The sequence below is a fragment of the Taudactylus pleione genome, unplaced genomic scaffold (genome assembly GCF_031769625.1).
Source record: "Taudactylus pleione unplaced genomic scaffold, aTauple2 ptg000296l, whole genome shotgun sequence".
Lineage (NCBI taxonomy): Eukaryota > Metazoa > Chordata > Amphibia > Anura > Myobatrachidae > Taudactylus > Taudactylus pleione.
In genome coordinates, this window is record NW_028284698.1 from 6,842,049 (window position 1) to 6,986,227 (window position 144,179).

General features: G+C 43.9%; 4 protein-coding genes across 8 annotated transcripts in view; 1 reads left to right on the forward strand and 3 right to left on the reverse strand.

Moving 5' to 3' along the window:
• Positions 1-10,840: 10,840 nt before the first annotated feature.
• Positions 10,841-100,480, reverse strand: LOC148511682 (protein kinase C delta type-like). 5 transcript variants are annotated; one of them, XM_088482817.1, is made up of 14 exons: positions 100,462-100,480; positions 83,825-84,167; positions 82,413-82,521; positions 71,877-71,978; positions 61,031-61,125; positions 44,218-44,391; positions 35,282-35,373; positions 30,621-30,683; positions 27,461-27,599; positions 23,220-23,363; positions 20,420-20,548; positions 18,600-18,816; positions 17,716-17,995; positions 10,841-11,951 (listed from the first exon to the last, which is right to left on the reverse strand). In XM_088482817.1, the coding sequence occupies exons 6-12, from the start codon at positions 44,338-44,340 to the stop codon at positions 18,655-18,657; spliced, it is 852 nt and encodes a 283-aa protein (XP_088338943.1). In that variant the 5' UTR covers positions 44,341-44,391; positions 61,031-61,125; positions 71,877-71,978; positions 82,413-82,521; positions 83,825-84,167; positions 100,462-100,480; the 3' UTR covers positions 10,841-11,951; positions 17,716-17,995; positions 18,600-18,654. The 5 variants fall into 5 exon arrangements, with proteins under 5 accessions (XP_088338943.1, XP_088338946.1, XP_088338944.1 ...); XM_088482820.1 differs by lacking the exon at positions 71,877-71,978; XM_088482818.1 differs by lacking the exon at positions 100,462-100,480 and having other exon boundaries at positions 83,825-84,232.
• LOC148511683 (uncharacterized) lies at positions 97,100-99,518 on the reverse strand. Its single transcript, XM_088482821.1, has 2 exons — positions 98,522-99,518; positions 97,100-98,302 (listed from the first exon to the last, which is right to left on the reverse strand). Exons 1-2 carry the CDS (start codon positions 99,072-99,074, stop codon positions 98,256-98,258), a joined length of 600 nt encoding a protein of 199 aa, XP_088338947.1. The 5' UTR covers positions 99,075-99,518; the 3' UTR covers positions 97,100-98,255.
• A 345-nt stretch (positions 100,481-100,825) lies between the features above and the next one.
• Positions 100,826-113,656, forward strand: UBE2A (ubiquitin conjugating enzyme E2 A). The gene is made up of 6 exons (XM_088482822.1): positions 100,826-101,126; positions 101,227-101,307; positions 108,690-108,715; positions 109,740-109,829; positions 112,144-112,232; positions 112,329-113,656. The coding sequence occupies exons 1-6, from the start codon at positions 101,083-101,085 to the stop codon at positions 112,455-112,457; spliced, it is 459 nt and encodes a 152-aa protein (XP_088338948.1). The 5' UTR covers positions 100,826-101,082; the 3' UTR covers positions 112,458-113,656.
• A 25,085-nt stretch (positions 113,657-138,741) lies between these two features.
• Positions 138,742-144,179, reverse strand: part of NKRF (NFKB repressing factor) — a 14,228-nt gene continuing 8,790 nt past the window's right edge. The window contains exon 3 of the mRNA XM_088482823.1: positions 138,742-142,593. Within this exon, the coding sequence (XP_088338949.1) occupies positions 140,537-142,593 (2,057 nt within the window). The 3' untranslated portion in view covers positions 138,742-140,536. The remainder of the gene's footprint in view (positions 142,594-144,179) is intronic.

Here is a 144,179-nt window from a genome sequence, read left to right on the forward strand (position 1 = left end):
ACTAATGCCTGTTGTTGTGTGATGTTTTCAGCAATTTGAGATTGAATGGCTGATGCCATATTGTGCATATTCGAGTTTATTTTTTCTAAGGTTGCATTAATATTGTTTAAAGCATTAGTTACCTTGCGGAGGAGTTTATTATTAACTGTATTTTGTCTTATCTGTGTACTCGTAAACTCCACCTGTGTTCGCTCAAATGCATAAATGGCTACAACAAAATCACAACCACTTTGTGTTTCAGGAGGTGGTGGTGTTTGCATGGCCTGTGTTACTTCTGAATCATCATGTGGTGTGGTGGGTGAAATTGGCCGCAACTCCAGCGTAAAAGTTTGGCTATTCACAATTTCTGCACTTAGCTGGCCCTGGGGCATTCGTCCAACATAGAAATGTCATAATCTGAAAACATTAGAAAAAGGTAAAAATAAGTAATTTTAACAAAATGAACAATACACAAGTTAACCCAAAATAAATTACAAACAAAAAATTAAAAAAACAAGGTTACTAACATTATTAATAACTTTGTAAAAACCATTATCCAAACAAACAAAAACCATATTTGTATTATATAATTTGTAGGTTGCATGTCCTTTACCAGAATCAAGTCCAGGATTTTGAGATGCTTCCAAATGCGGTGTTGTGAGCTGAACTTCATCAGTTGGATCATTTGGAACTAAAACCTCAGCAGAGCACAGCTGACTCCACGCACAAGATGGCCCTTTAATCATTTGAGACAAAATTGATTACAGTAATTTATGTTTTTGGAAAAATTACATTGTTTGCACAAAAAACATGTAAAGAAAAATAAGTTGAGCATTAAAAAAAATCATTCTCTCACAATCATGTCTAAATAATTATACTTTTCAGTAGTCAATGAAAAAGAGGCAAGCTTTGAGAGTAACAATGTCAGATAGTGTCTAATTACATACTAATAGGTAATTAAAATCAATTAATCATTTAGTAAGTGTAGAAAAAAGGAATATTATGATGCCCATACATGGTACGATTTTTTACCCATAATGGACAGTGTCAACAGGTTGTACAGACCAATCTTATGAAAATAAGTCTTTTTTTTGTGTGTTCTGTGACCCCCATGCGCGTCCCCGCCGTCTTCTAGTTGGATCGCAGATCAGATGGTATTGCAGAGAGATCTACGATCTTTTGAGTACAATGTGATACACTTCTATGCATCTTATCCTATGATCGTAATGATCAATCGTACACCATTTGACCACATCTTATGAAAAATTTCAAGGGAAGAATTTCAAGGGCAATCGTACAACACATCTTACCAACTTTGAATTGCACCGTGTATGGGGGCCTTTAGTTTAATTGTTATTGGGAAACAAATAATTAAACAAACAATTACCAGCCAATTTGTCAACACTTTGTGGGTCTGGTGAAGGAACAGGTGCACTTTTCCTTTCTCCTGCAATCAAACAGTAACATTAAACTAATTACTGGCACATAACATACAATTACACATGTGTGTGTCCTTATATGTTTTTAATTAAAAAAAAAAGAAAAAAGAAATATAATTACAAAACCATTTTGATTTTTTAAAAAGTAGGTGTGACAAATGTTAGTGTCGGTGTATGCTGAAAAATGTATATGTACTCACCAGGCACATGACGACACGTTGGTGCATCAGTGTCATGCACATTCACCCCTGCAACAAGTTCCAAAAGGACCTCTCTCTAGATCCACTCTCTCCTCCACAACCCTCTCTCTTTGCCTTCTTCTCTCTGGCTCCATAATGTAGTTAGAGAAAGGATATTGAAATCCTGTATTACTCAAAAAGTTCAAACACTGGGGGTCATTCAGACCCGCTCGTGAGCGGCAGTACGCTTGCAAGCGGGTCGATGTTCCCCCACTGCGCATGCGCACGAATAAGGGAGCTCCGTCGTGCGCATGCGCGAGACCCGGCGAGCGACGGGCTCTCCATCGCTCCGGGTCTCATACCAAAGGGGGCATGCTGTCGATGTTGATTGACAGCACGCCCCCTTTGGTGGGCGTGCCGGGGGCGTGCCTGCCAGATGGAGGCGCTCCCATGGGAACGCCTACCGTCTGAAGCCGGCCTCTGAGAGAGCCAAAATCACTCCAGGGCTTGGGGCAGCGAGGCCCTACCGAAGGGTCTCCGTCGCAAGCCCGATGGTCGCGATGGTCTTGACCATCGCGACCATCATCATGGACGCTCGCATAAGCTGTGGGTGGTACCCCACAGCTATGCGAGCATCCATGAGGACGCTCCTAAAACAGGTAGGAGGGCCCTGATTCAGAGCGAGCACTCTGGTCAGAGGGGTCAGCTCTGAATCAGGCCCACTCTTCCTTGGAAAGCTCTCTCTGTGCTGTGTATCTGGAGATTGTGGAAAAAAACTCTATAGATGATCGGTATATAATCGGGAAGCCGGCTGCCTTAATACCGGCAGCTGGCTTCCCGACTGTCATATCCTGGCGAGGGTGAAATGCCGGGCATCTATATCTAGACGCCTGTCATTTCCCCGATGCTGGGAGACAGGCGCCCGGCATCCCGACCAAAGGGATGCCGGGCACCGCGAGCGGACAGCCGCGGGGGGGAGGGTTAGGTTTAGGGCACCCGGGGGGGACTTAGGGTTAGGCACCCCTCCGGGAGGGTTAGGCTAGGGGGAGGGAGGGTTAGGGTTAGGCACCGCCGGGGGGGACATAGGGTTAGGCACCCCCCCTGGGGACTTAGGTTTAGGCAGCGGGGAAGGGGGGGTTAGGGTTAGGCACTTAGAGGGGGGATTAGGGTTAGGCACAGGGGGGGAGGTTAGGGTTAGGCACCCCTAAGGAGGGTTAGGGTTAGGGGGCTAGGTTAGTAGATACGATCGGGACTTCCAGCGCTGTCGGGCTTCCGCTGCCGGGCTCTGCTGGTTTGTCGGGCTGCCGCTGCTGGGATTCGACCTCCCGGCCATGCGGCAGCTGGGATATCATACCGATTCCAGATGATCCTCTTTTAAAGAATGTGTGTCAGGGTCTTTAGTAATTGCTAATTCCCATTTCTAGGGCTAGAAGCCTATTTTGAGTAATAGCAATCAGACCTGTTTTTACATTTTCAAACTGAAGTTCGATTTGATGTGTGATTTGTTTTTCGATCTGCCATTTCAAAGGCAAAACCAAACAAAAAATCACTTTGTCAAATCGACCTAAATCGAATTCGATTTGAAAAACGAACACCAAATTGAAAAATAGTAAATAAGGCATTTTCACAGGGGCTTTACAATTCGATTTGAGTCAGTTTGAGGAGAGCGAAATCAAACATCAAATCGACTTTGAAATCAAACTTTGATAAATATACCCCTTAGTTTATCTATAGACTCTATATATTGACCCCATTTTATGTAGAACCTTAAAACACCCATCTCAACATCTGGTAATGTTGAATTCCTTTCAAAATGAAGTGTTTTTTGCAAAAGGAGTTTGACTGAGTCTAAGGGGTAAATTTACTAAAGAGAGTTTTTAGAAGTGAGTTTTAAAAGTGATGTTGCCCATAGCAACCAATCAGATTCTACTTAACATTTAACTAGCACATTCTAGAAGATAATAGCTAGAATCTGATTGGTTGCTATTGGCAACATCATTTTTAAAACTCACTTCTAAAAACTCTCACTCAGCTTTTTAGAAGTCCAATTCAGCAGAATCACTATTTTTGCAATGGTAACAATAATTGTCAGTATAGGAATTAAGTGTTTAAGAGATTGTAATGGATGGCATTTTTTTAAATCTGCATATAAAAAAGCTAAAGGGTCTAGAGGCAGATGGAAGTTGAACGTCACAATACTATAATTAAGAACCTTGGGCCTGATTCAGACCCACTCGCGAGCGGCTGTCCGCTCGCAAGTGGGTCGATGTTATGGACTGAGCATGCGCACGACGGAGGGAGCTCCGTCGTGCGCATGCGCCAGACGCGACGAGCGAAGGAAAGTCCTTCGCTCGTTGTGTCCGATCAAAGGGGGCGTGCTGTCAATGTTGATTGACAGCACGCCCCCTTTGGTGGGCGTGCCGGGGGCATGCCTCCCTGATGGAGCGTTCCCACGGGAACGCCTCCCGTCAGAAGCCGGCCCACTGACATCACTAGTGATGTCAGTGGGAGTGATTTTGGCTCTGATAGAGCCAAAATCACTCCGGAGCTTGCGGTTGAAAACCTCAACCGCAGGCTCCGGCTCGCAATTTCGATGGTCGCGATGGTCTCGACCATCGCGGCCATCACAAAGCACGCTCGTATAGCCTGTGGGTGGTGACCCACAGCTATACGAGCGTCCAGGAGGACGCTCCATGAAAATGGAGCCCGGCCCTCATTCAGAGCGTGCGCTCTGCTCAGAGCGTACGGCTCTGAATGATGGCCCTTGTTCCACAATTTTTGGGCTTTATAACAGTTCAAAACATTGAGAAAGAAATGCTTTCTGAGTGGAGCATTTCGGGCATTGACCCGATTCATCAGCCACTATATGCATATGGTGGCCTTGGGAAATATAAGCTCTATGGGTTGTACGAAAGTGAACTCCCTGAAGAGTGGCAGAGGGAAGATATTTTAACTGAAGTTCCATCATAGTAAGTGACTCTCCTGAAGAGAAAGTATCAGGAAAATCTTGGCACCATTTCATACTTGCCTACTTTTGAAAATGGGGGCGTGGTCTGCTCCACCCAAAGGGCATGTCTAACTCTACCTATGGGCGTATATATTCCTATAAGCTGACACCCCCACTGTCATTAATATATCTCTGCCCTACCACATTGACATTAATAGATCCCCACACACACACTTACATGAATAGATTCCCACACACACAGTCTCACACACACACATCACATGAATAGATTCCCACAGTCACACACACATATCACATTAATACAGTGATTTTCAACCTTTTCAACTCGAGGCACACTACACAAGATTTAAAAATTGCCAAGGCACACTATCCGGCTATGCGGTGTGCGTGACCAATGAAAATACATAAACATTGGCTCTCACATAAAAGCGTACACACATATTGGCCTCCACAGGAATAAAACACACTACATTGGCCTCCACAGGAATAAAAAACACTACATTGGCCTCCACAGGAATAAAACACACTTCATTGGCCTCCACAGTAATAAAACACACTACATTGGCCTCCACAGTAACAAAACACACTATAGTACAAGTGCGCTGAGCTGACCACCGTGGCAAACTTGACAACTGCTCGCGGCACATTAGTGTGGTAGGGCACAGTGGTTGAAAAACGCTGCATTAGTAGTTTCACACACACATCACACACACATTAGTAGGTGCTCCCCCCACACGGCCACATATACAATACTGTGCAAAAGTTTTAGGCAGGCATGGAAAAAATGCTGCAAAATAAGAGTGCTTTAAGAAAAATAGAAGTGTTGATTGATAAAAATAAATTATTAACAAAATGCAAATAGAACGAACAGAAGAGAAATCTAAATCAAATCAATTTTTGGTGTGATCGCCCTTTGCCTTCAATACAGCATCAATTCTTCTAGGTACACTTGCACATGGTTTTTGAAGGAACTCGGCAGGGAGGTTGTTCCAAACAGCTCTTCTGTGGATGTAGGCTTGCTCAAATCCTTCTGTCTCTTCATGTAATCCCAGTCAGACTTGATGATGTTGAGGTCAGGGCTCTGTGTAGACCACATAATCACTTGCAGGACTCCTTGTTTTTCTTTACGCTGAAGAAAGTTCTTAATGACAATGGCTGTATGTTTGCGGTCATTGACCTCCTGCAGAATAAATTTGGAGCCAATCAGACCCCTCTAAGTACCTGCCTGTATTTCACAACATTGAGGACACATTAATCCTGACCAAATCCCCAACTCCATTTGCTGAAATGCAGCCCCAAACTTGCAAGGAACCTTCACCATGCTTCACTGTTGCCTGCAGACACTCATTATTATACCGTTCTCCAGCCCTTTGGCAAACAAACTGCCTTCTGTTACAGCCAAAAATTTCACATTTTGACTCATCAGTCCAGAGCACCTGCTGCCATTTTCTGCACCTTAGTTCCTATGCTTTCGTGCATAGTTGAGTCACTTGGCCTTGTTTCTATGTTGAAGGTACAGTATGGCTTTTTGGCCACAATTCTGCCATGAAGACCACTTCTGGCCAGACTTCTCTGAACAGTAGATGGGTATACTTGGGTTCCATTGGATTCTGCCAGTCCTGAGCTGATGGCACTGCTGGACATCTTCCAATTTCGAAGGGATATGCATGATGTGTCTTTCATCTGATGTACTAAGTTTCCTTGGCCGAACACTGCATCTACGGTCCTCAACGTTTTCCATTTCTTTGTGCTTCTTCAAAAGAGCTTGAACAGCACATCTTGAAACCACAGTCTGCTTTGAAACCTTGTGTCTTGTTGCTGTGGTCATTCTTGCCATGGTGTATGACCTGTGACATAAAACTGTCTTCCAAAACCTTACCTATATAGCAGAGTCTGGCTGTTCCTCACCCAGGTTTAAGCCTCCTACACAGCTGTTTCTGTTTCAGTTAATAATTGTGTTCCAACCTACATATGGAAATGATCATCATTATCACCTGTTTGGTATGATTGGTTAATCCTACACCTGACTATAATCCTACAAAATCCCTGACTTTGTGCAAGTGTACCTAGAAGAATTGATGCTGTTTTGAAGACAAAGGTTTGTCACATCAAATATTGTTTTGATTTAGATTTCTCTTCTGTTCATTCATTATCACTGATAAAAATAAACTATTAACACTTCTATTTTTGAAAGCATCCTTACTTTGCAGCATTTTTTCCACATCTGCCTAAAACTTTTGCACAGTACCATACATACACGCATAGCAACATATACACACAGCCACATACTGTATACTACCACAGCCTGCACTCTGTCACTCTCTGCCCTGCCACTCTCCCCATCATTCTCCTCTTCCAGTCTCACCAGTTGCTCCCCACAGTGCAGCTACCGCTGCCGCTACTGGAACTCACCTATAGCACAGGGGAAGGAAACTGGGATTGGTTTGTTTGGCATGCAGGAGCCGGGCACCAGGGCTGACAGGGGGCGGGCGGATACCCTGACATTGCAGATAAACCTTGCCTCCGCTTTCACTGAGATTGCTGAATGTTGCCGATTGTGCAGAACTGCTCATATGCTGTAAGTGGTTGGCACACAGTGATGGAAGTGCATCAGAGGAAATGGAGATGGTCAGGTGCCCATTTCAGAACTGGAACCTAGTGGCGACCAACTCCATTGTCTCCAGTACTTCCACCATAGCCCACTGCGGTTTCCAGCCCCGCCCCTTACAAACCATTCCCTTAGCACAGGCAGATGTGTCATAGTGACACAGTCTGCCCGAGGGAGCTTTGCTGCGCATATTGCTGGGATGGCAGAGCCTAGGCATCGTCCTCTATGTGGCACCCTACTCGGCCCTGTATCCAGTGTAAAGATAAAACTGTCCCTGTATAAATGTGAAAAAAGTAGTTTCCACCTGTTTTTAGTAATGAGTACATTCAGCATTGCCCTAATGCATGAAATATCACTGATATCAATGTGGCACTCCTTCCCCATACACTAGAAAGGAGACCTACATTCAGTGTTGCTTGAACTGGCCATCTTTAGATGGTGTTAGCTCTCGGTGCCCCGATCCTTCCGATGGGAATGGGGTTCAGGTTGTGGACACGTGTAAACTTTTGCTGCTACTGAATAACAGTGAAGGCAGTGTGATAGGGCTTGCTGGGACACCAGATTTTGGAGCAGCTGATCATGCACTTGAGCAATACTGAATTGATCCAGCAGTTTGGTATTTGCCGCCACAACCCATGGTGAGTTGGATACCTAATTAGTGGGGCCAACCTGGGCTGTGTGCCCTCAAGTCCCCTTTAGAAACTGTTACTGTGTGCATGCCCTTACATTGGGTACAGGCTCATCGAGTGCCAAATTGCCTTCTCTTCCCTGCACTTACCACCCTTTGCCCTACAACATACAGTGACTTTCCCTACCCTCTCCCCTTATCCTCATGCTACCTAGGCTGTCATTTTACATGTTATTGTACTTATGTTATGTCAGGTTACTCTGTTACTATGAATATTCCTTCTATGACATTGGGGACACTTTGTGGCACCTTAAAAAATAAAAGTAATAATATTTTCCAGCCGCATGATATGATCAGTGTCATTGCAGAGTTTTTTTATGTAACACTTGTCCTAAAAGCCATAACTTATGACAAAGAATAATGTGGTAGGGAGGATTATCCAGTCTGAGAGAATACATCTGGAGATGCATACAGCTCTGCATATAAGAGGAGACATGCTATATTACTGTGCAATTTCTTTGAGCAATTTATGCCCGTTCTGCTACCACTTCACCAGTCTCAAATGAGCTAATTCAGTTGTTAGCGCCAGTGGCTGTCAGTGCCGGGCGCACGACAGAGCAATTCAATTGTCACTTTGTTTGGGAGTGAACAGCCACTGGCATTTCTGCTCATCCCCTCCTGAGGAGGTGAGCAGAAAGAGTGTGATATAGAAGTATAATAGTGTCTAGATAGACACTCAATAGATCGACAACAGATAGTAGACAGACAATAGGTGGACAGGGACAAAAGGTCAACAGGTACAAATGATCGATGCATATGGTCATGCACAAAAATGGTTGACTTATTATTTGTACATTTACATTTAAACGTAGTCTTCCCCCTAACCCTCTCCCTAGTGCCTACCCCTCCCCCCCCCACTGGTGCCTACTCCTAACCCTCCACCTGGTGCCTACCCCTCCCCCCCACTGGTGCCTACTCCTAACCCTCCACCTGGTGCCTAACCCTCTCACTAGGAACTAACCCTAACCATCTCCATCCACAGCCTAACCCTAACTCTCTGGTAGGTGCCTGCCCTCACCTTCAAAATGTTGAAAAAATCATGCATCGACCATTTGTCACTATCAACCGTTTGTCAGTCGACCTTTTGTACCTGTCGACCATCTTGTGTCGACCTTTTGAGTGTTTATGTAAACTGTCGATTTTGAAGCCAGATACCGACCAAAAATGTGCACAAAATCTGTGGTTTGGGCAACCTAACCAGGACATTAGGCAAGTTTATCCATTATATGCGGCTAAACCCTGTCTAATTGGGTGCAACAAGCGCGATAATTAATGCCCATGTGCCCAAAAACAGTTGAATTGTTACATTCGGCTCCCATTAATTATTGCGGTGGCCAAAACAATTGAATCACTCCCAATAAGTTAGTTGCAAAAAAACATGTTTGAAACCACTGATATCTCAGGGTACATCCAACTGATAAACAGCAGCAGCAATCTGCATCAGGAGTGTGCCAGGTGTACTGACGCCACACCATAGTAGTAAATGTGACAGATGCATTAATCTAAACGTACTCAGTATAATGTAATGAAGTGTCATGTACACAACCAGGGGCGCCGAGAGGGGGGGGGAGCGGGTACAGTTTACCCGGGCCCGGGCTTCCAAAGGGGCCCGGGTCTGGTGCCGCCCCCCTCACTTCCTCCCTCCCTCTGCAGCAGCCCAGCACACAGCGTGTGCCGGGCTGCAACGGGAGATTGCTTGCAGCTGCTAAGTAGCAGCCACAGCAATCTCCTATGCCTGAAGGGGGGAGCGATCACACTGATCACGCCCCCACTGGCTTTGCCCTGGGCTGAGGGGCTCACAGCGCCACCTCCCTTCGCGGCGCTGCAAAACACTGTTTTTTTTTCAAGGGGGCGTGGCCACGCCTTCTAAAATTAGGCCACGCCCCCCTCAATACACAATTCTCTGTACACAACAGAGAATTGTGTATTGACAGTATCAACAAATACAAGCCGCATGTTCATAAAAATTTTTATGAAATACTGTACAATTTGCAAACACACAAACATTTGTTGTGTAACATTTTTAAAATACAGTAAGGTTCCAGTAAGGCTCTTCTTTCCTGCAGTAGCCCAAAATAACAAAGAGGAAATCTGAAAACATAGCTGTGACCTAATATAACTTTCAACGTGGCCCATTGAGTTCTAGCTGTGTCAGAGTCTACTAGGTAAAAAGGTATGTAGTCAGGAAGCCGGTGGTCGAAACGCCAACCGCCGGCTTCCCAACTGTGAAATCCTGGCATGGGACTAATGATAGGCGTCTAAATACCGACGCCCATCGTCAGCCCCACACCGAAATCCCCACACCCGGCATACCGAACGTAGGTAAGCTGGGCGTCAAGACCTGTTATCCGCAGGGGGGGTTAGATTTATGGACTCCCGGGGGGTTTTAGGGTTAGGCACCCCCTGGGAGGGTTAGGATTAGTCTAGGGGAAGGGTGGGGTTAGAGTCAGGAACCCCAGGGGAGGTTAGGCACCCCCCTGGGAGGGTTAGGGTGCGGAGGGGGGGTTAGGGTTAGGCACCCCTGGGGGAGGTTAGGGTTCGGCACCCCTAAGGAAGGGATAGAATACTTACCAGGCGCCTTTGGGATCTTCATCTGCCGGACTTCCGGTGTAGGTATTTCATCCGCTGGGCTTAGGTCCGGTGGTATGTCATACTGATTCCGGTAAGAACACTTGTTTATTGCAAGGCGCTACGGCAGCACAAAACATAATATCTGAGAAGAGATATATAAATGTCTCCTGTGGGTTGACCTGTTTTATTTCCCTGCCATTTTATATGTATTTAGTAGTATTTATGTAAATATGTGTAGATAATATTCCGTTAGACAACTTGGTAACCACAGATTCCTATAGAACAGCCCCACATGTAACTATACTTATAATGAATTGTAGAAAGCTTCCTGTATTTTTCCATACACCAAGTATCTGAATAATGCATCACTCAGCAGGAAATGTTCTGGAGAACATTTATTGTGTTTGTTCTTACAATTCTTCATTTTTTATATTACAATCCATTCAATTTTATATCAAGGGTGGTTCAGTAAATAAGGTAACAAGACCTCTCATTGAGTAAGTTTATTCAACTCATACATATACATATAATCAATAGTATGGCCTTGGTACAGATTATTTTTCTACATAATCGCCCTATTTGTCTAAGCATTTGACAAGTATGGGGGCTAGACCAAGGTATCTATCCCGGCATAGAAGAAATCAGTGCCAAGCGCCAGAAGCCAGGGCATGATGGATTGCTGAACTTCTCAGTCAGTTGCGAATCGCCTTCCACCCAGGTGCTTCTTCAATGGTCCAAAGAGATGGAAATCACTTGGTGCCAGGTCAGGACTGTAGGAAGGATGGTCCAGTACCTCCCAATGGTAGTGCCATAACAACTCACGCGTGCGGTTGGCTGAGTGTGGCCATTATCAAAGGTAGTGCACCAAGCTCAACCCTGTTTCCATCCCATGGCATTATCAACGTACACCTCAACAAGTTGGTGATGAATATCAGCTGCTTATGTGCCTTTTGGACATACAAATCTGATCATACTACGCACCTCAATGTTTGCCCATGTTCCGCCAGCCCTGCCATCTTACAACTGATATTGGGACAGTATAACTGATATGAGCCTCAGTGTAATGACCGTGAGGGGAAGCAGTGGTCTACCTGCTCTGGCCTGGCTGGAAATTAGAATGAAATAGAGAACATTACACACGTGAGAGGTTATGTTACCTTACTTATTGAACCATCCTCGTATTACAATGCATTCACTTTTATATCAATTTATTCTATTTATATCCGGCCTCCAAACCACCCCTTCCAGCCGGCCAGCACACACCTCTGATGTTATTATCTCTTATCTAATAAATATATAATAAAACCTAAATATTAAAATATAAAAGTAAATAAATAAGTATAAAAGTGATTAAGGTAATACATATAAATCACGTTTTTCTACATATAATAGAACAGTTTTCATAGAATGTAACAAATCTTATTCATAAGGCTACAATCTTCAGTCTTCCTACAATCTTCAGTCTTCCTACAATCTTCAGTCTTCCTACAATCTTGACATCTACATGGTCTTCGATGTTCTGTATAATTACAAAAGTATATCAGATCAGTATACCTATTACACATGTGTAATAATAATAATAATAATAATAATAATAATAATTTTATTTATATAGCGCTTTTCTCCTAAACGACTCAAAGTGCTTTACATTTGCCTGGTAACATGTACAAATAGATACTGTATAACATTATATACAGCTTTATTTACATTTGTGCAGTTTGTTTATTCCCTGTTACTCACCAACAGCTGACAGCATGAAGTAATATAGCCGGGTTATATACCAGCGTGTAATATTACGCCCCTGCAAAGCATATGCAGCCTTGTGACATCTCTTCTTGCACTAATGTGCACACTTATACAGTAAGCACCTGGATCTGTATATCTATGGGGTGGTGCAACATCTTGGTGGGAGAAGTTGGGATAATCAGTGTTTGTAGCTAAATATCGGGGGCTGTACTTGCAGGATGTGATATGTAACTGAGACTGAAGGGAAGGAGATTGGGCATGTATAGGGGCATTCTCTGGTTAGTGGGTGGTTGCAGAGACTATTCTCTACTAAAGGATCTTAGAAGGTGTCTGTAATTAGGAGATGGTCTAACTCTATACTATCAGTAGGACGGCTTTTGTATCACCCAGACATCTTTCAGATGAATGCCTGACTAGGTGCACATATATACGCTTTGTAATAAAAGCACTGACATATAAAAGGGACACATGCAGTAAGAACAGTCCACAACCCTCCCAGTCATTATTAATATATGACTGGTGATGCTTGTTTTAGGAGAAGGCGTAATATGGGAAACTAATGAATAGGCTGATGGTGTAATAATAGGTGGCCGGAATGTAACGTGACGCTTTTATTCTTTCCATCATCTACATTTCCATGTGCACCCACAATCCATCCAATACAGCTTTATCTCCATTTTGTGGACAGTTACCAAAGGTGTAACATGGGCTTCCCCTGTGTATGTTCTAATACGCACATTTAAAAAACAGAACACACATTGAACGTCATCATGTTGCAGTTAGTAAATGACACTTAGCACCTTTGTGAGCTTTCAGCGCTTTTTTTTTCATAAGAAAGTCTTGTTAATTATTAAGGCATGGGGGCTGATTTACTAACATACATGTGATGTATTCCATAGCAACTAAGTAGTAATTTTCTATCAAACATCTATCCACTAGACTGATGAACGGTAAAATCTGTTGTTATAGCACATTGTCATATTTATATTATTGCATGCCTGTCCAACACACAGCCCACAAGGGGTCCTCATAGAGTCTGCAGTGTAATTAGAGAAAAAGGCCTCTAATCATAATATAACCTTCCAAAGAATCAGAGTGTGCGTCATCATCATCCTCTTTTTCTTATATAGGAATTCATGTCAGCATGGTAGCACCTTTAAAATTAGAGTGTGCAGTCCAGCCCCCCCTTCACTTGTATTTGTGTATATAAAGAAGATAGCTATTTCCTTCTGCTAGGTACCAGCACCCTCCCATCTGCCCTTAGGCGTCTATAACCAGCACAGGTTCCTGCATTGCTGTCTACATATTAGGGGGCAGTGCCAAATTAAGCCCCTGATAGGCCTGGAGCTGAAATTTATGAAAGGCCTATTGTGTGCAGCCGCAGGGAGTGTGAACAGCATGGCGGGGGTGTGACTGCTAATATGGAGGTGTGACCAGTGATGTGGGTGTGTGGTCTGTGCCGTGGCTAACACCATGGAGGGCATAGCTACCCTCCTACATTCAACCACATCAATCCTCCCCCATCTTTGCTTTTATGAAGCATACACAACCAGGTATATCATTGACCACTGAATAAAAAATAAACTAATAAAAACACTACATGCATACAAATATAATACGTACCAAGCTAAATACCCACACCAGACCATCCATGGTGCTGCTTCACCGAGTGTAATGACATCACAGGTCTCGCGAGATTTGGCATAATGGAGCACACAAACCACAAGTGAGCTGTAAACAGAGAATGTGAGTGGGATCCTGCGGCACCATGGACGGTCCAGTGTGGGTATTTAGCTTGGTAAGTATATATTTGTATGCACCTTGACGGAAATTTTAATCTTGCAACTGCCCCTTCATATCTTATACAAACATTGTGCTTTTATTTGCCATTGTATCATGCTCCCATAACATTGCAGGCTCGCTCTTAATTTCAGACATCCAAAAATCATCCCTGCCATATATTGTGCGTGTGTGTATATAATTTATATTATATATATACACACACACACACACACATTATATATATATATATATATATATATATATATACATACACACACACACATATATATATATATATATATATACACACACACACACACACACATACATACATACATACACACAAAAATCCGCACTCACATCTTCCACAGCTGTTCAATATTCAGGGTGCTCCCCACTGGCACCACTCTGGGTCCAGATATATATAGGTAGGTAAGTCAGAGACAAAGGGGCACTCACCAGAGTAACAGTAAAATATCAGCAGATACAAATTTGTCAGAGGAATAGCATTCCTCTGACACATTTGTTTCTGCTGATGCTTTGCTGTCTTGGCTGCATGTCTTGAGAAAGGTCTTCCCTGACCGAAACGTCGATACATTGGAAATGTGAGCAATAAATTACTGTTGAACTGACTATTACTCTGGTGAGTGCCCCTTTGTCTCTGACTTATATATATATATATATATATACACACACATATATACATATATATATATTTACATCTATATACACAGTATAATATATGTATTCATTTTTAGAGTGTGTGTATACATATAACTGTAAGTAGTGCCTCAGCCTGCCCTTCATTATGTATACTATCAGTTACTAATAGCAGCAGCAGCCAGACATCTAGGCTAGCAGGTGTGACACCTCACCTCAATCAGGAGGATCAGACACGCTGCTGGGCTGCCTACACGGAGTTGCTGTGCGACTGCTGTGCTTGTGCTGGTCGGACTGTGGACATGCTTCAGGCCAGGGTGCGGTGATGGCTGGGCAGCACGTTTGTGACGTCACACACCGTGACTTCTCGCGGTGCGGAGATGCCGAGCCCGAGTTACTGTGTGAATGCGGTGCAGGGAAGGCTAGTGAAGCCTCCCACTGCACCGCTGTCATGTATAATTCATCTATGCTGGCGGCATGCGACCCGCGGCCGGGGGGGGGGGGAAGAGATCAGTCGATGCAAAATGCTGTAAAAAAATGTAAAAAAAATTACTCTGTTATGCTGCTGTGGGGCCTATTTTGATGGTGGGCCTGGAGCTACAGCTCCATCAGCCCCATTGTTAATCCGGCCCTGTTAGGGGGCATTATATAAATATACAATAATAAGCTGTAACTAAAAAATATAAATAGGGTTTTGGTAAATGACTGAATGAAAGCAGGGGATTGGGTGCCAGTATACCAAACCATTTGGAGCAATGCTGGAGGATGGGAAATAAATAAAACAAAGGGACATTACTCTGTACAAACACTGAACCCTTCTGTAGATAAGAACATGTATTAGGTCTGCTCGGTACTGTATGTGTAGCTGAGTATATAAGGCTGTGTTTTATGACACTTATATCTGATAATGTTAGGAAAACATATGTGTGTGACTGCAGGAAAATGTAACAAATCCCTCTTGGAACATTTTTAAACATTAGTGTTTCCTATGTGATATGGGCGCTGTCATTGTATGACTTCCTTTATTCATACACGTAAGCCTAAAATATGTCCCTTCATATGTCAGAAATGATGCAGAAAACAACCTGTCTGGCATAATAGTGACTGCTTATGGTTAGTATTGTATGAATTAAGCGATATGTTAGACTTATATTTTAGTGTGCGCCGGTGGGTGGTGTGTTGCATGATATAAAAGCTGGTGAACAGGGGGTAGCAAAATATTTTATAGAAAAGTTGGTGGAGAAATAGTGGCATATGAGGGACAAGATCATGGGCATGTTAGAGACAAGCTGGTGGGTAGGGGCTGGCATATGAAATGAAAGCTGGTGAGCAGGGAGTGGCATGTGATAGAATAGATGGAAATGTGTATGATGTCAGTGGTTTTGCTTTATTTAAATTGTCATTTATTATAAATCCCTCAGATACCAGTTTAGAAATAAAACAACAGTAAAGAAGCACTGACCAGCTGACAGTGGGGTCACACTAACCCCAGAGATCTTACTTTTCTGGACCCATGTCAGGACCACCAAGTGGCATGTAAGAGAAAAGCTGGTTGGTAGAAGGTGACATGTGAGAGAGAATCTGGTGGGAATGGGGTGGAATGCTTTGCATGATTGTGGGGCATGTGAAGTAAGAGCTGGTGAGCAGGGGTTGGAATGTGAGAGACGTTGGTGGGTAGGGTTGGCATGTTATAGAAAACTTGCCAGTCAGGAGACATTTGGGTGCAAAGTTATTGGGTAGGATGTGCATAGGATAGAAAAGCTGGTGGGCTGATTGTGGTATATGATAGAATAGATAGAAATGTAAATATTTATCATCATTTGTTTTGCTTTAGTTAATTTGTTTTTTATGATAAAGCCTCCAACCACAGAGTATTTGTGTGGCCAGTCACCATTTTAGAAACAAAGCAGTAAAGAAATAGTATCCAGCAGAAAAGAGGATCTTGTGTGGGAAAAGCTCTTGTGCAGGAGTGTTATTTGTGAGATAGAGACTGAGCATATATGAAGCTGGTATAATGTCAGGCAGAGCATGATACCTGTTATAGTCTTGGTATCAGTACTATATACATATATAAGTTTGGAATAGAATCAGGGCAGAGTGTGGTCCCTGTAATGTGCTGGGTATAAGATACTGTATATAAATGAGGCTGGCACAGAATCAGGGCAGTGTGTGATCCCTATAATATACTAAGTATGTACAGTATACTATACAGGATGTAGTCATAATGCCGGCTATTTGAATGCCGGCGCCAGTCAGAATCCTGACCGCCGGCATCCCAATGGTAAGTAGTGGGGTTAGGGAGAGGGTGAGGGTTAGGCACTAGGGGGGGGGGAGGGTTAAGCACTAAGGGGAGGTTAGGTTTAGGGTGCAGGGAGGAATGGTTAGGTGCAGGGTTAGGGGTTAAGGGAGGGGTACTTATCTGTAGGCATTGGGATTGTAATCCAGTCCGGGATGCCGCCATCAGGATTCTGACCGCTGGCATCCTGTACCCAACCGATACTGTACATATATGGGGCTGGATTATTGTCAGAATAAAGTGTGTTATGTATAATGTAATTGTATCAGTACTGTACATATCAGGCTGGCAAAGTGTCAAGACAATGTATGGTCAGTGTAATGTACATTGTGTGACATTTGTGGGAACATCTGTTGGGCATGGAAGGACAGGGGTGAAAAAATTTGAAAGGCAAGGGTTAGCATATGGGATAAACGCTGGTGGGCAGAGGGTGTCATGGGAGATAAGACATGGTTGCTGTGGGAGCATGTGAGAGAACAGTTGGTAGGGAGTGTTTGGCATGTGATATAAATCTGGTGAGCATGTGGGCATGTGAGTAAATGTTGGTGACCAGGGGGATATGAACAAAAAGCTGGTAGAGAGGACATCAAATGTGAGCTAGAAGCTGGTAGGCACAGGGTGGCATATGATAGAATAGTTGGTGAGCAGAGAATGACTTGTGATTGAATAGATACAGGACTAGGGCTGAAACGGGAGGTGTTGGGCATATTATAGTGGTCAATGATCCTGCCCACTATGCCAATAAGTAAGGTGTAGAGCTAGATGAGAGTGAGAGAGACACCTCAAATTCCTGACTCACCATGCTGTGATCCAGCAGTAATCAAGGAAAACAACTCAGGCCTCACTGACGGGCGCAGCACTGATGCGGGAGAAGAAGATCCCTGCCTTGTACACCGGCCTTGGATAGCTGTAAAGAAAGGAATGGCAGTTCTGTGAGAGCACCACTATTCACATCACTGATCAAACTATACTCACCAAGTAACGAGTTCATCTGATGACCTTGGTGGAATCCTTGCTCCTACTCTTCATGGACATGATGGTGTTCTACTAGCAGGCTCTCAATGATGTTACCAGATGATCTGTGGACAGAATACACCTTATTACTTATCCTGTCCCTATTCCATCTCTGGTGATACTCTCTACAATCATTTACATGCAGCCCTGGCTGTTATACTCTACATGACATACAATAACCCAATCATCCACTGCACTGATCAGTTACATTTGGGATACATACCAGCTAGAGTACATTACTAGCGTCTTCATGAGTGCTATAATAAATTCTCCAACATTTGTTCCCCCTGGATCACGTACCATAAGTCCCCGTGAAACAACTGATATTGCATGGTTCTCTTGCTTATTCTGAGGTGTCCATCCTCTGCTAACATCCCTGACAGGCCTCTTCTCCTCTCCTCATCCCCTATCCTCCATTTCCCCCATTTTATTATATCTCTTATGCTTAACTCAAGCTGTATGTCAGTTTAGGTAATAACCTCAGGACTGCTATTGTTCTCCAATTAGTCTTGTGAGAAGCCTATTGTACACCTTTCATTATGAATATTGATTATTACTGCTCCTTACATTATTGTTACTAGCTCTAGCTCCCTTTATCCTGCCTCCATTTAAAATATTCCATTAAACATATTTAAAAAATAATAACACACAAATATATTATGTACATACATGCAGAGACCTCCATTGGTGTAACCAGCAGTGCTGCTGCCTGAGCTCTGTGTACTTATAGGCAGGGTGGCTTTGGCAGGGTTCTCCAGGTGGAGTTGGTAAATGAGAACCCATGAAATACTGCCTGGTCCTTAGATGTTATTGGCTGTTTGCTGGCCTCTGCTGCTTCCAGACTTTCCAGGTGGTTCTTTCTGCATCCAGAGTGAGGAATGGCTGACTACAGAAAGAAGAAATAAGTGATTATTGAATCTTTCATTTCAATGTGTAAGATAGAAAAACAGCATTTATGAAACTTCTGTGTACTATGTGCCCTCAGGAGAAGCCTACGTAACCTAGAAGAGCACCTTGGTGAGCAGACAGGATAATGAATTTCCAGAGGCTCACTATGGTAAAGTGTAACTATCACTTTATATGCCAACCACTTTATTTCCCCCCATTCATTAACAAACATTTAGTGTTTTTACTGCAATACTGAATTATGTAAGGCAAGAAGAGCCCCACTAATAGTGGAAATTCCCCTTTGCACAAAAAAAATGTTTTTTTTGTGCAAAGGGGAATTTCCGCGTCCGCCCTTATCTCATTTCCAAAATATCACTCTGAGAAAGTAAATCTTAAGCTGGCCACACACATAGCGATATTTTACCCGATCTGGCCGATTCCGACACATTGGAACTACAGATCGTGTAAACCATGGCCAAATCCTGAGTAAATCGTGAGTCCTCACTCACGATGACGATGCAATGCGCGTCCCCGCTGGTCACACATCGCATCGTCAGATCTGCCATGCAGTAGGCCAGATCTGACAATCTAGGAGGCGATGCTCTGTGAAAGTCTGGATGCAGGAGAGATCGTATGAAGATTGGACACCAAATTGTGTGCAGATCGTGTGGAGATCGTGTGTAGAGCTACCGGGGAGAGTTTCAAGGGAAATCGTACACAAATCGTACACATTGGCTGATCATGTGCAGATCACCATGTGTGTGGCCAGCTTTAGACCTTACTGCTCTGGAAACATAGGAGTGCCGGTGTGCCTACTCCCTGCTTTATAATGAGCTCCCTTATTCAGCCTGTGCTAATTTGTGGTCTTCCACAGATGCTGCCATCTTGCCCATGTGTTTTGATGGAAATGTTGGTGCACTGGGTGCTCACAGCTGGCTTTACTCAGTGCAGCGACTGTGTTGTTTTTCACCAATGATCCAGAGGAGGAAATCTCTTTGTGCCCTGAACCAGCAGTTATGAGAATGAAGTCTGCCAATTCATTAGGAAAGAGTGACACCACTCAGGCACAAGGCACTGTGGGGTCTATTTAGTAAACAAAATGAAGGCTTTTGTCCAGCATTATTTTTTCTAATAACAGTGCTACAGCCTCCATAGGTTTCAATGGGGACTGTGCACAAACTCTATTTAAAAACACCATCTAAGGATGGCATTATGTGCACCATCAGTGGAGATAAGCAGGAAGAGACCGTTCTCTTCCTGCTTTCTCCCATACTGCATTGCACCCAAGGCTACTTTGGGGCAGAAGGGTAAAAGACGACAGTGGACTCTGTTATCTCTTCACTAGGTCTGTCTCGGCGCCCAAAAATATAAATATGGAGATAAAAGACAAGAGAACAGAGGTGATGCTATTATGCCGCTTCTCACTTTCCTTTTTAAATAGAGCCCTGTGTGTCCTTATAAACTTATTATGTGGGGGTGGGAGGGGTTAGAGTGGGGGGGGGAGTGAGAGAGAGTGAGATGGTAGAAGTGACAGGTGCACATCTCCTTAGATCTATGTGACTGACACTTATACATCATCTGCTGTTCTGTGTTATACTTACTGGAGCGGGTATGTACGGGGGTGCAACTTCAAGAGCTTCAATTGAGACCCAGTCAACATGCTGGAAAAATGGATGGTGGCGGATCTTTCCATGCACTCCGAGGCGTCTGGTCGGATCTTTATCGCGCAGCTGAAAAAGTGATTTGTATTTAATTTAGTGACTTTAATTAATACAGCAGACGTGCTCAGCACAATCATGTTATACACATTTCTGCTGCCTGGCACAGAGGAATATAAAGTGATCTGTCCATGGCCACAGTATGATAACACTGAGATTCTATCTGGGGACTGTAGCATGTCTCACATTGGGCCTGATGCAGAGGAGGATGCATTTAATGCATCAGACAAAAGTGCCGGATGTTATATATGTGTGCATGGGTCTGAGACGCACTGAGCAAGCATCCTGATGGTTACCGCCAGGGGACGCAGATTGGAATTTCATGGAGACATATGCAATTCTGATAAACGTTCCTGGCCGGTGACTGGGGGTGACTTATGTCGGTGTACATGTCAGCAGGCAGTCTCACGGACTGCATTGTAAGATGCATTTCCACTGGCACCGGCGGCCATGTACCATCGGACATTCTGAGAAACCATAGGATTGCTCTGTCAGGTGATGCGACCGGTGTCCACTCAATTGTGCATCTATTTGTGCACTGCAGCAGATTACAGCATTACAGTAACAGCCGGCCGGTGTCTCAGTAGACAGCCCATCAGCTGCATAAAGTCACAGTAGCCCATCATCATTTCCCACTCCAGGAACACCTAAGCACCAAGTCATTCCTTCCCATATTCCCTGTCATATGTCTGTGCAACAATGGGGGATCAGGTCTGGCTTCATTATAAAGTGGACAATTGTTTAGAAATTTGGAAATGAAATAATTACTCTTATAAATCTTACTAGACAAATATATACTTATATGTAACATCATGGTGTGCAAGCCCAAGGGTACACAGCCAGAGTACTCAAAGACCACACATGTGACCACTAGAAATATGTTTGTGGGCTTTGTTAGAATAATTAGTATTTTTCCAATTTGTCTCACTATACATTAGTCTTTAGTTACTTTTCTTATTATTGTCTCTTTTTCTAACAATAATGATAGCAGAGAAAACAGTTTGATGATTTAGTCATTTGTGTATGTACTTCAGTGGAGCTACTAGGGGGTGCGGGCCGTACCAGGTGACATAATCTGAGGGGGTGACACCAAAATAGTAGGAGCTACTCTGCTATTTTGCTGTCACCCCCTAGGATAGTGTCATCAAGCAGAGCAATTGGAGTAGTTTCAGTGAAAAACTACTCCAATCCCTTCAATTCACATACTTTTAGTAAGCAGATCGCATTTCCCATACTAAAATGTGAAAAAAATACCGGGGGAAGCCCTGTGATGGCGTTATCAATTGTTTCCACAAGCTGATTACTGTAAAAAAAAAAAAAAGTTTAAAACAGAAAAACACTTACTTACCGGTGATCGGTGCTCTGGTGATGTCCTCTGGGGCTCCTGTCAGCTGGTCTACGTGCTCCTGCACTGTGACCCTGGTCAGCTGCTGCCTAAAGGAGCTGACTGGGATCAGAGTGCAGGAGCCGGCGGACCAGCTGACCAGAGCCCCAGAGGGAGGACTTCACCGGAGCACCATTCACCAAGGTAAGTGTAAGTGAGCGGAGGTGGAGGTGGCTGGTGAGTCGGTGGCACATGCTTTATCGCAAGCTCTGTCCCTGCAAAGGATTTTTTATATATTCCTGTGATATTTCCTAAATTCGCAATGCGAATGTAGGTAAAAATATAACACTACAACTGATTGTAGTAAATAGGGCCCTTAGTGTGGTATCACATGGGGGCATCTATGTGTTTAAAAATCAGTAAATGTTAAACATGGCATCACATGAGAAGCTAATACTGGTCCTGATTCAGAGCCAGATGCTCTGACAGAGCACTCGCTCTGAATCAGGGCCGTCCCTCTGAATTTAAGAGCGGCCTCCTGGCCGCTCGCATTGCTGTGGGTGACCACCCACAGCTATAGCGAGCGGCCAAAATGATGGTCCATCGGGCTTGCAACGAGAGCCTTGTGGTAGGGTCTCATCTGCCGCAAGCCCTGGAGTGCTTTTGGCTCTATCAGAGCCAAAAGCACTCCCACTGACATCACTAGTGATGTCAGTGGGGCCGGCCCCAGACGGTAGGCGTTCCCATGGAAACGCCTCCATCTGGGCAGCCATGCCCCCGGCACGCCCACCAAAGGCGGCGTTCTGTCATTCACCATCAACAGCACGCCTCCTTTGGAGCGAGACCCATAACAACGGCTTGGCCATCGTTATTCGGGTCTCGCGCATGCGCACGATGGAGCCCCCTCCGTCGTGCGCATGCGCACTTGGCCAACATCGACCCGCTTGCAAGCGCTCAGCGCTCTCGAGTGGGTCTGAATCAGGCCCACTGTCTGCAGTGTCTAAGGAAAGTGTAATAATTGCTCATGTCAAATGTTTCATAGGAACTAATTTGTTTTTGTCACACTCAACGGGTTATTTAATAGGTCCGAAATTACAGAGCTGGCATGATTTTGACAAGTTCGTCTTTAAATTTTAAGCGGCAATCAGTTATATGGCAAAACCAGACTTATAACGGATTGCCACTTTAAATGCTGAAATCATACCATAATCTTGAAACCAATAGCACAGTGATAAATGGAATGTTAATTTAAACATCTAGGATTTCCCTCATGCTGTATATAATGTTATATAATGTTATCTATAGCCATTAGAGTTGCATAAGTTACAGAAATACTTCTAAACGTAATATCTAGGTTACCTTTACAATGATGTCTCTGGCTGCTGCGCCTGGTGCTTTAAATAGCTTACGTTGGAAGGTAAGTCTGCTGGTGATCATTTGGGTTAGGATGACACCAAACGAATACCAGTCAGCACCAGCGTTGTAGTTCTTGCCAGACCGCATCTACCAGAAGAGAGATAATAGTTATTATGGCTGTCACCAATCCCTCTCTAATTTACATTCTTTTATCTCACTGCCCCAGTCCATCACTCTATATAATAAGTGTTTATGTGGGGATAGAATACATGAAGGTAGAATAACAATACAATGTAATGCTCCAATTCAGAACACTGATGAGTGACTGTGCAAGCTTGTAATCATATTGGCATGTGCTGGGTTGTATGGGGAAGGCTGCATGTATACTATACAGGATTTACTATTACTCCGATCTTTATTTCATTATTTATATATCATGGATATTTCCCTGACCTGGGATATCAGGAATATAATAATGGTTACTTATCTTACTCACCTTTTCTTACTGTTTACATAGTAACATCACAAGACAACATTATAAATCACGTGATGACGATGATGGCCATCATTATAAAGATCCAAATAAATAACTAAGAACTCCTTGTTATCCCCTCATAATGTGTAACCAGCACCAGTGCTATAGCCAGGACTTGGTACAGCTAAAGCAGAGGGACCACCAGGGGGTGTGGGGATTAGCTCTCTGCTTTGTTGGGTCACCAGTGATCTTGCAGATACAACTGTAACAACATAATCACATGTGAGAGCCTGAAGTCTCACTAAGAGATCTCTGACAATGGCTAGTGGGCCTGACTCAGAGATGTACACAATGCCGATGTTTCCGCAAGTGGAGTGATTATTTGCCACTACGCAGGTATCACGGTACATTACCGTAGTCACACGTTGCCAGTTATTATTCACAGTGTAATTGGCAGGCAGGGAGCATGTGGAGGTGGCAACTGGAAGTGTTGGCTAAAAACACAAGTGTGTCTCGTCCATTTAGGGGCGTGTCACTTCCTGCCTCTGTGATCCCGTACACAGGTAATATGGTTCTGGCGGCTTAGTTATGGAACATTCTGAGTGGCAATAGACTCTCTCAAGGAGTCAATGTTTGCCTGATCAGCGTCCGATGCTGCGTATGTGTATGCAGTTGCGGATAGCTCTGAAGGCGTCTCCATACAAGTTCTGGCCACTGGTGCATTAGCATATGTTCTCACACCCACAGCTAGCTGGGGCAGCAATATCTATGAATCAAGCCCAGTGTTGCCTAATCCTCCATTTGTTTAAAGGGATAATGACAATAGATACAAACTGGTACTCACATCCTATCTGACTCCTGGAAGTGGTCACCGTGCCCTTTATACACCCTATTTCCTATTTCCCATTCATATCTAAAGTCTGTAGACTGTGAGTAAAATCAGTATCGCATTCCATGAAATTGTTTCCTGGCTTCTATTGTGGCTCCATGTGATTTATGGAATCGGTATGAAATACCGCCGGCCGCATGGCCGACAAAAGCAGGGTTCCCGGCAGCGGAAGCCCGACAGCGCTGGAAATCCCGATCGTCGCGAAGGTAAGTATAAACTAACCTAACCTAACCCCTTAACCCTCCTTAGGGGTGCCTAACCCTAACCTTCCCCAAAGTGCCTAACCCTAATCCCCCCTCTCAGTGCCTAATCCTAACCCCCCCTTCCCCGCTGCCTAAACCTAAGTCCCCCCGGGGGGGTTACCTAACCCTAAGTCCCCCCCAGGGGTGCCTAACCCTCCCTCCCCCTGGCCTAACTCTCCTGAGGGGGTGCCTAACCCTAAGTCCCCCCCGGGTGCCCTAAACCCCTAAACCTAACCCCCCCGCGCGGCGCGCGGCATCGGGGAAATGTCAGGCGTCTACATCTAGACGCCCGGCATTTCACCCCCGCCGGGATATGACAGTCGGGATGCCGGCTGTCGGTATTAAGGCAGCCAGTTTCCCAATGGTATACCTGATTTATTGCATCTACATATATATAAAACTAGACTATTTTGTTATTACTTACATTGTATATTTTTATTAATTTTGTTATTTATTAAAAGTTGTCAAATAAAAAAGTTGAAACATAACAAAGGTTAAAATGCTGTTATACAGAAGCTACTGGACGAGAGCTACCTACACACTAAACAATTATTGGACCAATTTGCGAACAATGGGTGATTGGCATTATTTATTGTATTGTGTGTATGAATGATCGTTTCAGCGTTTCACCAATAAAACAGTTAGATAACACATTCCTTCCATTATCTCAGTGGTTCCCAAACTTTTTTGAAACGTGGCGCCCTAGAGTATCAGAATTGTTTTCACGGCACCCCTAAGTCAAAAGTAATTGAGAAAATCAGAAGAAAAATGTAAAGTAGTAAAATGAAGTGAATTGTGCATTCACAACCTGTCATCCTTAGGTTCAGTTATATGGTGGTGGACAGGTTTGCCCTTCTGTTTGTCCACATATTAACATTACATTGACCGCTGCAAGTGTCCCAAGGCACCCCAGGGTGCCACAGCGCACAGTTTGGGAACCACTGTATTATCTGATCTGTCAGTCAAGAATGAAAATCTCGGCCTCAATTTCCTGTTATGAAGCAGTGTGTGTGCATTCTCAATAACCTGCCATACTTCCTATGTTCTCCTGTCACAATGTCATCATCCCTGTGAGTGGACTTATGCATAATCATTGTGGTGTGGTGACAAATCTGTAGCTTCTATGAGAAAATTGCATATTGTGTAGCACAGATATTGGGGCTTTCAATTTTCGGAAAAATTCCCCCATTCCTCGTCCCGATCAAAGAAATCTGACAGTGTGTAGCTATCTGTAGCCTGTCCACACATGTACAATCCATTCAATCTGATTGCTTCTTACAGGATTGTTAATCAAGAGAGTATGGAAAATAATAAATTCAATGAATCAAATGTTGATAGTTACTTCAATCAATAATCTGATTGGTTTAGGTGAGAATGCTCTATCCAAAATGATTGTGTTATATCTTATGGGGCCCATACATCGGCGACGGATTGCCGCGATCCTGCAACCCAGCATCGCAGGATCGCAGAAATCCAACATGTTGGATTTCGGCAATTTGACGATCGCGATCAAAAAAATGATCGCAGTTGTAAAATAGCTGACATTTTACAAGTGAAATGTCTGCGATCCGGCGATGGATCGAAGAACATCGATAGTGGGCGATCGGAAATTTCCGATGTATGGTCACCTTAAGTTTGTGTATTGCAGTTATATCACTACAGTCTTGCAGACGTCTATCTTCTATTAGATACATATTGTGATGTCTATGAATCTATCACTCATTTTTAATTTATCACCAGATAAACACAATCTTATGGTGGGTACACACTACACGATATTCTCCCTGAGCGATATCGTGTAGTGTTGTCCCCGGCAGGCTGTGCTCAATGTCGTTCATGACATTGAGCACAGCCGCTGAACAATATCATTAACGATATCGTTCAGCGCCGGGCTCTCTCCCCCATTCCCTGACATGCAGCAACCTGACAAGATCATCAGGTTGGCCTGCATGTCAGCCCGATGAACGATGATGACGTACGACCCACGGGAACGCGCGTCGTCGTCATCGTTCATCTTTTTGGGGTTAAAAATGGACGATAAAGTGGACGACTGAACGATAACGATATCGTTCTGTCGTCCACTTTATCGCCCAGTGTGTACGCACCATTAGTGTAATGTGTCTACAGTACACATTGCCTATAAATACATTGTGACATCTTGCTGCACGGCTGCAATGGTGCTTTTTATCAGGAGACAACACGTGCTGGTCTCAGCTTTCAGTTTTCCTAGTGAGGAGAAAACATTGCCATGTACAGTATGTGTCAGTGTAGAGACAGATTCAATTATCCGCAGGACTTACCACATGCCTGCAGCTCCTGGGTTTAATGCTCAGAGCTATTTAATTACTTATCAATATCCACCAGCAGTAAGCCCGCAGCTCATTTATAGCACGTCTAATTTGAGATGGTAAAAGCAGCTGAATGACAGCTGTAATAGGAATATTACAAATGTCCTCTGCTGATATGGAAACTGTTGTATGAAATCTCAGTTTACTTTCCTCGTTATTGGATAGTTTGTAGGTGTAATGTACAGGTGTTCTTACAGTGTGCCTTTTGTAGCCATATTGCCTTACACCAGGCTTCTCTATGATATGTGAGTAGTTACATGAGTAACAGTAGGAAATCCTGTGCACCTCACCTCAGGAGCGATGTAGCCAGGTGTTCCTGCGTATCCATTGGCTGTTCTGTCTCCCAGCATGTTTTCAATTGCAAGACCGAAGTCTGCAATCTTCAGATGACCCGTTTCAGCAACTAGAATGTTTTCAGGCTTGAGGTCTCTGTGAAGAAAATACAATCTTTGTATGCACTATGCATATATTATTTTAATACGTTAAATAATGTTAAACTTTAAATGTGTACATTCTAAATATTAGTAGTTTTGAATGTAGGTTTAGGAGCAATGACTAGACTGCCAGCACCTATGGTAACTTTTAAATTAGTGTCCATATGATCCCACTATTTTACATTTATATGGGTTCAGCAGAATTCTGTTAACCATTTTGCTGCTAAGGACGAGTGGGACTCTCCCTAACTACTGCATAGGTTCAAAGTGGGGTGTGGGACTTACCTAACATTCCCCTCTTAGGGCTATTTCACACACGCCGGTGTTCACCGGCCGGCAGAAAAAAAATTTTTTTTGCTGTGTATTAATTTTAATACAGCCTTAAAATAGATGGGTCTGTTTAGACGGCACGGACACAGCGCGGTCATCATGTTACAGATGGGAATATCCACTGACAAAGATGGCTGCCGTCCGTGCCGTCACTGCCAGTCATATATATATGTTACAATGTTTCCTTTCACACACACCAGCCGGCTTTTCTGAGCTTGTACTGGCGTGTGTGAAATAGCCCTTATAGTTGATGTGGCTTGGACCTGTGAGGGGGTGGGGCATGATTATGTCATCTTTTTGTCCTGTGATGTCATTAAGTGTCATTACCCTTCCAGGTCAAACAATAAAGAACTTTTTGAAAGCTACAAGATTGGGGAGAGAGCATTACAAGTGCTCTATCTCCTCTCTCCTGGAATCCATAGACTAAGGGGAAGAGAATCTTCCCATTCAAATGATGTGACCCCATAGAAGTTATTTTGTGGTGATCATGTGTGATTACCAGAGAACACATCTGGGCAGTCTGCTCTGTCGGCTCCTCTTCTATGGCAGGAGCCGGGTGCTGAAGGAGAATGTCACACTGCAGCACCCCATTCCTGTCACTGCAGAGGAGCCGGCATTTTGGTGTCACACCCTCCGAGGGTGACACCTGGGTGCGGGCCACACCCCCTTCATGACACCACTGTTTCTGTACAAGTGTTTTAGGGCCCTATTTATGAATGATGTATAACCCCTTTAGTGCTTGCTAAAGGGTTATGTCATCCTTTCTGTATCCAACAAACAGCAGTAATCTAAGATTACCGCTGTATGTCACAGCATCGTTCTCGCCATCTTGAGAAGGCGAGAACGATGTGGTCCCCACTGATGGAAATGGGGACCTAGCGCTGCCTTTCCGGCTTCAGCAAAGATTTCCAGGCACTGCCGGGTCTCAGACAGGTGAATGTGTCATGCACATATACAAACGGACCATCGGGGAGCCCGTCGCTGGCAGTGTTATGCTGCCAGCAGCTAAGCAGAGGACCTTGCCAATGAGGAGGACTCCGCTGGCCCTCACTGGAGGGGGAAGTATTGATATATACTAGTGCCATTTTCATTTGTATCGCAGTGATACTAAATGAAAAATGTCGCTGGTATTAAGATTCGTTCTTAAATAGGGCCCTTAAGGCCATATTCAATTTGACGTAATTTTCGCCTGTTTCATTTATCCCTGCATTCAATTTCAAAGACTTTTCGCCGGTGTGAAAAGTCTTTGTAAAAAATCGGGAATAAGTTTTCGCCACAGAATAGGTGGCAAATAAAAGTGCAGGATTGAGGTTTAGGGATGCAGGCTTTAAAAAAATAGCCTGCACCCCTGTGAATGTCCCCTAAAAGTAATTTGTGTCAAAAAAAGTTTTTTAAAAAAATCAGGACACCCCAAAAAATTATCTTTAATTTTGGGGGTAAAAAAAAAATAGGGAACAAACTTCTCAAATAGCAAAATTGATTCCAGAGGGGTTCCAAAGTATGCGGCAGGTGTTTTCTTCATTGTGGGTAGTAGCAGCAGATGCATTTTTTAAGAATTTTGAAAAATCAGTTTAGAGACTTAAAAATATGCTTGAACCCATTTTCATGTACCCCAAATTTGATAGGCATAGTTATTTTCCCCCAAAAAAAATAGTTAAATGCTTTTCTGCATCACCTTCTTCAAAGCCGCACCTGCCGCGGCTATTTAAAAACCTGACTTCACTTCAGCAGGCAAAAATGGGGGTACCAATAGTGATCCCCCATGTCAGGACATCTTTAAGGGGAGTGTCAGGATGATTGCCCGAAAATTGTCAGGACCGTTCGCCTCTTCCAGTTTCGCCGAGTCCCGTTTTCGCGTCCTTACAAATTAAATACGGGGATACGAGGGCACGATCGTGATACTTTTCCGCCTACAGAACAGGCGAAGGAGGTGAAAAGTTTGGCAGGCGAAAAGTCTGGACTTTTCGCATCAAATTGGGCCTTACTCTTTTAATTTAATGTAAAGATGAAGGGGCTTTAATGTTTTATTACTCTTCCTCAGAGGTCCTCTCCAGTAGTGTTAGACATGTGCAGTAAGAGTGTGACATCCCTGTATTACAGAAGAGAGTTACGCCCTTAAGCAAACAGAAAGGCATAGTTGCCAACTTCTATATTTTCCTCCCCTCGCGGTAATTTGCAGCTAAAAAGTTACCGCTAGGAAGTGGACAGAATGCGGGAGAAGTGCCTACACTTCCAGGGATGCAGGGGGTTACCCGAAAAATCGTGAGCCTCCCGCAGGTCCCGGGAGGGTAGGCAAGTATGCAGAAAGGATATCCAAAACTCAGCATGTAGACTGCTATGGAGTTACCCTGACAATGCCTGATATGAGGGGGCCATAACCAATACAGTCCCACATCAGGCAGCTGAGAAGCTTCTGGAAAGAACCTCTGAATAATGTGAGTACAATTTTTTTAAAAACTCTCCTCACCCACAAATCCCAGTAACAGAATAAATGACTTGTGCAGAGAGATCCTATATGTGTTCTGAGAATACAGAGTGAGCATTACTGTGTAAGGGACGCAGTGTGTAAGATGTAGGTGGAAATATCGGCAAAGAATAAAAGTATAACATGTAAACATTCTGCATAATACAATCCATACTTATATAACGTCATTATACTATTGTTATGTTGTAGATATATAATTACCGATGGACTATGCCCTTGGAATGGAGGTATTGTACCCCACATACAATCTCCGCTCCATAGAACCTGGTAGAAAGAAAATAAGTTAATGTTTCATTGTTAGGATGGTCACATAATGCCAACACTCATATTTTTTTATGACAATGTCTCTGACATATGTTTTATATTTACTAATTTCTCTTTGGTGATCCCTATCACTAATCTAACTGTATTCATAAGATTGGCCAACTTGCACACCCCCAGGCAAATAGCACCTTTCTATGTGATAAGCTCCACCCCAGCTCTATCCTATTTGGATGGTGTTATACCCATGTGTCCTTCTCCCTGCATCTGACAGCTGCCTCCTTTCCTATATAAAGCTGACTTGCCCCCTGTTCTCTCTGACCTGCCTAATGCAGCCCAGCCAGAGATCTGGCAACAACAGTGAGATCAGAATCTCCTCCAAACACATGTGGTGAGTAATATATGTATACATTACTATAGGGACATTCCTCATCAAGTGACCAATGCAAATTACCTTACTGTTTACTTTTATGCTCAGCACACATTTATTACTATAAGAGTGTGTCCCAAATATATATCTCATGTAGCTTCTGCTTTATAAGTGTTTGACAATGTAAAAATGTGGGTAATATTGGCATTGGTGAGCATATGATTCTGAGTGGGACCCAGCCGCATCCGTGTGTGCGTCTTTTGGTGGTCGCCCATCTACGACTTTATGCCAATGATGCTACAAAGTCCTCCCTGGTGTACTCTTGTGCCTACGAATGTGCAAGGACTAAGACACCAACTGTCAGTGCCCGTAGATGCTGAATTACCAATTGGTCGTACCACTGACACTGGCACCAGCCCTATGGCAGATGCAGTTTCCCCATCCGAGTACGGCCTCCTATATGAGCGGGCTGAGCTAGCAATTTATGACTTTTAAGGCCCATCGACAGCCTGTTTGAATACTTATTTTGATATTATCCCCGGGAGTTTTTCTATATGTATAAGTGTAATTATTATTAATATAATTAAAAATATATTTATACTATCCAAGTGTTTTCCTGTTTGATACACCAGTGCCTGGCATAATTCTCCTTGTATAAGTGGTTAAGAGTCTGTGTATACAACCACTTTCAATGAGACACCCATGGTACACCCATGACACGCCCATGACAGGGACCATCTCTGTGTATGCTCTAAGCCACCCCCCTGTCACCACCCAGGAAAACCCACTACATTTTAAGCACATTTCTGAGACTGTGCCTCCCGTGTGCTTCAATTGTAGCTCTGACCCTGTGCGCACACTATCTGGGCACGTGAGCAGTGTGACATAAATTCATGCACAGCATAAAGAAATCGTCAGTGCATGCAACTCAGAGTCAGGCCCTTCATTTTCTTAGGTTAGGATAAAGATATTTAAAAAAACAAAAACATTTTGTTCAGAACAAAATATAATTTGTTATACCACATGGCTAGGTGTAAGGAGGAGAACATAGTATAATCTGTTAAACCACATGGCTAGGTGTAAGGAGGAGAACATAATATAATTTGTTATACCACATGGCTAGGTGTAAGAAGGAGAGCATAATATAATTTGTTATACCACATGACTAGGTGTAAGGAGGAGAACATAATATAATCTGTTATACCACATGACTAGGTGTAAGGAGGAGAACATAATATAATTTGTTATACCACATGGCTAGGTGTAAGGAGGAGAACATAACATAATCTGTTATACCACATGGCTAGGTGTAAGGAGGAGAACATAACATAATCTGTTATACCACATGGCTAGGTGTAAGGAGGAGAACAAAATATAATCTGTTATACCACATGACTAGGCGTAAGGAGGAGAACATAATATAATTTGTTATACCACATGGCTAGGTGTAAGGAGGAGAACATAACATAATCTGTTATACCACATGGCTAGGCGTAAGGAGGAGAACATAATATAATCTGTTATACCACATGGCTAGGTGTAAGGAGGAGAACATAACATAATCTGATATACCACATGGCTAGGTGTAAGGAGGAGAGCATAATATAATCTGTTATACCACATGGCTAGGTGTAAGGAGGAGAACATAACATAATCTGATATACCACATGGCTAGGTGTAAGGAGGAGAATATAATTTGTTATACTACATGGCTAGGTGTAAGGAGGAGAATATAATTTGTTATACCACATGACTAGGTGTAAGGAGGAGAACATAATATAATATGTTATACCACATGGCTAGGTGTAAGGAGGAGAACATAATATAATCTGTTATACCACATGGCTAGGTGTAAGGATGAGAACATAATATAATCTGATACACCACATGACTAGGTGTAAGGAGGAGAACATAACATAATCTTATACCACATGGCTATGGCTAGGTGTAAGGAGGAGAACATAATATAATCTGATACACCACATGACTAGGTGTAAGGAGGAGAACATAATATAATCTGATACACCACATGACTAGGTGTAAGGAGGAGAACATAATATAATCTGTTATACCACATGACTAGGTGTAAGGAGGAGAACATAATATAATTTGTTATACCACATGGCTAGGTGTAAGGAGAACATAATATAATCTGTTATACCACATGACTAGATGTAAGGAGGAGAACATAATATAGTTATACCACATGACTAGGGAGTCTATTTACTAAGCAGTGTTAGGAGACAGAGTGAAAAGTGATAAGGTGCCATCCAATCAGCTCCCAACTGTCATTTTTCAAACACAGCCTGTGAGATGACAGTTGGGAGCTGATTGGCTGGCACCTTATCACTTTTCACTCTGTCTCCTAACACTGCTTAGTAAATAGACCCCTAGGTGTAAGGAGGAGAACATAATATAATCTGTTATACCACATAACTAGGTGTAAGGAGGAGAACATAACATAATCTGTTATACCACATGGCTAGGTGTAAGGAGGAGAACAAAATATAATCTGTTATACCACATGGCTAGGTGAAAGGAGGAGAACATAACATAATCTGTTATACCACATGACTAGGTGTAAGGAGGAGAACATAACATAATCTGATACACCACATGGCTAGGTGTAAGGAGGAAAACATAATATAATCTGTTATACCACATGACTAGATGTAAGTAGGAGAACATTTCATAGTCACAGATGCAAACATTGAAAAGCAGATTTCCTAAAAAATAATGTTTTAAAATTTCCAAAAAGATTGATGTTTTAAGATTGTCCACATACAATTTCAAGAATCTCAACACAATCTTATATTTTTAGCGATGTGTGTTTATATTAGAACATGTCTGATGTTGCACTATATTGTAGTCACTTATCAAATATTTATTTGCAATTGCAATGAGAACTGGAGCAAGGCCCTACCCACCCTCCCCTCACAGCTCTCACTGGCTGCCACATACACAGCCTCTCACCCCCTCTAGCAGTGTGAAGAGGGAGAAAGAGTAGGGGAGGAGAGAGAGTGAGTGAGAATGAGAGTGAGGGAAGAGAGATGTAGAGGTTGGAAGGGAGAGAGCGAGAAGGGAGAGGGGGAATGAGAGAGGAGGGGTTATAGAGGGAGGAAGGAGGGTAAGAGATATAGATGTAGGAGGGTGATAGAGAGAGAGAGTGTGAGAGAGAGAAGAGGGAGGAGAGGAGATGGAATGATGAGAGAGACATAGGAGGGGAATAGAGAGAGGAGGGGAAGCGAGAGAGGGGGGAGGAAGAAGAGAGATAGAGGAGAGGGAGAGAGAAAGAAAGAGAGAGAGGGGGGAGGAAGAAGAAAGATGAGAGGGAGAGAGAGAAAGAGAGAGAGGAGCGAGGTAGAGGGGGAAGAGAGAGATTCCATAGCCATTGTTATATTAGTAGTAGCGCCAACCAGATATATACTAGTGGTCAAGGAGGGACTCAATGACCAGGGTGACTGCAAGCAGCCCAACTCTACCCTCAGGTAGGCTGGGGTAAAACCGCATGTGGTTTAGGGGTTTGCAAACTGCTACACATTGGATGTAAAGTGAGTTTCAAACCACACCAATAGTAAATGCAACAGTTTGCTTCTGAAAACCACATCTGATGAGTAGTGGTTTTAAAAACACATACTAAACTACACCTTATTAAATCTTCCCTTTCATTTTGCTGACCATTATATTTATATACAGCTGGGTGCACACTGAAGTGATTTCGGGCCCAAATATAGCTTCCGGACAAATCGGAACAACATATCGGCAGGATTGTTTACTGTGTATGGCTAATCTACACGCTCCCGAGGTCGTTAGCGATATCTTCTGGTCGGCCATGCTGAATGGCCAACAGGACGATATCACATGTGGTGCCATGCAAAGTAACGAAGGACAGAACAAGGTATAATTTCGTCCCTCATTACATAGTTTTGATGTGTACCATGGATACGATATGTCGGCCCATCGGCTGCCATATTATCTGGGTACACATCGCTCCAGTGTGTATGTAGCATAAGACTTAGCTATGATCGGTGACATGTTTGCACACTTTGATAAAACAGCTTTACAATTATGTCACAGCTGTTATTCCAGGATAATATTACTGATATCCCTATTCTAAGATATAACACAGATGTAATTTATGTGTTATCTATTTCTATACATCAGATGAAAACGTTCATTAAGTCCATCCTCTATCTAGTTGTGTTTACAAGATATCATTCTATATCCTCACCTTGCACTGGGGATGTCAAGGCGGCCTTCCCTTGTGAGGAGCTGATGGAAATCCCCACCACATGCGTACTCCATGCCAAGAAGCACATGCTCCTGTTTATGGAAGAAGCAGTAGTATCATTACACATGTCGGGGAAGCCAGGAGGGAACAAATTGGACTGTGGGGAAATGTCATCTATTTACCAATAATAAATAAACAGAAATTATATGAGTTTTGCATTTTTAAAAATGTTTTTCCCTTATTTTCTCCTCTTGGGAATATAATGGACAGTCATAGGGAGGACAAGGAGAACATACAGTGGGTAGGAGAACTGGTAATAAGAAGTATCACACTGAATTAAAGCTCTATAGTGTTTTTACAGTGAAGTTCTTAATACATCACACCAGTAAAATGTTTATTTTTACAATGACAAATTAGAAAAGGAAATAAGTTGTCCTACATGCAAACATTGATAATAATTCAAGCATCTAAAGCAAAACATCACAATTAATGAGTAATTGCAGAAGGGCCACAAAACTACATTAGCATTAGAAGCTGTTATCAATGGCACCGATCCCCAATCTATGGGCCACATAGCACTGATCCCCAATCTATGGGCCACATAGCACTGATCCCCAATCTATGGGCTACATAACACAGACAAAGCCGCTCTTTTCTTCCTGCAGGAAGCAGGACAGATACATGGATACCTGGTCAGAAATACCGCTATCTCCCTGTAATTGTCCTTTCCTGCATGGTCCTGAGTCTGAGTTTGGCTTTCTGCAATCACCCACACAGCTGCAATAAGGCCTTTTATAAGTAATGTCAGTCACGCAGCAAGAATGAATGTGCTACACTGTGATATGCCCCCAGACCATTACTGTCCTAGAGCAGAGCATGGTTACCGCATGGGAGGACAGGTAAGTGATATATAGGGGAATGTGTTACTGCATAGTTGGGACATACTTGCCTAGTCTTGGTACCTGCGGGAGACTCACGATTTTTCAGGTAGTCCTCCCGCACCCTTGTAACAGTAGGCACTTCTCCCGAATCCCACCCACCCACTGACTTGTAAAGTTGGCAGATTGCGGAAAATTTTACCGCAAATCCACCGTCCGTCAGTAGGGGGCGGGGCTTTTTGACACAATTATATGATAAATGCATCATTTGGTCTGCCCCTATTCAAATTTGTGCGTTTCACAGCATTTTGTCATAATGGGACCTACTGATAGACATAGCGTGTCCCTGGCCATTACTGCCCACCTGCATCTCCTTTCTTGCTTCTCCCGGAGAGGACAATGTAAAAGTTATTTTTGTCTCCCTGGCCTTCGTTCAAAATTCCTCCAACACTTGGCTTCCTGGCTCTTAATATTCAAATGGGCTTGCAAGACCCATTTCTTCCTCAATGCTTTCCAGAGCTCATCCTAACCCACTACTCTATGCTCCTTCCTCACTAACTGGCCCATCTGTGTCACCCTTGTTTGTCTGACCCTCCCCTCAGAATGTAAGCTCTCACGAGCAGGGCCCTCTTTCCTCACGTGCTTCTTCTTGCCTTACTTTTACTTTCATTTACAATGGCACCTAAAACTTGGTTACTGACACCCTGCCGCTTATTTAGCTGTTATGCAGCATTGTTTATAAATCTTGTATTTGTCCTGCATTGTCTGTACTGTTAATAACTGTTGTCTTGTGTGCTCATTTGTTTCTGTACTTTGTAAGGCGCTGCGGCACCCTTGTGGGGCCATATAAATAAAGGATAATAATAATAATAATAATAATAATAATAATAATAAGTAGGTAAGTATGAGTTGGGAGGGGTGGAGAAGAAATACAAAATGTTACTGCAGTGAGGGAGGGGGAATGTCTTGCTACAGAGGTTAGGGAGGAATATGTTATAGCAGTGATGGTGGTATAATAAGTAACAGTGGCATAACTATAGAGGGTGCAAGTGGTGCGCTTGTTATGGGGCTCGGCGGCTTAGGGGGCCCGCCGGCCCCGCAAAGCAACCCCCTGCACCCAGGGCCAGTTCTATAATTAAACTGCATGGTACGCAGTCCGCAACCATGCTAATTTATTATTTAACACGAGGCAGCGAGCAGCTGAGCTTGGGGCGGGCCACGGGCATACTTACTGTCACTCATAGCTGCCTGAGCAGCACCGCAGTTGGCTGTTCCGCTGCTCGGCAGACCTGCCCCCTTTGCATGTAAGGGGGCACTGGTGACAATACAGGTCACAATGCAGATGAAGCACTTTTTATTAGGTCTCACTACCCGCAACGTTTACAAACTTAAATAGATACAAACTTGGGGGCCGTTCAGCCCTGCCTCCCCCCTCTGCTTATGTATGGCAGCCCGCTAGTGTGATATCATGGGGTCTTGCTGTGGTTGCCAGTGTGAGGAGCCGGCCAAGAAGCTGAGGCGCAGCAGCCAGTGACAGAGAGTTCACCAGCCAGACACCGGCAGTCAGACGGAACACTGCCTGACAGGGAAGCTGGAGATGAGGCAAGTGAGCTGTTGAACATAGACAGCTGCACAGGGGCGGGGTGGGCAGGACGGTACGTGAGGTCAAGACATTTACTAAGTCACTCACAATTGATCCCAGAGGGCTCTCATGCAGAACCCTGATAGTGACAGTCAGGACTGGTAGCTGCAGCTCAATAAAATGGTAATGAGGTCAGACAGAGAGATACAAGCAGCCTATTCACAAGGCAGCCTATGGTAACTGTGCAGAGCTCTGCCTGCACTGCATATTATCTCTTCCATCCTTAATTTATACCCACCCTTTTATCTTCTCTTGATTTGCTGATAGAGAGAGATATGTATCCGTATCCTCAGTCTCTCCACTAATGCTGCTATTTATCTTACTTTGATCCTCAATGGTCTTTCCTTCCTCTATGTGCCCCCTGATTCCTATTAGGAGTTGTGTCCCTTGCTTACCAATTAGGGGTTACACACAGGTGCAGCCAGACAATGCAGGAAGGATGGTTGAAGTGGATATGTTGTAAGGTAGAGGTTCCCAAACTTAGGGCCTCATTCAGACCAACTCGCGAGCGGCTGTCCACTCGCAAGAGGGTCGATGGTGTGCACTGCGCATGCGCACGATGGAGGGAGCTCCGTCGTGCGCATGCGCGAGATGCGACGAGCGAAGGACTTTCCTTCGCTCGTTGTGTCTGATCAAAGGGGGTGTGCTGTCGATGTTGATTGACAGCACACCCCCTTTGGTGGGCGTGCCGGGGGCGTGCCAGCCAGACGGAGGCGTTCCCAAGGGAACGCCTACCGTCAGAAGCCAGCCCCACTGACATCACTAGTGATGTCAGTGGGAGTGATTTTGGCTCTGATAGAGCCAAAATCACTCCTGGCCTTGCGGTTGAAAAACTCAACTGCAGGCTTCTGGTCGCACTGGCGATGGTCGCGATGGTCAAGACCATCGCGACCATCATCCTGCACGCTCGTATAGGCTGTGGGTGGTGACCCACAGCTATACGAGCGCCCAGGAGGACGCTCCATATTTATGGAGGTGGGCCCTGATTCAGAGCGAGTGCTCTGGTCAGAGCGTTCGGCTCTGAATAAGGGCCTTAGCCCTCAAGGCACCCGAACAGTCCAAGTTTTAAGGATATGCCTGCTTGACCACAGGTAACCTAATTAGTACAACAGTTAATTTAATTTAACCACCTATGCTCAACAATGGATATCACTAAAACCTGAGCTCTTGGGGTAACTTGAGGACCATGTTTGGAAACCTCTGGTGTAAGGATATGCATGTGCACTTTGTGCCCTGAGCTAAACCAAATACCTGAACCACATAGGACAGTCCCACCTAAATGCACAGGTGACTGCATACTGGCCTTAAAAACACAACTGACTGAAGGGGTCAGAAGAATGTCCCCCCCTTTCTTTGGCTGTCCTAGTGCTGATGATCTGTTTCAACTGTGCCATGTGTCATTGATGCTGCCCATATCATCCCAGGCACATGGACATAATCCATCTGCTGTTTTTGTGGGGGGGTTTTAAGCAGGAACCACCTTAGCAAGTTGAGAATATGGCTCCCTCCAGTGTGAGCCATGAGCTCATTGTTCCAGTCTGCATACATTCAGTGTAGTAGAGAACATGCAAGTGGGTGGGTATGGTGGTCAATAGGGTTCTGGATTTTCTCCAGGTCCACTTTAAGTTTCCAGTCTGTCCCTGGTTCACAGTCTACAAGGGACTTATTATGGGGAGTCAGTCATCAATATGGTGTACATGGGTTATTTTTTTGGTTGTTGTTTGGTAATGAATGTACTGTATAGTGTTGTCAGCGTCATTTGGTAATGAAGGGATTTAGCATGATGAATGAAGGGGTGTCAGGAATTATTATGGAAAAATGATTTACCAGATTTTACTATGTCCAGACATTAATTTGAAAGTGTAAGGATTCCAGGTGCTAGTATGGAATTATAAACTATTATGCATTAGTATGGAGGTGAAAAGCAGTGTGGGTTGGGACAACTAGTAAATATATATTCTGAAAGTGATAAAATGTTTATCAAAAGCCTTTCTTTTTATATCAATTAGTAAAAATGGATTAAACAATCCTGAATTGGATGAAAATGTTCCACAAAGTATATTTTTAAATATTTTCTTCTGGATACTGTTAACTAAACAGGCAGAACTGCCTCAATCTTCATAAATACTTTTCCCCCAATGGGGATTATTGCAGATGGTATCCCCTCAATATATAGGGCAAAGTCAAAACAAGGCCTTTAGACAGCAGAAACACCCATTTTTCCATCAAAAGGGCTCATCTCCCTTTGATAAAATTGCCCACACTGTGTTTTATACTTAAAACCACTATTTAAGGATGGTTCAATGCTCAAGGGCCAGTGTTAACGTCTGTTCTTGCCCCTAGGCCAAAATCTGCCAGGCAGCCTTTGCTGCTGCAGAAAATGGAGAGGGGTTCTACAAGTAGTCTACAATGATGATACTATTTGTGAGTGCTGCTTAGAGCAAGCGGTGAATAAATGCCGTGCACTTGCATGCCGCATCTACACTGGAGAGAGGGACTGGGCATAGGCGAAACTGGTGGGTGGTCCGGGTGTGCACAGGACCACCCATTAGCCCAGTTCGCTTAAAAAAAAAAAAAAAAGGCCTCCGAGGGAGCTGCTGTGCATTCCCAGCAGCAGCTCTTCACACAAGCAGCAAAACAGACGAGCAGCAGGTAAGTGCTGGCGGCGACTGCAGGGAGGGGGGTGGGGTGGATTGGAGCTGTGCACAGTGCTAAGGGGGGAGGGGGGAATTGGAGCTGTGCACAGTGTTGAGGGAGGATGTGGGATTGTTATAGCTGTGCACAGTGCTGAGGGGGGGATTGTTGGAGCTGTGTACGGTGCTGAGGGGGGAGGGAGGATTGTTGGAGCTGTGCACAGTGCTGAGGGGGAAGGGAGGGTATTGCTGGAGCTGTTCACAGTGCTGTGGGGGGAGAGAGGATTACTGGAGCTGTGCATAGTGCTGAGGGGGGAGGGGGGATTGTTGGGAGCTGTGCTGAGGGGTGAGGGGGGATTGTTGGAGCTGTGCACACTGCTGAGGGGAGGATTGTTGGAGCTGTGCACAGTGCTGAGGGGGGACTGGTGATGTGCACAGTGCTGAGGGGGGGATTGGAGTCGTGCAAAGTGCTGAGGGGGGGATTGGAGCTGACTGCACAGGGGGCTGGGGAGGAAGGTTGGAGCTAACTGCACAGGGCTGGTGGGGGGGAATAGAGCTGACGGCACAGGGCTGAGGGGGGATTGGAGCTTACTGCACAGTGGGCTGGGGGTATGGTTGGAGCCGACTTCACAGGGCTGTGGGGGATTGGAGCTGACTGCACAGGGGGCTGGGGGGAGGTTGGAGCTAACTGCAAAGGGCTGGGGTGGTTGGAGTTAACACAGGGCTGGGGTGACATGGGCTGGGGAATGATGCTGACGGACACTGTGGCTGGGGGAATGGGGCAGAGAGACGCACACTGGGGCCAGGGGAATGGGGCTGAGAGACACACACTGGGGCCGGGGGAATGGGGCTGACAGACGCACTGGGACAGAGACGCACACAGGGGTCGGGGAAATGGGGCTTAGACACACACTGGGGCAGAGAGACACACACTGGGATTGGGGCCTGGAGATAGAGAGACATGGAGGCCTGGAGATAAAGAGACACAGAGAGACTGGAGAACCACAGAGGTCCTGGGGATGGAGACATTGGGGGGTCTGGGGTAACAAAGGGGTGCCTGGAGAGACACAGAAGTTTGATCAGGGAAATTCACATTTTTCCTGCACAAAAGCTTCTGTTACTACAGTATATATTATCTGGTTATGATGATGACATGGGTTATATTTCTACCTAAACAGGCATCTTCCAGACAATGTGATCTCCTACATGAATAGTGAATACCGGCTGAAGACGCTGCCCAGTGAGGCTCAAATTCCTCAGATGTTCCCCGTTGCAGAGAAACCACCATATAGGTAAGAAAAGACTTTCAAACTGACTGGGGTCCCAAAAACCTGCCTAGGGGTGACACCAAGGTGACAGCAGCCGAGTGCTGCACTGTAGTATTAAATGCAGCACTCGGCTCCTGACAGTGTGAGGGAGCCGGCACTGCACAGTGCTCACCCGTACTTCTTCCACACACCAGACCACTGGGGTTCGGGCTGCGAGGCCATTCCCCCTTCTCAAGTGACCACGCCCCCTGTTCACGAGGCCACACCCCCTTTTTGACGGCTCACGGCTATGCACAACATACCTCCCTGCACCTGGTGACACCATGGGGAAGGACGCCACTGGTGTTTTTTTTCCAATATCTGACATGGTGCTAAAACTGGGACGACCCATTACCAGATCTCTAGTTTCGCCTATGGGACTGGGGGCATGCCCAGCAGCTTCCGGAGCGCTGTGCATGCATCCAGGGTGCCAAAAAGTGGATGTGGCTCATGGGTAAGGCTCTTCCAACGAGACGTTGGCCCTTTAATATTATCGTGTGCGTGCCAAAGCAAGTGAAAAAATAAACAGTGGGGTGCCTGGTGCCAATTAATATATTCGCTTACCCAAAAAATTGGGCTAGGGCCAGCTCTGTCTGCACCCTGCCAAGTTTTTTTCAGTGACGTCATGCCAGAGGGGCGGGTGAGATGAGGAAGTTGTTGTTCCTGCTGCTGCTGCAGGAGTCACTGACTGGCCCCGTACACAAGCCCCCCCCTGTCTAACAGCCTTTCTCTACATCTGGTGGGGCTCTACTGAAGTGATGGTAAGTCCCCTGAATCTGGTGAGTGTCTCCCAACCCCCTCTGCACTGGGTCACATACGTGTTATGGCTGGTGACTGGATGTCAGGGCATCACCTGTCTACCTGGCAGCTCACTGGTTGCATCTATGGCAACTACAGTGTTACTCCTCCCTCTACCACTATATAGGCTTGTGTGACACTACATGTCCCAGCAAGTACCTACAGTGCAGACTTGTGTTTGTGGGTCTTCTCTGCCTCTACTGACAATCCACAGGCTGCCCACACCTGTGTTAATGTCACTCAGGTTATTTATATATTTGTTTATACACTTATATACACTTATATATATATATATATATATATATACACACTCTGGTTGACACCTGAGTTGGGGAAAGTCTTAAAAATTTTGCTATGGGGCCCACAAGGGTCTACTTACGCCCCTGATAAGTAATACATCCTGACTATATGATAAATAGAATAGTGGACAGCTGGCTCTTATTGGTATTTCTATGTTAGGATATCCCATACTCATCACCTGCTATGTCCTCCCATTTATAAGCCCAGTAACTGCAGCCCCTCAGATAACCCCACTATTAAATGATTATCGGCGAAGGTCTGTGACATATTTAGGCCAAGTAAACAGCCAGGTCCCAGCACTGGAGTAGATATGGCAGGAGATACAAAATTGATGTGTACATGAATATAATACTGCAGGAAGCACTTAATTAGTCTGATGTGACAGACATACAATCAGGTACAACATTAAATTCTCTTGTCTATTTTCAATAACTTCTATATCACCAAGTGTTGTAGACACAGAATACCAGGATTTCTGGAAATTATTAGATGAGATTTGCTTTCTAGGAAAGAAAAGTCACAGCAGAAGAAATTGAGGATACATGGTATAAGGGATATGTTCAGTATCCCAACACAGGGGATGCCGGCGTTTAGAATACCGGTGCCAGATTCCCAACCGCCGTTATCCCAAAGGTAAGTAGCAGGGTTGGGGGGAGTGTTAGGGGTTTTGTTTAGGCACTTGGGGGAGAGTTATGGTTAGGTTTAGGGTGCGAGTAGGGGAAGCTTAGGTTTAGGCACTGGGGGGGAGGTTAGGTTCAGGGGAGGGAGAGTTAGGGTAGTGAGAGGGTTAGGATACTTACAGACAGGTGTCGGTGTCCTAACCCTGGCGGGATGCCGCCCTCTGCATTTTGCCCGTCGGGATCCTAAGCGCCAGATCCTATACCCATCCCATGGTATCAGGGCAGTTTCTAGCCAATCTGGCTCCCAGTGCGAGCATTCAAAATGTTTAGCTCTGAGGAAATGGAAACCTCTCTCTGCTGCCTGCGTGCCGTGCTCCGGCGTCTGTCATCACCACTGCAGTCCAGCCAGGCAGTCACACTCCGGCATCCCCTCACGAAATGACGCCCAGGCTCCTCAGCGTCCGGGTTGTGGCTTTCACGTCATGATGCAGCCGCATCATGGGTGGGCGGGGACGTGACAAACAGGGAGAGAATGGACTCCAGTCTTTCCCTCTTCGTCGCATCCCCACCCATCCATGACACTGGAGGTAGGGAAGGGGTGGCGGTGAGCGCTGGGCAATGGTTGCTGATGCTGCCACTGGCCGACTGTCTGAAGGGTCAGGGTGGAGTGCCACGTGCGATTGCACGGGTCGCCCGCCCCTAGAAATGCATGGTATATACATGTATATTTAGCAATACAGAGATAGTGACAGCAGTACCTTGGTCTGGAAAGCAAAGTACCCATGGATAAGGAAGGCGCTTCCCGATGCAAGTTCTAATATCCTCCTCTCCACAAACACCATATCCTCCTCACCCTCCGCTAGCAGCTCTCTCTTGCTCATGACTTTAACGGCCAAATGGTGACTGCCATAGGAATCTGCAGCCAGCAGGACCTAGAGGAAATATTACAGAGTCATCCTCATAAGCAGCACAGGAATATAAAGGCAAATGCATTGTTGTATCACAGTGATTGTGTATTACCTGTTGGATTACTGAAAAAGAAAAATACCAATAAGAAGCTTTTGTTCTGCAGGCACCTTCCCTCACCCATAATCCAATTTATCTGGGACCATGGAGGATAAGGGTCTAATCACCAGTTCCAAGTGGGCCTGGGACAGGTACTTCAAAATATACACCACCCTCCTCCCCCTCTCAGTACCTGCATTGCTGAAGGTAAAAGTTTGCAGATACTGATGAGAGGAGTCTTTGCTAAGTGTGCATTAGACAAAGAATTGCACCTTGTTTTCCACTTTGCAGAAAGAGACTTGAAGTATTTGGGATATGCAGCTGCTCTAATGTGTGATTGGCTGACAGTATAAGAGACAGCTCCTGATTGGCTACCCAGCTAATAACAATCCACTATCACTGGAGCTTAATTCATTTTATGTATGGTCAGGGTGTAACTATAATTTTGAGGGCCCCATAGCAAAATAACTCCCAATACTTCTACAGAGACACAGCTCTCAGAAGCAGTAATTAATGCCTGATTGTAGTGTCTCAGTTTACATTATACCAGTGGCCGGGGAACAGGGGTAAATTACCCCACATGAGTAAAAATTAAATTCCTAGGGGTAATGGACAGACAGCCGGGCATGCATACGAATCATTCTATAATATAGAATGATTCATATGCATGCCCGGCTGTGCCGCAGCGAGGCTCTAAGCCGGACGCCCCCTGAGATGAGGAGCAGCCGGGCGGACAGGAGGGCGGCGGATGCAGGAGCGGGGATTAAGGTGGTTTTTTTTGTACAAGCGGCACTACAGGGGAATTATATGGGGACACTACTACAGGGGCATTATATGGGCGCACTACTACAGGGGCACTATATGGGGGCACTACTACAGGGGAATAACTATGGGGGCACTACTACAGGGGCATTATATGGGGGCACTACAACAGGGGCATAACTATGGGGTCATTATATGAGGGCACTACTATATGATTTCCTTCCTTTCAAATCAAGGGGGTAACGTCGGCGTATCTAAATATATTTTGGGGTAAAAGGTAAAAAAGTTCCCCTGACCCCTGTATTATACTATACAGTACATCCCGTTTACATTATACAACATGGTGCCTCAGTTCGAATTATGCCACACAGTGCCCCCAGTTCACATTATGCCAAAGTGCCCTCAGTTCACATTGGAGTGCACCTGCTTACTGTACCATGGTTCTTGACCTTGGATGCTTTCTACCCCATGTGCTCTGCACATCAAATCTGCTGCACGTGAACCACTGTGAGGCAGGGGTGGTGGAACGGGACAGACTACAAAGTACTTGCCATGGGCTAGTGTATACAATACACAGTATTAATTACACTAGAATCATGGAAAGTATTTTGTAGACTGTCCATTTTGGTATTCAATACTGTGTCAGCTGTTCTTACCGCACTGTTCGATGCCAATGTGAGCTGGGTGCAGGGGTCTCTGGCCCCCTAAGCCTCCACACTCCATAGCAATAGAACGCCATGCACCCACTAGCTAAGCCCCTGCAGTCGGGTGCTCCATAGAGTAGGACCATTCATTCCATGAGGCAGATTCAATTAGTGGTCTGTTTCCCCAGGTATAGTACCCAGAGCTATTCAATTACAGAACCAAGAGCAGCCCAGACACCACAGATGATGCTCATTCCTGCTCATACCTATGGGGGGAGCAAACATAAATAAGCATTAGCTTCATTGCTGCTCGTGGGTTTGTAATAAAATAGCTGCAAGCACTTTACCAAAAAGATTGCGCAACTCAACCCGTAACTAATTGAATCTTCCCCATGTGTTTTTATTCTTTCCCATATGGATTACTTACAATCCTCCCCCTGAATTAGATCAGAACAAGAAAGAATAAAGATGTTAGGTAACTATATATTATGGGAGCAGCATTTTTTTCTTCAGCGGCGGCAAAACCTAATTATTAGTCACAGGGAAGATTTATTTCTTTAGGATCAGGTGGATTATTTCTTTAAAATCAGGGAAACAATGAATGTCTTTATAATCAGGGACAAGATTCATTTCTATATTATCAAGGGCATCATTTATTTGTTAGGCAACAGTTCTTTTATATATTATGGATGCAATACTTTTTTGTCATATATTTTTTCTGATACTCAATTACCAGGGGCACTAAGAGAGGCCTGACAGTGTAGATCTGGAAACCTCATCTCATGTATGGGTAACAAACTGCATAATAAACCCAGCGCCGGCCACTGCAGGGTGGTAGTGTGGACAGCACATAAGTGCCGTCCGCATTACACTATTAGTATAACAAACACACAGCCGCCGGCAGCTGTTTGTTTTAGCAGCCGATGAGAGTCAGACAGACTCTCATCGGCTGCTGCTGCGCTCACTGCCAGAGCCATCTTCCGGCTCCTGCAGTGGGTAATGGGAGAGACGTCATGACATCTCTCTCATAATGCAGTGCAGACCCGCCCGGGGTACAGAGGAGCGGACACCGGAGCGGGGATTAAGGTAAGTGGAGTTTTTTTTTATTTTTTATGTGTGTGATTGGCTGGGACTACTGCTGGGGGGGCGATCACTACTGGGGGCATTGCTGGGGGGAGACTACTACTGGGGACACCGCTCGACTACTACTGGGGGCACTGCTGGGGGGTGGCTACTACTGGGGACACATAAATGACTACTACTGAGGGCACTGCTGGGGGGGATCACTACCGGGGGAGCGATTACTATGGGGGTATTGCTGGGGGGAGGCTACTACTGTGGGCACAACTACTGCTGGGGGGAGGCTACTACTGGGGGCACTATTACTACTGCGGCATTGCTGGGGGGGAGGTTACTACTGGGGGCACTGCTGGGGGGGCTACTACTGGGGGCACTGCATGGGGGGCTACTACTGGGGGCACTCCACAGGGGGGGCTACTACTACTGGGGGGTATTATATAAAGGGCACTGCATATGGGGGGACCACTACCTGGGGCAATGCGTAGGTGGGACTACTACTGGGGGCATTATATAAGTGGCACTGCATAGGGGGACCACTACTGGGAGCACTGCATAGGGGGCCACTACTGGGGGCACTGTATTAGGGATTGTGTAGCTATCCGAGGGTGGGGGGCGCAAGGCTGAAGAAATGCCTGGGGTGCCAAGAAACCTTGCACTGGCCCTGAATAAACCAGAGAGTAAACTAACTCCTGGGTCTTTTATAATACTGTTACTAAAAAGATTTTGCACCTTGCAGGTTGCACGTCAGGTGCATGTGCAGCCAGCGATGGCTTTCTATATTTCATGCACAGTTAGGAATTGCTTTCTATGGTGCATGTGCAGCCAGCAATTGCTTTCTATGCTGCATGTGCAGCCAGTGATTGCTTTCCATGGTGCATACGCAGATAGGAATTGCTTTCTATGGTATATGCGCAGCCAGTGATTGCTTTCTATGGTGTATGAGCAGCCAGTGATTGCTTTCTATGGTGCATGTGCAGCCAGTGATTGCTTTCTATGGTGCATACGCAGCCAGTGATTGCTTTCTATGAAGTATGTGCAGTCAGCTATTGCTTTCTATGGTGCATGCGCAGCCAGTGATTGCTTTCTATGGTGCATGCGCAGCCAGTGATTGCTTTCTATGGTGCATGCGCAGCCAGTGATTGCTTTCTATGGTGCATGCGCAGCCAGTGATTGCTTTCTATGGTGCATGCGCAGCCAGTGATTGCTTTCTATGGTGCATGCGCAGCCAGTGATTGCTTTCTATGGTGCATGTGCAGTCAGTGATAGCTTTCTATGATGTATGTGCAGTCAGCAATTGCTTTCTATGGTATATGTGCAGTCAGTGATTGCTTTCTATGGTGCATGCGCAGCCAGAGATTGCTTTCTATGGTGCATGCGCAGCCAGTGATTGCTTTCTATGGTGCATGCGCAGCCAGTGATTGCTTTCTATGGTGCATGCGCAGCCAGTGATTGCTTTCTATGGTGCATGTGCAGGATTGCTGACTATGGTACATGTGCAGTCAGTGATTGCTTTCTATGGTGCATGTGCAGCCAGTGATTGCTTTCTATGGTGTATGTGCAGCCAGTGATTGCTGACTATGGTGCATGTGCAGTCAGTGATTGCTTTCTATGGAGCATCTGCAGCCAGTGATTGCTTTCAATGGTGCATGTGCAGCCAGTGATTGCTTTCTATGGTGCATGCGCAGCCAGTGATTGCATTCTATGGTGCATGTGCAGTCAGCGATTGCTTTCTATGGTGCATAGGCAGATAGGAATTGCTTTCTATGGTGCATACGCAGCCAGCAATTGCTTTCTATGGTGCATGTGCAGCCAGTGATTGCTTTCCATGGTGCAAACGCAGATAGGAATTGCTTTCTATGGTGCATATGCAGCCAGCAATTGCTTTCTATGGTGCATACACAGATAGGAATTGCTTTCTATGGTGCATATGCAGCCAGCAATTGCTTTCTATGGTGCATGTGCAGCCAGTGATTGCTTTCCATGGTGCATACGCAGATAGGAATTGCTTTCTATGGTGCATGTGCAGTCAGCAGTTGCTTTCTATGGTATATGTGCAGCCAGTGGTTGCTTTCTATGGTGCATGTGCAGACAGCAATTGCTTTCTATGGTATATGTGCAGCCAGTGATTGCTTTCTATGGTGCATACGCAGATAGGAATTGCTTTCTATGGTGCATGCGCAGCCAGTGATTGCTTTCTATGATGTATGTGCAGTCAGCGATTGCTTTCTATGGTGCATGCGCAGCTATTGATTGCTTTCTATGGTGCATGTGCAGCTAGTGATTGCTTTCTATGGTGAATGTGCAGCTAGTGATTGCTTTCTATGGTACATATGCAGCCAGCGATTGCTGACTATGGTACATGTGCAGTCAGTGATTGCTTTCTATGGTGCATGAGCAGCCAGTGATTGCTTTCTATGTTGCATGTGCAGCCAGTGATTGCTTTCTATGGTGCATACGCAGCCAGAGATTGCTTTCTATGGTGCATGTGCAGTCATTGATTACTTTCTAAGGTGCATGTGCAGTCAGAGATTGCTTTCTATGATGCATGTGCAGTCAGCGATTGCTTTCTATGGTGCATGTGCAGCCAGCGATTGCTTTCTATGGTGCATGTGCAGTCAGCGATTGCTTTCTACGATGCATGCACAGCCAGTGATTGCTTTCTACGGTGCATGTGCAGCCAGTGATTGCTTTCCATGGTGCATGTGCAGTCAGCGATTGCTTTCTATGGTGCATGTGCTGTTAGCGATTGCTTGCTATAGTATATGTGCAGTCAGCGATTGCTTTCTATGGTTCATGCGCAGTCAGAGAATGCTTTCTATGATGCATGTGCAGTCAGCGATCGCTTTCTATGGTGCATGCGCAGCCAGTGATTGCTTTCTATGGAGCATGTGTAGCCAGTGATTGCTTTCTATGGTATATGTGCAGCCAGTGATTGCTTCCTATGTTACATGTGCAGCCAGTGATTGCTTTCTATGGTACATGCGCAGCCAGTGATTGCTTTCTATGGTGCATGTGCAGCCAGTGATTGCTTTCCATGTTACATGTGCAGCCAGTGATTGCTTTCTATGGTACATGTGCAGCCAGAAATTGCTTTCTATGGTGCATGTGCAGCCAGTGATTGCTTTCTATGGTGCATGTGCAGCCAGTGATTGCTTTCTATGGTGTATGTGCAGTCAGTGATTGCTTTCTATGGTGTATGTGCAGTCAGTGATTGCTTTCTATGATACACAGTCTGTGATTGCTTTCTATGGTATATGTGCAGCCAGTGATTGCTTTCTATGTTACATGTGCAGCCAGTGATTGCTTTCTATGGTACATGCGCAGCCAGTGATTGCTTTCTATGGTGCATGTGCAGCCAGTGATTGCTTTCTATGGTGCATGTGCAGTCAGTGATTGCTTTCTATGGTGCATGTGCAGTCAGAGATTGCTTTCTATGATGCATGTGTAGTCAGCGATTGCTTTCTGTGGTGCATGTGCAGCCAGTGATTGCATTCAATGGTGCATGCGCAGTCAGCGATTGCTTTCTATGATGCATGCACAGCCAGTGATTGCTTTCCACGGTGCATGTGCAGCTAGCGATTGCTTTCTATGGTGCATGTGCAGTCAGCGATTGCTTTCTATGGTGCATGTGCAGTCAGCGATTGCTTTCTATGGTATACGTGCAGTCAGCGATTGCTTTCTATGGTGCATGTGCAGTCAGAGATTGCTTTCTATGGTGCATCTGCAGTCAGCGATTGCTTTATATGGTGCATACGCAGCCAGTGATTGCTTTCTATGGTACATGCGCAGCCAGTGATTGCTTTCTATGGTACATGCGCAGCCAGTGATTGCTTTCTATGGTACATGCGCAGCCAGTGATTGCTTTCTATGGTGCATGTGCAGTCAGTGATAGCTTTCTATGATGTATGTGCAGTCAGCAATTGCTTTCTATGGTATATGTGCAGTCAGTGATTGCTTTCTATGGTGCATGCGCAGCCAGAGATTGCTTTCTATGGTGCATGCGCAGCCAGTGATTGCTTTCTATGGTGCATGCGCAGCCAGTGATTGCTTTCTATGGTGCATGCGCAGCCAGTGATTGCTTTCTATGGTGCATGTGCAGGATTGCAGACTATGGTACATGTGCAGTCAGTGATTGCTTTCTATGGTGCATGTGCAGCCAGTGATTGCTTTCTATGGTGTATGTGCAGCCAGTGATTGCTGACTATGGTGCATGTGCAGTCAGTGATTGCTTTCTATGGAGCATCTGCAGCCAGTGATTGCTTTCAATGGTGCATGTGCAGCCAGTGATTGCTTTCTATGGTGCATGCGCAGCCAGTGATTGCATTCTATGGTGCATGTGCAGTCAGCAATTGCTTTCTATGGTGCATAGGCAGATAGGAATTGCTTTCTATGGTGCATACGCAGCCAGCAATTGCTTTCTATGGTGCATGTGCAGCCAGTGATTGCTTTCCATGGTGCAAACGCAGATAGGAATTGCTTTCTATGGTGCATATGCAGCCAGCAATTGCTTTCTATGGTGCATACACAGATAGGAATTGCTTTCTATGGTGCATATGCAGCCAGCAATTGCTTTCTATGGTGCATGTGCAGCCAGTGATTGCTTTCCATGGTGCATACGCAGATAGGAATTGCTTTCTATGGTGCATGTGCAGTCAGCAGTTGCTTTCTATGGTATATGTGCAGCCAGTGGTTGCTTTCTATGGTGCATGTGCAGACAGCAATTGCTTTCTATGGTATATGTGCAGCCAGTGATTGCTTTCTATGGTGCATACGCAGATAGGAATTGCTTTCTATGGTGCATGCGCAGCCAGTGATTGCTTTCTATGATGTATGTGCAGTCAGCGATTGCTTTCTATGGTGCATGCGCAGCTATTGATTGCTTTCTATGGTGCATGTGCAGCTAGTGATTGCTTTCTCTGGTGAATGTGCAGCTAGTGATTGCTTTCTATGGTACATATGCAGCCAGCGATTGCTGACTATGGTACATGTGCAGTCAGTGATTGCTTTCTATGGTGCATGAGCAGCCAGTGATTGCTTTCTATGTTGCATGTGCAGCCAGTGATTGCTTTCTATGGTGCATACGCAGCCAGAGATTGCTTTCTATGGTGCATGTGCAGTCATTGATTACTTTCTAAGGTGCATGTGCAGTCAGAGATTGCTTTCTATGATGCATGTGCAGTCAGCGATTGCTTTCTATGGTGCATGTGCAGCCAGCGATTGCTTTCTATGGTGCATGTGCAGTCAGCGATTGCTTTCTACGATGCATGCACAGCCAGTGATTGCTTTCTACGGTGCATGTGCAGCCAGTGATTGCTTTCCATGGTGCATGTGCAGTCAGCGATTGCTTTCTATGGTGCATGTGCTGTTAGCGATTGCTTGCTATGGTATATGTGCAGTCAGCGATTGCTTTCTATGGTTCATGCGCAGTCAGAGAATGCTTTCTATGATGCATGTGCAGTCAGCGATCGCTTTCTATGGTGCATGCGCAGCCAGTGATTGCTTTCTATGGAGCATGTGTAGCCAGTGATTGCTTTCTATGGTATATGTGCAGCCAGTGATTGCTTCCTATGTTACATGCGCAGCCAGTGATTGCTTTCTATGGTACATGCGCAGCCAGTGATTGCTTTCTATGGTGCATGTGCAGCCAGTGATTGCTTTCTATGTTACATGTGCAGCCAGTGATTGCTTTCTATGGTACATGTGCAGCCAGTAATTGCTTTCTATGGTGCATGTGCAGCCAGTGATTGCTTTCTATGGTGCATGTGCAGCCAGTGATTGCTTTCTATGGTGTATGTGCAGTCAGTGATTGCTTTCTATGGTGTATGTGCAGTCAGTGATTGCTTTCTATGATACACAGTCTGTGATTGCTTTCTATGGTATATGTGCAGCCAGTGATTGCTTTCTATGTTACATGTGCAGCCAGTGATTGCTTTCTATGGTACATGCGCAGCCAGTGATTGCTTTCTATGGTGCATGTGCAGCCAGTGATTGCTTTCTATGGTGCATGTGCAGTCAGTGATTGCTTTCTATGGTGCATGTGCAGTCAGAGATTGCTTTCTATGATGCATGTGTAGTCAGAGATTGCTTTCTGTGGATCATGTGCAGCCAGTGATTGCTTTCTATGGTGCATGCGCAGTCAGCGATTGCTTTCTATGATGCATGCACAGCCAGTGATTGCTTTCCACGGTGCATGTGCAGCTAGCGATTGCTTTCTATGGTGCATGTGCAGTCAGCGATTGCTTTCTATGGTGCATGTGCAGTCAGCGATTGCTTTCTATGGTATACGTGCAGTCAGCGATTGCTTTCTATGGTGCATGTGCAGTCAGAGATTGCTTTCTATGGTGCATCTGCAGTCAGCGATTGCTTTATATGGTGCATACGCAGCCAGTGATTGCTTTCTATGGTACATGCGCAGCAAGTGATTGCTTTGTATGGTACATGCGCAGCCAGTGATTGCTTTCTATGGTACATGCGCAGTCAGTGATTGCTTTCTAAGGTGTATGCGCAGCCAGTGATTGCTTTCTATGGTGCATGCACAGCCAGTGATTGCTTTCTATGGTGCATGCGCAGCCAGTGAGTGCTTTCTATGGTACATGCGCAACCAGTGATTGCTTTCTATGGTACATGCGCAGCCAGTGATTGCTTTCTATGGTGCATGTGCAGCTAGTGATTGCTTTCTATGGTGCATGTGCAGCTAGTGATTGCTTTCTATGGTGCATGTGCAGCCAGTGATTGCTTTCTATGGTACATGTGCAGCCAGTAATTGCTTTCTATGGTGCATGTGCAGCCAGTGATTGCTTTCTATGGTGCATGTGCAGCCAGTGATTGCTTTCTATGGTGTATGTGCAGTCAGTGATTGCTTTCTATGATGCACAGTCAGTGATTGCTTTCTATGGTACATGCACAGCCAGTGATTGCTTACTATGGTACATGTGCAGCCAGTGATTGCTTTCTATGGTACATGTGCAGCCAGTAATTACTTTCTATGGTAGATGTGCAGTTAGTGATTGCTTTCTATGGTACATGTGCAGCTAGTGATTGCTTTCTATGGTACATGTGCAGCCAGTGATTGCTTTCTATGGTGCATGTGCAGTCAGTGATTGCTTTCTATGGTGCATGTGCAGCCAGTGATTGCTTTCTATGGTGCATGCGCAGTCAGCGATTGCTTTCTATGATGCATGCACAGCCAGTGATTGCTTTCCACGGTGCATGTGCAGCTAGCGATTGCTTTCTATGGTGCATGTGCAGTCAGCGATTGCTTTCTATGGTGCATGTGCAGTCAGCGATTGCTTTCTATGGTATACGTGCAGTCAGCGATTGCTTTCTATGGTGCATGTGCAGTCAGAGATTGCTTTCTATGGTGCATCTGCAGTCAGCGATTGCTTTATATGGTGCATACGCAGCCAGTGATTGCTTTCTATGGTACATGCGCAGCCAGTGATTGCTTTCTATGGTACATGCGCAGCCAGTGATTGCTTTCTATGGTACATGCGCAGTCAGTGATTGCTTTCTAAGGTGTATGCGCAGCCAGTGATTGCTTTCTATGGTGCATGCGCAGCCAGTGATTGCTTTCTATGGTGCATGCGCAGCCAGTGAGTGCTTTCTATGGTGCATGCGCAACCAGTGATTGCTTTCTATGGTACATGCGCAGCCAGTGATTGCTTTCTATGGTGCATGTGCAGCTAGTGATTGCTTTCTATGGTGCATGTGCAGCTAGTGATTGCTTTCTATGGTGCATGTGCAGCCAGTGATTGCTTTCTATGGTACATGTGCAGCCAGTAATTGCTTTCTATGGTGCATGTGCAGCCAGTGATTGCTTTCTATGGTGCATGTGCAGTCAGTGATTGCTTTCTATGGTGTATGTGCAGTCAGTGATTGCTTTCTATGATGCACAGTCAGTGATTGCTTTCTATGGTACATGCACAGCCAGTGATTGCTTACTATGGTACATGTGCAGCCAGTGATTGCTTTCTATGGTACATGTGCAGCCAGTAATTGCTTTCTATGGTAGATGTGCAGTTAGTGATTGCTTTCTATGGTACATGTGCAGCCAGTGATTGCTTTCTATGGTGCATGTGCAGTCAGTGATTGCTTTCTATGGTGCATGTGCAGTTAGTGATTGCTTTCTATGGTACATGCACAGCCAGTGATTGCTTTCTATGGTGCATGCACAGCCAGTGATTGCTTTCTATGGTGCATGTGCAGTCAGTGATTGCTTTCTATGGTGCATGTGCAGTCAGTGATTGCTTTCTATGGTGCATGTGCAGTCAGTGATTTCTTTCTATGGTGCATGTGCAGTCAGAGATTGCTTTCTATGATGTATGTGCAGTCAGCGATTGCTGTACCATAGAAAGCAATCACTGGTGCATGTGCAGTCAGTGATTGCTTACTATGGTGCATGCGCAGCCAGTGATTGCTTTCTATGGTGCATGCGCAGCCAGTGATTGCTTTCTATGGTATATGTGCAGCCAGTGATTGCTTTCTATGGTACATGTGCAGTCAGTGATTGCTTTCTATGGTGCATGTGCAGCCAGTGATTGCTTTCTATGGTGCATGTGCAGCCAGTGATTGCTTTCTATGGTGCATGTGCAGCCAGTGATTGCTTTCTATGTTGCATGTGCAGCCAGTGATTGCTTTCTATGGTACATGTGCAGCCAGTGATTGCTTTCTATGGTGCATGTGCAGCCAGTGATTGCTTTCTATGGTGCATGTGCAGCCAGTGATTGCTTTCTATGGTGCATGTGCAGTCAGTGATTGCTTTCTATGGTGTATGTGCAGTCAGTGATTGCTTTCTATGATGCATGTGCAGCCAGTGATTGCTTTCTATGGTATATGTGCAGCCAGTGATTGCTTTCTATGTTACATGTGCAGCCAGTGATTGCTTTCTATGGTACATGCGCAGCCAGTGATTGGTTTCTATGGTGCATGTGCAGCTAGTGATTGCTTTCTATGGTGCATGCGCAGCCAGTGATTGCTTTCTATGGTGCATGTGCAGTCAGTGATTGCTTTCTATGGTGCATGTGCAGTCAGAGATTGCTTTCTATGATGTATGTGCAGTCAGCAATTGCTTTCTGTGGTGCATGTGCAGCCAGTGATTGCTTTCTATGGTGCATGTGCAGTCAGCGATCGCTTTCTATGATGCATGCGCAGCCAGTGATTGCTTTCCACGGTGCATGTGCAGCCAGTGATTGCTTTCTATGGTGCATGTGCAGTCAGCGATTGCTTTCTATGATGTATGTGCAGTCAGCGATTGCTGTACCATAGAAAGCAATCACTGGTGCATGTGCAGTCAGTGATTGCTTACTATGGTGCATGCGCAGCCAGTGATTGCTTTCTATGGTGCATGTGCAGTCAGAGATTGCTTTCTATGATGCATGTGCAGTCAGCGATTGCTTTCTATGGTGCACGCTCAGCCAGTGATTGCTTTCTATGGTGCACTTGCAGCCAGTGATTGCTTTCTATGGTGCATGTGCAGCCAGTGGTTGCTTTCTATGGTGCATGTGCAGCCAGTGATTGCTTTCTATGGTGCATGTGCAGCCAGTGATTGCTTTCTATGGTGCATCTGCAGTCAGCGATTGCTTTATATGGTGCATACGCAGCCAGTGATTGCTTTCTATGGTACATGCGCAGCCAGTGATTGCTTTCTATGGTACATGCGCAGTCAGTGATTGCTTTCTAAGGTGTATGCGCAGCCAGTGATTGCTTTCTATGGTGCATGCGCAGCCAGTGATTGCTTTCTATGGTGCATGCGCAGCCAGTGAGTGCTTTCTATGGTACATGCGCAACCAGTGATTGCTTTATATGGTGCATACGCAGCTAGTGATTGCTTTCTATGGTACATGCGCAGCCAGTGATTGCTTTCTATGGTGCATGTGCAGCTAGTGATTGCTTTCCATGGTGCATGTGCAGCTAGTGATTGCTTTCTATGGTACATGTGCAGCCAGTGATTGCTTTCTATGGTACATGCGCAGCCAGTAATTGCTTTCTATGGTGCATGCACAGCCAGTAATTGCTTTCTATGGTATATGTGCAGTTAGTGATTCCTTTCTATGGTACATGTGCAGTCAGTGACTGCTTTCTATGGTACATGTGCAGCCTGTAATTGCTTTCTATGGTGCATGTGCAGCCAGTGATTGCTTTCTATGGTGCATGTGCAGCTAGTGATTGCTTTCCATGGTGCATGTGCAGCCTGTGATTGCTTTCTATGGTGCATACGCAGATAGGAATTGCTTTCTATGGTGCATGCGCAGCCAGTGATTGCTTTCTATGGTGCATGTGCAGTCAGTGATTGCTTTCTATGATGTATGTGCAGTCAGCGATTGCTTTCTATGGTGCATGTGCAGCTAGTGATTGCTTTCTATGGTGAATGTGCAGCTAGTGATTGCTTTCTATGGTACATATGCAGCCAGCGATTGCTGACTATGGTACATGTGCAGTCAGTGATTGCTTTCTATGGTGCATGAGCAGCCAGTGATTGCTTTCTATGTTCCATGTGCAGCCAGTGATTGCTTTCTATGGTGTTTGCGCAGTCAGTGATTGCTTTCTATGGTGCATACGCAGCCAGTGATTGCTTTCTACGGTGCATGTGCAGTCAGTGATTGCTTTCTAAGGTGCATGTGCAGTCAGAGATTGCTTTCTATGATGCATGTGCAGTCAGCGATTGCTTTCTATGGTGCATGTGCAGCCAGCGATTGCTTTCTATGGTGCATGTGCAGTCAGCGATTGCTTTCTATGATGCATGCACAGCCAGTGATTGCTTTCTACGGTGCATGTGCAGCCAGTGATTGCTTTCCATGGTGCATGTGCAGTCAGCAATTGCTTTCTATGGTGCATGTGCTGTCAGCGAATGCTTGCTATGGTATATGTGCAGTCATCGATTGCTTTCTATGGTTCATGCGCAGTCAGAGAATGCTTTCTATGATGCATGCGCAGTCAGCGATCGATTTCTATGGTGCATGCGCAGCCAGTGATTGCTTTCTATGGAGCATGTGTAGCCAGTGATTGCTTTCTATGGTATATGTGCAGCCAGTGATTGCTTCCTATGTTACATGTGCAGCCAGTGATTGCTTTCTATGGTACATGCGCAGCCAGTAATTGCTTTCTATGGTGCATGTGCAGCCAGTGATTGCTTTCTATGTTACTTGTGCAGCCAGTGATTGCTTTCTATGGTACAGGTGCAGCCAGTGATTGCTTTCTATGTTACTTGTGCAGCCAGTGATTGCTTTCTATGGTGCATGTGCAGCCAGTGATTGCTTTCTATGGTGCATGTGCAGCCAGTGATTGCTTTCTATGGTGCATGTGCAGTCAGTGATTGCTTTCTATGGTGTATGTGCAGTCAGTGATTGCTTTCTATGATGCACAGTCAGTGATTGCTTTCTATGGTATATGTGCAGCCAGTGATTGCTTTCTATGTTACATGTGCAGCCAGTGATTGCTTTCTATGGTACATGCGCAGCCAGTGATTGGTTTCTATGGTGCATGCGCAGCTAGTGATTGCTTTCTATGGTGCATGTGCAGCCAGTGATTGCTTTCTATGGTGCATGTGCAGTCAGTGATTGCTTTCTATGGTGCATGTGCAGTCAGAGATTGCTTTCTATGATGTATGTGCAGTCAGCAATTGCTTTCTGTGGTGCATGTGCAGCCAGTGATTGCTTTCTATGGTGCATGTGCAGTCAGCGATTGCTTTCTATGATGCATGCACAGCCAGTGATTGCTTTCCACGGTGCATGTGCAGCCAGTGATTGCTTTCTATGGTGCATGTGCAGTCAGCGACTGCTTTCTATGGTGCATGTGCACTCAGCGATTGCTTTCTATGGTATACGTGCAGTCAGCGATTGCTTTCTATGGTGCATGTGCAGTCAGAGATTGCTTTCTATGATGCATGTGCAGTCAGCGATTGATTTCTATGGTGCACGCTCAGCCAGTGATTGCTTTCTATGGTGCACTTGCAGCCAGTGATTGCTTTCCATGGTGCATGTGCAGCCAGTGATTGCTTTCTATGGTGCATGTGCAGCCAGTGATTGCTTTCTATGGTGCATCTGCAGTCAGCGATTGCTTTATATGGTGCATACGCAGCCAGTGATTGCTTTCTATGGTACATGCGCAGCCAGTGATTGCTTTCTATGGTACATGCGCAACCAGTGATTGCTTTCTATGGTACATGCGCAGCCAGTGATTGCTTTCTATGGTGCATGTGCAGCTAGTGATTGCTTTCTATGGTGCATGTGCAGCCAGTGATTGCTTTCTATGGTGCATGCGCAGCCAGTGAGTGCTTTCTATGGTACATGCGCAACCAGTGATTGCTTTCTATGGTACATGCGCAGCCAGTGATTGCTTTCTATGGTGCATGTGCAGCTAGTGATTGCTTTCTATGGTGCATGTGCAGCTAGTGATTGCTTTCTATGGTACATGTGCAGCCAGTAATTGCTTTCTATGGTGCATTTGCAGCCAGTGATTGCTTTCTATGGTGCATGTGCAGCTAGTGATTGCTTTCTATGGTGCATGTGCAGCTAGTGATTGCTTTCTATGGTACATGTGCAGTCAGTGATTGCTTTCTATGGTGCATGTGCAGCCAGTAATTGCTTTCTATGGTGCATTTGCAGCCAGTGATTGCTTTCTATGGTGTATGTGCAGTCAGTGATTGCTTTCTATGGTGCATGTGCAGCCATTGATTGCTTTCTATGGTACATGCGCAGCCAGTGATTGCTTTCTATGGTACATGTGCAGCCTGTAATTGCTTTCTATGGTGCATGTGCAGCCAGTGATTTCTTTCTATGGTGCATGTGCAGCCAGTAATTGCTTTCTATGGTGCATGTGCAGTCAGTGATTGCTTTCTATGGTGCATGTGCAGCCATTGATTGCTTTCTATGGTACATGCGCAGCCAGTAATTGCTTTCTATGGTGCATGTGCAGCCAGTGATTGCTTTCTATGGTACATGCGCAGCCATTGATTGCTTTCTATGGTGCATGTGCTGCCAGTGATTGCTTTCTATGGTACATGCGCAGCCAGTGATTGCTTTCTATGGTGCATGTGCAGCTAGTGATTGCTTTCTATGGTGCATGTGCAGCCAGTGATTGCTTTCTATGGTGCATGCGCAGCCAGTAATTGCTTTCTATGGTGCATGTGCAGTCAGTGATTGCTTTCTATGGTGCATGCGCAGATTGCAGATATCCACATTTCATCCACATTTCCACGTGCATCACACGGAGAATCTGCCCCTATGTGTCTATTCTAAGATTTTTCTACATCTCTGTAACCTACTCACTAATTAAACCCCAACCTCACCATAGAGCACAATGAAGTGACCCTGTCACCATCTCAGCACTTACCACTATTAAAGTATAATCAATGAATGTTCAATCAAACAAACGTTCCAATGAAGTTTTATTCTCGCCCCCCAAAAAATATTGACAAACAGCCTACTGAATATGCAGCTCAGCCGATTGCATGGATCAATCCAAAAGCCCTCCCATCCAACCTCGAAGCATACCTGCCTACTCTCCCAAAATGGCCGGGAGGCCTCTGAAAATCCGGAAAAATAATCAAGTCTCCCACACCGCCCGGACCCCCCTGCAGCCCTCTTCCATACGCTCACCCCCCCAAAAAAAACCTCCCACGGCCGCCCACTAACTAGCACAAGACGACGGTCTTTGGGAGCTAATGACGCAATTCGCAGTGAATTGTGTCATCGTAGTCCTGCCCCCAGTATATGATGTCTGTTTTCTCTACACTGTACAGCTGGGGCAGAGCGTGTCATCATGCCCCCTTCACCACCCACTTTCCTGACCACCACGCCCCCTCTTTACTGACCTGGCTGCCCCCTCCCGGAGGAGGGGGCATGAAAGTCAGTAAGTATGCATCAAAGGCCTCACATTTATACCTCACAACACATTAACAACACAAATATTCATAAGCAAACATGAGGATTTCCACGTGTGGAATATTATTACATGGAATGTGTATGCAAAATCAAAACTGACAGATTGAATGGAATTGTGCTGCAGCTTTGCTCATTTCTAATAGCATCCAAACTCAGGCATACAGTAACTCCCCTGTGACTATTGGAACTTCATTGCTTACCTTTCCAAAACTACCCTGGCCTAACTGGTGGTAAAATGTAAGTCTCTGGATGGTTTCAGAGGCTCTATGGCAGGATGACTGAGCACTGCTGGTTCCTAATGGAGACATAAAAGAACATGTCAACATCTACCATATATTATAGATCATTAACTGAGGGGTTTATTACAGCAAAAAATCACATAAAAATCACATAAAGACCTAGGCATCCAAGTGATAAAGATTTCTATTCCTGTATCCTACTACCTACTGAGTGCCAAGTGCAGTAATAATATTATTTAACACTACTGATAGTAATAATAATATACACATACAGTAATAAATGCATACACATCTAAACTCTTTATTTTGTTAAGGATTCCCCTTTGTGATATACAGCAGTGCCTAGAACATTTATGTTTCCGTTACCTCTGTGTGGTCACATGACAGTGCTGCGAGTGTAAGCCAATCATAAGTCAGTGACTGGTCATCAGTGCTGCACGCTGTCATATACACATGTGCACAGCTCTTGAGGGAGATGCAAACTTTATTAAAGAGGTTATCAGGGCAGCTGACAGTAAAGAAAAGCCTATTCTTCTCTTGTCAGCAAGAAAAATATAATAATAGCAGTTGCAGCAGAACCCATTGCAGTGCCACATTAATAATGAGGCAGTTGGAGTGGGATGGTGGGACTCTCCCGCTGAAAGTAGGACAGTATGGAAGTATGCCCAAGCTGCGCCAATGCCAGGCACTTCAACCAACAAGTAAATATCAGGTATGTTATTAAACATGTACTACTGCCATATACTATATGAGTGATACAGTATACTGTATTTGCAATGAAAACTTAAATAAGATTTTAGATCTATGTTTTGTACAAACTTGTCATTCCAAATTCTGAAATGTAAAGCGCAATGAAAAGATAATAAATATAAAGTGATTTAATGCTGAGAACTGTCTTTACCTTATCAATGTGAGTGGATCTGAATTTAATGTCAAATGTTTAGTACTGTTATATAATAACTTTTAGGGGGGTACCCAATTAGGTGCGAAAAGCCGTTTTCGGGAAAAAAGTTTCACCGGTGACGTCATTTCGCCCGGTGAAAACTTATCCCTGTATTCAATTCCAAAGTCTTTTCGCTGGTGCGGAAAGTCAATGCATTGGAATATGCGTAAAAGATTAGCCTATGAAAGCTGTCGAAAAAAAGGGCAGAATTGGGGTTTTGGGGTGCAAACTTGCGAGAGCCAGCCTGCACCCTTGGGACAGCCCCCCAAAGGTAAACTGTGTCAAAAAAAAGTTTTTAAAAAACTTAACACCCCAAAAAAGTACTTTCATTTTGAGGGCGAAAAAAAACAAAGTTGGGGGACCAACTTAAAAAGTAGCTAAATAGACTCCAGGGGGGTCCCCAAGTATGCCCCAGGTGTTTTTAAGATTGCAGGTGCTTGTGGCAGGTGGATTTTTTATGTTTTTTAAGACTTCACATTAGCAACTTCCAAATATGCTAGCACCCATTTTCATGTACCCCAAATTTTCTGGGATTAGTTATTTTGATGAAAAAATATTGCTTAATGACATTCTTCACCACTTACGCAAAGACGCTAATAGCAAGCTTTTGGAGGGAAAAAAGCCCAGATTACCTTTATTAGGGGTACTAGAACACCCCTATAGTGATCCCCTATGTTAGTGCAGCTTTTCAGGGGGTACACACTGTTTTCCCCATTTTTGACAGGATTTTTTCGCAGGATCCAAATTCGCCGGGTTCCGTTTTCGTCACTTTCTAATTGAATACGATGATAAGCGGTGACGCGCGCGATACTTTTTCGCATTGGGAAACCAGCGATGACAGTGAAAAGTCCGGCATGCGAAAAGTCTGGGACTTTTCGCACCTAATTGAATACGGCCCTTAGTGTACTTACAAGTGAAATTGAATACGTCCACTCGACCTGAGAATGTTCCCAACAATTAAATAGAGGAATTTTGCTTTGGCAAACAAAAATGACAGTGCTGGCCCGAAGCAGTAATATACATATACTAGCAATAGATAAAAGCAGCCTTTATGTCTCTCAAGGAGCAACCTTAAAAAAAAATATGCTTCATAGATTCCCAGGCCCAGTTAAATTGTACCTGCTTAAAGCACATCACTCATCTCCTGACATGCTCTGTGCTGCTGGGGACCCTGCTGCTTACACTATATAAGTCTGTGGCTTCCTGCTGCCTCCATTACTCCTCCTCATATCATGTCACACCCACATAGCGCTAGCCATACCCATACTGTTTCTCACAATAGGCCACTGATTTTTTTAGCCCCAGGTGGCCCTTAATCTGTCCCAGAATGCAACACAAATACAGTAGACACAGAAAGGTCTCCCCAGTGATTATGAGATTGTGTAGGACTGAATTTTACCTACAATATCTGTTCCCATTGTTTTGTGGATGCTGCTATTACTTTTACTTCTAGAGAACTTTTCATGTAGCAAAAACAAGTCAGTGAAAACTGTTTTATTAATGGCCATTTGTTTTCTAGAAAGTCCCTGTTTACTTACATAGTTTCCATATGGGGGCTATTTAACAACATAACAACAGCCTAAAACAGGAAATATCAGTGATATTTTGAAAAACTCTAATTGGTGCTGCAGACCACAGTCCCCATTATTCTCAATGGGGAATGCGGTCTGGCACTTATATACTGAGCTCTGCAAAGTGTATGTTTTCAGAATTTAGCCTAGATTAGATTATTTGGGTGAGGGGGGAGGTTTGAACAAATAATTAGTAATTGCAATCTCTATAGTAAGCTATAGTAAACTATCTTCCTGGGGAGAAACTTTGGACGTCTCTGATAACAGACGCAGCAGTAGGAGCTGAATTTCTAGTTACAGCCATTGAAGTTACTGTGGTGTGCTGTATTCCGATATCCAAAGCATTAGCACATTTGCATAACTGTATTTACAAAGAGCAACCTTTGTGATAAGTATGTATACTAACCTACTCTCCCAGGACCCGCACGAGTTTCACGATTTTCCAGGTAGCCCCCACACCCCCCAGAAGAGTAGGCACTTCTCCCGCTTCCTGCCCACTTCCTAGTGAAGTGGGCAGGAATGGGGAGAATCTTACCGGAAGTCTGTATAGGGGGGCCAGGCCTAATAACATGATTTTATGATAATCGCATCACTACGCACCGTCCTCTAATATGCACAACTCGCAGGATTTTCCCACAAAGAGGCGGTGCCTAATGACTTAAATACTTCGCCCCCACCCCAATTACTGCCCACTTGAAAGGGTAGTGGATAGATCCCCTTCTGTAAATGTACCCTGACGTCATCAGTTACTGTCCAATGTCATTACTTATTATCCACGTGGACATAGAGGGGGAATATAAACCTGTGGAGAGCAAAGCGAGTCACCATGCGGGAAGCGTGACGAGCAAAGTGGGCCAGCGAGGGGCCAATTTTCTTGTTTTGGTGGCCTTTATGGGCATGAAACCGTACTTCTGACCTCACTCCACTTCACTACCAGGAGCATCTACTGAAGGGGATCTATACACTACCCACTTGAAAATCCTTCCCAGGCCACACGGAAAGGTAAAAACAAATGTCGGAAAGTATGTAAGGACTGTTAGCACTGGCACTCTTACTATACATTCCATAAAGTGGACTTTTCGCTCCTGTTAGGATCATTGATCTACTACGTTTATGCAACTTCCCACTATAGAGATGTTAATTTAATTTAATGGACTATTCAAAATCTTCATGTATCTATTATTACAATTTATCCCCACAAGAAAAAAGTGGTGCTGATTATCCTTGTACCCAGGTACTAGTAACACTGTCACGTTGCTACAGGACAAGATCTGCATGAATATATGGACCGTTAGTTCTACATGAATCCCTCCGAGAGATAACTATTCATCAGTGACTGTATTATAAATGGCACCCTTACATTGGACAAATTGATGACAAGAAATTAATTTGTGACATCCTTTTTTATACGTAGCGCTCTTTTGTGGATAAGTTATTGTGTTCAGTCACCTATGGCTATTTAATAATTCTAAATATTAAAATAGCCAACTCCATTTTATTGTGTAATAAGGGCCTGATTCAGACGCGCTCGCAAGCGGGTCGATGGTGGCCCAGTGCACATGCGCACGACGGAGCCAGCTCCGTCGTGCGCATGCGCGAGACCCGGATAGAGACGGGCAATCCGTCGCTCCGGGTCTCGTACCAAAGAGGGCGTGCTGTCGATGTTGAGTGAGAACGCCTACTGTCTGGGGCCGGCCCCACTGACATCACAAGTGATGTCAGTGGGAGTGCCTTCCGCTCTGATAGAGCCGAGGCCGCTCTAAAAACACAGAAGGCCGGCCCTCATTCAGAGCGAGCACTCTGTCAGAGCGTCCGGCTCTGAATCAGGCCCTAAGTTCTTTGGGGAATGTTGGATTGACCCCATTTTTATAATCTGCTAATATACAGTATATATAAATTCGTCAGTATAATATATATATATATATATATATATATATATATATATATATTTGTCACTCTGCATTTAATAGATGAGCCTGATAAATTTCTGTATTTGTTGTTTTTAAATAATGTAAGAGATGCGATTGGTGTGGGAACAAATTGGACTGAAACAGCACAACATTTTTTTGACCCTTGTGATCCCCCAGATTCAAAGCTCCCCAAGGTTTTGGAAATAGCAAAAGCTGAAGGTAATTTTTTTTTTTTATTACTTTTTATCTTACCTCATAAGTCTGCTTTGATGGTAAATACAGTAATGATTAATGCAGCAGTTGTGTACTTTATAATGCACTCTTCTCTATTAGAAACCAGACTGACTACTTTATATGATATAAAATTGATTTACAGAAATAATTTATAAAAGTTTTGATTCATTGATGGAATATTTGGCCTATTAAATCAAAATGCTGCAAATAGGCATAGATTATAAACAGTATAAATACATCCTTCACTTTTACTAAGAAATGTAACCATGGCCGGCCCTAGCCAATGTGGTGCCCTAGGCAAGATTTTGGCTGGTGCCCCTATCAGATAATCCCACCACCAATCTTAAGGTGTATACACACCTGACAGATACAGTATATCTGCAGATTATGGTTGTTCATACACACTGAACAACCATAACATAGCAACCCTCTCCCCCGATGGCCTTTGCAGCAAGTGTAAGTGTGGTCGGCTGGTCGCCCGTACACACAGCATGTTGAGCAGATATATCTGTCAACGGCTATGCTGGATAGCTAAAGCGATATGTCTGTGAACGATGTTGTTCATGAACAGATCGTGTGTACGGGATACATTCGGTATCTCGGCGATCGGGATGCCGATGCTTACATTACCTGCTCCGGAGACCCGACGCCGAAATCCTGCCTGCCGGGATACCGAAGGTAAGTAGCGGGTTTGGGAGGAGGGGTTAGGTTTAGGGTGCTGGGAAGGTTAGGTTCAGGCACTAGGGGAGGAGGTTAGGGTTAGGCACCTGTCAGGATTCCGACCACCGGGATCCTAACTGCCGGCATCCTATACCCAACCCATGTGTCCACACTGGCCGACGGGCACACAATATATCGGCCGTTCAATTAATAAAACGGCCGATATGTCAGCCAGTGTGTACCCAGCATTAGTGATTATACGTGGACGTCAAACGATATCTATATATATATATATATATATATATAGTGTGTGTTTAATACTAGCCACAATTAAATATATATATATATATTTATATATATATATACACAGGAGCGCCGAGAGGGGGGGGCGGGTACAGATTACCCGGGCCCGGGCTTCCTGAGGGGCCCGCGGGGGCCCATGTCCGATGCCGCCCCCCCTCCCTCACAGTAGCCCAGCACACGGCGTGTGCTGAGCTGCAGTGGAAGACTGCTCGTGGCTGCTGTTCCTATGGGGGGGAGCGATCACACTGATCGCGCCCCCCCTGGTTTTGCACCGGGCTGAGGGGGCTCAGAGCACCCCCCTTGCCAGCGCTGAAAAACTGGGGGATTTTTTCAGGAAGGGAGCGTGTCCATGCCTCCCACGATTAGGCCACGCCCTGTTACCCGGGCCCGCCCCGGCTGCAGAGAGAGTAATGAGGAATGAAGGACCTGGGAGCTACAGGCAGAGTGACCTCTGCATAGTATAGAGACACTGGCACACTGCATGCCTCACTCTAACCAGTCACTGACACCCGGCGCCACCAACAGCAACTAATCACTTCAGTCACCCTACCCCGGGGAAACCTGTCGTGTACCTGATCTGTCAATGCAGTCACTGTGCAGCCAGTGTCACAGCTCCATGCTCCTCACGCTGCAGCTGGACTGGTCTGGCACATTGACTCCGCCCCAGCCGGTCACATGGTTGTGAAGCCAGAATGAGCTTCTGTGCAGAAGCTCATTCTGACTCGTCTCTGGCTGTCACCTGACAGGCTGACTACTGCGCTGCCCGGTCGGATCTGAGCTCCGATCGCGGTAGCGGAGGGGGGAGCTGCAGAGCCATGGAATGCCCTTAGGCATTCCAGATGCCCTAGGCATTTGCATAGAATGCCTATGCCTAGGGCTGGCTTTGAATGTAACCATATGTGAGGTACATGTAACAGCCTGTGAGAGTCAGACATCCATTAGATTTCAGCAGTTTAGCCTCTAGTGCAAGTGACTGAAGCAGGGGCGTATTTACAGAGGAGTGGGCCCGTGTTCACTCACCATCCGAGGCCCCCTCCTCTTTCTCCGGCGGCTGCGGCCTACTGACAGCTACAGTAGACTCCGGGTACGAGTCTACTGTGCATGCGCAGCACGCCAGGAAAGTGGCCGCTATGGTCAATTTCCCTACTGCGGATGCGCAGAACACTGGGAAAGTGATCGCTGCGGCCATTTTCCAGGCGTTCTTCGAAGCGGCCTCTCCAGCCAATGTTCGGATAGGTAAGTATAGGGAAATATGGGTGCAGGGTGTGCGGTGTGGGCCCACCTGGACACAGGGGCCTGTGTGCCCCGCACACCCTGCACCCATTATAGATACACCACTGCTTCCTTGCCCATGGGCAGCTCCCCATAAGCCTCTACATCTAATTAAATCACCCACACACCCAACCTGAGTATCACTGCTCCAAACCTGAGCTCTTATGTGTGTCTGATTCAAAAGAGCAGCTCCATGGCACAGACAGATAGCACAGTCATTGTATTACACATTAGCGATACTTGTTGTGGAGAAGATACAGGAGCTGATCCTGAGTTAGGAGCAAAGCAAGTACAGTAACTGTGTACCAGATTTAAAATGTGTGACTTAGATGGATGTGTACACACTCAAATCCACAGTGTAAAAATAAAGCTGTCCAGTATTTGTGGGCTACATGCAATAGCAGCCAGTATTTACCCTTCATTTATACAAATATATAAATGTATTTGCACCCCTTGCATTGCAACATGGTTTGTTCCAGATACAAAGATACTTTTTTTTTTTGCTTCACTCCCAACTCAGAATCATTAAATATTGGGATTTATAAGCATTTTCGGAATTACCAGCAAGACAAATAACAGTAATTTAGATTTTGATGCAGGTAATTTAGCATTTCGCAAATAAATTCTAATAAATGTATTTTTAAATATTAGTAGATGAGATAGAGGACTCAGCACTTCTCTAATGTGGTGCAGCGACCAAAAGACATTTACAGTGCTTATATGAATATAGTTTGCATGTGTGAGTTTCCCTTACTTCTTCTCTCTGCATCTGCGTCATGTACGTCGCTCATCTTCCTCTCAGCTCCGCTCTCACTCTTCTCGTCCGAGCTAGATGGTAACTTTCTCCACTTCTTCTTATCATTTCTCTTGATGGATCCCTTCTGTTCTTCATCAGAGGAGTCGGAAACCATCCTCCTCTTCCTGGCATATCCAGCCCCGCTCCTCTCCTCCTCTGAGCTAGATTTTAACTTCCTACATCTCTTCTTAGTCTTCTTCAAGATGGATCCCTTCACCACGTCCTCATCAGAGGAGTTGGAGCTAATCCTCCTCTTCATCGCATCTCGAGCCCCGTTTCTCTCCTCATCTGAGCTAGATAACTTTCTCCATCTCTTCTTATTCCTCCTAATGAAGGTTCCCTTCACCTCTTCCTCATTAGAGGAGTTGGAAACCATCCGTCTCTTCATGGCAGCCTTCTCCATCTCTATCTCTGCATCCACAGCTGACGTCCAACTGTCACTGTTCCACCAGTGGTTTTAAAGTAAACAGCTCAGCTGTCCTGGCGGCAGCCGCATGCCTCAAAAACAACATGTGGCAGTTACCTGCCCATATCACTGTGCTGTATATGGTGTACGCTGGATGTGTCTATGTTCATGTAACATCCATTGGGGGGTATGGGTGAAATGAACACTGAATAACATAGGGGTTTCCTAAATTATGATGTGGAAGTAATTTGATCGATCAAGACTCACCAGATTAAAATGTATCTATTCTATATTAAGAACATTTGAAAAGATGTTTATTTTTATTTATTTATAACAATAGCAACTAGTTATTGGAAGAATAAACAACCAGGTGTAAGGGTAAATAATGTTATATAGAAGGTGAGCACAGTAGGTATTTTGTATAGCTTAGGGGGAAATTCAATTAGCTGTGAAAAGCCGATTTTATGAAAATTAAAAAAACCGGCTTATTGTGCAAATTTGTACTTATCGCGCATTCCTATCAGCCGTAACTTTTTGTGGCAAATGGTATGGAGAATTCACACCTGCAAAAAGTTTTTACCACCTCCTGAATAGTAAAGGACACCCTCCTTAATGACTAATTAGGCAAAAATAAGTTTTTAATTAGCTTCATTTGGAAAATAATGATATGTAATTTTGGGGGTGAAAAATGCAAAGTGCAAGAAAATGGGTTAATTGATGTGGGACATGTATATGGAGGTGCTGTATGAATGGTGTTTTTAACCACTTAATTGACAAATTTTTTTTTCCCAAAAACCGCTCCAAATTGTAGGGTTTTTTATGACTGAATTAGGTCAAGGACATCTTTTTAAAACTTATCCAACATGATTTTATATAAAAAAATTTTTAAAACACTGTATACCATAAAAATAGCAATTTTTATGTTATACTGTAATGATGGCTGTTGACAGCTGTACCATCGATAGCCGATGTGTCAACTATTAATTGAAACCATCGATTGTTTGAGACCACAACCACTGATGTTTAATTAACATCGGTTGGGGGGGCAAACCATCGATGGTCGGTGGCCATCCCTAGTATACTGTATATAGTATAGTATACTATATATACATTATATTCTCTCACCGGCTACTTCTGCGGATACCACTGGACCCTCTGTGGATGCCACTGGACCCTCCTGCATCCCTGCCGGACCCCCCTGCATCCCTCCACCAGGGCCCCCTCCACACCTTGCCACAGGCACTGCTGGACACACGAAACGAAAGCCGGACCCCCCGCTGACAACGCTGGAACCCCACGCACCTACGCCAGACCCCCAGATATTCTAAATACTGAAAAAATCCCATATCCGATATATATATATATATATATACTGCATATACTGTACATACAGTGTATATATATATATATATATACACACACATACTGTATACATATATATATATACACATTAGTGTTAGGGACTGCTAGTGACAGAGAAGCAGTGACGTGGCCTAGCAGCTTCCCATGTATTTGCAAATTAATGCAACTAATATCTCTGAATTCCTATTACCATATAGTCTTCATATATTGTTGCAAGTATAATTCAGTGTGCTGAGGAACTATAGGGGGTTAACCCCCCTCCCACTTTTTGTACTTGGTATGACCCCTCCCTTTCATGCACCTAAATATAGTACTGCCAGATTGATTGAGCAGCTGCCATTTTTTGTTTGTTGTCATGAGATGCATGAATGAGCCAGCATTAGGAAGGTATGCTGGTTCTAGTAGTGCTAGTTAGAGTTCCCAGGGGTGACTTCCAGGTAAGCTGGCTCTCAATTTGGATGCATTTATGTATGTGCCTTTATCATGAGGCCTTACATTTGACAAAATTTATATGTGCCTTTATCATGAGGCCTTATAATTGGTATATATTACATTTGGGGTGAGCGTTTGGTCGTAGGGCCCCTGAGACTACTCTGGCTGGGCCTCCTCAGGGCATCACCGCTTAATACACGTAGTTACTTTTCACATCACCTTTTATGTTTGTTTTTTATTCATGTAATTTTTTCACATATATCTTAACATCTTTTTCAACACTTATTAAATACTCGCACACATCTATACTTTACACTGCACTGTCACCCTTTTTCCATTTTTCGTGTGATGCCCTGGGGAGGTCCTGGGCTGGACATTTTTTGGGGTGCCTTCCGCCCCGGACATGAACCCCTTAGTGTTAGGGACTGCTAGTGACAGAGAAGCCGTAACGTGGACTAGCAGCTTCCCATGTATTTGCAAATGCATGCAACTAATATCTCTGAATTCCTATTACCATATAGTCTTCATATATTGTTGCAAGTTCTGAGGAACAATAGGGGGTTAACCCCCCCTTTTTCCTCCCCTATATCTTCCCTGGCCCTTCCCCATGAGAGCCATGGCCCTTTTTCAGGTGCACTATATAATGTCCCTACTTATATGGGGGGCACCATAATGCTCTCTCTGGCACAGGGAACCAGTCTACTTACAGTTCTGGAGGTTAGGGTTAGGCACCAAAGAGGTAGGGTTAGAGTAGGGAGAGGGGGAGCGTTAGCATATCGACCAACAAGTGTCGGTATGTTAACCCTGTCGGGATCCCAGCGTCGGGATTCTGACCGCCGGGATCCCGACTGTCAGTATTTCATAACGATTCCCTTTTTACAACTACATGATATTTTGTGCACACAGACACTAACTCACATGTATATACAGCACAATCTGTTCCGCCTGTTGTTGAGGAGATTCACTGCATTGTTGCTTACTCAAATGCCCATGTTCTTTCACTGCAAGTATCTGTGTAAACTATACAAAAATCAAAGAGTTTTATGAAAGCCATCAATGTATTGTATTCAGAAAACCTTGTATTAACACTTTATTAGGAATAACAATCTGTGATGCAATTTATATACCGTTGAGTCTCCCATATCCAAAATGCTTGGGACCAGAGGTATTTTGGATAACGTATTTTTCCGTATTTTGGAATATTTGCATACCATAATAAAATATATTTAGGAATGGAACCCAAATCTAAACACAGAATGCATTTATGTTTTATATACACCTTATACACAGCCTGCAGGTAATTTTATACAAAATTTTATGCATCGAACGAAGTTTGCGTACATACATAAAAATTATTTATGTTTCATATACACCAGTGATGTTAAACCTTTTTAAGCCTGCGGCACACCAAACAAGATTTTAAAATAGCTAATGCACACCATCAGTCCCCCATGGGAAAAAAAACACACACACATTGGCCCCCACGGGAAAAAACACTCACAAATCGGTCCTGCGCATTAAAAAGCACAGACTGTGGCCCCCACAGAAAAACAAACACCCATATTGCCCCCCACAGAAAAAAATAAAATTAATTCGCCCCTACAGAACAAAAAAAAAACACATTGGGCCCCACAGAAAAAAAAATATAAAACACAATGGTCCCCACAGAAAGAAAACAAACACACAAATCGGCCCTGCACATTAAAAAGCACAGACTTTGGCCCCCACAGAAAAACAAACACACACATATTGCCCCCCACAGAAAAAAAATAAATTAATTTGCCCCCACAGAACAAAAACAAACACATTGGGCCCCACAGAAAAAAAATATAAAACACAATGGTCCCCACAGAAAGACACCAAACACACACATCGGCCCCCACAGTACAAAAAGCAATCACATTGTTTTTTTTTTCCTCTGGGGGCCAACCAATGTGATTGTTTTCTTTCTGTGGGGACCATTTTTTTCTATATTTTTTTCTGTGGGGCCCAATGTGATTGTTGTTGTTCTGTGGGGGCGAATGGATTTAATATTTTTTTTCTGTGGGGCCCAATGTGTTTGTTGTTGTTCTTTTTTTTCTGTGGGGAGCAATGCAATTGTTTTTTGTTTTTTTTTCCTCTGGGGGCCAAACAATCACATTGCTCCCCACAGAAAAAAAAAGAACAAAAAAAAAATCACATTAGCCCCCACAGAAAAAATAAAATAACCAGCTGAGAAGGCTCACTGTCCTGTCCCTCATTGTCTGGGGTTGCTCAGTCACACTTAGTGACTGAGCACACAGTGGAGAGCTAGGAGAAGGTGCAGGTGGGCGTGCAACGTGGTGTGTGTGACCCATGTCATGCTGCCGCATCTCCATAGGTCACGGCCTGGGCGCGCCAGAGCCTCCCAGAAGAGCCCAGAAGTGCCCAGGCCAGCAGTACAGGTCAGCTCTGACTTTGGTGACCTCACTTGACAACCGCTTGTGGCACACTAGTATGCCACGGCACAGTGGTTGAAAAACGCTGATATACACCTTATACACACAGCCTGAAAGCAATTTTATACAATATTTTTAATCATTTTGTGCCTTAAATAAAGTTTGTGTACATTGAACCATCAGAAAGCAAATATGTCACTATCACAGTCATGCTCAAAATATTCTGTATTTAGGAATATTCCGTATTTAGGAATATTTGGATTTGGGAGACTCACCCTGCAGCAAGAAAAGAAAGTCTGGATGTTCCCTAGTTGTGCATTGGACTGGCAAAGATTCTACAGCATTGCAATGTACAGGGATATAATTAGCCTAACAGTGACATTTATTTCAGACTCACTATTGCTGACAGCTTTAATACAGTCACTGCCATGAAAATATTTTGAGATTGTGCAACCTAAATACACAAACATGGGAGCATCATATGACTGAGACATAAACAAGTCTATATAAGATATGACACAAATACTGTAGGTGCACAACACCAAATAGATGCAAACTTGCAGACACTTTTTCAAATATCTATATTTGTCTGTTATCATTAGTCTGCTAATAATTATTATTATTATTATTATTATTATTATTATTATTATTATTATTATTGAGTGAATAAAATTATGTACAAACAAATAATTATGAAATGTGATTTCCATGTGAATCCCTTATCCATTTGCCTCACACAGAGCCTGATTCAGACCCGCTTGCAAACGCTACGGCGTGCGCGAGCCCCGGAGCGAGCGCAAAAAGCACTCGCTCCGGGACTCACTACAAAAGGGGCGGCTGTCGATGTTGATCGACAGCTCGTCTCATTTTAAGGCGTGGCGGGGGGGTGGCTTCACAAACAGAGGCATTCCCATGCGAATGTGATGTCAGTAGGTGGACTTCCTGCTCTAGTAGTGCAGGAAGTCCACTGGGGCTTGCGGCAACGATACCCTACCGCAAGGGTCTCGTCGCAAGCCCGATGGTCGCGATGGTCAGGGCCGCTCGCATAAGCGTTGGGTGGTAACCTACAGCTATGCGAGCGGCCAAGAGGCCGCAACAAAAAATAAAAGCATACGCCCTGATTCAGAGCGAGCGCTCATTTTTTGCGAGCGGCTCTGAATCAGGCCCACTGTTTTAATGTTTAGTCACAAGCTTAGTACACTGTTTTAATACAAAGGATTTTCTACTATAAAGGAAATGCTGATATGATACTCTGATGCAGAGCCGTAACTAGACTTTTTGGTGCCCTGTGCCAGAGAGAGCATTGGCGCCCCCCCCCCCATTTTTTAAATAGGGACATAAGATAGTGCACCTGAAAAAGGGCCATTGCCTCATGGGGAATGGCCAGGGAAGAGATAGGAGAGGCCAGGAGATGCTGGGGATAAAAGAAGAGGAAGCTACAAGTGAGAATGATAATAAACAGAAAATTGACAGGCCCAAACAGCACCCCCTGCCCTGCGGTGCCTTGTGCCAAGGCACAGGACACCACCCTAGTTACGGCCCTGCTCTGATGCCCATATGGTACTCTGTAGCCCTACATGCGAATATTAATGACTGTGCATGTGGTCTATGTAGTACTCATTTCCAATCTACCCAAACCCTTTCTGTGAACCCACACCTATTTTGGGCAAAGTTTTTTTGGTTTTAAACAAGAGAGCTGTTTGCATGTATGGATTTATTATAAAATACAAAAAATAAATAAATAAAAAGGAACAAATTTGAGAGTTTCAGCTTTAACATAGCTGACTACACATAGACAAACAACTAGATATCTTTGAACTTTCCATGACTGCATACACAGGCTAATAATAGTAATTATTAAATACCGACATGCTTGGCTCATTATCGGGCATTTGGAGGGGCATAAAGCACCTTTTTTTACGATTGCTGTCTATATTGGGGAATGTTTGACCCACTTTCAATTACCTTTTTTTTTTAACAATTTTCCTTCCGCTTAAATAGGGTGTGGTATATTAGGTTGACAGGTATCATGTTGACATGCATCAGGTCGACATGAGAATGTCATCATGGTCAAAATGTCGGCTAGTATGTTGACAGTGACCATGTGGACATTCATATCTACACGGATGACATGTTGACATGATAGAATGTTGACCCAATGTCCCTGGTGGCCCGACAGCTGCAGCGGCTCTAGCGCGTCTTCCGGGTTCCGGCAGTCATGTGACCATCACTTCCGTTGCAGATATCTGATGGAGCACAAGTTATTTCTCTCCCTATCTCTAATTCCTACCCATAATCCTCCCCTTAGGGCCATATTCAATATGGGGCGAAAAGTCTGATATGGGGCGAAAAGACGATGACGTCATTTTCGCCTGCAGGTGCGAAAAGACTTTGTTAAAAAAACGGGGATAAGTTTTCACCATGTAATACATGGCGAAAAAAGTGCAGAATTGGGGTTTTGGGGTATAAAGTAATAAAAAGTAGCCTGCACCCCTTGTAATGTCCCCCAAAGGTTTTCTATGTCAATTTATTTTTTTTTAATGTCCTCTGGACACACTTCTAAAGTAGCGAAATTGATTCTAGAGGGGTTCCCAAGTATGCGGCAGGTGTTTTCTAGCATGCGGGTGGTAGCGGCAGGTGCATTTTTGAAGAATTTTAAAAAATTACTTTAGGGACTTAAAAATATGCTTGCACCCATTTTCATGTACCCCAAATTTGATGGGACTAGTTATTTCCCCCCCCCAAAAAATAAAAGTGCTATATCAGTTCTTCTAAAGCCGCATTTATGCACCTGCCGCGGCTATTAAAAACCCTGACTACCTTCAGCAGGCCAAATCGGGGGTACCCATAGTGATCCCCCATATCAGGACATCTTTTGGGGGGGTGACAGCATGATTTCCCCAAAAACTGACAGGATTTTTCGATACTTACCTTTCCGCCGGGTCCCGTTTTCGCCGGATCCTAATTGAATGCGGGGATAAGCGGGTACGCGCCCGATACTTTATCCCTGCAAAAAACGGAGATGAGGGCGAAAAGTCCGACCTCAGACTTTTCACCCCATATTGAATATGGCCCTTAGTGCCTAACCCTAACTAACCATTGGCATTCTGAAAATGTAGACATTTCACATGGCAACATTAAGAGGGCGTCGACATGGTGCCTGTCGACATTGTGACTGGATCCCCTTGAATATTGGGAGTACATGGCTACAGACCTGTAGTACAGGATTCCAAAGTCAAAGGGGAAAAAAAGCATAAAAAATCTTTTCTATAAAATGCAGAAAAGTTTTGTTCATTTTTTTCTAAACACAGGTTTCAATATAAATGTGCGTCTGCTCCAGAAAATATTTCACCTAGAGATATTTTCACATACAGGTTTCATAGTTCAAAGAACAAGTATGACTAGTAATTTCCCTAAACCAGTTCTCAATTCTGAAAAATAATGTTTAGAACTTGTACACAACAAATGCAGTAACCTGGGTGCACACATGACACATTACTTTTGTATATACCGCTGTAAAAACCAAATCTCAACCAGTCTATGGGTTTTGTTCCTTACTGATTCCATTCATCTGCTTACAAGCAACAGTTTGGTTGTGATATTTAGTTATTATATATCCCGGGTGCGACCCACAGGGACATTTCTAGAGAGCAGGGGGCCCGTGTGCAGTCTCCGTCACGGGCCCCCTCTTCTCAAACCGGCGGCCGGTAGCACACTGTGCGGTGCACTAGAGTGTGCCCAGAGTCTATAGCGCATGAGCAGGTCACTGGGAAAATGGCCGCGGCCTCCCATTTTACCAGTACCGTGCATGCGTAAAACTACGGGAAAATGGCAGCGTCAGCCATTTTCCAGGCATTTTACAGCACCGACACTGGCGCCGATTTGGGACTTCAAAGAGGTAAGTATAATATGAGTGCAGGGTGTGAGGTGCGGACCCCCCCTGAACCCAGGGGCCCGTGTGCACCGCACACCCTGCGCCCATTATAAATATGCCCCTGGCGACCTGGCTGAGACCCCTTTCAGACTGGCAGCCCGACCCGGCTTATTGACAGGTGGATGACATCACCGCCATCATGTGCCGAGCTGGAGATGAGATCATCTGCCAGCACTGGTTCTTTCTATGCTGTGAATGGGACCCGGTCGCATCGACCCGGGTTACCCGTTCACACTGCATCACGAGCCGGGTTGAACAAGTATTCAAACTTGCTCATTACCAGGGTTGAAATGCCGGATTGACCAGGCTTATTTCGATCTGGCACTTTCACACTGCACAGTACCCCGGGTTGCTGCGCACTCACGTGCATAACCCGGGTTATTGCAGCAATTGTGAAAGGGGTATAAGACAAGTTCTGGTGATGGATGATATTCATTCCTGTATTCATTCCTGTGATGTCAGCAAGATGTCTGTAAAAATAGTGAACGTCAACCTGTAGGTTTTTGATATGAATTCAAATGTTGGGGTTTATTTGCATAAAGATTGGGGAGTGCTTGAAGGATTTTAAGTTTCCTACCTTGGAGCTGTAGCCCTGCATTTGAATTTGGAAAATGAGTGTACTATAATCTTGTTCTAGGTGCTTAATATTAATACAACAGTCTCACTTACAGTACAGCTGTTGTGTTAGTGTGGGAGCCATCCTGTAATTACCACAATTCATACTTAAGGAATGTAACATTTAGGTAATGAGGATGAAGACAGTGCCCTCTTGTGTAGTATCTTGAAAATAGATTATTATACATATTTACAATGCAAAATAGCCTCCTACCCAAAATAATTTTTTTTTAGCTCACTGGTAAACTTGTCTTTACGTCCTCCTCTGTTAGATTAATTTCAACTCACTGGGGGCGATTCAATTAAGTGCGCTGTGAATATCCCTGGGAAGGAGTACCCGGAACTATTCATTTCAGCGAGTTGTTAAGTTGGTCTATTCGGACTTCATTTGGAGAATGCCGGATAGAGCGACTGTTTAGTCGCGAGAACCGTCATTTTACGACAAAAGTGCAGACAGCGAAGCTGTTAGTGCTGCAATTTCTCCTCGCACCCTAATAAGGGGGAGATAATAAATCCTTTAGTCGGCCTAACAGAGTGCTGAATTGAATATCTCCAGGAACTTCTTCCCAGCGCTATTAACAGCACGCTTAATTAAATCACCCCCAAAGTGTCCCAAGTTGAGGAAAATAACCATGGAAGCAAATATACAGATATAGGGGGAAATCTAATTACACGCACCATGTTAAACTACAGAGGTGGACGAGAAAAGGTCATGAGAAAAGGCACTCTCTGGGAGTTAACACATGGGGAAAATCCATTGATTTCTCACTGTACACGAAATCAGTGAGTTAACGCGAGGTAATCCCTGGTTTTCTCTGCGGGGAAAATGCTTTTAATTGAATAGCATTTCCCTGTGCGGTGTGGGTTATTAGCCGCTGAGTTTAATTTTAGTAACCCTCATTATATAATCCAGTGTTTATATATACAAACAGGTGAAAAAAAATTGCCTTATACCGAAATATAAAAGACCTGCTTATCTCTGTAATATACATTCTTCCTGTCTATAAGCATAATGACAGCTGCTGACGCCAGTTTGTGTGTAATCAGAGACGCCACAATGTTTTTTAAGTTGGGGCCAGCAAAAGTAGCAAATTATATATAACCATAATATACTGGGTATATAGGTCCCCTCTCCTTATCCCTCCTCAGTCTTTTCAGTGTCACCTCACCTCTTAAGGAAAAAACACATTAGAGAGGGTAAATTATAGGCTGCCATGAAGTACTTAGAAGAAATTATATTACCGGTAAGTTATAATTGGCTACTTTCTTCTTCCTACTTCATGGCAGCCATTACACTGAGATATACCAAAACACAATATATATGGAAGGGGAATAAATAGTAAACAGCAACAATCATACTTAAATTACTGAATTTATTCAAGCTACTGCCCCTCTAAGGACATGACTTCCAAAGTGGGCTTCTGACACATCCAAGCAGAATGCCGTGAGAAGGTATGAACAGATGACCAGGTAGCTGCTGCACAGATGTCTTTCACAGATACTCCATCCTTCTTTGCCCATGAAGCCGCCATTGCCCTAGTCGAGTGTGCCTTCAGATTTTCTGGAGCTTTACTCCAGTTTTCTTCATAGATAAACCTAATCAATTGTTTAATCCATCTTGCGATGGTCTATTTTGTGGGTGCTCTGTCTTTCCTTGCACCTGTGTGCAGGACAAACAAATGTTTAGTCTTCCGAAATTCTTTCACTCTGTCTAAATAGACAGAAATCCCCTTCACCAGATCTGACATACTGTATGTATTCTCTCTTCCTTCTCATCTTTTGGTTGTGGAACAAATGATGGCAAAATAATTTCTTTGTAAAAAACTCGGATTTGTCCTGAAGACAACCTTACCTATTAGGATATTCTGCCCATAATGCTTGATGTTCACCAACTCTTCTTGCTGAAGTGATAGCAGTTAGGAAGACCAGACCACTTTCCAAGTTAGTAGCTTTATTGGGATGTCATGTAATGGTTCAAACAGAGTTACCATTAATGCATTCAGTATTAGATTCAAATCCCACGGGGCTAAGGTCGATCTCACTTGAGGTCATATTTTTTTCATTGCTTGGCAGAACATTTTTACAAGATTCTCCTCGGATAATCTTCTATCCAATAAAATACTTAATGCTGCTATTTTTATCTTAATGGTTGAAGTCGCCAGACCTTTCTCAAACCCATCATGTAGAAAACTGCAACACTTGAGGTGTATCAGCCTTCATCACATCAAATCTTGAGCCAGCCCAAAATATTAATGTTTTCCAGATTTTATAATAGATATCTGAAGATATAATTTCTTATGTACTCAAAAGAGTATCACTTGTTCAGACACACCTTTCTGTCTTAGTAGTTCCCGTTCAATTTCCACACCGTCAAATGAAGACTTTGAAGATTCGGATGTAACAACGGCCATTGATGTAACAGACCTGGTGTGACTGGTAAAATCCATGGATCTTCCACTGCCATTCTCACTACTGTTGGGAACCACACTCTTTTTGGCCAAAAAGGAAGCACTATTATCACTTCTACTCGTTATCATCTGATCTTTTACGATAAATCATTGGAAATGGTGGGAACACAAATCCCAGTTTGAACTTCCAAGGTAGAGATAAAGTGTCCACTCCGCTTGTTTATGGTAAGTGGCATCTGGAGAAAACGCGTTGCACCTTTGTGTTTTGGTGGGTTGCTATCATATCTATTTGTGGATGACCAAACCTCATCACTATACTCTGGAAAACTTGGACGTCCAATTCCCATTCTCCTGGTAGCACTTTGTGTCTGCTGAGAAAATCTGCAATTACATTGTTCTTCCCTAATACATGAATGGCTGACAGGGAACAGAGATGTTCCTCTGCTCATTTCAGAATTGTTGACTTCTTCCATTAGAACCCGGCTTTTGGTACCACCTTGATGATTCAGATATGCCACTACTGCTATATTGTCTAAAAAGATCTTTAGATGTTCCCCTCTTAAGTTAACTTGGAAACCCTTTATCGCATTCCAAACTGCCCTCATTTCCTTTTAATTTGAGGACATCAACCTTTCTTTGGCATTCCAAAGTCCTTGCAGACTTAATGCTAACAAACGTGCTCCCCATCTTGTTGAGCTTGCATCTGTAGTCAGATCCAAAGCCTGTTTCTCTGACAATGATGTTGTTCTGGAGTTTATTTTTGTACTTACCCACCACCTTAGAGAATATTTTGTTTCATAATGTAGATATATCTGTCAAGATAATGGAAGTTCCACTGTAACTTCCTCATTCTCCCTCTTGCCCACGGCATTATATCTATATTAGATGACATCATTCCCAATAGGTGTAGCCCTAGATGTAACGATATTCTGCAGCATACCTGAACTAAAGACGCCAGACTTCGGATCTTTGCACATTTTTCTCCCAACAGTGCTAGATTGTATTTTCGAGTGTCTGTCTCCACACCCAGAAATTGTATTTGTTGTGCCTAATATAAATGACTTTTCCCAATTGCATTATCCAGCCGTGATACTGAAGAAACCTTATGGTTCTGTGCACAGCTTCTTTCACTATCTCTCTTGAGCTTCCAGTAATTAGCAGATCATCCAGATATGGCCATACTGCTATATCATGCATTCTTAGGCAATATATAAGAGTCACCAATACCTATGTAAATGTTCTCAGAAACTTAGCCAGACGGAAAGGTAGGCAAGTAAATTGGAGATGTTTCCCTTGAAAGCAGAATGTCAGAAACTTTCGATATTTTCTGCATACTGGAACATGAAAATAGGCATCCTTTAGATCTATTGATACTAGGAAATCATTTTGTCTTATGCCCATCAAAATGGATTTCAGTTTCCATATGAAATTTCTTTACTTTTACACATTTGTTCAATTGTCTGAGATCTAAAATGGGAAAATGGGTTGGACTCTTCCTGTAGCTTTCTCTACCCCCTAAATTGGAGAATAAAAACCCTTCTTCTCATCTGACAGTGGGACAAATTCCACAGCTTTTGAGGTGATCAATTTCCTTATGCTGTTTTCTAAGACTATGACCTCCATAGTTGACCCTAGAACCCTTAATTCCACAAATTTGTGTGTTCTGGGGATATCTAAAAATGCTATCCTGTATCCCTGTGATATACTTCCAGAACCCAACAGTCTCAAATAGACTATTTCCACTCACTGGTGAACTCCAGAAGTCTGCCCCCTACTGGCACGTGTCGAGATTCTGTAGTAGTCAGTGTCTCCGATTGTCTCACCTGTAAGATTGGCGAAAGGATTGTCTCGTCATCCCTGCAGAGTATCTGCCACTGTATTGCCGCCAGTCTATAACTTCTGGCTTCTTTTTACTGCCGCTTCGCAGATGTCATAGGATACCTACTTCTTTTATCCTGAGGTAATTTTACTCCAAATCAGGGTATTCTATTAAGTCAACGTTTCGGGATGAAGTCAGGGCAACATATAACCACACAGTGTGCATAACAGTGTTTAAATAAGACATAACAGTCACACTTACCCTATCCCCCAATGTGTCCTGGTCCCGTCAGCTGGCAAACCCAAGCAGCATCCTCCGGCAGCAGCACCTCCGTCGTGTCGGAAGCCACGCCCCGGGACCATGGTAACAGCTAAATCAAAATAAATATACAGCAAGTGAATACAGAGTACAGATGTCATCAAGCAAGGTGTCTGTGTGCAGACACATACAATCTAGTGCACAATACTTCCATCCCAGTGATAAATAAGATGACATACAGTATATATACATATGTGTCAATTATTTGCCAGCTGACAGGACCAGGACACATCGGGGGATGGGGTAAGTGTGACTGTTATGTCTTATTTAAACACTGTTATGCACACTGGGCCTGATTCAGACCCGCTCACGAGCACTCGATGTTGGCCAAGTGCGCATGCGCACAACGGAGGCGGCTCCGTCGTGCGCATGCGCGAGACCCGAATAACGACGGCCAAGCCGTCGTTATGGGTCTCGCACCGAAGGGTGCGTGCTGTCGATGGTGATTGACAGCACGCCCCCTTTGGTGGGCATGCCGGGGGCGTGGCTGCCCAGATGGAGGCGTTCCCATGGAAACGCCTACCGTCTGGGGCCGGCCCCACTGACATCACTAGTGATGTCCGTGGGAGTGCTTTTGGCTCTGATAGAGCCAAAAGCACTCCAGGGCTTGCGGCAGACTAGACCCTACCACAAGGGTCTCATCGCAAGCCCGATGGTCGCGATGGTCTTGACCATCACGACCATCATTTTGGCCGCTCGCTATAACTGTGGGTGGTCACACACACTTATGCTAGCGGCCAGGAAGCCGCTCTTAAAATCAGAGGGACAGCCCTGATTCAGAGCGAGCGCTCTGTCAGAACATCCGGCTCTGAATCAGGGCCACTGTGTGGTTATATGTTGTCCTGAGGAAGGGGACTTGATCACCGAAACGTTGACTTAATATAACACCCTGGTCTGGAGTTCACCGTCTGTACTAGTCTCCAGGGTGCCGCCTCTCGTTTTCTGATGTGTGTGTATATATATATATATAAATACACACACAATTTTTATTTTTACACATATACAAACATAAAAATATACACACTGCAACTGGTTGCTGTTTATATCTATATAAAAAACTATTTTGTTAAAAAGTACTAGCTTTCATTAGCTGAAAAAAAGTCCCAGAGCAATAATTTCAGATCCCAGGATAGTTTAGTAACATAATTAAAATGTAATCTTTAGTCTGTGTGTCTCCATAAGATCATTAGTATGTTATATGTCTCACAACTTTAATCCTTAATATCACCGGATAAATAAACTGGAGTAATAATCCTCCAAAACAATTAATCTGTAGTCTTGTGTTTAGAAGACACTTATAGGAGGAATCCATAACCTGCACTGCTACTGTAACAGTGGCTTTTCTGTATACTCACAGCTGTTTTTCAGCAGTGGCTCCACTCGTCTGCTGCTTATATGATGCATTCTGGCCACATTCACTTGCAAGAAGCTGTGTCCTCCGGCTGCCTTTCGGCCCACACCACGCTGCTGACTGCTGTCCCTTGATACAGCGCTGGTGTATAGCCGGGTAAGTGTCTCACTGCTCTGGCTCTTAATGAACGGCTCCAGTACCAGTAATTGTGAAAAGCAGCTCTCACACGGATATTGCACAATCTTCTGGGGTTCATCAAAGTGGGGGTTACCTCTAATCGTTTTCGCTCCTTTTTGTGGGAGCTTTTCCAAACATGTTAAAAAAGCAGTTACTGGTGTTAGTATTGCCTGAAATAAAAAGAGGAAGAGCGATACTAAATAAAAAAACACTTTCACTATGAGACAGAGAACATAGGGATAGAGGAAAAAAAAAGAGAGGTTGAATGGGGGGAAGAAAAAAGGCAGAGAGAGACGTCAGGGGAAAGAATGAATGTGAGAGAGGAAAGTAGAGTGACTGGGAAGAGAGAGGCAGGGAAATAGAGAGACGGAGATAAGGAAGGAGAGAAACGGGGAGAAAGAGACAGGATAAGAGATAGGAGGAAAATGGAGAGAGAGAGAGAAGGGAATTAGGAGAGGGAAGAAAAGGCAACGCAGGGCACAACAGCTACAGGTAACCATGCAGATCACTGTTTTATGTATTGTGCTTGTGACTCAGCAAATGTGTGGAACACTACTTACATTCATAAATACAATCTAAACGCAAAGCTCAAGGTTTTTACATTAACAATAATTTATGTGTACTTATCTTTAGAGAAATTGCCATATAGATCAAAATACATACAGTCAGGTGCATAACTATTGGGACATTGACAGAATTTTCATATTTTAGCCTCTATTCACCACCACAATGGCTTTGAAATGAAACAAACAAGATGTGCTTTAACTGCAGACTTTCAGATTTAATTTGAGGGTAATTACATCCAAATCAGGTGAACGGTGTAGGAATTACAACAGTTTCTATATGTGCCTCCCACTTTTTAAGGGGCCAAAAGTAATGGGACAAACTAAACAATCCTAAATCTAACTTTCACTTTTTAATACTTTGTTGCAAATCCTTTGCAGGCAATTACAGCCTGAAGTCTGGAATGCATAGACATCACCAGACGCTGAGTTTCATCCCTGGTGATGCTCTGCCAGGCCTCTACTGCAAATGTCTTCAGTTCCTGCTTGTTCTTGGGGCATTTTCACTTCAATTTTGTCTTCATCAAGTGAAATGCATGCTCAATCAGATTCAGGTCAGGGGATTGACTTGGCCATTGCATAACATTCCACTTTTTAGCCTTAAAAAACTCTTTGGTTGCTTTTGCAGTATGCTTCGGGTCATTGTCCATCTGCACTGTGAAGCGCCGTCCAAGGAGTTCTGAAGCATTTGACTGAATATGAGCATATAATATTGCCCGAAAAACACTTCAGAATTCATTCTGCTGCTTTTGTTAGCAGTCACATCATCAATAAATACAAGGGAACCAGTTCCATTGGCAGCCATGCAAGCCCATGCCATGACACTACCACCACCATGCTTCACTGATGAGATGGTATGTTTTGGATCATGAGCAGTTCCTTTCCTTCTCCATACTCTTCTCTTCCCATCACTCTGGTACAAGTTGATCTTTGTCTCATCTGTCCATAGGATGTTGTTCCAGAACTGTAATGGCTTGTTTAGATGTTTTTTGGCAAACTCTAATCTGGTCTTCCTGTTTTTGAGGCTCACCAATGGTTTACATCTTATGGTGAACCCTCTATATTCACTCTTGTGAAGTCTTCTCTTGATTGTTGACTTTGACACATATACACCTACCTCCTGGAGACTGTTCTTGATTTGGCCAACTGTTGTGAAGGGGTTTTTTTTCATCAGGGAAATAATTCTTCTGTCATCCACCGCAGTTGTTTTCCATGGTCTTCCGGGTCTTTTGGTGTTGCTGAGCTCTCCGGTGCATTCTTTCTTTTTAAGAATGTTCCAAACAGTTGATTTGGCCACACCTAATGTTTTTGCTATCTCTCTGATTGGTTTGTTTTGATTTTTCAGCCTAATGATGGCTTGCTTCACTGATAGTGACAGCTCTTTGGATCACATATTGAGAGTCGAAAGCAACTGATTCCAAATGCAAATGTCACACCTAGAATCAACTCCAGACCTTTTACCTGCTTAATTGATAATGAAATAACAAGGGAATAGCCCACACCTGTCCATAAAATAGCTTTTGAGTTGATAGTCCCGTTACTTTTGGCTCCTTAAAAAGTGGGAGGCACATATAGAAACCGTTGTAATTCCTACACTGTTCACCTGATTTGGATGTAATTACCCTCAAATTAAATCTGAAAGTTTGCAGTTAAAGCACATCTTGTTTGTTTCATTTCAAAGCCATTGTGGTGGTCAATAGAGGCCAAAATATGAAAATTCTGTCAATGTCCCAATATTTATGCACCTGACTGTATATATTCACAGGACACTCCACCCTTCCCCAAAACATCCAATGTACAGTTTTTGAATTTGATGACATTCAGCTCTACAGCAAATATTATTAACATACTGTATATCTTAAGCAGAATATTTATAGTGTTTCTAAATCTATGCAGAATAATCAGAATTTTAAATAATTTTGAATTCATTGCAATGGCTACCACTAATTGTAGCACATAGAATTAGCGACACTAGCCGAAAACCAGTGAGAAATAACAACTTCTGGGCTGAAGGACCAGGACCCCGACAGACCTAGAAATTGTAAATTTTAGGGCTTGATTCATAGTTGAACAGTATTCAGATATTTACGCAGTTGAACGATTATCGGTGGCTTGCGCATGCATCACAGCCGCATTGCACAAGCGGTGCAAATTAATTTGTGATTGCGGTGGCTGTGAGGATTCACTCGCAATTGATTGACAGGAAGAGACCGTTTTGTGGGTGGTTACAGGGAGTTCCGGCCAAAACACGGGCATTCCGGGGCCGTTTCCTGGGCGTGTACGCAGTTGCGGGTAGCTACGATGGCTCCGGTGGGCATCTCACTACAAGATCTGCCTCTGCTGCATTAGCATATTTTAGCAACTGCGTTCCGTGAGAGTATGCAGTTGTGTATGCATTACTGTACGTCTCTGAATCAGGCCCTAGACCACTAACACTTGATATGTAAAATATTTCTCACGACAGATGGGTAAGAAGCATTTCTCATACAATAATTCTAGAAAAGTAATCTATGGGCCTGATTGGGAATCTGCGCAGGCGCCAGACCTGTTCTGCGCATGTGCAGAACAGGTATGTGAGTACGCTTGCAAACTGGCAGCAGACGGTCAGTGATTGACAGTCTGCTGCCGTTGGGGGCGAGGGAAGATGCCAGGATCTCCAACGGGTGATGGAGATTTTCTGGCCTCTTCCTTTACACTGCAGCGGCCGGCTGCAGGAGCCTATGGTACGCAGATTAACCAATGCTGAGTTGAACAACGCAGCTTGATTAAGTAATGCACAGGGGGCGTGATGCCTCCTGATGCATTGCCATATCTGCAAGGATCTCAATTGCAAAGCTCCCTGGGTGCATGCATCATATATCTATAGCCTGCGTGCAGCTTTGCAATTACGATCCTTACAGAATCAGGCCCTATGTCCATAGACCTGCATTTCACAGCTTCAGAGCCTCATGTTTTTTTGATGCTGGAAATATGCAGCATTTACAAATGGGGATGTAGGCAGAATATCAGCATTCATAATGCTGACATAGCTAGAAATAGGCCCTATGGTCCAGGCCCTAATAATCATTCTAAATAATAGCGGTGAAAGACCCAATGTCTTTCCTCAGACTACTACTATGGACATGTGACACATTTGTCTGGCAGGGGAAGAAAAGCGAGGAATAATAGAGATTTGGGTCTTTTGAAAATTATTATTGAGTTACCCAATTGGCACAATCGTAGGTTGTAAAAACAAAAATAAAAATGTGGGTTGATATTGAAACTGCCTTAACTAGAGATCAGGTAGTATGGTTTTTACCCCTGGTATCGAAGCGTCTCAAGCCAGACCCAGTACATACTATTCCTACTGTTTAATTGACATTGGGCCTCCAGGGCAGCTGAACAAACTGCTTCATCTTGTTCATTACCCATCTCCCCTAACACCCCTTTGGAAACATCTGCTAGGGGGTTGTGCTACCGCTTATGCACATTATTGGACTTCACCCAAAAATCTTTCCATGATGTGTGCATATGGTATGATAAACCTCCCGCACTACATTTTCAATATATTTTGCTAAAAATCTTTATACTAGCTCAATGTAAAATGTCCAAAATGTGTTTCCTCTTTCCTTTTGAATGGAAGTGCATATATAAACCAGTAGGTACAAGTCCATCTCCCTTTTATACACTACAATCATGTTCCCAAACCCACACCTGGGGGTGTCTGTGGACTTAGACACCCCCAAAACTGTCAGACCAATCACTAATCTGGCATATCTGTAAAGCACGAAGAATAAAGAGAGGTGCGCTTATCAACCAATTAGTATATCTTAATCAAACAGGCTACTCACACGGCAGGTTCTGCAACCTGCTAATATAGTGCAAAATATGGAAAAGTGGAGTGTTAGTTTGAATAAGTGACCATAACTATTTAAAAATATTTATTAAATGTAAAATTAATATACATAAAAATCGGTGCAATATTCAGCTTAGGCAAACAATAACACTCTATTATACAAAGACAGCAGCCTTAATGGGGGTGCAAGTTCATATGAGAGTGGATATGGACACAGTGGGATTGAATGCAGAAATCTTATATAGTTTCTCCCTTCTAAGTGTCCACAATGTATAATAATAGTACTCTCACTGTGTTGCACACTTCTTGTATGTACACAATAGTAAATTGCAGGAGAAACCATAACAGCAGCTGCAGCCGCAGTGATCAGGAATAATGTAAAAAGTCTGATGGGGGTGGAGTAGCATGGAGTCTGTCTGCAGTTGCCGGTGGGCTGCTTATTAAGCCGGGAACGGCAGTTGGCAGTGCTGTGTCTGTGCAATATTTCCAGCAGCAGAACTAGGCTGTCCAGGCGTCCAGAGACCCCGTCAGGTGTGTAAAAGAAGTTACAACTCCGTCTTTAGGCAGTGCTATGGATACAGCTGCACTAGTAGTTAGCACTCCGACATCTGCCGGCTGTCTGGTAATAGGTGCATCCAGTGGGTCAAATGGAATAGGAGATATCTGTGCCCATGCAATTTCCTTTCTTTTCCTAGATGCGTTTCTCCAGGTTAAAGCACTCCCAGCTTCAGCAGAACACACACACACTTGTTCTTCTCCCTTAGTTTTCCCCTACACTGTCGCCCAAATGAAGGGTCGTGGCATGCAAACTGTGAGAGCTCCAGTCTGTTGCAAACTAAATCCTTATCCATCTAATCGTCGGCTGTACATATTTGGTTCCCTAAATAAATATATGTAAAGTTGTAAAAGGAATAAACATTTACTTCAGTACCTTTGAATGTAAAAAAAAACAACCATAAGAGTAATAGAAACGTAGAATTTGATGGCAGATAAGAACCACTTGGCCCATCTAGTCTGCCTTTTTTACCTTTAGATAACCTCAACCCTATGTCATCTTCAGTTCTTCTTAAGAATGCTCTTATATCTATCCCAAGCATGCCAATCCCTGTAATGGCTGTGTTAGTTGTATCTCTCACAATATTATACATCTCAATCAGAAGGGAACAGTCTGCAAACTTAGTATACACAGAATGTAGGAGCCTAAATTATAGTAAGGGTCAAACAATCCTATCCAGTAATGGTGATAACCAGGTTCTCCAATGCAAAGTCTGCAGTGCAGCCGTCTACGTCTGTTCCGTAAGCAGCAGATGTTCACAGTGCTTTTGTTGTGATAAGACTGCCCGAGTAAGGTAATAAAAGAGTATAAAAGTACATGACTTTATCTGAAACTGTTGGAGTATTAAAATATTATGTTAGAGGCACTGCCTTGCCGTTATGTTGCTGATTCTTCAGCAGTTTAAATGCCACTTTCATCAGAAGTATTTCCTGCTATATTCAGTATGTTTTTAGAGACAGGAGGTACAGCAATGGGGACCAGGTTCGCTCCGAGCTTTGCCGATGCTTATATGGGGTCCCTTGAAGAATGTTACATCTGGGATGGCGAGTTTGCAGCAAACCTGCTCTTCTGCGGGGCGATACATATGTGACCTCTTCTTGATTTGAAAAGTAGATGTGCTCAGTCACTGTGTTTGCTAAATATCTGAACACTGGGCTTAATTCAGACCCGCTCGCGAGCACTAAGCACTCACAAGCGGGTTGATGTTGGCCCAGTGCGCATGCGCACGACGGAGGCGGCTCGGTCGTGCGCATGCGCGAGACCTGGATAGCGACGGGCAAACCGTCGCTCCGGGTCTCTCACCAAAGGGGGCGTGCTGTCGATGTTGAGTGACAGTAAGCCCCCTTTGGTGGGCGTGGCTGCCCAGACAGAGGCGTTCCCATGGGAACGCCTACCGTCTGGGGCCGGCCCCACTGACATCACAAGTGATGTCAGTGGGAGTGCCTTCCGCTCTGATAGAGCCGAAAGCACTCCAGGGCTTGCGGCAACGAGACCCTACCACAAGGGTCTCGTCGCAAGCCCCCTGGCCGCTCGCTATAGCTGTGGGTGAAGAAGGACAGCCCTGATTCAGGCCGCTCGCTATAGCTGTAAAAATGAAAAAGGATGGCCCTGATTCAGAGCGAGCGCTCTGTCAGAGCGTCCGGCTCTGAATCAGGGCCACTAACCCTTATCACCTTTCCTTCATTGCCCCTCTATTATCAACCTCCGGGATATCACTCTCCCAGTGAAATATGGCATAATTACAAATACTTTATACAAAGTAGTGGATAATAATAAACATTTTAATAGCAATCATAATAAAAGTTTGCTGCGTAATATCAGGTGGATACACAGAAATTGCTCAAATTAAACTGTATTTAAGGAACAAGCTACATCATTGTTGGATACCTTCAGTGAAAAAAAAAAAGTATCTGAATTCCCTTTGAGACACTTCTAGTTCTTGTGATGTGTGGTGGGGCTATTAATGTATGTGTGGTTGTGGGTGTAGAGTGTTAAAATAATGTGTTGGTGTGACTATTAATGTAGTGTGGGGGTGGGTGAACACTGTTAAAGTAATGTGACTACTGGTGAAAGCTATTTATAGAAGTTATCACCAGGTGAGGCTATTAGCATAATATGGAGTCTCCTTTTATTAAATGTGGGGCCTTTTAATTTAATTTGAGATTAATGCGTGCTATTAATATAATGTAGGGGCTAATAATGTTATATGGAGTCTCTATATAAAATGTGTGTTAAAGATTGAAAGGAGGCCTTTTAATTGTGATTGCTATTGATTTAATGCTGGAAAGAGGGAGGCCTAAAGTGTTCACTTGCAGCAGGTGAATAGTTCCTATTGCTTTTCTAAATTGGGTACCAACCTTCCAGGAACTGGCCAAGCAGCAACTGAGCTTAACAGCAGCAGGTAGACAAAGCTGCAAGAACGGGTAGGAGAAAGCCTGACAATCTGCCATCTGTCCTGTTCTAGAAGGACAGTCCTGATTTTGAGAGAGTATGTCTTGCTCTCGCAATTTGCCCCTGCCAGCTGCTCTTTCCCTGCTGTGATGTTAGATGAATGAGAAGTTAGAGTGATGTACTGGCACAACTCAGCAGCAGCTCACACTCCTACTTCATGATTTGGACAGAATGTGCCAGTGACATCATCAGTGGGTGACACTGGTGGTCTTCCCAGTGTTCTTACCCACATGAAACAACAGAGGTGGGAGCTGCCGTGAAGGTGAGAGACCTCCTCAACTGGACCCTGCAGCTGTGAGGTTTGTGTGTGGGGAGAGGCAGACATCACAAAGGGAGAATGGTGGGGGAGCCTATATAGGACAAGGGGAAAGTTGGGAAGGAATACATCACATATGCCTTCCCCACCATGCTCCACTTGTAACATATTAAGGGGGAAGGAGGAGCACTATTCTCCCACACAGGCCCACTAAATTCATAAATACTCACTGATGTTTGCACTATGTTTCCCTGTTATTCGCATTATTGTATGCTTACATTGGCTTAACCCTCTTAAGAATATGCAACATGGGTGGGAATATGAATGCACCTTAATGTAAAAGTGCCTGCCATCACTTAGACACCCATTATATGTTTTGTTTTCTGACCTCTGCGTGCTATTGTCCTACTGAATTACTGTTTTTGAAATACGCTTTGTTCTTGACCATTGTCCCCCCTGCTTGCCTTGACCATATTATCAGTTTTAATGTTTCACCTGCTGATTTTGTGCTTCTGCCTGTGTATGACGTGGCCTACCTGACCTCTCGCATCCTTTTCCTTTACCTAGTGTGTGAGTTTGTTTGTTACATTTTTTTAAAATTTTCACTAAATTACAAACTAACAATTAGCAGTTTAATATCTAAAGCGCTTGAAAGAGATTCCAATTACTATCTGTGTGGTAAGACATGGCTACAGTAGACAAAAAGTTTCTAACAGCAGTAAAGAAAAGCATAAATAAACTTCTGCTTCTGTGGATGCACATACAGACTACTAGCTGAAGCACGAGAAGCAGACAGCTATTTAAACATAAATACCACAGCTGAGAGCGTAATAGTGTGGTTAAATAAAATCTTTGGTTTAGCAACTCCTATAATTATTCATTGTTTTAATTATTGTTTAGGAAAAGCCTTCAACAATACAGTACATACACCTCCTACAGTATATTACAGTGTAAGGTTACGGTCTACATTTCCACCTAGACAGACTTGAGCCGCTGTCTGTACGGCATCAGATTTTCATCCTCCCAAAAAAACTAGGGTCCCTTTTGTGGATGCATGAAAAGCACAGAGCTCTTCATGGGTGCACTGTGGGTGGGTATGGCTGTTTCAGCGGGGCGCCACCATAAGGGCAGGGGGGCGCATTTCAGCACTTTCAAAATGGGCAAGGTGTGAAGCCCCACTAAAACAGCCTGGTGGGAAGACTACTTGTGCGTGGTAGTAAATTTAGACTTTAAGCTACAATGGGGCAGACACATGTTAATGGTTACATAGAACAGCAACTGATAATGCCTAAGATAGCTGCCTCATCCTCTGCATTTGTGGCTAGTTAAAGATGCATATGAGTGTACAAAGGGATAACTTGTTTTGTCAGCCTAGAAGAGTTTATTCACAAACTTGATTTCTCCAGGGAAAATTGGGACCCTGTTGCTGTAAATATTTTACCCCAGAGGGAATTCTCCCTGACTGCAAAGAACTTTCTAAAAAAAATAACAATCTAATATAAAAAACGAAAATGCATTGTCTAATTCAACATGCAAAGTAGGAAAATAAACAGAGATTTTAGAGCAAATTGGTATGAGGCTCGCTACACAGAAACAATGGAGAGAGAACATAAGACTTTCATCCAGTATATAGAGGACATCTTTGCATGGTTTCTCACGCAGACCCTTCTCTAAATATAAACAACCAGTTGATGTGGTCTTCGCCTTTAGCAGACTATAGGGGGTATTTATAAAAGCTGGGAGAGATAAAATTGTGAGATATAAAGTACTGACCAATCAGCTTCCAATTTACATTTTGCAGGTTGTGTTTATAAAATTATAGTTACGAGCTGATTGGTTAGTAATTGATTTTTTTACAATTTTATTTCTCTCCCAGATTTGATAAATACCCCCCATATATTTCCATTATAGCAGTGGTTCCCAAACTCTTGTGAATCACGGCGCCCTAGTGTATCAGCATTGTTTTCAAGGCACCCCTAAGCCAAAGGTTTGTTATTGAGAAATTCTGAAAAAAATGTAGTGAAGTAGTAAATTGTGCTTACAGTATATGTCATCCTTAGGTTCAGTTATGTGGTGGTGGACAGTTTTGCGCTTCTGTTTCTTCACATATTTACATTACATTGACCATAAAGAATTTGTTTTGGTGCTGGACCACCAACCTGAGGCACCCCTGCAAGTATCACGAGGCACACCAGGGTGCCACGGCGCACAGTTTGGAAACTGCCGCATTAGAACAAGCATTATAAAGTGCGATCACGCAAGCAGGCCCGGCGACAGGGGGGGGGGCTAAGGGTACACCCGTACCGGGCCCCGAAGTCCAGACCGGCACAAAGCGTGGGGCCACAGACAGCTGACTGAAATGCTCCAGCCGCGACCGCCGGTACCCATATCTGCCACCCTGTGGTAGGGTCTCGTCCACCGCAAAGCCCAGTGAACTTCCTGCTCTAATAGAGCAGGAAGTTCACTACTGACATCACGCCCCATTTTGCTGTGAGCCCCGAGCGAGTGAAGTTCTCCCTCGCTCCGGGGCTTGCGCACGCTGCGCGAGCGCACTGCCCGACCATCGACCCGCTTGCGAGCGCATAGCGCTCGGAAGCGGGTCTGAATCAGGGCCTGAATGCGTTGGAAGGGGCTGGGGGCAGAGGAAGGGGCTGATGGCCTGATTCAGAGCAGGACGCTCTGACCAGAGTACTCGCTCTGAATCAGGGCCCTCCTACCTAAACTTGGAGTGGCCTCTTGGACGCTCGCATAGCTGTGGGTTACCACCCACAGCTTATGCGAGCGTCCATGATGATGGTCGCGATTGGCTGCTGGTCCGGGAGCTGTGATTAGCTCGATGCCGGCTTTTGAAATGCCGTCAGAGCTGTTTAGAAGTTCTCCTGGACTGATGTTCCTGGCTGCCGTCGCGGCACCACTGCCACCCGTGCCCCCATCTTTGAAAAGCAGTCAGCACTTAATGTACCTGGTTGGCTGCACCAGCACAGCCAGCTGAAAAGTCCGTGAAAAACAGGTACTCCCTTGCCATGTGCTCTCCCCTCTTTTCCAGCCAGCCTTCCCTGTCCACCCGCTGTTTCAGACAGCCTTCTCTGCCTTGCTCCCCCCCCCTCTCCTCTGTTACAGCCTTTGCTGCCCTGTGCTTTCTCCCTAGACAGCCAGCCTTCCCTATACCTCCCTAGTCAGCAAGTCTTCTCTGCCTGTGCCTACCCACTAGTTAAGCCAGCCTTCCCTGTCCCCCCAGTCAGACAGCCTTCCCTGTCTCCCCCATTATCAGCCAGCCTTCCATGCCCTGTGCCTCCCCCCCCTAGTTCAGCCAGTCTTCCATGCCCCCGGAGTCAGCCAGCCTTCTCTGCCCTGTGCCCCCCACCCAAGTATAGCTAGCCTACTGTGTGGCCCCTAGTCCGTCAGCCTTCCATACACTGTGCCTCCCTCCCTTGTCCAGACAGCATTCCCTGCCCCCCCATCCAGCCAGCCTTCCTTGCCCTGTGTTTTACCCTTCTAGCTCTTTCTGTGGATTCAGCCTTTTCAGTGTAATATATATATATTAGCATGTCAATCTAACACCAACCACAGCGCAAAGTTTGTGAATTCTTAAAGGCACCAATTGATCCCCCCAGTGTAGCTCCTCCCACCTCTGCCCCCGGGGGGCCCTGCCTATCTTGTCAGTACCGGGCCCCGCAATTTCTGATGGCAGCCCTGCTGAGGACTAAGGATGGCTGGCTACAGACGCCATCCTTCCACCCCTGATGCATCCACAGCACTGTGATCAAGAAGACCTGCCTGCATCATCACTGACCAGTGGCGGCGTAACTTCATCCCAGATGCCCAGAGGCAAGAAAAATGTTGGTGCCCCCCCCCCGAAACTAAAATGTACCACCCCCCCAGCACCTATGCCAGTCCCAGCTGCCGCCGCCACCCTTATGCAGTTCCTTTTATATAATGCCCCCAGTAGTGGTCCCCCTATGATGCAGTGTCCGCCTATGTAGTGCCCCCCAGCAATGGTCCCCCTATGCAATACCTCCAGTAGTGAGCCCCCGGTAGTTGCCCCCAGTAGTGAGGCCCCTGTAGTTGCCCCCAGTAGTAAGCCCCCTGTAGTTGCCCCCAGTAGTGAGGCCCCTGTAGTTGCCCCCAGTAGTGAGCCCCCTGTAGTTGCCCCCAGTAGTGAGCCCCCTGTAGTTGCCCCCAGTAGTTGCCCCCCACCCCCCGCGCGCACACACACACAAAAAAAAAAAACACTTACTTTTATTCCCTCTCCAGTGCTGCTGCCGTCCATCCCCGGCATCCGCTCCTCGGCACTATGGGAGTGACGTCATTACGTCACTCCCATAGTGCACTGCGGGACCCGGAAGACGGAGCTCACTCCTGAGCTCCGTCCCCGGCGTCCGCTCCTCGGCACTATGGGAGTGACGTTATGGCGTCACTCCCATAGTACACTGCGGGACCCGGAAGACGGAGGGAGCTCCATCCTCCGGCTGCCGCCGGGGGTTTGAATAGGAGCCGGGCGCCCGGAAAATGGAGGGTGCTGGGGGTGTGACCGTACCCCCTGCAGTTACGCCAATGGAGGTGGAGCGCCGATCAGCGGCACTCCTTCTCCATGCAGCTCCCGGGAACAATGGAGCCAGGTGCCCCATTCAGGGCTGGCGCCCGGCGGCAGATGACTCCATTGTCTCCGGGAGTTCCGCCACTGTCACTGACAGTGTGGTAAGACTGGTGTATTTTACTTTATTAAAAGGCTTGCATATCTTTCAGATAACATTATCAATCTTTACATATACATGCAGGGGAGTTACAGTATGTGTGGGTGCAAGGTCAGGGCTGGTGGTGAGAAGGTGGTGCCCTCAGAGACATCAGTGTACCAGGCCCCGAGATTTCTGTTGCTGGCCCTGCAAGCAAGTAAAAATATATAATAGGGAAGGCAGTTAGCAGACCACAACTGTATACAGAACAAAAACAAGCAAAAGTTCCCAATACATGAGTACAGGTAGGATTACAGACTATGTAGAACTAGCTATGCGAAGTATAAAAGGGGTGTGGGTAAAAGCCGGAAACATAGTAACTGCATTGAAAAAGCCGGAAACAATGTAAAGTGTATTGAAAAAGCCGGAAATCATAGTAATACCACTTTCAGACAGAAAAATCCTAAAAACCCGGGTTTTTCCCGTATCGTTCAACCCGGGAATTTGTTCCTAACCCCCTTTCACACGGCACATAATTCCCGGGAAATTCCTGGGCAGACCCCTTTCACACAGAACACAGATTATCCCTGCAATATACAGTGTGTCATAATAAATGGACTGCTTTTATGGCTCACAGAGATGAGGTCATGAAAAGTGGGGAGTGTCTGCTCCCTGCATACATACAATGACATAGTATAGACGACACAAGTCTTGTTTTGCAATCAAATTTGTTTTATTTGAAAGCCTCATGTTATGTCACATGTAACACCTGCTGTATTCAATTTTTTAAAGTGCTTCTTTTATTTTTCAACAAATATGCATTAGCCATTAACAACATGGCCTTAATGCATTCAACAATTTAAATATATATATCTATATATAAAGACAATAGAAAAATAGGTTGTGCTGTCATGGAACTGAAAAATATAGTAGGGGAGGCACCCCAACTATTAGAACTGTGTGTCAGGGCCAGCTTTAGAAATGACACATATACAGTATACATTTTGTAATACAGCGGCCACACATGGGAGAAAGCTCACGACTGGCCTGTTAAGTGCAGTATACAAATTTTTAAATACAAAAGAAATGGAGGTAATGTGTGTACATTCTAAATTATGTACACCCCCAAATATACACGTAGCTGACTTAAAGGGCACCCACACATTGCCCTAAGCTCTTGCCAGGCCTGTTAACGGCAGGATAAACAATATTGTCAAAAACAACAAGCTTCAACAAAAAAGAAATATAAAGTAGACAGCAAACATGTAAAACATCATACAAGTCTACAACTGTCTGTAGGCAGTGCTGACAATAGTGCTAAGTGGAGTGTTATGATGAGTGCCATCTGAATAACTATGCACTCTGCCATCCTGTGTATTAATCCCCGTGCCATCTGCATAAGTATGCACAGTGCCATATTGATTAGTATTTCCTGTGCCGTCAGGACTATTATGCACAGTGACATGTGGAGTGCTAGGCACTGTGCCCTCTGGACTGGTATTGGCATGTGGACTGCTCTGTACAGTGACATGTGGATTACTATTCCCTGTGCCATCTGGATAACTATGCACTGTGCCACGTGGAGTAGCATGAGGTTGATTGGAGGGGTTACTTTGCAGAAATGGTAGCCCTCTGCTATGCTGTTGGTAATTTCTAACAGGACCCTCAGAGTACTGAGGAGGATACATTACATAAGGTTGTGGAGTGTGTAACCTAGACACTAGACCGTTAAGGAAGGACATCTGTGCCTCTCTGTTTTCACGTGAAATTCGTTCGTGTAGACCAACAAGCTGACTGATAAATGAATTTTGTAACTCTCTTTCATTGTCAAAGAAGCGCTGGAGTCGGGCATTCTCCTGTGCCTGGAATTCAGCATCAGAATCTCGCAGCTGATTTACCAGGATTCTGGTCATTGTGCGCGTTGCTAGCTCCATCTTGGAATTTTTTTTCTTCCGCTCTGGTACTTAAAGACTAGGAATAGAAGAAAAGAAAAAATACATTTACAAATAAATTCAAAGCCGTAATGTAAACATATATGTGCTTGCGGCCTACTGCACCCTAGCTTCACATTGCAACGGATATATTGAGTTTAGTTTTCAGCATAGTAAAATCAGCATAGTCATACTATAATGACAAGTCTATACAGGACAATGTTAACATCCCAAAAATAGTGGGTGTATAGTAACTTACTGTTCCTGCGCAATGTCAGAGTCTCAGTCTGTGCAGGAGTTGGCGTCCCACTCGTACTACTTCCACTCGCCTCAACCACACCCTCAAGTGTATTGGTGTCTGGAACCCCCGTGGCAGCCATCCGATCTGTGTCACTTATCTCTGTGACACCACCAATACTCTCATCAAAGAGTATTGGTGGTGTCATTGGGCAGGATTGGCTGTTCTCCGGGGTAACACTTCGTGAAGATGCAGAACTAGACGATGATATGGCAATCGGATTAACCAGTGCAGAATTGCCAAAGACTTCGTTACACTGATCGTAGTAAACCCATTCCATTCTGGCAGCACCACTTTTCCGCCTGTTATGGTCGTGAACTTTGTTATAGTATTTGCGTAGAGCTTTCAGTTTGTTCACTACCTGCTGCTGGGTCCGCACAATGCCCCTTGAGGTGAGGACCTTAGCTATGTTTGTGTAGACTATCGCGTCCTTCACTGTGCCACTGATCTGTTTGCGGATCTCCTCCTCCCCTCTGACTGCCAGCAACTCACAGATATCCTTCCAGTGCGCCATGCTTCTCTCTCTTTTTTTCTACAGCACAATTGTGACATCAGACGCCAGCGCCACTACCCCGCCCGCTCAGCCAATCAGGGAGACCAAGCCGCTCAGCCAATCAGCCTGTGCACTGCCATCTCAGCCAATAAGCGCTGTTTACTATGCCCGGAGTTGAAAAACCCGGGTCGGCGCCTTTCAGACAGCCGCCAACCCGTGTAAGACCCGGGAAAAACACTGGTAAATACCTGGGTCGAAGTACCGGGAATTAGGTCCCGTGTTGACCCTTTCAGACAGGGAAAAAACCCGGGTCGACCCGGCAAGAGACGGAAAATTACCGGGTTCTTTTCTCTGTCTGAAAGGAGTATAAGTGTATTGAAAAAGCCGGAAATCATATTACATGTATTGAAAAAGCCAGAAATCATAGTAAATGTATTAGAAATGCCGGAAATCATAGTAAATGTATTGAAGAAGCCGGAAATCCATAGTAAATGTATTAAAAAAGCCAGAAATCCATAGTAAATGTATTACAAAAGCCAGAAATCATATTACATGTATTGAAAAAGCCGGAAATCCATAGTAAATGTATTGAAAAAGCCGGAAATCTATAGCAAGTGTATTACAAAAGCCGGAAATCATAGTAAATGTATTGAAAAAGCCGGAAATCTATAGTAAGTGTATTAGAAAAGCCGGAAATCATAGTAAATGTATTGAAAAAGCCGGAAATCTATAGTAAGTGTATTACAAAAGCCGGAAATCATAGTAAATGTATTGAAAAAGCCAGAAATCCATAGTGAATGTATTAGAAAAGGCGGAAATCATATTGCATGTATTGAAAAAGGCGGAAATCATTGTAAAGTGCATTAAAAAAGCTGGAAATTATAGTAAATGCATTGAAAAGAACAGCAGTCATACATTTACTATGGATTTCCGGCTTTTCGATACTTGCAATATGATTTCCGGCATTTCTAATACATTTACTATGGATTTCCGGCTTTCCTAATACATTTAATCTGATTTCCAGCTTTTCTAATACACTTACTATGGAGTTCCGGCTTTTACCCTCTTCCGTATAAAAGGCCATTTCTCATAATACAAAACACTTGGGATGTGAAAGTCATTTTGGGACCCACTATCTTTCAACACTCAGCTAATGTAGTGTACTCTAGTCTACCCTTGGCTACTTCCCTCGGCATGCTGGGCCAAGACAAGTTACTAGGACTGATGTATTTATTGTTTTTACACCAATACTTCGCTTTAGCAGCTCGAACTTCTTCATGATAGTTACTGTGACCACGCGTCACCAGCAGTAATTATACGTCCTCCCCTTGACATTACAGCGCAGGGCTGATTGTATATATGCATGAATGTATGTATGTATGGCGCAGACACAGACTGTAGCTTCTACCTGCAGCCTCGGCTCTGCCAGTGATGAGTGACTCTCACTCATAGGAGCTCAGTCGCTACAGATACACTGACTGTCAGTCATCAGCGAGGGGCGTGAACAGATTACGTCACTTCGGCGGAGCAGCTGTTTACATGACACAACGGTGCGGGCCATACCACTCACAATGTAGGGGTGTCTGTTTTGCTAGCAGATACATAATATTACCATTTTACTAAATACAAAGTCATTTACTCTTATGTACAAGTATAATAAGATATCTGCAAATCTCAACCTGGGTTTAATGCTGCTACAATCGTGGAAGGGCTTACAGATGGAATAGTGAAACTGTCCCCCCTCTGAAGAACAGGCCGGGTTGAGCAGCCAGAAGCGCAGGACTTGTTTTTCTTTCTCTCACTGTGCAATCATATATCCCTCCGCCAGGGTCGGGACTCGGGAGCTCCCGGAAGAGAGGCTGCTGAGGATCTGCCACCGGCCCCCGTTTCCTAGGGGTGACTTACCTGATCCCCCACCCCCTTCCCCGTGCTCAGCGAGCACCTGCCCGGCCACAGCCCGCAGCTCATTCCTCCCCCCACCCGGTGCTCCGACTCCCGTCTAATTTATTTCCGGTAGCGGCAACAACAAATGTCAACTCCGGCCAGACGGCGCCTTATGAGAGACTTTAAAAGGTAAGTGACAATACAAGATGGTGCCTCCCTGTGAGCGCCGGTGCGGGAGGTGGTGGGGTGTAACCTGGGTTAATGTTGTGTGTCTGGCTGTCTCTTGCAGGCTCCAGGAGGATCCCCCTGCAGGGGTCAGCGGTGCCCCCTCCGAGAACAACATCATGGTCTGGAATGCCGTCATATTTGGGTAAGGGCACACCGCAGGATGAGACCCCCACATTATAGTTCCAGCAGCTACCCCATAATCCCACATAATGTCAGATAATCATTGCTCAGAACAGTTAAACCATGAAGCCATCCACTCTCACTGCACAGTAAGCACACACAAAAGCTGCATTGCCACCCAGTTAATATATTTTACAAAGACATTACCTCCCCCCCCCCCCCCAACCTGGAGCCCCAACTTATGGTTGTGGGAAGGGGGTGTGAGTGAGATGACCAAGCACAAGTCGCAATCCCTTCTAAATGGTGTTGATGCATAGCAGTGCTTGACGTTCCCTTCTGGATATATACAATACTCCCCATCAATATCTGATATTGGCAAATTGAATTTACCACTTGTTATGCTGCACACACTGGACCTGCTTCTGAGTGGGATGGTAAGCCGGTGCAAGCGCGAACTGCCGCGGCAGCCACTTACCACTTTATGCTAATGCCGTCGTCATTAATAATGCCTCTTACACAGCCCCATGCTGGGTGCTAAAGATTTGTCAGAAATGGACATTCCTTCATCATACGCACACTTCAGAATAGCGTGGATGTCTAGCTACACCCAAAATGACACTCCCACAAGACTGATGTCTTGCAAGATGCTAGATGCGTCCAGATTTGGGCTTATTTCAGGGGGAGATGTATTCTAGCGGCATGCACTGTGCCGCTATAACTTTTCCTACTCTGTCTCTTCACCGAGGCGAAGCAGGAATCCGTACTGATGAGATGAACTAACGTTTCATCTGCCAGAGTGGGTGAGTAAACACTCCCCCCTCCGGCAATCCCCGCCAGAGCACACAGCGCATCAGCCTAGTTCTGAACTGCTGTCTCCCCCTTCCCGGCCAGCTCCAGTGGACATCTGTGAAATTTTTCAAGCATCGCGAGATCTTGCGTGCAGCCCGGAGCCCGGCAGCAGGGATGGAGCTGTCCCTGCTGTGGTGAAAAGGGAACGACCGCTGCAGCTGTCGCAACGGTCAGTGCTAGTGTTCCTGCTAGGCTGTTTTAGCGGGGCGCGGTGCCCTGCCCTCCTTCTGGAGGGCAAAAAGCACCCTGTCCTCCAGGAGGAGGGCAAAAAGCGCCCTGCCCTCACAGCCTGCGGGTGCCGTTCTCACCCGCGGGACGCAGTGTCCCGCGGGTGGAGAGACATGTGGTGTCCCGGTCACCGCCGGAGAATAGACGCCGGGCGCATGCGCCCGGCATCTATTCTCCCTTTCTGCAGCGCTTGGGGGCTGCCCGGCATGTCCGTAAGCATCGGGCACGCCCCCAAGTATGACGAAAAGGGGACGCGTCTTATAGACACGCTCCCTTTTCATGTCCACGCCCCCTTTTCCGGTGGCGTGCGCCTTTGGCGCGCGCATAAGGTTACCCTCTCTAGCTCCGGCGACCTGCCTGCCGCCGGAGCTAGAGTGAACACTACAGTGTCACTGACCTTTCATACATTGGGTGGCACATCGGTGTGCTATCTTGTAGATAGCAGTGCTGATTATAACTGGGGCGCATAGTACCCCTGTGATTTACCATCCAACCCTGCTTTAATACATGTGGAAAAAGTGCTGTAAGTGCACATAACGTGTGTTGATACCACTAATCCTCCTCACGCTGGATAATACATCTCCCCTTCAGTTGACATGACATCCATGGGTTTTATACCATAATAGTTGCAACCATTGCCATCCACTAATTGTGAATCAGTCTGTCTGTTACCAAAATTGAATTGAAATAATAATTATATTTTGAACCCTAGGACAGCTCTTGGTAGAATACTTACCTTTCATGTCTCTTTGGGGATGAACACAGCACTAATCTAATTGCAATGTGACATACTTCTGAACAGTAGATTGAGTCCCTTTTATAAATATACCTTCTAACTTAATGTTTGGTGTGTAACCCTGCTCATGACCAGGGTTATTCTCTTGACCAACCTGGATATGCTGCGGTGTGAAAGGGGTGACCCAGGTTATGATTACAAGCTGCTCATTTTCGGTTCAAAAGCATCCACTTTTCATGACTTTGGGGCCCATTTATCATTGAATATTTGAGGTACAATCCTCAAACACATGTTTTCGGGGGTTTATCTCAAATATTAAGTATCCCCCGTATGTATCAAGGAGGGACCGCAGCAGGTATCTCCGATACCTGCTGCGATCCCTCTGGCAGCCGCTTCCCCGATAGGTTTCTATGGGGGATGCGATGCTGCCAAATGTACCAATATCCGGAATGTGAAGCATTCCCGATATTGGCCCCAGCAGCTAACGCCATCTGAAGACAGCGTTGGCTGCTGTAGCCTATGGTTAGTTACCGCATATCAACCGGCGGCAGGACCTCCTGGAACCCTCCGCCGGCAATGGGCGCCGCTCATGTGCAGTCCGCGGGACTGCGCATGCGCAGCAGCCCCAAGTGAACTCCGGCCACATCGCAGGGACGGGCTCCTTTCGGAGTCCGTCTCCCTGCATGTGCTGGTTAATACATCCGGCCATTATGATCGCATTTTGCAATGCGATCATGGGTGGTACTGACATGCTCTGATCACATTGCAAAAGCAATCATTAATAAATAGGCCCCTCTATTGCAGGGCAGACAGTGTGAAAGGCGAAGACCCAGGAATAACCTGGGTCCAAGGTGCAGTGTGAAAGAGGTATGAAGAGCTGTAACACTGGTTGAACAGTGTTCAATAACCCTGATCGGCCTGGGGATTTAAGTGTGAAAGGGGGGTATTAGTGGATAAAGTCTATAGGCAAGCTACTGACTGACATACCTGCTAGAGTTAATATAGACCCCTTAATGCAAATGCCTTTTTGTACTGCTTCTGTATGTTTTCTTGGGTATCTCGTCTGTGTTCACCTACAGCATAGTTTTAACTTCCTAATGACTGTGTAGAAAGCCCCTCCCTCAGACATTCATATGAATTTCTTGTTGACAAAGACCTATACTATTTAACTGCTGGCAGATGTGAAAGACAGGCAGAAAAGAAATGTGATAAATATTTCAAGCCCTTCTGCGGAAGTTGTGATGTTTGCATATATCAGGAAGTGCAGTCGTGGAACATATGTTATGGGTGCTTTCACATGGGAGGGATTGAATCCTGTGTTTTTTTCCGGCTAGAAAAATAGCAGTATCCTGAAACTGGTGATCACTCCTGTCGTAAGCTCTTAATGAGGACCCTGCATGTACTCTTCAATGCTGATAAACTCTGGTGCTATATGGGAAAGTGGTTTCTGTTGTGTGACCTGGCTGGTAAAAATATATTCAGTGTTTCCTATATAACAGGGTCTGAGTGTCTCTTGGAAAACTTTTCTGTAATTATTATTATTTATTTATTTTTTCTTGACTGCTTATTTTTACTATCCACCTCTAACAATACTTCTGCAATAATCATGATCAGAGAATTGGCCTAAACAACGATTTGTTTTTCTAATTACACTTCGCATATTACAGTCCACAGACGGATGACAGTTCCACTTTGTTTTTTCTCTACATTTTTATCCCTGCCAATATAAACAATGGTTAACTGAAAGATAAACACTTTGGCACCTTTTTAAGTTTGGTGCCTTTTGTATGTGGTGTAACACTATAAGTAATGACACTTGGTTGTTTTTTTTTGTTTTTTTTTAAAGTTTTCCTTATCCATAAGCAAATTTAGTATCCCTTTAAACCAAAACAACAAACCCCAGTTGTTTCTGTGGAAATGTTGGCAGCATTGGTCAATCCAGCAGTAGCTGAACTACATCTAGGGAGTATATTTACTAAAGTGCGGGTTTATAGAAGTGAAGGCGTTGCCCGTAGCAACCAGTCAGATTCTACTTCTGATTTATCGAGCACCTTCTAGAAGATAATAGCTAGAATCTGATTGCTTGCTATGGGCAACATCTCCACTTCTATAAACTCACACTTTAGTAAATATACCCATACGGGTTATATTTACTAAAGTGTCAGTTTCTAAAACAATGCGCTTCCAATTGTGTTCATGCTATCGTGACTTGCTAGTAAAATCATTGCCCTTTTAAGTTTCAGACATACATGATTTTCTCGTACCCAACGCTTAGTAAATAAACCCTCTAAAGCTATTAACTGAGCATCATTGGCAGTCTATTCCAGCAATGAGTAGTTGTGCATTATAGGTATTGACCCACCATCCCTTCAGTAGTGTTCACGCTAGGTCCGGCGCCGGACCCAGAAAGGGGCACGCCCCAAAAGGGGGCAAGGTCATGAGAAAAGGGGGTGTGTGTGATTAAGAAGCGCTCCCTTTTCATCACTCTTGGGGGCGTGCCCAGCACTTATGGACATTGCGGGCTGCCCCCAAGTCCGGCATCTATTCACCGGCGGTGATCGCTGCGTTACAATTTTTCTTTCCCACCCGAGGGGCACTGCGTCCCGCTGGTGGAGATGGCACCTCCATGTTTTAGCTGGCGCCGCCAAAAGGGCAGAGAGAATGCTGCCCTTTTGAAATCAGGCAGGGTGCGGCACCCCGCTAAAACAGCCTAGCGGAAATGCTACTTCATGTTGCTATCTGGTTAGTGTGTCTGTGTTGAAATCCAGCCTATTTTATCTGCTAATCTTCTACAAATTGAGAGAGTGATGTGCTGAAGATGACTACAGCTGGGCAAATCTAGGTAAAGAGATTGTGTTGCTATGGTGTTAATTTTATTTTTTTTGTCATATAGCATGGCAGAATGTGCGTAAGTCAAATAGTTCTTGTAGCAAATCAGAATAGAGCAATCAATTACCACCTCCTACCACTAAACTTCTGAATGCTGCTGACTTATAATTCATACCAATCTTTAAGTTGGTAAATTGAAGTATCTTTAAAACCCACATACTAGTCCAATGACACTTCAGTTTCATCGCTATCTATTAAAACGTTTTTTATATAGCACTGACAAATCACGCAGTGCTTTACAGAGGACATTTAATAATTCACATCTGTTTCTACCCCAGTGGAGCTTACATTGTAGGAGTAACACCACATGTGCACACATCTCATGGTCCAATTAACAGCAGGAGGAATATTTAATAAGCAGCGTCTACTCACAACCACCGCTTGCCGGTGGTTCTTGTTGTGGGATTTATAAGGGCAATAATATTGAATGCAAAACCAGGGGGTATATTTACTAAAGTGTGGGTTTATAGAAGTGGAGATGTTGCCCATAGAAGCCAATCAGATTCTAGCTATTGTCTTCTAGAAGGTGCTAGATAAATTAGAATCTTATTAGTTGCTATGGGCAACAACTCCACTTTTATAAACCTGCACTTTAGTAAATATACTCCCAGGAGTGTTTTGCATTTATTATTTATTATCCTTTATTTATATGGCGCAACAAGGGTTCCACAGCGCCTTACAGTGTACATACTGTAGACAAATAAGTGAACAAGCACCCAGTGACTTACAGTACCATACAGCGCTGAGCGTTCGCAACCGGGTCGATGGTGGCCCACAGCGCATTCGCACAACGGAGCCGGATCCATCGTGCGCATGTGTGAGACCCTGGTAGCGACGGGCAATCCGTTGCTCCAGGTCTCGCACCAAAGTGGGCGAGCTGTCGATGTTGAGTGACAGCTCGCCCCCTTTGGTGGGCGGGCCGGGGGGGGGGGTGGCTGCCCAAACGGAGGCGTTCCCATGAGAGCGGCCAAGAGGCCGATTTCTCCCCCCCCCGCCCAAAAAAAGCCTGGCCCTGATTCAGAGCGAGCGGCTCTGAATCAGGCCCGCAGTTTGAGAACCACTGAATCAGTGGGACTTGAGAGCCCGTTTAAAGAATTGTGTAGAGTAACTTATGGGAAGAGGGAGAAAGTTCCAGAGGTTGGGCGCAGCACAAGCAAAATCTTGGAGGCGTAAGTGGGAGGAAGTAATCAGTTGGCAGGAGAGGTGACGTGCATTTGTTGAGCGAAGAGGGCGGACAGGAATGTGAAGGGAAATGAGGTCAGAGATGTAAATGGGTGAGGGCTTTGTAAGTGAGTGTATGAACCTTGAATTGGGCTCTGAAGGTTTATTGCCCTTTCAAATCCCAAGGCTAGAACTGCAGATAAACCCTTAATCTTTTGGAGAGGTGGTGTAAACTATAGCACCCGAAGGAAACCCATTCAAACACGTGGAGAGCATACAAGCTCCACACAGATAGGACCCTGGTAGGAATTGAACCCACGACCATCCTCTGTGAGGCAGCAATGTTAACCATTATACCACAGGGCCTGATTTAGATTTGTAAGCAAATGCCCATGTTTACGCAGATTGATCGATTTGTTAGCCAATGCGCAGGCGCAGTGGTTAACTTTGCTGCCTCACAGGTTGGTCATGGGTTCTGATTCAGATTTGTATGTAACTGCTGATGTTTACGCAGATTAAACGACTGTTAGTCCTTGCACATTTGTGTAAGATGCATGCGCAGCAATTGTATTGCGATTACGCTTGCACAGAGGATTTATTCGCAAAGTGTTTGTTTCCGGTTTTGTGCGTGAGCGGCGGGTGTGAGATGCTTTCAGTGGGCATCTCTATGCACTGGATAGTGGGTGAGTCATTAGCATATTTTTGCAATTGCGATCCGTGAGAGATTGCAATTGCTTTAGTGTCCACATCTGAACCAGGGCCACAGTGCCTCATTCGAGCTAAGAAACTACTCACATGTTCATAAATGAGTGGGTAGGCTTCACAAGAAATAAAGAGAGTAACTTGCACCCTAGCTGCAGCTCAGCACCAACTCTCAAGCACACCAACTCTTGAACAATATATAAATCAGAATAGAGTAGTCCATAAGTGCTGCTAGACAGAGTATTATCAGTCCCAGTTGTTTCTGTGGAAATGTCCTGTATGCTTCAGAAAGGAAATCCAAACAGAAAAATAGGACATTTTCATCAATCTTTCATATAGAAATCTTCTATATGTTCTACTAGAACCTCTGAGCTAACCTTATGTATATTAGATGCGTGCATCAAAAGGTTTCTTTAGACCTTCACCCACATATAATGGAATACACAATAAAATGGATAATGTCACCCCCTCAAGAGAGATACTCACCTACGCCATGTTCCCTATGTTCACAGAAGGGTAACCCCTTTTTTTTTTTTTTTTTTTTTTACATCGGACCTCCTCTAGTTGTAGGGTTTATATTTTCCCTTTAATCCAAAGGTTCCAGTCCACCATGTATATCCATATAAGTAGATACTTATCCATATAAGTAGAGGTTTACCCACTCACTAAGAACTTCTCCCTAAACCAGAGGATCCCAAATGTGTGGTCTCAATGTTCCCCAACGGTTCAGGTTTTAGAGGTATACATGGCTGAGCCTTGAGCACCGTGTTTGGGAACCTCTGCCCTAAACTATACAAGAACTTTTCCTCAATAGTGCTTTTCTATTCTTTTCTATATAGGCCTGAAGGAACACCATTTGAAGATGGTGAGTATAAAAGAGATCTTGTGTGTAACATTTATAACTTTTCTATCTTGCTTGATGAGCCATATATACAGTTGTCACTTAACGTTAAAAAGCACAGTGAGTATAAAACCCAGCAAGTTTTTAGTTTATATTGCAAAGTAGAGCAGAAGTCTTGCCTTTTTATTAGCTAAAGGTATCCTTAGGATTTAAGCATTTAGATCTGAACAAAGGTGAAATTTATTTCCACCCAAGTGCATATCCTAGTACACTCTCTGGAGGGTAGATAAGTATGGCTGGCAGTCACACACATCCAACACTCAGTGTCATGTGATTGCAGAGGTGGGAGAAGGAAGGGGAGGATTGCACTTAGAGGGACATGGTGGTCTTCTAGAATTGCTTTAATTTTGGAAAGTGCTTATGTGGACGGGTCTTTGAAAATGGCCACTAATGTAATTATACAGTGCCTAAGAAGTGTTTTCTTTTTTTTTGTTTTTTTGTCAAATACACTGATATATGTTAGTGTAAATAAATAGGGAAATAATTAAAGAACAACTAAATAAAAATGTTGCTGTGTGTTATGAGCTTGACTGCCTAGGCTGCGTACACACAGATATATCTGTCCATTCTGGTGGGAAGGAAAATCTGGTAATGTATGGAAGCAAATAACAATAGAAATTTGCTCCCAAACACTGGAGAACGGACCAGATTCTCCTTCCCACCAGACAGATATATCTATAGGTGCGTACTCAGATAACAATGTCTATTGTTTGACCAAAGCTGGCTGCATAAACAATTGCAATGCAAAATAAGCATACGGGATCCCGCTACATTCCCATTGACTGTGTAACCACGTGTTTTAAACTTAAATGATAAAAATTATTTAACTCTTCTTTTTGGAAATGTATTGTAACCTGTAGTATATATCTTTCACGTTACATTGCCACGTAGTCAAAACACTGTTATAGTTTTGAAATAAATAACATTTGGGAAAATAAAATAGCAACAATGTTTGGTCTAGGATTTTAATTATTTTTATTGTTTGTAGGAACATTTAAACTCACAATAGAATTCACAGAAGAATATCCAAATAAACCACCAACAGTTCGATTTGTGTCTAAAATGTTTCACCCAAATGGTAAGTTTGATTTTTAAATGTGGTATCTTTGTCGCCTGCTTACAGTTTCATAGCTGGACCATAGGAAGGCAGAGAGAACTAAATCACTGCCAGTGATTTCACTAGTTCCTAGCAATTTTATTTATTGCTCATTCCACAGTATGGATGCCTCCTCTTTGCTAGACACTTTGTGTACCCACTTTGTGCGCTTGTGTAATCAGACACCCATTCCAATCCCAGACATAAACCGTGTAAGTAATATTTACATTCTGTGGCATCAGAGTAACTTGTCACAATTTTTTATGCTACGCATAATAATAAATAAAAAAGTTGAGTTTGCTCCTTTTAGAGTATATCTTGTAGCTGCCAGATGATGTTCATGTGTTTTGTCTTAGTAATGCACCCTGCTCTCACCATCTCTATACCTATGAATGTTTTAATTATAACCCCCAAAATGTAATTCATAAGTGTAGGCTACAGGCTTTGTCCAAGAAAATGTAATATTCGTATGGGGAATTTAGTTCTACACGACGGATGTAATGTTCAGTTATAGAACGGTACGTTGTACCCACCCGCATCACAAGTTTTGCTTCACACCCCCATAGAGGTGCAAGGAAAACTTGTGTTGTCGGCACTACCGTCAATGGCCACTCACTATATGCGCAGGTGGGTATCACTATGGCACATTGCGTTGGATCATATCAGCACCATAGACTAATAAAATCCTGCTCCTGATGACACATTTTAATTAGCGAATGGTAGAAAAAGCTATGTTATTAATACTGATAAATGTGCATAAAGTCTTAGGAGTTTGAGAATACTAGATATCTCATGTACTCTGGGCTTTTTATCTTTGCATTTCCCTTCTTGTCGGCATTCTTATTAAATTATACATCCAAAATCATTCTATATTTATGAGATTGGTGTGAACTGCAGTTTGGACTGAGGTGCTTGTCCGGGTTTAATATTTGTGAATGCTTAAAGTTGGCTATATATTTTTGAGTAACTTGTAGTCTAGTTATAGTAGCCCTTTGAGCAAAGGAGTTCTTGACCATGGTAGAACCATTGTTTTATTCCCCAAAGGTAACATAAGAAGCTGTTGTTTATTACTAATTATATTGTATAATGTTTTTATTGTTTGCATAAATTCATGCTTTTCGGCTCATTTCTAAAAATGAAATATTTGTCTTATGACTTCACTTATTTATAAAACTATGGAGTGTATGTAACGTCAAACATGTTCTCCTGCATGGGCCAGGCATCGCCTATTACTGTCTATGAGAAAACTGCTGAAGGCAGTGCGCATTGAAGGGTTGTCTCCTCATTCACAGCTGTAAATGTTTTGTTTCTATACCTGCTGCCCTGTCTGCTCTGTACAGTCTTGCGTTTTCCGTAAATAAACACAAATTAGCCCAGTATGGAAATGTATTTCCCCACAATTATACCAACATGTATTTGGTTGACGGAGGTAAAATGTTTTATATCCAGTTTTAATGCCCATAATCTTGATTGACAAGGCAAACTTTAAAAAATGTACTTGTTACATAAAATGAGGTTTTTACATTACCATGTGTAAGGCAACATAGTAAATTTGTTGTTTTAAATGCGGACACTTAAGCTGGCCGGACACTAGACCAACTTTCATCCAACCAGCCAACTAGTTGATTGGTTGGAATGAAAATCTGGTAACATATGGGAGTAAATGATGATCAGCAATTTGCTCCTAAATGCCAGAAAACAGATGAAAATGGTCGTTCAGACAAGTTTGTTAAATGTTTGATCTAAATAATTTGTTCAAACAACAGTTTTTTTTTTTGTCCATTTTCCGGCTTTTGGGAGCAAATTGCTGATTGTCATTTGCTTTCATACCTTACTAGATTTTCATTCCAACCAATCCACTAGTTGGCTGGTTGGATGTAAGTTGGTCTAGTGTGTGGCCAGCTTTAGCCTTGCCAATTTACAACCTGATATATGTATATTGGCATATAGAGGATAAGGGAAATGTATCAAAACAATTAACAAATCTTCTATTTCGATATAATTGCTACATTTTTCATGTGATTTAGTCTGGGCAAAAAAGTAATAACCCTCGGACTTCTCTGTACACCAAAAGTGATGTTTTATTATGGCGTTAACTAAAATGCACATATTTATACATGCACCATGGTGGGAAAAATGGTAATGTTATATTATAGACCTCTAGTACAGAAAACTGAGGCAAGTTCGTATTCCTCCCCTTCTAAAATAGCCTCCCAGTGCCTCCTTCAAATACATGTGTATGTTCTGCGTCATAATATGCCTTTGCATACTCCTATATGCTTTATTTTCTCTTTAGTATATGCTGATGGAAGTATATGTTTGGACATTCTTCAGAATCGTTGGAGTCCAACTTATGATGTGTCTTCAATTTTAACTTCCATACAGGTAGGAACAAGCCAGATAGCTGGTGCTTATCTTCCCTGTCATATAATGATGTGTTGTGTGAAAAGGAAGGCTCATTTTTGTTTTATTTATCACTAGTCCCTGCTGGATGAACCAAACCCGAACAGTCCGGCTAACAGTCAGGCAGCTCAGCTGTACCAGGAAAACAAGCGGGAATATGAGAAGAGGGTTTCCGCAATAGTGGAACAGAGCTGGCGTGACTGTTGACACTGGCCCTTGTATATGAACACTCTGATCAGGAGGAAATTATATATATATATATAATATATATATAGTGTTTGAGTGATCTTCCTCTCGCTAGAATCTTTACATTTACATCGACTGCAAAATGGCTGTTGTGTTGTCACTGACTTCCTTAGCCCCCAGCTGATGCTTTTTCCCCATCGGACACCTGAGAGCATTCGTGTTGAAATCAAATGTACCATACATAGGTTACTTGCAAAAGATTCTTTTTTCCTATCCTTTTCCCTGGTTCCGTTTCTCACCCTTATAGGCTGTGTGGGAACGTCATCTAAAGATTCTCTTTAATGCATAAGAGACCGACCTATATTAAATTGATACCACCATGTAAGGACTTTGTGCTAGCAACACTGTTGATTTTGCCTAGATACTCTTTTACTTTTGTTTTTATCTTGCTTTATATTTTAAAGAAAGCTTTTTGTCTCCATCGTTTTTGCAGGTTATGTAAAAATACTTAACGTATTGCCCATGCAAAGGTGCTCCAAGTTTTTTCTCTTAAGAGTATTGTTTGACTTCACATATCTGCTGCTGGCCATTGGGTGTGAGAGAGACCGCGCTTGTCAAGTTCAACATCGAGCAGTTTGTGCCGTAGACAAAGCACTTTTTAGTTTTCTTTCAGATGTGTGTTTATTATTGAATGGGTGGCTTCTTTCACTGTAACATTGTCACCCTAAATTAATTCTGATTATAACAAAACTACAACACAAGGGTTCAGTCATTACAGAGCAGCAAGAGGATATAGAAGGTTGTTGTCCCTGTTACTCACCTGCCCCCCCCCCCTCCTTTTCAATTAATTTACTTTTTTCCCCTGCTTCAGTGAAACTGTCTAAGGATGCACTATCCTCACCACACTATATTGTCCATTACTAGATAACAATTCAAGTTTTTTGTTCTGGTTATATTTGGCAAATACTGACACGTTTTCACTTTGTACAAGTAACCCATGTAAGACTGTACATCATATAAACTTGTAAATAAAAGAAAAAAATAAAACATGATAAAGAACATTAATAGGTTATGTAACTATGTAATATCACTTTTTATACACGTTTCTAGAAATTGGAAAGTGTTCTTTTTTTTTTTGCAGATTTACTTACCCATGCAATATTTAAGTTGCTGACATTTTCGATATGTTGCCACCAGGTAGAATAAAATTTTAGAACGGTGCCAGGAGTTGGAAATTTCATCAAAATAGATGTAGCTATAAACTATTTGTATATTGGGTTGAATGTGATATTAAACCTATTACTGCTCTATCACATTTACTAAAATAGTGGTTTGTGCAGAAGATGCTGTAACCAATTATATCATTTTCTACATGGTGCTGGAGAACTGAGCCTGTGTTTCAGTTGCTGCTAAGGGCTATGGCACATTTGTATAGCTAGGATGACATGTAAGTGTCAGAAAAATAACTGATTGGTTAGGGGATCTCCTAGGAATGATAGTTTTTCAGATTAATACTTAAGCTGGGTACACACCAGAGTGATCAATGTAATTATACATTGTACACCATGCACGATCTGGCGTATGATGGTGCAATGTATTGTCACATGCTGCATGTAACAGCCCTGTATCATTCATTGCATAGTCCCATCCACCGTGCAGATGGGATGATGCGATGAACGGCTGATTGGGTATACACACTATACGATGTGTATGATATATTGTTCAAATCTGTGCCAGAACGATATATCATACGATAAATCTTATAGTGGGTACTCAGGGCCTGATTCAGAGCCGCTCGTAAGCTCCGAGCGATGTTTGCACAACTGCGCATGCATATGGGTTGTAATGCGCAAACCAGTCATTGCGGTAGGAAATTGTGTGCTCGCAAAATAGCGAGTGCCTGCTAATTTGAGTGACAGGATGAAGCGTTTGTGGGTGGTAACGGGAAGGTGCTTGAAAACGGGGTGTGGAGATCCGAACGCAGGCATGCCAAACGGGTGTCTTTACGAAATAGCGAGCGCATATTTCGTTCACTCGCTCAGACATAGAGGCGTCAACAGACCGCAAAGAGCGAGCGCTCAATTTAAAAAGCCGGCCCCTTTTTCTTAACGACCGTTTGCAAATAGCGTCCGGCTCTGAATCAGGCCCTCAGCTTTACACTGAACACCGCTTTATAGTATTAACAAACAAAATAAATATGTTGCATGATCTACCATTTATTAAATTTGTGGTCCATACAATGTCTTTATTTGCCACTCCTATTTTCTCCTAACCACATGTTCCCAGTGCCTGCATCACCTGCCAGAAGAGGGTTCTAGCCTTCCTCCCAGCAGTTTCCACCATTGTTACTTCATGTGAAAAGAACTCTTTGCAGAGTGGTGACTCCAGCTAATGATTTCCCAGGCACTATGAGACTGGCTACATGACATAACTACTGTGCAGTGCAAACCTCTGACCTCACCTCCACTGCAGCAGACTAAAGCTGGATAGACACTACATAATCGGGGTACACCGCTAAAGCCGGGTACACACTGACGATACATTGGCCGATCAATTGATCGGCCAATATATCTGCTGCGCATCGGCAAGTGTGTACCTGCGATATGTCGGTGAACGTCGTCATTCACCGACATATCGCATTGGCTGTGCTGCACAGCCAATGGACAGATATGTCTGCAGACATCTGTCCAACGGCAGGTGTGTACAGGTGGTCGGCAGACCACACACACACCAGGAGCGGTGAGGAGGAGGGGGGGTGGGGACACCCCCCCGACCTGGCTGTCTGGTCCCGAAGGCACAAGCAGATGATGGCCATTCAGTGTGTGTGAACGACCATCATCTGCAGATCACTTGATCTGCAGATCTCTGTCAGGTGTGTACCCACCTTGTAGTTTATACACTGGAAATGGGATGTTATCCGGGTTCTTTCCGAAAAAAAACTTAAATATAAATTGGTAATAATGTCTCGTATGCCAGGTGTGTACTTAGCTGATGAATTATTAGTGTCCTTTGGAAGAGGGGAGAAGTGCACAGATGCCACTCTCCCAAGTCAACCAGGATGGGAGAAACATACAAGTATAAACCACATCAGTATAGCATATTTATCCGCACTGTGTGTGTTTTACAGATAAAACTGTAAAAAAAAAAAAAAAGTCCGTAAATGCTTTGCTTTGATTATTTAATTGGGCGGTTTTGCCAAAAGATATCGGCCAAAAAGTCTATCGTGTAGTGTGAGTGGGCATTCATGATGAACAGACCATATTTCCTACAAATTTTTCTGATTACCACCTTCTCCTTGTGGGCAGATATATGTAAATGTTGATACACAAGCCTGAAAATTGGCAGCGTTTTCATTTAAATTGTATAGTGTGTACTGCAGGTATCGGGATCTTCCACTTGCAAATAAAATGTGCCAATTGTCGGGTTCTCCAAAAAAATATTGCATAGTGTTTGGCTAGCTTTACTCTTAAGGTGCATACATACAGTCAGATTTGTCAGATGAACGATCTGAAAAATTTGACCAACGATTTGAACTACGAACGATTTTTGACTGCATTAAAACGAATGGAATTGTCCAAATCTGACTGCAAAAACATCAGATATCGTTATCTGACCATCGGGAACGCGCATCGCTCATCGTTCAGACATGTCAGATTTTCCTTCAGATATGAACGATTTTTTAAATCGTTATCGTTCAGATCTGATTAAAAATCTGACCGTGTGTATGCACCATTAGATGAGCACCTCACAGTAAGAAGCCTTGAGGGCTGACAACATGCAAGGTTTTTGGAGGTTTAATGATCATTTAAACTGACATGGCAAAATATTTTTAATTGCACTTTGCCTAAAAATATGTCTGGTGATGGAATAGGAAATTGAGTGAAACCAACACTGATATACATCTAAGCAGCAGCTTGTGCAAACATTTATTTTAACTGTTACTAAATGCCAAGGGTAACTTATTTTGGCAGATGGCAGTCCCTGTGTTGAGGTGCAAGTAATGTATGGTGTTCAAATATGGTAAGCAGCACCATACCCAGCTGTTAATGATAACCGTGGGTTCATATGATGTTGCCAGGGGTGCTGGTCATTGTATGTAGCATGTTCAACTCAATAGTGAAACCTAGGCTACATATGATGTCATCATGAGTCTCTCCCCTTGTAGTAGACCTCTGTGCTGTAGGGGAGATCTGCCTCAGATTTTTCCTGCTTGTCGCCACTGAAATATGCGTATAATTTAGAACCAACAGTGGCCGATACGTTGGATACAGATTACACTACCAATGCTGATAATAGGGCAGACCTGTTGGGCTCCCTGGTAACCATAAATGTAAAAAAAAGGCAAAATCTAGCTTTATTTTTAGGCTTCAACATTGTAATGACTCTGTACACATAGTTGGTATCCCTATACTCAGAAGGGGATTGGTATAAACACAGACTGTCAGAATCCTGACGGTTAACATACCGACACTTGTTGGTTGGTATGCTAACCCCTCTCTGCACTGTAACCCTCTCCCTAGTGCCTAAACCTAACCCCGCTACTTATCTTCGGCATCCCGGCAGTTGGGATGCTGGTGCCGGGATTATGCCTGGCGTCGGATTCCGGTGCGGGTATGTAAGCATCGGTATACCGACTGCAATTAGAGCATTTTTGTGTAAAGTTTAATGGTTATGTGAATAGGGCAAAAGTTACAGTGGGAAAATTGTGAAAAAGGACATTTATTTTTAAGTGATTTGCCGCCAAGAACAAGTCCTAACTGTCCTGATTAACATTTTTTATTTATATAGTTTAAATATTATTCTCATTTTACCCAACCCATCGCAGATCTGTGATAGTGACTTGTGGTGCTGCTGTCCTATATATCACTGGTTACCAAACAAGGTCTTCAAGGCAACCACTGCTATATATCATGAAGGTGCAGGGAGTAGGAACAGAAAACTTTTATATTCAAACCATAAGCAAATATTAATTACACAACAATTTATTAACATTTATATAGTGCCAGCATATTCTGTTGCACTTTACAAATGTGAAATTATGCAGTCAGGACACTTGTTATGGCCATTGCACATATGACGTGTTCCCTTTCAGGGAGTTACTATAAATAACAGTGAGTTATGAATTGTCACCGTTTGTGATCACTTTTTTTGTTCTGTATGACACTTTGCTTGAAGCTAATGTCGTGGGACAAGTGACAGATCGTAACTTTTGTGCATATTTTAGCTGGGAGATTGAGTAAAATGACAGTTGGTGTAGTATATTTTGCATACTCACTGCATCTGCCCAGAAATCATTTGACCCAAACAGGGGTAGCTAGGGGGTTTTGCAAAAGAATTAACCCCCCCCCCCCTGCCATCAGTGCCACAGGCCTAATTAACCTACCGGCCTAGTACCCGACCATGTGGTGGTCTAGGGAGGAATTAATGGTAGCCTACCTGTCCAGTCCTTCTGCTGTTGACCTATCCTGACCAGTGGTACCGCCGCCGGAGCTCTTCCTTCTTGAGCCCGGTGTCTTTTGCCTCTTCCAGGGCTGCTGAACCTCTTCCCGCGGTGTCTGCATCCTCCGCCTGCCGACGAACTGACTTTTGTGCCTAGTGGCGTCTGACGTCAGACACTGTGGGCGAAGCCAGCCATGCCTCTGCGCTTTCTATTGGCTGCCGGTCCGTAAGACTTATTCAAATGGCTGCCGGTCCGAGAGCTGCACCCAGCGCCATATGTCACCTGCCGCTGGGAATAGTCAGGTGAGATGTGTCCTGCCGGGGACAATGCAAATCCTTATGACCAGATAAGTAATTATGGAGGTGGGAAGCAACATTCTTACATAGACCTAGTACAGTAAAGGCCCCTACACACTAGATGATATCGTGAGTGATTTGGCAGTTTCCAACGCATCGGAATGACATATCATCCAGTGTGTACGCTCTATCACTTATTAAAGTGTACAATAAAATAAAAAAAATTAAGTGGGGTCCTCCCCCCTAAAAGCACAATCAGCCCCGGACTTATCAGAGCCAGTCCTGGTTGCCAATTACATTAAGTTTATGCAAAGAGTCAACATTTGCAATGTTGACCCTTCTTTTTCAAGACCTCTGCAATTCGCCCTGGCATTCTGTCAATCAACTTCTGGGCCACATACTGACTGATGGCCGCCCATTCTTGCCTAATCAATGCTTGGAGTTTGTCAGAATTTGTGGGTTTATGTTTGTCCACCCACCTCTTGAGGGTTGACCACAAGTTCTCAATGGGATTAAAGTCTGGGGAGTTTCCTGGCCATGGACTCAAAAGTTCGTTGTTTTGTTCCCCGAGCCACTTATGGCAAGGTGCTCCATCATGCTGGAAAAGGCATTGTTCATCACCAAACTGTTCTTGGATGGTTGGTAGAAGCTGCTTTTGGAGGATGTTTTGGTACGATTCTTTATTCATGGCTGCAAAATTGTGAGTGAGCCCACTCCCTTGGCTGAGAAGCAACCCCACACATGATTGGTCTCAGGATGCTTTACTGTACAAATCAAAGATTTGTACATGCACAGTAGACTCTGGCACAGTGCCAAAATCTGCTCACCTGCTCCACCTAAGGAAAGTAGAACAGGATGCTGTTTTAGGGGTATGGTCACTCTCTGGATCCAGGAAGCAGGTGTATCTTGAATCAGTACCATGTTAACATAATAGTGAATCCTACTGCAGTAAATCAGTTTATAACTATCAGAAAAAGACTGAACTAGTATGGCTTTCCTGGACAGGCAGCCACAACAAAGCAGATTTTAAAGGATTCTGTTGCAGAAGATCACAAAAGTGAAAATCAGTGACATTTGTTAGTCGAATGCACTCACCAATAATAGGAGTTTTAGCTTAAGTGTAAAAATCTGTAGGACATTCTGCTATTGCAAGCCAGATACATAAAACATTAAAAGGATAACAATAGTGTTCTCTGTGTTTAACATGTAAGTCATCTGTCTAATGTAAATATGTACATAAGTGCTTTATGTAGTCTCACACAGTATTCTGTATTGCATAAATCCATTGTAAAACATAACTGATATTTTTTTATTAATTGTAACATCCACGGCTCTGTAGTTGTTCTTTACGCTTTTCCTGGTATGGTATGGTATGGTAAGGTCCTAATTTTCAATGTTTCCCATGGGACAGAGACAACCCCTGGATTGTTTATCAGGTCCGCTCTTGCAAAAAAAAAAGTTCCCCAAAAATAATGGTGGACTAAGACCATAAATAGTGTAAAAAAAAATCATTATTTCACAGTTAAAATGTCCAGTCAGTCTTTTATTTATTGTTTTACTTTATAAAATAATATTTTTATTTTAAAAAAAGTGTAATTATTTAAAATGTCAGAATTAGTGATTAACACTATGGGCCATATTCAATTGTCGGCAAAAAGCAGTTCTCGGCAATACTTTTTTGCCGATTACGTCATTTCGCCAATCTGAACTTATCCCCGTATTCAAATCTTCTGACTTTTCGCCAGTGCAGAAAGTCAGTAGTTCGAACCCAGCGATAAAGCATCACCTTTGAATAGGTGTCGAATAAAGGTGCAGAATTGGGGGTTTGGGGTCCAAACTTCCAAAAACCACCCAGCACCCCTTGGACTGTCCCCCAAAGGTAAAGTGTGTAAAAAAAAAAAAATTCAAAAAAGTTACCCAGGACACCTCAAAAAAGTACTTTCAGTTTGGGGTCAAAAAAACAAAGTTGGGGGACAAATTTCTAAACTAGCAAAATAGACTCAGGGGGAGGTCGCCAAGTATGCGCCAGGTGTTTTTTTTTAGTTTGCAGGTGGTTTGCGGCAGTTGGATTTTTCACGATTTTTAAAAGTTCACATTACCCACTTTAAAATATGTCATTTTCAGGCACCCCAAATTTGATGGGACTACTTATTTTTCCAAAATAAACTTGCTAAGTGCTATTCTTCACCACTTTTTCAAAGACGCTAAATAGTAGCTATTCAGACCATTTTAAAACCCAAAATACCTGCAGCAGGGCTATTCAGGGGTACCCATAGTGAACCCCCTTGTCAGAGCATCTTTTGGGGGGGTGTCAGCCCGATTTCCCCCAAAATGACAGCACTTTTTGCTCATTTCACTTTGCCGGGTCCCGTTTTCGCCGATTTGGAATTGAATACGGGGATACGTGGTGACGCGTGCGATACTTTTCCGCTCAGAAAACCTGCGATGATGGCGAAAAGTCCGGAAACTGACACTTCGCTCCTAATTGAATATGGTCAAGTTTAGTTGTAAAGATATTGTTTTGTTTTATTCATTATAACACTCAATTAGAGGCCCCTATTTTAATATGCCGGAGTTGTTAATGTATCTGTAATGCCTCTGTAAAGATTCCAGTAAGGAGAGTTGTTATTGCCATCTTGTGCTGCTTCCACCAATTACTGTTGTAAGTTTACACTATATTGCAGGGGTAGGGAACCTTTTTTCTGCCAAGGGCCATTTTTATATACCGTGTATATATAACATTATTTGCAGGCTTGGTGCAGACCATGCCCCCCCTCCCCCGTGTGACATCACATGGGGCGTGGCCACAATCACCGGTGATTACAGCAATGCCCGGAGCTGTAAGGGCAGCGGTGTGACTGTCTGAAGCGTCCTAAGGATGCTCCAGGCGGCACTGCTGCATAGATTCAGACTGCAGGGTGGTGACATTCTAGGCACCCTGCTAGCCAGATGAGGCTAGCAGAAAAAAGCTCAGAGGGCCAGACCAAATGATTCCGCGGGCCTTATACGGACCCCGGGCCTGAGGTTTCCCATCCTTGGTATATTGTGACAGAACGGATATTTTGTATTCCGGTGAGCTGTATCTGTGCCTCCAGTCCCATTATTGTACAAGGCGCTGGGAAATTCCAAAACCACCTACTCTGTACATAGGAATAAATAATTAGTAGCATATGTCAAAAGGTATTCACCCTATTAATAATGAATTAATTGCACTCACTACAGTTCTCACAGATTATTTTACAGGTAGTAACGTCTATCCCTGTATGTTCTGTAATTTCAGGGCTGATATTGTATGTCTCTATGACCTTTCACTGCACCTCCAGTCTCACTGATATGCAGAGACTGTCCCTGTCCCTAAAGCTAGATATAATAAGAGGGATCTATTGTTCCCTGTCTAATTGTCATACAAGCTCTGTCCTTGTGTCTTGTAAGGTAATATATTAAATCTCAGTGATGGAAGCTATTAAAGTTCAGAAATGTCATCCCCCATGTATTATTAAATTCACATAGTGGTTCACTTTGAGACTGCCAATGCGTATTTCCCTTTTGTTCCCTCTCTTGGCAAAAGCTGGCTGCAGAAAAGACAAAGTGTGGAATTGCTGGTTAGCCAATTATCCTGAAATACATTTTTTTTTTACTGAACCAAACATAAGCCTTACAGTTGGCATTGCGTGCTTACATTTTAGCGTGGAATGTATTATCTGTAATAAGCATGGTCTATGGAATCTTATGTTATCAGTATCTCCTTAAACCCCCATTATGACCATTCCCATAATAAGCGAATGATGTTATATCATAACAGCAGCTCATAACAAGGTCGGTGTAAGGTACTTTTAATGGACATGTTGAATGCAGAAGATATGGACAGGTGTAAGTGACTTTAATAAAGGCCAAATTGTTATGGCCAGATGACGGCATCAGAGCATTTATGTAAACAGAAGCCTTGTGAGTTGCTCAAGGGGATTCATGAGGAGTACCCACTGACAGTGGTCTGAGGAGGGGGGGGGGGAATCCCGAACCACCGACCAGGCGTTGGGCAGCAAAGACTCGATCGAAGAGGTCAACAAAGGCTAATCACAGGAATTTGTAATGATGGTGACGGGAGTAATATGTCATGACACACACTGCATCGATCTCTACTGCGTATGACTGTCCAGTTACCATGCAACCCCAGAGTGCCCATCTTACCCCTGTGCACCTTCAAAAGTGGCACTGGACCTTGAATCAAAGGGCACCTGGTCCAATGAATTCCATTTTCTGTTGTATTATGTGGATTGTGTACCTAGCGAAGAGATGGCGCCAGGATGCATTGTGAGAAGAAAACAAAGCGGTGGAGTAAATGTGATGCTTCGGGCAATGCTCTCTGATGGAAGTGGCCTCTTTCAGTAGGATAATGCACCTTGCCACCCTTCGCAGATTATTCGAGTATGATTTTGGGGAACATGATGAAGTGTGTTGTCCTGGCCTCCAAATTCACAAAATGTCAGTGCAATCGAGCATCTGGGGTATGTGTTAGAACAACAAGCGTGAAACGTGGCAGCTCTACCATGCGACGTACAGGAGATAAATGATCTGATGTTAACGACCCAGTACCAGACACCACAGGATATCTTAAGAGGTCTTGTAGAGTCCATGCCTTGGTGGCTCAAGAGTTGTTTTGGTGGCGCATGGAGGAGCACCAGGATATTGGGCGGGTGGTCATAATAGTCTGGCTCATCAGTGGTGTTCTCATCAATTTCCCATTCGTGCATTTTAGTCACTAATGTTTGTTTAAACTGCACAATAGATTTATCAAGCAATATTGTCCTTGCTGTGAATATTGATCAGCTTTATATTTAATACTGCTCATTTAATATGTACCATTAAAATCGTTTGTAATACTCACCATACTATATCTATATTCATGTGATATCATATAGTTAACTTGTATATTATACATAACATGGTATCAATATAATGTACATTAATCACTCTATAATCATTCAATACATAGGGCCGAATTCAATTAGGTTCGAAAAGCGTTCGCCGATGCGGTCTTTTCGCACATACCAGCGTATCACGCTATTCAATTCCCAGGAGTTTTCACAGGTGCGAAAAATCCATAGGCAGAAATAGGCAAAGTCTTCACCACCTCAGAGGCAGGTGGAAAAAAAAAATGTGCAAAATCCATATTTTTGGCTAAAAATGTGGGGATTTGGTTCAGGACCCTTTTGACACCCCTCCTAATGACTATTTAGGCAAAAAAATAATAATCAAAATTAGCTTAATTCCCCCTAATAATGACATGTAATTTTTGGGGTGAAAATGTAAATAAGTCTTGGATAATGGGTTTAAAGTACTGGGTCAGGTATTTTGGGGGGCTGTATGGATGGGACACCGAAAGAGAATGTATAATTTTGTTTTAGTTTCCACATTCTTGAATAGGGATGTAGTCATCAGACCGGCAGACGGCATGTCGTTTGAATCGCAGCGCTGAAAGTCCATCACGAGATATAAGATAGGTATTTCAACACCTACCTTAATCCCGACTCGGGAACACAGACAGCCCGAACCAGGGAAGTCCTGGGTGTCTTAGCTGTTAGCCGTGGGGGAGGGGTAGGTTAGAGTTAGTCAACACTGGGGGGGGGGTTAGGCCACAAGAAGAGAGGGGAAGGGGGATGGGAAAGTACACTTACCAACTCATCGGGATACCAACCATCGGGATGCCGCTGTTGGTATTTTGACAGGAGGCATCCCGACAGCTGGCATTACATACATATTACAATGGGTTGCCTAATTAGGAATGCCATATTGAAAACTAAGAAACCAACCAAATCAACTAAAGGGACTGCCAAATTTATTGAATCCAGGATAAAAAAAAACCTGGGCTTTATAATACCTCTATCTCTGGAATTCTTAACACTTTCTGTACTGGAGGGTACTATTTTCTGATGCATAATTGCCAACTCTCAGAACACTTGTAACGCCATATAAATAAACGATGATGATAATAACTCTCCCTGGATGTCAGGGAGTGTCCCTGAAACAGTGGTGAGCTCCCTAAAGAGACAAACAATCTCCCTGAGGTTGGGCTTGGTGGACGCAACACAGTGACTAGTTCATCACTCTCCTTCCACATTGGAGTAAACCCGTGGAGAATAAGGAGGCTGCTTGGTGCCAAGAAAACAGGCACCGCTCTCCAGAATTAATAAAAATTAGTTGTACCGCAGCGCTGCACCATAGGGTGTACCTATAATCTAGAGAATTAGGGAAGTGGTCTATATGGCGTTGATGTAGATGCTGGTGACTATTCGAAACAAAATGTTGGTATGTCAGATTTCCAAAAGTTCAACCAACAGTTTTATAAATAAAAATCTTTTACTTGCAAAAAAAACCTAACAATATGCAGTAGTAATGATTTCATCAATTCTGGAGTGATGTAAACAATAAAACAGATTATAAATGCATGGACAAATCATATGTCTATATAAATATATACTTGGGGGGGGGTATTGAGATTATCTATTTTCCACTGTGTGCTGAAGTAGACCATTCTCATAAATCGTGCACACAGGTGTTTCTAAAACTGTTGCTGTCACTTTCACATAAAGAAACCAATGGGGTCTCTCTTGCTGGTGTATTCATAGAACTGGAGGCTCAAACACAGCTTGATAACAAATGTTAAGGTTTCACGAAGAGTTATGCTGATATGAGTTAGTTCAAAAAACAAAAAGTATCTGTCTCTTTGGACCTGTGGCATCCCGCTGGCCCAAATGATGCTGTTAATATATAGATGCCCAGGTCTGGTCTTCCCTGACTGGTGGGGATTGCTCGAAGATTGGACTGTCTCTCTCCTGGTGTCAAAGCCTGCAAGGTGCTTGATATACATGCACTCACCTGTGATACACACTGGAGTGGATCGTCACTGTCTGGGGAGGGGGTGTGACAGTGTTGACTTCAATGTTGTGAGTGTACCGAGTAAATAATCCATAAAGTCTGGTTACAGACTAGAGTGATTAGTATGAGGGGACCCAACAATCCATGTACTGATCAACTCATACCATATAACCTAAATAGCGATGAGACATGCTTACTGTTAACATTTTTGAATAGTCACCAGCATCTACATCAACGCCATATAGACCACTTCCCTAACTCTCTAGATTATACTACTTTGAGGAAAGAATAGGACATCTCTGATACCTCAGCAGCTCCCAAACAGAAACACATCTGAGCGCAGGATCAATATACCCTAGTTCAATACCGCTCTCCAGAAGACTGATGGCTAAGGTGATTACCAGTCAATAACTTCTAATCAGGTATATTGTTGAAGAGAAAAGACTTATCAAGAAGTTTCCAAAGCTTCTTGGAGCCAGGATAGGGAAATATAGTTATGGTAGATTTACCTAGATCACACCTTTTCTTAGAGGTCCATAGGCTCCACAGGGATACCATGGGGACATTATGGTTGAAAGACCAGGCACCGAACAGTAAAAGCGTTGGCTCCCAGAATGCCCCAGGTCCTCCTCCATATATACTATATAACCCACCCCTAGCCATAGGACTTCAGTTTAGTTAACAAGCCTAAAGGCAGGAGAAGGAAGAACAATCGTACACCAGAAACACTATTAGAGAAGATGAGGGAATCTGTGACCAAAAGAAAATCACCCAATAAAGCCAGGTGCCCTGTGGTCCCTATGGACCTCGAAGAAAAGGAGTTATCTAGTCAAGTCTACCATAACTCTATATTTCTTCTTCGGGGTCCATAGGGATCCACAGGGATACCATGGGATATCCTAAAGCATTTCCCCTAGGGTGGGGGGACGCTCCTGAGCAAAAAGGAGAACTCGTCGTCCAAAGGAAGCATCCTGGGAGGCAAAAGTATCAAAAGCATAAAACCTAAGAAAAGTGTGGACAGAAGACCACGTGGCAGCCTTGCATAATTGTTCAGCAGAGGCACCACAACTGAATGCCCTCGAAGGCCCTACAGACTGAGTAGAATGTGCTATCACCGTGCTTGGGACAGGAAGATCAGCCTGTGTGTACACCTGTGAGATAGTCATGCGTAGCCATCTTGCCAGAGTCTGCTTATTAGCTTGCCATCCTCGTTTATGAAAACCATAAAGTACAAAAAGAGAATCTGATTTTCTAACAGTTTGTACGCTGCACATAAATACGGAGAGCACGAACTACATTCCGGGAGGCTTCACCTACAGAAAGGTCTGGAACAACATGAAAACGGGACACTACCTTAGGAAGGTAACCCTTCCTTGTACGAAGAACAGCTTTATCCTGATGAAAAATAAAAAATGGGGAGCGTCAAGAGAGCGCCGTCAATCAGAGATTCTGCGAGCAGAAGAGATAGCAAGAAGAAAAAGTGCCTTTGCTGTCAACCACTTCAAATGAGAGTCTAAAGATAAATAGAGTCTAAAGGTTCAAATGGGGAAGCTTGTACCCCCTTAAGAACCAAAGACAAATCCCACGGTGCTACCAGTGGAACAAAAGGAGGCTGAACTCGCAGAACTCCTTGAAAAAAAATTCTGAACATCTGGTAATGAAGCAATCTTCTTCTGGAACCAGACTGTGCAGAAACTCTCAAAGTGGCCAAGCGGAGACCATTGTCTAACCCTGTCTGCAGAAAAGCCAGTATCCTGGAAATCCTGAACACCTTAGGATCATATTCCTTATGAGAACACCATTTACAAAAGAATGACAAACTATGTAATAGATGCGGGCAGAATCAAGCTTCCGTGCTCTAAGCTTTGTTTGAATTACAGAACTGAAAATCCCTTTGCTTTTAAGATGGAAGATTCAAGAGCCACGCCATCAAAGCCAGACAAGGCAAGTCCGGATGTCGGCAGGGACCCTGCGTTAGCAGATCCTGCCACAGAGGAAGAGGATACGGACTGTCTACCGACAGATTCTGTAAGTCGGTGAACCAATGACATCTAGGCCAAGCCAGAGCCACCAGTATTACTGTTCCACCTTCCTGCTTGAATTTCCTGAGAGCTCTTGAGAGCAGGGAAATTGGAGAAAGATATACGCCAACTTGAAGTCCCATCTTACTGCCAGTGCGTCCATGAAGGCTGCTGATGGGTCTCTGTACCTGGCCCCGTACCTGGGGACCTTGTGGTTGTGGCGTGACGCCATGAGATACATCTCTGGTAGACCCCATTTGTTTACCAGGAGCTGAAACACTCCCAGATGTAGAAACCACTCTCCGGCATGTATGTCCTGGCTTCCCAATTGAGTACTCCCGTAATGAATATTGCAGAGATGGCCGGAAGATGACGTTCTGCCCAAATGAGAACATGTCCCTTCACGGCCGTATAACATCTTGAGCCTCCCTGATGATTGAGGTAGGCCACTGTAGTCACGTTGTCAGAATGGATCTGGACAGGCCTGCCCTGGAATAGTGCTTGTTTATTACTCGCAGTTCAAGAATGTTTATTGGCAGACAACTTTATCAATTTGTCCATCTCCCCTAGAAGGTGTGATGACCTGTCACTGCCCCCCATCCGCGAAGACTGGCGTCCATGGTGAGAAGCACCCAATTTGGAATCCAGACCGGGCCCCCTTTGTTTAAATGCTCCTTTTCTAGCCACCACCGGAGGGAGAAAGATCATCTGGGACAGTTTTAAGTGATGCTGTCCGTTCCGCCTGGAGAGAATACACCTTTGCAGAAGCCTGGATTTAAACTGAGCATACCCCACCATGTCGAAGGTCGATACTATTGGTCCAAGTACCTGCATCGCTGACTTAATGGATACTCTTCGCTTGCGTAGCAGCATGTGTATCCACTTTGATAAAGCCACAATATTGTCCTCTGGAAGAAACACAGTTTGAAATGCTCCCAGATGTACCATCTGCCGTGTTGGAGAAAGTGCTGATTTCTTCCAATTTATGATCCGGCCGTGCCTTTGTAGGCAGGCTATGGTAAGTTGAAGATGGTGTTGCAAAATCACCGGAGTCCGTGCCAATATCAGAAGGTCATCTAGATATGGCAGTATTTTGACTCCCAGACGCCTGACATAAGCAGTCATGACTGACATTATTTTGGTAAATACCCGGGGAGCCGTAGAAAGGCTAAAGGGTAGAGCCTGAAATTGGTAATGTTGCTGAAGGACAGCAAACTAAAAATTGCTGGTGGGATGGGATAATTGGAATATGCAGATATGCATCCTGAATATCCAGGGAAACCCATGTAATCTCCCGGCTCCATAGCCAAAATAATTGACCAGAGAGTTTCCATGCAGAATTTGGGAACATGGATAAACCTGTTGAGGGTTTTTAGATTCAGTATAGGGTGATATGCCCCATTCAGCTCCTGGACCAGAAATAGGATTTGAGTAATAACCCCTTCCTTGTTGGGACACAGGAACTGGGACTATTACCCCTGCCTGTAGCAGGGACTAAAAGGCTTCCTGAAAAGCCAACAAGGCCTTGTCCACATCTGATGGAGGCTTTGTTGCAAAACATATCTGGTGGGGATGTCTCCTGAAAGTGACGGCATGCCCCTGAGAGACCACTTCTCGGACCCAGGCATCTATAGTTGTTTGATGCCAATAATCCGCAAACTGAGGAAGTCGGCCCCCCACCCCCCTGGGATCCCCCAGGAGGAGGCCCGCTCCATCAGTTAGAAGAGCTTGTTGTCCGGCTTAGAAGCTGAACGTCTTGCCTGGCCAGACCTCTTAGTTTGTCGCTTTGACTTACGAAAACTAGTCGGCCTAGAGGAAGTCTGTCCTTTAGCTCTTCCGAGGACGGAAGGACTGAAAAGTAACCTGCCTAGCTCTAATATTTGACGTAGATGACAGACCTGCTGACTTTGAAGCAGCCAGAGTAGTTATTATGATATCCAACTCTGCTCCAAAAGGAGTACCTTTCCATGAAAAGGTAAGACTTCCAGCGCCCTTTGATCCTGTATCAGCTTTCCAAGATCTTAAGCAAAGGGCCCTGCGTGCTACTATGGATGCTGCTGATGCCTTAGAAGCCAAAATTCCAGCATCCACTGCAGCTCCTCTCAGATATTAAGCCGCTTCCCGTATGTGGAGATATTCATCATCTGTTCTCTGGTAGCATTTGGTAGAGAGTTTTCCACTGCTTCAATCCATTCAACAGCTTTGGATACCCAGGCTCCAGCTATAGCTGGGTGGGTAACAGCTACAGATGATGAAAATATTGCTTTAAGACAGGCTTCAATCTTTTTATCTGTGGAATCCCTCAGAGAAGACGCTGATGGAAAAGGCAATGTAGCATTACTGATTAAATGCGTTACGGGAGCATCCACAGTAGGAGGTACCTCCCACTTAGCACATACAGAAGCTGGGAAAGGGTACAAATATGTTATTCTTTTATTCACAGACTTTTATCAGGGTTACCCCATGCCTCCTCAATAAGCTCAGTGAGCTGTTCAGACACAGGAAACTCCACTTTAACCACCTTTCTGTGGTGATTAAACATTGGAGTCTTACTATGAGCTGGTTCATCATCCTGAATATCTAGGACTGAATTAACTTCCATCACCAAAGAAGTAAAATTCACAGTAGATTGATGATCCTCCTCCCCAGAAGTAGATCCTGGAGAGGAATCCTGTGCATCATCAGATTTCTCTGATAATGCGTTTGAATCCATATGTTGGGCAGACTGAGATCAAGACAACTTGCGTGTAGGTCCTTTAGTCACTACCGATCTATTATCAACATTAAATAGTGCCATATTCAAAGAGGCAACCCAAGATGGCTCTTGTCCAACAACAGGTAAACCAGACTGGTGAGGTGTCTCTTTATAACAGAGAACACACAAACCCTCCTCTATGTTGTGTGAGGACACATAAGCCGTACATGATTTACATTAAACCAGCACAGGTAGCTCCCCCTCCTTTTCCCTTTATCTTTTGACATATTCAAAGTAAAGGCAAAATCCCAGTTATGAGACAGCCTTCATAAAATCTCAATGAATGTGAAGTACTCAGAAAGAAACAACAGTGATAGTTATAATTGACAGATAAAAATATAAACAAAAAAGCTTAGAACTACCTGAGCAGTCCCGTTACAAAGGTGCGTCGGATCCTGCCGCACCAAACGAACGAACTGAAGTCCTATGGCTAGGGGCGGGGTATATATGGCGGACCCAGGGCATTCTGGGAGCCAAAGCTTTAACTGTTTGGTGCCTGGTCTTCCAGCCATAACATCCCCATGATATCCCTGTGGATCCCTATGGACCCCAAAGAAGAAATCTGGCCTGCACATAGCGACACACTTTATCACACCAGAGCTGCTTATTGATTTCTGTAATAATGATCACGTGATTACCAGACAACAACTACAAAGGGATTCCTCTTTTTCAAATGAGCAGCGCTGATTTTATTGAAAGTCAAAATGAGTGAGAGAGGTGTTCTCCTCAGACATCTGAATACCTTCTGTAGGGTAGAGTGTTGCTGTCTAACAATTGCCAGAAAATAACTTTTAAAGGAACCATATGATTCAAAAGGAGGACTCCCCTCTTTTAAACAAGGGTATCCCTTAGACTGTAGGTGGGATAGATCAGGCACTTTTAGTGCCCTCTACCATCCGCTCACGCTTCATATTTGTTTGAATGCAGTGTCATTAATGCAATGTTGCACAATCTGTGCCTACAGGCACAAGGGTAATGAGTTCATCATTAGGCGACTGGATATGAAAAACAGGTAAGTAATATTTTTACATCTCTGACCACCATGAGTGCTAAGGACAAGTTATACTTTATCCATAATCAATATCTAACTGACCTGTGAGAGGCAAAAACTAATTACAACACCAACTTCTGGTGAAATATTAATTTGACATTTTACAGTGGTATACCTGTATTCTAAATACTATCAAATGCTATAGTGTAAAATTAATTATTATATTATATGAGTATACAGATAATAAACCCAATATGCACAATATGATATAAAATGCATACGACTGAAATAATTGATAGGGGGCACCTATTATAATTAATTAGAAACAATATTGACTGAACATCTGTCTGCTGTAGTATTAACAATATAAATAAGATCATACAAATCAATATAACAGGAAAAATATATAAAATATACAATAAGTGACATTAATGTTTATTTGAACAATATTAAAAACAAAAACAGTGTTTAGTATGATAAACAGAAAATAGCAGTGACAAGTTATATCTCTATTATTTATTAATTCAATCTATATTAATTGAAAAGGTAGATTATATAATGCTATGATAATCAGTATTAAAATTGATGGGATACATTCAATATTAGGTTTAAAATCATCACAGCAGCATCAGTGTCAAAAGATCCAGCGGTCTATTAGGATCACACTGGGCAACATTAGTCAAGCAATTATCACAATCATGGTCAAATGCCATCATTCAACCGAATTTACTATCACTATACATCTGGAGGGACAGTGTCTGATGCTGACTGAAATTGGTGGTCCTTTCAGGCCAATACACACTGTGATGTGCTGCCAAAATCTAATTGGCCACCAAAATGACAACGTGTATAGGCAATATTACCACCCCCCCCTCCTTTATCCCTCTCATTTCCACATTTAAAAAAATAAAAATTTTTCAAAATCATAGAAAACAAAAGGAAATTAAACGGTATTTGTTTCTTTGAAGTCATCTATTCCTGTGCTTCCCATTTATAAATAATTAAAAGTAAACACAGGAAAGACTTGTTTATCCTTAAGTAACAAATTAGACTTGGCTACTCGTTCCCCACACCAAAAAAACTGGGCATAATTTCGCCAGGCTACCGGGAATGGTGTCAGTATGGTGGTGGGATGGAGCTGGGGTGGGACACAGATGGGTTTAAGATTCTCTATACTAGTGGTTCCCAAACTGGGTGCTGTGGCAACCCTGGTGCACTTGCCGGGCTGCCACGGGTTTTTGGTCCAGGACCTAATTTAATTATTTATGGTCAATGTGATTGGCAGCCACTAGCACTGGTTTTGTCAATCATAAAATATGTGTACAAACAGAAGAGCAACCCTGTCCACCACCACATAACTAAACCTAAGGATGGCAGGTTAGCACAATTTACTTAATTTAATAATTTTGTTGAATTTCTCAATAAAAAAACCTTTGGACTATGAGTGCTATGAAAAAAAATGCTGATGCTCTAGGGCACCATGATTCAAGAACGTTTGGGAACCACTGCTCTATACAGATCCGATTTACAAATGTGTGCAGAGTAGATTTTCTCTAGTGAATCATGTAAACTCAGCAAGTTACTAAACCTGGTATCTGTAAGACCATCATAAACTTCTATGCATTATTCTGCACCCTGTGACTCATACTTTAATATACAGTTTGATTCTGTAAACACCAGGTCTCCCCAGTGTCGTGAGTTGGGATAACTGTAATCTTCCTGGAGGTAGAAATTCTATCACTACAGCCTAGTAAAAGGAGGCCGACATGCAAACTACAGACTTTCCCTCAAGAAATGATAAATCTAAAACAGGCAGCTAAATTGTAATTCACTATATAGTTGAGATGGTTGAGCCAGATAATTTTACTACATTTAATTATCAGAAAAAAATAAAAATAAAAACATACATCATATACACAGCACTAAATCTGCTAATGTATAAACACCTAAAATATAAATAAAAACCAGCACTATTGAGCCCTTAGGCTAAACTGCAGCAGTGTTATAATAGCATGCAGTTTACAGAGCAATAAAAAGTTCCAAAAATAAAATGAGTTTCTTAGCAGCTAAATTATTCCATCGTTTACCAGTGTGGAGATCTTTAGCGGTGTAATCCTCCTGGAGGTAGAATGATATCACTACAGCGTAGTACAGAATGCTGTCATCCAAACAACAGCCTTCCCCTCAAGCAAAGCAAGGACATCAGCCAGGCAATAGCAAAAGCAGGGTTGGTTTAAACCAAATGTTTTTGTTTATGCTGTGACTACAGGCACAGCGCCCTGACTTCCTAAACACAAAGCTCTTTTATAAGGGAATCCCCCTGGTATTATTCCACATTCTTGTTGCTTGTGGTCTTTGAGTGAGCTGAACCAATACAGTAAATTCACACTCAACAGAGAAATTGGGAGGGTGAACCAGATCCGAGAGGTACTAAATCTGTAGAGATAAACTAGTGCGCTTCTTATGAAAAATGTGTGCGAGTGCAATGCTGAAAAAAAATAAAAAATGTAAAATCTTTTTGTAGCAATGTTTTGGAGTGGGTGGTGTCCTGCTTAAGTCCATTCATGCAGGGGAGTCAGGCCGTTGCTGGATGTTGAGGTGCCTATACTATCTATCTCTACCTTCTTCTCTAGCGCTGGTCAGTCTCCAGGTCTTCTTGCGGCGTTCTCTTCTTAGCAACACCATCCGCCTGACCGGAAGTATAGCGATCAAGTCACTTCTAGTGTGGCGCATCACTCCAAAGAGTTTCATGCAGATGCACTTTTTCAAGGATACAGATGGTTCTATTCAGTCCATATATAAAGAAAAAAAACTTTCAATAACTTTATTTGGTCGTATGTTAAAAAAACGGAAGTCCTCAGTCGGATTTCTATTGACAAAAGCGGTAAGCACGCTTTTGTGCATTTGTTTAGTTCAGCATTGCATAGGTCAGTATGTGTGTGTGATAAATGGTGGGTATATAAAATTAGATATATAAAAAAGGGTGTGTGTGTAAAAATAGGCAAATTTCTTAAAAAAGATTTATAGGTACTAAATCTGCCTAACATCAGCTAAGACTCCACAAACTCCTCCTTGAATGGTCAAGAATGTGGCAACTACAGTTTAATGCCAAAAAATGCAAGATCATGCACTTGGGTCTCAAAAACCCAAAGGCTACATATAGTATTAATGGCACTATACTGGAAAATACTGAAGAGGAAAGGGATCTAGGAGTCACTATTTCAGGTGACTTAAAGGCAAGCAAACATTGTAACAAAGCAATGAGGAAGGCAAGTCAGATGCTTGGTTGCATAGGGAGAGGAATCAGTAGCAGAAAGAAAGAAGTGATAATACCACTGTATAGGTCATTGGTACGTCCTCATCTGGAATACTGTGTTCCATTCTGGTGGTCATATCTCCAGAAGGATATTAATACGGACAGTACAAAGAAGGGCAACTAAAATGGTGCAAGGTCTACACCACAAAACGTACCAGGAAAGACTAAAAGATCTTAATATGTATAGTTTGGAGCAGAGAAGGGAAAGGGGGGGGGGGGGGGGACATGATAGAAACATTCAAATATATAAAGGGTTTTAACAAGGTAAAGGAAGGAGACATTCTTCAAAGAAAGAAAAGTATTAGAACAAGTGGACATGTTCTAAAACTGGAGGGTGGTATGTTCAGGGGAAATTTGAGGAACAATTACTTCACAGAAAGGGTAGTGGACAAGTGGAATAACCTCTACCACCTCTGATGGGAGGCTAAGACAGTAGAGCAATTTAAACATGCATGCGGTAGACATAAGGATATCCTTCAGAAGAAGTAATGGTGCATACACACGGTCAGATTTTTCCTTCAGATCTGAACGATAACGATTTAAAAATCGTTCAGTCGTTCAGATCTGAAGGAAAATCTGACATATCTGACATGCCTGAACGATGGACGATGAACGATGCGCGTTCCCGTTTGTCAGATAACGATATCTGACATCTGATGTGTTTGCAGTCAGACTTGGACGATTCCATTCATTTTAATGCAGTCAAAAATCGTTCAATCGTTCATCTAACAAATCTGACCGTGTGTATGCTCCATAAGGATCAAAGGGTTGAGGTAATATGTTTAAAAATTTGGCAGACTAGATGGGCCAAGTGGTTCTTATCTGCCGTCAAATTCTATGTTTCAATCAAACCTATAGGACAGGAGAAAACCACAACTAACATTTTCACTAATACCCCTTTCAGACATACAGTGCAACCGGAAAGTATTCACAAGGCTTCACTTTTTCCACATTTTGTTATGTTACAGCCTTATTCCAAAATGGAACAAATTCATTTTTGTCCTCAAAATTCTACACACAATACCCCATAATGACGTGTTAAAAAGTTCTCTTTGAGATTTTTGCAAATGTAATAAAAAAACAAACAAATAAATCACATGTACATAAAGTATTCACAGCCTTTGCCATGAAGCTCAAAATTGAGCTCAGGTGCATCCTGTTTCCACTGATCATCCTTGAGATGTTCCTACAGCTTAATTGGAGTCCACTTGTGGTAAATTCAGTTTATTGGACATGATTTTGAAAGGCATACACCTGTCTATATAAGGTCCCACACTTGACAATGCTTGGTTTGTGCTCTGACGTGCACTAAGTCCAAGGAATTGTCTGTAGACCTCCGAGACAGGATTGTCTCGAGGCACAAATCTAGGGAAGGGTACAGAAATAATATCTGCTGCTTTGAAGGTCCCAATGAGCACAGGGGCCTCCATCATCCGTAAATGGAAGAAGTTCGGAACCACCAGGACTCTTCCTAGAGTTCGCCGGCCGTCTAAACTGAGCGATCGTGGGAGAAGGGCCCTAGTCAGGGAGGTGACCAAGAACCCGATGGTCACTCTGTCAGAGCTACAGCATTCCTCTGTGGAAAGAGAACCTTCCAGAAGGACAACCATCTCTGCAGCAATCCACCAATCAGGCCTGTATGGTAGAGTGGCCACACAGAAGCCACTCCTTAGTAAAAATAACATGGCAGCCTGCCTGGAGTTTGCCAAAATGCACCTGAAGGACTCTCAGTCCATGAGAGATAAAGATTGAAACTCTTTGGCAAGAATGCCAGGCGTTATGTTGGGAGGAAACGAGGCACCGCTCATCACCAGGCCAATACCATCCCTACAGTGAAGCATGGTGGTGGCAGCATCATGCTGTGGGGATGTTTTTCAGCGGCAAGAACTGGGAGACTAGTCAGGATAGAGGGAAAGATGAATGCAGCAATGTACAGAGACATCCTGGATGAAATCCTGCTCCAGAGCACTCTTGACCTCAGACTGGGGCGATGGTTAATCTTTCAGCAGGACAACGACCCTAAGCACACAGCCAAGATATCAATGGAGTGGCTTCAGGACAACTCTGTGAATGTCCTTGAGTGACCCAGCCAGAGCCCAGACTTGAATCCAATTGAACATCTCTGGAGAGTTCTAAAAATGGCTGTGCGCCAACGCTTCCCATCCAGCCTGATGGAGCTTGAGAGGTGCTGCAAAGAGGAATGGGCGAAACTGCCCAAAGATAGGTGTGCCAAGCTTGTGGCATCATATTCAAAAATACTTTGAGGCTGTAATTGCTGCCAAAAGCGCATCAACAAAGTATTGGAGCAAAAGCTGTGCATACTTATGTACATGTGATTTTTTTTTTTTTTTTAAATAAAATTTGCAAAAAAAAACTTTTTACACGTTGTTATTATGGGGTATTGTGTGTAGAATTTTGAGGACAAAAATGAATTTATTGCATTTTGGAATAAGACTGCAACATAACAAAATGTGGAAAAAGTGAAGCGTTGTGAATACTTTCCGGATGCACTGTACTGAGATTCCCAGAATTTTGGCCTGCCTCGGCCAAATTCCCAGGATCTCGTGTAGCCCACCCTGCAATTGACCAGGGAATTTCCCAGGACTGAAGTCCTGGAGAGACTACCCGGGTCATGTCTGAATGGTGCTACCTGGGAAGCTGCCCGCACACAGCATCCTCTAGGACACTTAGCGCTGCTGCTACACCACCCCCGACATCGTTAGCTGCGGCGCTGACGTTTGGGTCAGCGACCTCGGCCAGGTCCTCCTCAGGCACAGAGGACCGCAGTCAGATGCCGGGGACTCAGGTAAGGCAGGGAGCCGCGTTTGCGCAGATTCACCCGCTGGCGCTGGAGACAGCTGGCGGGTCTCTGACACAGCGGGTGGCCGAGCCGCCCACACTCCTGCTGGACCACCAGGGCATATGGGTAATGGGGGCTCTATTGTGATTGGCCGGCTGCGTGATGACATCAGCGGCAGCCGGAGAGGGGACAGGCGAGGAGTGGCAGGTGCTGTGTAAAAACCTTAAAAACCCGACTTGTCTGAATGGGGTCTACCCCGGAGTTTCCCGGGTAGAAGCTGTAGTGTGAAAGGGGGGCAGTCTCAACCAAATACCCGGGATTTTGCACAGGAGAAATTCCCGGGTTTGAGCAGAAAATTTCCTGGGTCGTATGTCTGAAAATGGTAGAACATTCTCATTCTTAAAGGGTAAACAACTCCGACACATTAAAGAGGCAATACACAGAGAAGCACCTCATGGTTTAATCTCCTTCATGTTTATTTCAATTAAAAACCGTCAGTCCTACTGAGATGAGTGCAAGGAAGAAAGTCTTTGGCTCTCTTTAAGAGAGATAAAAATACTAATAATTTTGGATTGTTAATCTTAGAAGCATTAAAACATGGTTGATCAAGGTCTCTAATACATAGCAATGTTTCAGTTTTAATACAATAAGCAGGATCTTTATTTATTTTTTTTTTTTCATTAAAACATTAATGCAATACCACCTGGTTTAAACAAAAAAAGTTGGGGGGGAAAATTATGCAGGCAAACCTCTGATGCAAGAGAATAAGCATAACCTCGGGAGTTCACATAACTACACTAATAACACAGCATCAGCTCTTCCCATAAAAGGTATCTCAAGCTTCTTGCTCAAATGGGACAGTCCAATCCACTAATCAGCTAGAACCCCAACAAAGGTTCTGAGAGGAGAGACAAGGTTGATGCATTCTTTTCCCGTAGGCTCCAGGCCAGATGAACACAGAATACGAATCAGGTCTATCAAAAATAAGTATAACCATCCTCTATTTGATACACACAGAATTAAAAGTTATTTAAATGTTATCTCCCACTCCTGTGTAGGATGCAGGCAGCCTATTAAAACTAAGAAATTGCTCTAAAACACACAGCAGAGCCAATGCCTGATTCACTATGGCATCTATGTTTGCATTTGCACGAACTCCTCGGTTGTTGAGGTTATGTAACTATGAGCTCGATTCTATTGATTGCAAAGTAAATAGCGCCGGGAGGGAGCCCCCCAGTGCTATTCAACTCAGCGCGGTTAAGGATTTCTTCTCAAACCCCTCCAGGGGTGCGAGTAGAAATCCGACAAAACTACAAGCGCGATGCTGTTTTTTGCCCTTAGCGGCGGGAAATTTAGTTGGAGAATGCCCGTTCTAGCAACTAAACACCCTGTTTAAGGCGCAAGGGGCGGTAGAACGGGCATTCCCCAACCTAACAATGTGCAGAATTGAATAGCGCCGGGAGCACCATCCCGGTGCCATTTCCTTCAGGAGCGATTGAATCAAGCCCAATAAGAGGCAAAAAGAAGATACCTCCACCAGGGCCAGCATTGTGGCGATCCCAAAAGGACGTTGCAATCGTTCATCATGATCAAGTCGGATCCATCCCAGACTGCCGAGCAGCAGACAACACCTGCAAAGCTATAAACCAATATATGCATTACACAAGTGAATCTCACCTTATAAAACGGAGATGTTTAATTGTTTAAACCAGTTGCTCATTTGTTTGAAGAAATGTAAACTAGTATCCAATCTGGTTATAAAGAGTAAGTATTCGGGGAGAAAATACAAATAATCAGTGTGTACAGCTAGTGACTAAATAAGTTATATTTTATAAAACACTCACATATATACAGCTTTCTGATTCACAAGGATCACATTTAAATCAGTAATATTTATTCTAATAGATAATGATAGTGCAGTATCCTTTAAAAACACTCAACAACAAATGGTAATGTACTGACATATGACCAAACGTTGCAGGCAATAAACTTTACAGATGCAGCTTAATGTAAAATAGCTCTCTCTTGGATACGACTTCCACACATTTCATGATGAACCACAAAAAGATAATGTTCTGAGAAATATTCAATATCATATAAAGTCTCATTTAAAGTTATAAGCAAAGCAAATAAAAAGTGCCAGTTTGTGTCTCTGGACAAACCATGCTGTATTGCAAGGAACTGACCGTCTGCTATAGCACACAAACACTGCACAGCTTCATTTTTAAACTGTAATTTACACTTGATCCAGGACACGCTTCCTCCCAACTGTACATCTGCACACTTTACATGTGTATCATGTACAACATGGTTTTACCAAGGTGCAAATTTGCCTTCTTTTTTTGCTTTGCCTCGAATGTAGAAACGAGCCCGTAACATGGATTCCATTCTCACTGCTGGGCTAGATTTTAGAAGTCAATTTGAACAGGGTTGAACTCATCAGATATAACCAGTATAACAAGAAAATAAGAAAAATCTATATATTGTTTTTCAAATTTGAAAAGATGACAAATAGTTTCTTAAAATCATTAAAGGAGCATGACAGAAAAGAAGGATCGGGTATTAATTACCATGACTGTGCTGGACACACACGTCTATAAACTATTAACATTCATTTAGTATATATAATCTCAAATATTGCTGAACATAGTTGAGCTTTTATATTAAAATGAGATCAAAACCACTATGAATAAAGAATGACTGTTAAGAAACGTTTACATATCGGAATAATAGTGTTAAATAACACCAGAATCTGTATTTCTTGATCAATGTTTGAGCTCCTCTTGCAGAACATGCTATTAGTAAATGAATAGCCTAATCCAGTGGTTCCCAAACTGTGCGCCGTGGCACCCTGGGGTGCCTTGGGACACTTGCAGGGGTTAATGTAAATATGTGGATAAACAGAAGCTCAAACCTGTCCACCACCACATAACAACCTTAGGATGACAGGTAAGCACAATTTACTTCACTGCACTACTTTACTACGTTTTTCAATAACAAAACTTTTGGCTTAGGGGTGCCGTGAAAACAATGCTGTTACTTTAGGGTGCTGTGATGCACAAAAGTTTGGGAACCACTGGCCTATGCTCATGAAGTCATGGTTAGACAAAATTAGTAATGTAAAGCAATTCTCAAAAGTACAGCTGAGTCACTCAGTAGTTCTTATATTGGTGGAATGTTACGCAGTTGAAAAATAAAAACATATCACCGCAATGAAATTATTCTGGATTAACAATTCGGTGAACTATTGTGCAACGGATTGATATTCTGCTATTAAAATCAAAAGGGAAAAAAAAAAAAAACAACATGATCGTTTTCAACAAATTTCCATTTTATGGGAAAACAAACCATTACACAACATTTAAAACATCATATTAAATACTGTATGCAAAAGAAGTGCCAGTCACTAACTCGGATGACTAGTGTTCCGTATATATTTACTTCTATCACTTAAATTATAAAATGCGCTGCATGATTTTAAAACCATATAACTAAAGTACGAACGACCATTTATTTTGTTCTTATATAAATGGACAACGTAAAAGTGTTGTGTATAATAATAACCTATCAAACATGAACAAAAAAAATAAATCCAAACTGCGACGTTAATTCTGTGGCATAACAAGAACGTAAGAGCCAACCTGGCCTTCCTGTTTGAGCTGATGTATGAGTTCCTGTCTATTTCTTTTTCTGCTGACTACCAAGAACCTTTTAACACCCTGCCCATGAGACTTGCTCTTTAGACCATATTTTTGAGCTATTTGGTGGATGTTTTTTCGTTCCTCATTGGTCAGTTCTCTAGAAAAGGTCAGGTCATCCTGATTATTGGAAGCTGCATAGTTCCTTATTATTTGTTCAATGTCTCTCTTTGTGATTCTCTGGTCACTTGTCATTAGGCCAAGTCCTTCCCGGGTGTGCTGCTCCTTTACAGAAATGGGTTCTGCTATTCCATTTCCTCCTTTGCCCAAGCCACCGCCCGTCCAGCCCATCTTTCTTAATAGCTGGTTCCCAATATTGTCCTCTTTAATTTGCTGTTTGTACGCCTCTTCATTTGACAACCCTCGGATCTGGTTTCGAGATATGGCATCTGCAACAGGGCCCTTATTCAGATTGTTAATCATCACAGGATGGGTCTTCTTTAAGATATTCACAGCTACCTGTGCAGCATCATGTTTTACAGTTTTTTTAATGCCAACAGCTTCTGCTATAAACTGCTGCGCCATAAATACCTTACACTTCCAGCTAACTCCAGACACGCTCTCAAAGACATATTCTATAGTCACGTTGTTGATCTGAGCAGTGTCATTTAGAATGTAGATAGGATTTGGGGCGTTTTCATATATTACAAGGTCTTTCAACGCATTTGTTGGACCATTGTCTGTGGATCTGGCATAGCTGGTCTTCTGCAAATTAGGCTGCACGCTCTTCAGGACTTTAACAGCCTCTTCAGCTGCAATGTGCTTGCTACTCTTCTTATTCCCATAACCTTCAGCTATGCAACAGTCCTGCACATAAACACTGCACCGCCATTTGTTGTTGGGAACCATTTCATACTTATATTCCACAGTCATATTGTTAGAAAAAGCAGAGTTGTTCAGGATCCCTATTGCATCACTTGTATTTTCTTTGAGAATAAATTCTGACCACGGCCTAGTTGATGTACCTTTTGTTGACTCTATACTCTGCTGACCAGATGGAACAGCTTCATTTACATTACTGTCATTTTGTTTAAGAGCAGGAGGGAATTCATTCCTTTGTGCGTCACTTGGGCAAGCCACCACATCTTCACGATACTCATGCCCAAACTTTCGTTGCACTGTTACAGCTTCAACCTCAGGACTTTGTAAGAGTTGTAAGGCCAGTTTAGCGGCCTGATCCCGAGCTCCATTTTTGCTAAAAGCATACCCAGTGGCTAAGTAAATATCCTGGCATCTGACTTCACAAGCAAAGCCATTAGGAGGGATTTTACATTTTGGGAGATTGTCGGGAGGAATTTCTTTAACCCGCACATATGTATATACAGGATTTGTTTTACATGTCTGAATACATTGTGTCAACATGTGGATAAAGTTAATTTGTCTACCATCAGAGGACCTTGCAGGCTTTACCATCTTCTGCTTCACTATAGCAGAAAGTTTCCTAATAAAAAATGATTTATCTACAGTCTGTATTTTGCGACCCAGGTAAGGATTTGTACCACTTTCCTTGTTTTTGCCAAACCTGCCAGAATTTTTAGGCGGCTTTACAAAACCAATGCCTTTTCTCCCTTGCTTGTTGATACCCTTCCACATATCGAGCACATTTGAACGGAAATCTCTGGACAAATCTGAACAGTGAGATTCGAATTTAGCAGAATAATTCTGTTCAATTTTGGCCATGAAAGTGCCAGAGTCACTCTTGCTTTGTTCAACATAAGAGTTGGAGTCATAGATATAGGGAGTGGAACTCAACTCCATTTCTGAGGGTTCCTCGGTGTCTGAGTCATCACTTACAGTAACCAATGCATCAGGCCCCTGCAGCATGCTGTCGCTATGTTGTTTTTGAAAGCAATTAGGATCTTTTGTTTTTTGAAAGTTTTGGTCCTCAATCGACGTGCTGACTACAAAATGTACAGGTTCAAAGCGTGGCCGTGGCCCAAATTTCTTTTTCTGAGGTTGTCCACCTGTAAGTGTTCCAAAAAAATATAAAATTATATTCAGGAATGTTTAAACATCTAGATAGATAGGACACTAAGGTGCTTGAACACTTAACATATGTATGCTATACAATAATCAGCATAATGGATCTTCCTGATAAAAGCAATTTTTTTTTCAATAAAATATGAGATATGGTAAGAACTTACCTTTGTTATCTCTATTTCTACGAAGTCCATAGGGTTCCACAGGATACCTTGGGGTATAGGTGTGACGTCAGTCATCGGGCACCATAGAGTTAAGCTTTCAGCCTCCCAGGATGCACTAGGGTCCCCCTCCTATACCCCGCCCCCGAGCCAAGGCACCTCAGTTAGTTACCAAGCCATAGGCCGGAGGAGGAGAAGGAAGAGAGAGAAAGAAGATCTGGATACACACAAGAATCACACTCTCACCAGAGGGAGACGGGAAAACCGGTGACCAGACCAAAGCCCATCTGCAGTACAGGTGCGACAGGGTGGGAGTCCTGTGGAACCCTATGGACTTCGTAGAAATAGAGATAACAAAGGTAAGTTCTTACCATATCTCATATTTTCTACTTCAGGGTCCATAGGGTATCCACAGGATACCTTGGGGATGTCCCAAAGCAGTATCCTTTAAGGGTGGGGACGCTCCTGTGCTGAAAGGAGAATCCGCCGCCCGAAGGAAGCATCCTGAGAGGTGAAGGTGTCAAACCTGTAATACCTCACGAAGGTATGGTCAGAGGACCACGTAGCAGCCTTGCAGATCTGGACTGCAGAGGCACCACATCGAGCTGCCCACGAAGGACCCACAGACCTAGTGGAATGAGCCTTCAAAGAAGGAGGAACCGGCAGACCTTCATGAAGATAAGCTTCAGAAATAGCCATACGGATCCAGGTTGCCAAAGTTTGCTTTGAAGCAGGCCAACCCTTTTTACGGAAGCCATAGAGGACAAACAAGGCGTCCGACTTCCTAAACGAAGAAGTGCGGTCAACATAAGTCATTAAGGCCTGCACAACATCCAAAGTGGCCTCACCCACTGAAAGACCAGGTGAGTTAAAGGCCGGAACAACTATTTCCTCGTTAACATGAAACTGGGAAACAACTTTGGGAACAAATTCAGGCCGAGTGCAGAGCACTGCCCTGTTCACATGAAAAATCAAGAAAGGGGGTCTACAAGAGAGAGCCCCTAAATCAGAAACACGTCTGGCCGAAGCTATGGCCAGAAGGAAAACAGTCTTAGCTGTTAGCCATTTAAGATCCATTGAGCCCAGTGGTTCAAACGGCGGTCCCTGGAGAGCCCTCAGGACCACAGCCAAATCCCAAGGCGCCACAGGTGGAACAAAGGGCGGCTGAATGCGGAGAACACCTTGCATAAAGGTGCGCACATCCGGGATTGTAGCAATCCTACGGTGAAACCAGACAGACAGGGCCGAAACCTGTACCTTCAAAGAAGCAAGGGGAAGCCCATGATCTAGTCCCGCTTGTAGGAAGGCAAGTATCCTAGACAGACGAAACTCCCGCGGTGCATAACCTCTCGGTCGACACCATTGGAAGAACGAATGCCACACGCGATGGTATATCCTCGCGGACGACG

What these genes read in the sequence shown, in the direction of transcription:
- LOC148511682 (XM_088482820.1), bottom strand. Translation starts at nt 44,340, where the DNA reads ATGAGCAAGAGAGAGCTGCTAGCGGAGGGTGAGGAGGATATGGTGTTT. An exon ending in ACTTTGCTTTCCAGACCAAG is followed by an intron (nt 35,374 to 44,217) that starts GTACTGCTGTCA and finishes TTCCATAAACAG; the next exon opens with GAGCATGTGCTTCTTGGCAT. An exon ending in CTGGCTACATCGCTCCTGAG is followed by an intron (nt 23,364 to 27,460) that starts GTGAGGTGCACA and finishes CTCTTCTGGTAG; the next exon opens with ATGCGGTCTGGCAAGAACTA.
- LOC148511683 (XM_088482821.1), bottom strand. Translation starts at nt 99,074, where the DNA reads ATGGCGCACTGGAAGGATATCTGTGAGTTGCTGGCAGTCAGAGGGGAG. An exon ending in TCTGACATTGCGCAGGAACA is followed by an intron (nt 98,303 to 98,521) that starts GTAAGTTACTAT and finishes TTCTATTCCTAG; the next exon opens with TCTTTAAGTACCAGAGCGGA.
- UBE2A (XM_088482822.1), top strand. Translation starts at nt 101,083, where the DNA reads ATGTCAACTCCGGCCAGACGGCGCCTTATGAGAGACTTTAAAAG. An exon ending in TAAAATGTTTCACCCAAATG is followed by an intron (nt 109,830 to 112,143) that starts GTAAGTTTGATT and finishes TTTTCTCTTTAG; the next exon opens with TATATGCTGATGGAAGTATA. An exon ending in CAATTTTAACTTCCATACAG is followed by an intron (nt 112,233 to 112,328) that starts GTAGGAACAAGC and finishes ATTTATCACTAG; the next exon opens with TCCCTGCTGGATGAACCAAA.